The 144,179-nt window shown below is 38.8% G+C and overlaps 1 protein-coding gene across 6 annotated transcripts; it reads left to right on the top strand.

Annotated features, from left to right (window-relative positions):
- The first annotated feature begins 58,689 nt into the window (after positions 1-58,689).
- LOC100125509 (estrogen-related receptor gamma type 1) lies at positions 58,690-122,839 on the top strand. 6 transcript variants are annotated; one of them, XM_011491047.3, is made up of 9 exons: positions 58,690-59,082; positions 67,556-67,714; positions 78,192-78,616; positions 82,611-82,739; positions 92,809-92,919; positions 94,994-95,176; positions 114,186-114,292; positions 114,366-114,528; positions 117,641-122,839. In XM_011491047.3, the coding sequence occupies exons 1-9, from the start codon at positions 59,027-59,029 to the stop codon at positions 117,883-117,885; spliced, it is 1,578 nt and encodes a 525-aa protein (XP_011489349.1). In that variant the 5' UTR covers positions 58,690-59,026; the 3' UTR covers positions 117,886-122,839. The 6 variants fall into 6 exon arrangements, with proteins under 6 accessions (XP_011489349.1, XP_011489364.1, XP_011489374.1 ...); XM_011491062.3 differs by having other exon boundaries at positions 95,015-95,176; positions 117,641-118,063; XM_011491072.3 differs by having other exon boundaries at positions 58,690-59,086; positions 117,641-118,063.
- Positions 122,840-144,179: the final 21,340 nt, after the last annotated feature.

Raw genomic sequence — 144,179 nt, 5'->3', positions numbered from 1 at the left:
TTTATATTTCGTCTATACTTTATTGATAACACAGCTTCTGCCCTTACCAGTTTTCCCTCATTTTCTCCTCTTTTCATCTAACTACTCTTCCTTTTGCCTATTTTTTTTATTACCAGTCCACTTGCCTCAAGGGTTCAGTTCCTTTTTGCTTCCCTCACTAAAACCTACATTGTCTACTAAAGAAACAATAGGTGCTTGGAGCACAAAAAGAACAGAAAAAAACCACTTCATCCCACCCCAACACTGCCCCCCACACCCCTCTCTGTTCCTCTCCTACCCTATGATGATATGCAGAGTAGGGCAGCAGCCTCCTTTTGTTTAGCTTAGCGCAAATGAAAATTGCTAATCAATTTTTACCCCCTCTTATTTCATGGCGTGTAGTTCCTGCCCCTCCCCTGCCAGCTGTCATTGTGTGGTTGTGGTGCAGGGCTGAAAGCTTCATTAGCAGGAGGACAGCATGTTTTGCCCCTCAGCAATGTATTCATAGAATTACTAAAGATAGGACATTGCATGGTGTTAGTCATAGTATTGGTTTAAGCCGACATTAACTTGTGTGTCAAAATCAGCTAAAAGTACATAACATTTTTGATCATTATTGTTATAATTAAAAGCTTCTAGCGTATTGCTTTGACGACAGAATATAAATGTAAAAAAGAAAAGTTACAAAAAACTTGCTCTGTGTCTCACCTCTGTAAGGGTTATTTCAATTTTACGTTTTTGTATTTTGCTAGCCATGAAGACATCAATGGAATTCCTCCTTAGGAGAAATATCTCTTTTGAATATCTGCATAAGATGCATTCGAATTTCCAAAAGCTTGTGCCAAGCAGTGGATTTGCCAGTGTGTAATCTTACACAGTATGTTAACAACCTATCTTCTATGGTTGAGGTAAAAGGAACAAGCCAGTAGGGCGTGTAAAGTAGCCAGAATTCTCTTTTGCCTTTGTCATGTGCACCTGTGCGGGGGGTTTGAGTTGTCCAAGCCAGTAGACGGTCATAGAGAGAAGTGGCTGCATTTTTAGATGAGCACAGGTGTGCCTTCCAGTTCCCTTGAGGCTCATGTGGCCATGTTAAGAGACGTCCTGAAAATGAAACATATGATTGTCGTGCGTGTGGTAAATATATTGTGAAGTATTTGTAAGAATAATGTATGTGACACGCACTTATGATGTATGGGGAATGCTGTAGTACAGTGCCATTTATGCAGCACTCCAGTCATTAGCGCACACGGGCTACTTACTGACTGCATGCAATTACTGCACACAAAAGAAGTGCAGGTGATAGGTAAGTGACTGTAAGATCCCTGTAGGATAGCCAAACGAATTATGCTCTGATTGTCTAATTTCCACATTTGTAACAGTCAGGCTGCACACAAGGAGCATGCACATTTTACTTGAACAGCACTAACGAGCCGCTTGAGCAGTGTGCAGGGTTACGGGGGTTGAAAAAAAATGTGGATCCAAAATGGGCAAAAATGTGCATGAACATTTTCGCCTTACAGGCTCACTGGGTTGTCTACAACCTTGATATTTCGTGCGGGCCACCTGAGTGCCTCATACAGATTTTTTCATTTTTCACCCACAGACCCACAGGTGGTATCCACCCATAAGGGCATTTGTGACTGAGAAATTTACTACAGGGCTAACTTGAGTCACTGTACTGTACGTTTGCACCACAGTAGGCAGGTTGCATACCTTTTTCTGAGAAAAGGATTGTGCCCAAACTATGTGTCAACTGCCAGTATAGTGGATGACTCAGGCCATGTGAAGTTTCTAAGTTGGTGGATGCCAAAACATTTAAATGGCCTGTGAAAATAAGAAGAACAACAAAATGATGCAATTATTCTTTTTAAAATTCAAAATGTTATAACATCTGCAGTATTTTCTGTTGCTTTGCTTGGTTGGATGCTGACATCACCAGCCTGTCGGTTTTATCCAACAAAATGGGGATGAGGATGGCTAAGAAAAAAACAGTTATCATTTTTCTGCTGATGACAGAGATTCAAAGCTCCGACTGACTAAAGGTAAGGGATATACATGATTTTTTTAAATGTTTCAAATATTAAAATTTTTTTGCAATCCAGCTTTATTCATCTAGTGTAATTCAAGTAGTGGGGCGCGCGTTGCGATGCCGGGGGGGCGCGCAGTAGTGGCGGTTTTAAGCACAGGTAATACGGGCAAAATGAGGGCGGTGGTGACAGCAGCTCAGTGCTTGGAAAAAAATTTGGTCCACTATTGGTTTCCTATTATCTGTTATATGACATAGTTTGTGTCAGCCTGAAACTGTGAACTGCTGTCCCTGCAGCTACGCTCTCCTTTCTCTGACAATGAAAAGGGGAAGGATAGTGGGCTCAGGCTAGGAGGTGGAATGCTCACGAGAGCAGCCTCTGTTGCGCAACACCAGAATCATGGTGTGCCTTTAGATTCCTCAGCTCATGCTAATAATGTCATTCTTTATGAACTATTGTAGACGTTTTTATGGCGTGTCTTCATTTTCCATAAATGTATTCTTTGTCTGCCTCTTGTTTAGTTGGTGTCAGTATTTGACATAAAGACTGCAGCCAATGCAGGAAAACAGCTGCGCTTTATGAGATCATAAATAAATAATAGATCATTTAGAAAAAAAACAGCACAATGTTTTTACCTATTTCGTCGGACTAAAAACGCTAAATATATTGGTGCTGCTGTGTTAATGTTTCAGATTAATTTACATTTAATATTTTTATCGATTGAATTATTTTTTCTCAGCATCAAATGGTTCAGTTGGTCAAAATGTTTCTAGTTTAAATAAGGACAGATTTTTTTATATTTTAAGCTCTTTAAGCTTCTTTTCTGTTTTAGACTATAACAGGGTTTCTGTGTGGCAAAATAAAGTTAATATTTGTTGAAAGTGAATTTACATAATTTTTTCTTTTGTTAATGTTAAAAGATACAATTTTAGGTACACTTACACATTTTTTTAATAGACACTAACCTAATGTATTGTTCTATTAATATATTATTAGAGTGTGTGTGGGGGTGGGGGGTTAGGGGGAGCGCGAAATATTTTCTTTTTCCTAGAGGGGGCCTTGCAAGTGGTAATTGAGAAGCACTGGATTAAACCCAAAGTAAGAAACTAGAAAAGGATCCACAATTATTGGCACCTTTTTTAACACCTTTGGCACTCTACAAGGCATTTGTTTACACATAACTGCTTAGGTTTTCCTCTGTCATCACTATCTTGATTAGTGACACTTAAATAATTGTAGACCACATTTTCCTAAGTGTAAAATGATTGTGGACCCAAACTTATTTAAATCACCACCCAATTTCATCAGCAGCAAAGCCTGCAGAGAATTTTAGAACTTTATAATCATGCTCAGTATACACCTTTTTAAAAAAAAAATTAAATACATTTAATTTATCAAACTCACAGCTGAAGCTATCCTAAAGTCTTCTTCCTCTTTCGGCTTCTCCCATCAGGGGTCGCCACAGCGAACAAGTCGCATGGTAAACTTGGCAATGTTTTACGCCGGATGCCCTTCCTGACGCAACCTTCTCAAACCGGGCTTGGAACCGGCACAGGGGTAGAGAAGGGAACAGGGAGCAGCCCGGAGTTGAACCCTGGTTTCACGGACGGAAGGCGCCGCAAACCAGCACGAGCTAAACCGGCTCCCCTAAAATCTTCCACTTTCGGCTTCTCCCATCAGGGGTCGCCACAGCGAACAAGTCGCATGGTAAATTTGGCAATGTTTTACGCCGGATGCCCTTCCTGACGCAACCTTCTCTAACCGGGCTTGGAACCGGCAGAGGTAGAGAAGGGAACAGGGAGCAGCCTGGAGTCGAACCCGGGTTTCACGGACGGAAGGCGCCGCAAACCAGCACGAGCTAAACAGGCTCCCTTGAAGCTATCCTAAAGTGCCATACAAAAAGCAAACACATCAAACAGACCTTTGTTTTTGGTGTCACTCGGGCAATACACTGAGCCCCACATTGCTCCTGGTGGTTATAGGTTGGCACCAGTGTTCGGCAGCAGACCCGCCATCACTGTGTGAAACTTTGGGATAAAAACTTAATTTTTTGATCAGTTTGATGTAATATATTTTTAGCTTCCATAATTATCAAAAATAGAAAACAATAAGTATTTCAGTCTAAATCTAATGGTTCGATATAAAATATGTTGAATTTATGGTAAAGGTATCAGAATATTCTGTAGTATTTCATTCTATGAGGTGAAGTAACAAGGGAGCCAGTTTAGCTCGTGCTGGTTTGCGGCACCTTCCGTCCGTGAAACCGGGCTGCTCCCTATTCCCTTCTCTGCTTCTGTGCCAGTCCCAAGCCCGGATAAATTGAGAGGGTTGCGTCAGGAAGGGCATCCGGCGTAAAACATTGCCAAGTTAACCATGCGACTCATCCTCGAAAGAGAGGTTGTTTCGCTGTGGCGACCCCTGATGGGAAAAGCCGAAAGAGAAAGAAGAAGAGCCGAAGTAACAACAGCTAAAGCAGTCCTAAGAATTCATTTTGATAGATGCTGCTGTGTCCACTATGGATGGATGGATAAATGGATAGAGCTACTTTATTAGCCATTGTCACATGTAAAATAAAATTAAAATAGTGCTCTTTGGTCAGCGTTGGCGCCCTCGCCTCACAGTCCAAAAACATACTTCATTGGTTAATGTGTTTCTCTGAGGTGTCCCTGTCCAGGGTGTTTCCCATCTTTACCCAGTGGTAGCTGGAACAGGCTCCGGCAACCCCATGACCCAAAAGGGATGTAGCATGTGCAGCTGTCATTCATAAAAAAAAAAGAAAATTTCAGATAAAACAATTGTGTGTGTGTGTGGGGGGGGGTTTACTTGGATAACACAATGACAATCCTTTGTCTCTCTTTCTCCCCTCTGTTTTAAGATAAATATGTCTGCAGGTTACAGTTAAGTTTTTCCATGCTCTTCTATATTTAGGTTTATGATTTGCTTGTCACCCCTCTCTTCAGTGTCTGGTTGCCTTCAGCCTGCTATAAATAGCACCACCGGACAAATATATGATTATACCTTCAATCCTAGGATAAGAACACACGACCTGCTTAATTCAATCATACTCTCCTTAAATGTCTCTTGGTCACAGTGACTACAGGACCTACTTGTGTAAGCAAGTTTGAGCATAAATGTGTGTGAGTGCAGCTGTGCAGAAGTGGTAATCCAAGGCTCTGATGGTCACTTGTGACTCTTTTTTTCCTGAGTGAAGTATCATGTGCAGGCCTTAGTATTTTCCTTGAAACCAGATCACACCAAACAATCACATGGACCGCCATCTCAGTAGCAATGTCAAGAGTACGTCTCTGCATTTCTTTTCAATATTGTGTCATGACAATGCATACTTTCCTACAACCTCTACTCAGGATTTTATCATCTTACAAATTCTCAGAGAAAGATTTTCTGTTCACGCGGCCTCGTTATTTCATCTGCTAGTTTAACGCCCACTGACAAGCGTTAGGCCATTTTCCACAAACTTTAACACTTCACTCACAGCTGTTTTCAGGATGTGTCAACTTGCAGTTGTGTGCAGATAAGTCTCCCTGCTTATGTTAAACTTCCGTTATCAAGACTTACAGAAACAGAAACATGACAGCAGAAACAGAAAAGCTGGATTTTAACAATTAAATTGTATTCAAGATTTAAAAAGAAAAAGGTCATGAGACGAACACACTTCTGCTGCAAATATAGCATAATGGCAAATGACAGTTCTGGAAGCATAATATAAGTCTATGACGGCACCAAAGACCAATCACGACTTAGTTTCGCACCAAAAGTTGAGCACAGTGGTCTACCACTAACAAACTAAAACAACCTTGAGCTTTGCAGCTGTCAATCAGCAACCTTTGGGTTTAAAGTTTTAAGTAAGAAATACAGTTCGCTTCATTTGCTTCATACACAAAAAATGCAGTGACAAGTCTGTATGGGTAAACATGAAAAAATCCAACTGGGAGGTTCTGGTAGCTTAATATTTTGAAATTCCTTGAAATGTAATTGTGCATGAATTTATCACAAATGTTGATACGTTTGAAATCTTAGCTTCACATCAGTCTGTTATATGGTCACATTTCAGCTTCTGAAATTGCAGTTTTGTGCAGTTGGGTTGAGTATGTACTTTACGTTGTTTACAGCATATTATGCCATGTGACAATTAGGCTTCATTACTATGTTTCTCTGACCCAAAAACTCCTTCTTTGTCCTTGTGTGTGAGCTTGTATATTTGAGAAACTACTTTTATCACCAACCTGGTTAATACTAGAAGGCTTGATGAGGGTCAACAACTTGTTCATAGGCAAAGAAACAAAAAGTTATCTTATAGTAATATTTAGGTTAATTGTGTTGATGTCTGTTATGCAAAGAATAAAATCAGAAATTACCTCTTGGTGTTTAGGATTAATGTTTGGATTTCATATTAAAAATCACGGGAAATCAGTAAAATGTCCAAATACGAATGGTTGTGGGACTGTGGGTCAGTGTGTGGGTCTGCAGGGTGTAAAAAAAAAAACAGTTGCTAATCTGCAAGGCGGATCTAGTCGAAAGGCCATTCTTATTTATAGTCGACTCCCATTCTGTCTTTAGAATGGAAGCGAGAGCATCCTTTGTACAAGACATCATCTTTTGAAGGAAAACTTTCAGCTTAGTCTGCTGAGTCCCTCTATAGCTGGTCACAAAAACAAGGGCAACTTCCAACATAAAAAACACAAATGTTTGATGGCACTATCTGACAAATTAAGCTGCCTTGACCTGACTCCATTGCATCAGTAAGTTGTTTAGATGGTTTTATCTTGGAAATTGAAACCACTGACATGAGTTTTTTTTAATGCCACCTGCAAAAATTAACTTGCTAAATGTTTGGAAAAAGTAGAAATCTTATCTGTGTGATTTGCGCCTACTGTATTTTATAAGATTTCTTCAAAAAGTCTCTGAGAAAAATTAAATGTGTCACTTATAAAGACAGAAAAATAAAGAAAAACTTTAAACATTTTAAACGTTTTATGTAATGCAAAAAGATAAAATGAAAAGGAAGTTAATTACAGAAGTTGATGAAAATCTAAAGAAGTTACCAGTTTTACAATCTTTCCACAAATGTCTTAGCTCATGCTAAAGTTCTAATTTCTCAAGGGTAGAACATTCTTTCTTTTCAGGATGATAAAAAAACTCACCAGGGCTAAAACATCTTTAACAAAACTGTAAATCTGAAAAACTGTTTGGCTTAATCACAACTTCCACGAGACAAATTTACTGTAATATTTAAAAAAATACAACAGCATGAAGGTGAATTAAAAAAAAAAAAACGTTTTTTTTTCTTTTAAAGATGCTTTAAATTCAGCTGATTTTATCATATGTCATCGTTTGAATTTCTTAATATTTTGCAAGTTGCTGGAGCTGAAATTTTGAAAAGTTTTTTTCTACTTCCGCTCTCAGCTAAAAACATTATATTTGAATCAAATAAGGCAACACAAACTGCTCTGATTTTGAGTTTTGGACCAATAAGAGGACTGCTGCCTCGAAACAAACTTATAACACAGTAAACATCAGCCAGTGGGCATAAAGTCATAGTCATTGAGCAATGCCTGAAGATTTTCACACCTAGTAATAAAATGCAAAGCTCAGTGAAACACAGAGATAGATTTTAAAAAGGCTAGACAAGAACATCCTCAAAAAGCAGATTACTTTGTCAGATCATCATATGAGTTTAAACAAATCATTATCAATAAAAAGACCAAGTAGTTTGTCTGAAGTTGCAAGCTTGCTTTAAGGTCATGTCAGCAATTAAATAGAGGTTTTTACCAGCATTCCTGTTGTTGTAATATTTTGATTCAATATATAGTATTAAAGTATCGTTGTTGTACACTCCTGTGTGTTTGTGCAGCTCCCACTCTCCCTTAAGTATTCTTACCTTCCATCCACACAACCTTTCATCCACATTCCCCTTTTGACTAGAACTATTGCTCCATTTTCTTGCTTTCCTCTCCTTCTCCTCTCCCCATCTCTTGTTCTTGTTCACTTCACTTTTTCTTTCTTAAATAGATATTCCCTCTCCTCTTCCTCTTTCTTCCTCTGTATTGAGATACCCCCTCACAGCACTCCCAATGACCCTGTCCATGACCAATAACCTCAGGGGTAAATGCGAGGTCCCACCTCACCAAGAAATAAAGACATTAGCTTCCTCCCACCGTCTGACCCCGTCTCACCTGCCTCGTCTTCCCACACCCCCCTCCTGGCTTATCCCTCTCCCTAAATCCCCTCTGTACCTCCGTCTCCTGCACTGTTTTCTTTACCTGTTTCAAACTGCTGGTTGGCAATGCTTGTCGTTCTTTTTTTTTAAACAGTTTTCAAATCAAATGGTTATAATATTTCATTGTGTTTTTGATGTGTTTTTTTTTTAGTCTTATTCTATTATACCTACATATAGCTAAGGTTAAACTTCTACTTCCTAGATCAAAATTATACATTGTTGACTGGGAGGTTTTCCCTCTGAATTTTTTAATCTTGAATTTTTCTATCATGAAGCTGGTCCCGTCTCTCTGAAAACTTGCTCTTCCTCAGCTCTGTCATCTTCCCAGTTTAATGCTGTAATCATTTTCAAACCTGTGTGCCCCTTTTTTTCAATCTGACCGAAACAGTCCATCTCAATCTGCAAGTGCCTTTCTTGTTAGTTTAGATGTATCTGGGTTCTTGTTTACTGTAAAAGAGTAAAACTCTTTAATGTGTTGAAGCAAAGAAAGGACACATTTATAATTTTTTGCTCTTACTAGATGGTGTAAAATGACAAGAATATTATAAAAATTGAACATAAATTGTAAGATGTAATAGAATATCATTCAAAGCAAGAAGAAACCATATGTTGGGGGTGAAAGCATACAATTCCACTAAAATTTGCTTTGCAAAGAGAAACTTTTTTTTCCCTTGGTGGTTTGTAGTTTGTGTATGGTTATGGGGTCTAAATTGGTTACTTGTGTACAAGTTACTTTGGCTTTGGGCTTCTTTGCATACACATCATTAGTGTGTTGGTTTTTCATCCACAAAGTAAAAAAAAATAGAGGTTCCCTTGAGAATACTGTTGTTTTCTCCTCATTCTCTTGTTCCTGAGAGAAAGGGAGATGCAGAAAAAACATTTGTCTAGTGGACTGTTTTGCTTCCGCAACACAAGTCAGCCATGTCACCTGCACGCAGCGCTTTGCTTGATGAATATTCATGGCTTTTCCATTTCAAAATGCAGAGCATAAACACAGAGAACAGTGTACATAAATTCCTTTCTTGAGCTGATTCAAAATTCCTTTCACTTTTTACTAAGATGTCTGAACTTTATAGAAAAGACGTGTTCTTTGCAATTGGAGGGAAGGACTGAAAGCAGTAAAAGATGTGCTGGAAAAGTACATTCTAATTGCTTTCTTTTTATTTTATAAAACCATTAAGTCAATGAAAAATAGGCCAAAACAACATCATTAAACAATCCAGTAGTCATCAAAGCTTCTGAGGCCTCACATATAGCAGGTTACATACTTGATGTGCTCGATGTGGCTTGCTTCCATGTCACCTTGGTCACATGTGTTTATGCAGCTAGTAATCCTATAGCTACTCTGTCCTTGCTGCTACGCCACATCCTTTCAGTCAGTCTCTTTCCATGTCTCTCCTTCAAAAACGTAAAAGATTTAGCCTGCATGTCTTAAAGCAACTATTCACATATTTAAAAACCCCAACTAAATTAAGTGAATCTTGAATATTAAATAAGTGGCTGTTCAGTATTGTAGTTAAATATGTTATTTGTCTTGCAGGCTGTCCACACAAACACATTTCAGCATGAACACGGCCTGTCTTGTAATAACATATTGGTGAAACTCCCTTTTTCTTTTTTTCCTCTCGGGGTTTGTGCTGCAGTTTTGTAAGATGAGAGTTGCATCACTATTAGTTATTTTCATTTTGGGGCAAAAAATTCAAGTTTTTCATCTGAAAAAGAGGAGAGTGAGAATTTATCTGAACGTGCTTGATTTGGCCTATAACAGATGGGCATACTGCGACCCACCGCCAAATCCATGTACCCTCCTCCCTCCACACACACACATTTTCTAGTATAAGACTTATGATGCTCACAAAAGTACTCTCTGATTCACAATGAAGCATTTTGATGAGATACACATTAAAACACCAAACACATAAAACCTATTGTGAGCAATAATTGTATTATAAGACAAAAAAGCCAGAGCCATTAATTCCTCATTTTCTATAAACATATTCTAAAAAAATCAAATGAAAAAGAAAAAGAAAAAAAATATATATATAAAAATATTTTTAAAAAATGGCTATTCTCGGACTGCTTTATCTGATATGTTGTAGCGGTGAAAATTGGTGTAAATGAAAGACTTGGTGTCATAGAATTCCAGCTGAGCACAAACCACAATTACTAATTTCTCCTCCATGACCGATTTTCAAATAGTTGAGTACTTCTGTGATTTGAAAAGGACGCCATCCATACGTCTATTGCAATGCCGAGTCCCTGATTGGTTAAAGTTCCACTGATTTAACTTTGAGCGTGCGTTCAGTTGCCAACCATCTTTTGCATAGAGCCCACATACAGACTTAAAATATTCGTGAATGCGGAAGTATGGGACGCGGAAACCCAAAACTCGCATATGCGCATGTTTACGTTGAATTTTCATCAGAAGGGGTCACTTAAAAGTACGTTTTCAAGTGTAAACGTTGCATCAACTTTTTTCTTTTTTTGTTTTCTTTGTTTTCTAATATTTTGGCTTTTAGGAACCAGTTTAACCTTTCCCATTTACAATTCTGTGCATGGGTCCTCTTTGATTCCCTCTTTTTTAGCTGCTGTCTTTCCTCTTGCATCCATGCTGCCCTCTGCACCAGGCCTGTGCTTATTATAGAAAGAGAGGGAAACAGAGAATAATGGAAAATGAAGGCAAAAAAGATAGAATAGAAGAGAAATAAATAGAAAGCGAAATCTGCTTGTCAGGATTTCTGCATGTCTGAGTGTCAGAGGAAGAGAGAGAGATTTTTGCTTATCAGACAGGAAGTGGATCTCTTACAATAGCATTCTGACGTTTCCCCTTCTCTAATTTTGAAAACTGTTAAGATCGCCATTCGAGATAGCACATAAACACATGCACACACATACACACGCACGCGCACACATCATAGCGGTGCAGATAAGATGCAGCTGCTAAGACAGAACCATTGAGTCAGCAATATGTATTCACAGACTTAAGACAATCACAAATTCACACGAACACCACTGCGCACACACGGACCCAAAACTGGGCACCATACATGCCATGTACACACACTACTTACAGGCTTGCATTTGGTATTCAAATACACTTACAACAAACACAGAAGACAGGAAATAAACAGGCAGAGGAAAATACATTTGGGTAATCGGGATGTGGAGATTATGATGGAAAGAGGGGAAAGAGGGGAAAATTTGAGTCTAAATAGGAAACAGAGCGTTTTATAAAATGGGCAGAGTAAATGCCCTGCAGGAAAAATAATTAAAAAAACAATCATTAGTAGGAGATTGTCTTTGTAAAATTCTTCGAATGCTTTCCAGTGATAAAGAAGAGCTCTGTTTTCTACTGTCGATGATGGTTCTCAGGTTTTCTACCACCACGACACTTCAAACAACAGAAGGGGGGATGAATCTTTTCCAGTTTAATGTATAAATGGAAGAGCTTTAGTAGATGTTTTGCTACATTCCATTTGTTAATGGTGAGCATTGTTTTTAACTGTTTCTTAGCTATTAGTGGGAAATAAAGTAAAAAACAAGGAAAATTCAAAGTATTTGTTGTCACTTTGTTTAGGAATAGACAAAAGTAATTTCCCCAGGAAGACTTCTCCCGGAAATCAGTTTACCCCAAATATATTTACATTCTGCAACACCAGGAGTTTTTAACTAGAAACCAGGTGACTTAAGTGCATGTAAACACACCCACAAACTTCACAAAAAGAAGAAGTCAACTAAGAGCACCAATTTCTCCTTCTTCAAAATCACAGTAACCCAAAAATCATGATACAAATTTAAAAATGAAGGAAAAATACTGGACAGCCTTAAATTCAGTCCTTTAGAGTATTCCATCTTTCGCCTTGGATAATAAATAGGTAATCTAAAGTGTTTATTTTGGCTCGTTGATAGAGAAACCTCAAGACTATGATGACAATAGAAAGTTTGAAAACATTAACTGCTTAAGTTTTTGCATATTTCTGCAACAAAATACAAAAATAACAATAATGTATTAAAGATATCCTAGAAGAGCAAATGACTTGTAATTAAAATAAATGTTGAAAAAATATACTCTAGTTTTCAAATGTGTAAAATGTGAAATCTGTGGCAAAAATTCCCCCACAAAAACATAAAGAGCTTGAAGTGAGTAGTGTTCCTTTTTACCCTCGATGAAGGAGGGATCAGATTTTTATATGTACCACAGCGGGGTCAACTATTGTCTGACTGATGAACAAACAGTTGGGCCATCCCCAAATCCCAGTTGGAGCTTACACACAAACACACAGCCTCACACAGTAAAATCCCACCGCGTGTGTGGACAAACAGAGGATGAAAGGCAAGACAGCAAGGGGAAGAGCACATATAAAGAGCTTCTGTTTTATTAATGAACCTGGAAAAAGGCTTGGGATTCTCAGGATGAAATGTGTGTGAGTGCATTCATTTTTGTGTTGGTGTGTGTGTGGGTGTGTGTGTGTGTGTGTGGGTGTGTGTGTAAGAGTGTCTTCGGCTGTGCAGCCACACAGCAACAGAAACCAAGGTGGCTGCCTTGACTCTGCTGGCGCACACACACACATTCACACACACACATGTGGTCTCTAATAAATTCACCCTAATTCATTCTTTCTTTTCTCAGGGGAAGAGCCAGCAGTTTGTCTGATCCAAGGAAGCTTCACGTTACCTTCAATAAATAATTGATGCTCTGCCACTAAGTTGCATTCACTTGCTTCTCTTTTTTGCTCTCGGTGTATCTGTCGATTTTTCTTTTTTATTCCATCCAGTTTGGGTTTTTGTGTCTCTTACATCGATGTCACACCGTCTCATTCCTCCGTCCTTTCTGCAGCCTCTCTTTTCTCAGACTCCATCTGCATAACCAGGACCAAAACATCCCTCTCTGTGAAATTTTTGGTTGTATATTAGGATCTCCAACATTTTCGCAACTGTGTTGTATCAGAATTTTTCGACAGGCCAAATTCCTCATTTATTTGAGCACATATGTCAGATCCAGATTCCTTTAGCAGTCACAGCACAGAAGGTGTCTGCATTTATATACAAAGGGTGCATGAAAATGGTTTTGTGCATTTGTACATCCCTTTGTAATGTAATATTCCATTATGGTGCATGTCTGTATGTATGTGTGTATGCACATGGACCTTCTTTCCTCACTCCCATTGGGATCTAACCCCACTAACCAGGGGTTAAGTGCTGCCTCTCTTTTTCTCTAACATTCATCTTGTCTTCTCTCTCTCCTACATGATATTCCCATTTATTTATATCCTGCCATTGCATTCTTTAAAAGCTCATTCTTCCCTTCACACCCAAGGATTCCCCACTGGTGTTTGGATACTATTCACTTCCCTTGGAGCCTGATGAATATATTAAGCCACGCACATACAAAAATCACAAGCTTGTCACTATAATGTGGGTGCCAGAGGCAAGAATATATATATATTTGTAACACATTTATCAATTTCACCTTACTAATTATGTTTTTCTTTTTCTTTTTTTTTTACACTGAATGAACAGTTTTTGTGAAACCCACAATAATATTTTACAATATATTTATTTAGTGCAGGACTTTGTGCCAGTTGGTTCTACTGGTGTCTTTGAGAAGCATACAAATCTTTCAAAATAAAAGCTCTTAGAACAAAATGCTTTGTATTGAGTCAAGAAAAGATGGCTGTCAGACTGTAATTGTCAGGTTCCAACTTATAAATGTGGAAATGTGGCCATTGTATTCCACATTTTATGTAGCTTTATACTGAATAATTTGAATTATGAAATGACAAGGTACTAAAAACCTAAATATTTTTAAGGTATGTTGACGAAAATATTTGGCAAAATTATATGCATCAAGCAGCTTTAAAAGCACAAATACATACTGTATATGTACTAATTGATTAGGCCTCAAATGTCAGAAGCCAAATAGCACCTGTCCATATGTATTAAATTAAATTATACACTGTATTTTATCCCACGAAGGGAAATTCTTTCTCCGCATTTGACCCATCCCCTTGGGGAGCGGTGAGCTGCAGCCGAAACCGCGCCCTGGAGGCAGTAGCGTTAAGGGTCTTGCCTAAGGACCCTCACTGGGTGATGTTTAACTGCTCGCTATTGATATGGTAATTGCCCCCAGTACCATTGCTCATTCCCCTCCGGGAATCGAACCCTGGTTTCCTGCATGGTAGCTTCCCACCTTACCAACCGAGCTACCCAGCCACCCATGTATTGCTGGATAACAGAGAGCTGTTTTAACTAAATAGGTGTTGGCTGAAAGAAAAATGTCCAGAAAATGCTCCTGGCTTGCAACGATGTCACCCATTGGTTTATATTGAGCCTGTTTTTCATCTCTGTAGTCATTGGCATCTTGACTTCATCTTTAAACTGTGCTCAAAAGAAACATTCTGGATCTCTGTCTTTTTTCCTAACAATGTTTTCAGATCTTTTAAAGTTGAAGCTAAATTAGTCATTCACAAAAAACCTCTAAACACCAATTTTTAGCATTTTGTTTCTCTTTGTACAAATAGCACCAAAAATAGAAAAAAAAAAAGTTGTCAAAACTCTGAGCATCTTGAGAAGTGAAACTAAAGAAGCCAGTCCATCGGTATCCCTCCCGTGTGTGTGTGTTGGAGTGAGGGTAAGAGGCAGTCACAGACACAGAGAGAGCATGTTTTTGATGGTTGGCTTTTTGCTGATAGACTAGAAGAGTCACAAGTCCCTAATCCTCACCATCAGGGACTTCTAAACACAGACACACACACATGCACAAACACATTCTTATCAGGTTGCCCAGTGAACCATTATGACGTGATGTATGAGTGTGTGCGCTCTGATGAGGGGATACCAGTCCTCCCATGACAGAGGTAATCCTGTTCAGCGGCAGGTCTGGATATTCTAACTGGTGTGTGTGTCTGTGCTTTTTGTGTGTCTCCCATAGCAGCAGGTCACAGAACCCAAACCCACTCCCTGCTTTCCTGCCTGCGCGACTCTTCTGCTTTGTGTCTCACATTCTTTCACTGCATTGGGACAAGTGTAAAGATTTCTACAAGAAGGCTGCTAAAAGTGCAATCCTTAATTGATTCAATGCACAAACTCAAAAAGGCTTTAATATTATTGAGTTTTCTTTTTTAACTTAAAGGACCCATACCATGCTATACTTAAGCCTTTTATAGTAAATCATATACATATACATGATTATATATCCCCTTTGGCACACAAAAGAATACATTTTTTATTAAATATTTCCCTACCCAGAAGTAAGACGACTCAATCACTTTTGCTCCTTGTGGGCTTGGCCTATTTCATGACGTCAGCCTGGAGCCGGCCTCGGCAGCGAGTGTGCGTCTGGCCCACGAAAACAAACAACATCCGAACTTATGCAAAGCCGGATGTCCATATTGTGCAAAGAAAAGAAAAGCGTTTTTGCCAAACACCGCTAGCTCCAGGGAGAAAGTGTGCGTTTGTGTTAGGCTGGGAGGGGTGCTGGCTGTGCAGACTCTTCTTGGAAGGGGCTGTTCTCACTGGTCTATGTCAGCTCATGAGAACCCGCTCATTTCTGTGGGTTGGAAGGGGCTAGTGCTCAGAGAGAGGAGGTTTTAGAGGACAACTCAGAAATGCGTTAAAGGTTAAAAATACCACTTTGGGGTTTCCTCTAGTGAGGAATTAACATTATAATACACTTAAAAGCTCAAAAAAATATTTTGCATGGTATAGGCCCTTTAAAAACAGTATCTTCCGAATATAAACATTTAATACATCAGCAATGAAAAAAAAATCAAAATTATCTACGCTCTGTAATTTACTAGTTTTGTCTATTCTTTATTGTATCATACAAGGACTGTAATATAAACTTAAAATTAAACCTTTTACTATTTTTACTCTTACCTTTTCTTGACACCTCTAATCTTAGCTTTTAATGAAGATTGAGAGTGGCTCTGATTGATTTTTGAAATCAAAAGTGATGATATTAGCAACAGTTAAGTATGTGAGGAAAAGGCTGTTTAAAAAGCTTACATGTAAGCCTTTTGGAAAGTTGAAAGAGTTTTCTGGATTATGTTTTGCTTGACAATGTGTTTGAATAAAAACAATAAAAATGACCTGCAGCTCTTTGACACAGAATGTGAGACAGCCAATGGTTTTATATGACCAGAGACTGCAGCTTGGGAGTCAGTAATTCAAGCAAGGTACTGGCCATAGTCGATGATATCATGCCCATAAAGTTCTTTCCTGTCTGCAATTGGAAATGAAATTCACCAAATCTCTTTTTTTTCTTATTTTACTTGCTCTGGTCTCTAATTTACAAAAAGCATAGAAAGCAGTTTGTTGTTCTTGAATGTTCTGGCTAAAGCTGAAACATCCCATATTTTTTACCCTAAACATGATTCATATTAAATCTTAACTTATTCTGTTAAAGAAAATCAGAAAAGCCTGTTTACAAGACAAGGTCTTATTCTGGATAGAAGCCTATTCACATATGTGTTCATTTTAACATGCTTTCCTTGCTTGTTTATGGCCTGGTTCAATTAAACATGAATATATTTGTATAAATATTTAGATAAATATGCAGGATTTACATGTGACTCACCGTATAAATCATGGCAGAGGAAAACATCTGTACGCTTTCTTGTAAAAAGGGTTTTGTGAAGGACAGTGCATGTTTAGCTGTACCGTCTAGTGTGTTTTGGGGCTCTCACAGTTTTGTTTTTCAAAATACCAGTGGGGGGTTAATGGAATGGCTTTGTTGGTTTAAAGGAATTACCAGCCTCCTTTGCCAAAATCAACTCATAATCTGCTTTACAGGCCCCACTAGGCTCACTGCCACACTACTGACTACCCCTACCAAGACAGAACACATGCACATCAGCGATGAGCAGCCAACACCACTACAAGATGCTGACTGTCTTGAGATTTGATAGAAGGGATGTAAGGATAGGGACTAGAAGAAGACAAACACAGAAAAACTAAAGAAAAAGTATGATATAAATACAAGAAAAGATGTTTAGCAATGTTTATCAGTACTAGTTGTACTTAATTTCTGTGATATCTTAACTGTAATCATGTCTGCCTAGTTTGTTGTTGCTAATGTTTAACATTTGCTCCAATGTAGCTTTAAAAAGTGTCAAGCTCTTTCTACACAGAGTAGTCGTTCCTTTCAAGTACCCTTTCAAACAAACTGAACATGTTCAGCCTTAGTCCAGTTGCAAGCATATAAACTTTTGCATTTACCATTTGCATAACTGCTAAGGCATTGAAGCACTAGTTTTGTGGTGTCGAGCAGCTTTCATAGTGGGATGCAGAAACTTTTTGCTAGGATATTCACTCTTGGGAATTATGATTGCTCTTGATCAGATTGTAAATCAGCTGTTCCAGTGAATGACTTGTTAGCCTCTGTAATTTGTAGAGTCCAGACTGCTGGGTAGTATTGCAATTTGTATAAAGACTGACTATATAAACTTAACTTTCACATTGTCCCTACTGTATATTGGATTCGTGATATTAAAGAGGAAAAAAGTGTAATTTTTTTGTTGTGCATCTAATTTTTTAAAGACATTTTTATGACTTGGCATGGATAAAGGCCAATTTTAATACCATATTGGCGAATTACATTTTTATCCAGTGATTGAGATTTCCATTTGTGTCACATAATGTGCACTCAACAAAGACCAGAGCAATTGTAAAAGAGTTGTATAGGTAACTTGTCAACACCATCATTACGATATAAAGATATTTGTTTACTGCTTGCATGGCCAAGGATATGAGCACAACAGCAACACAGAATGCACATTCAGAACATAGTTTTTTGCACATTCACCAACGTAGTATCATGACAGTTTCCTTATACACATTTATACATAGAAGTAAAGTGCTCTGTCAAAGTACAAAAGTGGAATGAGAAAGACGCAAAAAGGGAAAAAAAGAGAGGTCTGAGATCTGAGAGGAGAGACGAGAACAATAGCTTTAAGTCTTGACAAACACTTAACCAAGGCCTTTAGACTTACACTTTGGAGCAGACGTGTCTGCCTGCATACAAATAGCAAATACTGTCATTCTTCATCTTACTCAGAGGCTTTTGATGTTCTATTCACAGAGATAGAAACAAAGGAAGTGAAGGAGGGAAGTGAGGTAGCGAGAGTGCAGTGAAAAGGTTAAGGAAGAAATTCAAGGAAGAATTACAAAGGGGAAGCAGAGAAGCGTTTTCGTTTGATCAGAAAATAAGAACTCACGTTTTCAGCAAAATTTGACTTTCTATTTTCCTAAAATCACTGTTTTGTTTTTCCTTTATGCTTTCTTTAATCTTGAAACAGCTTAGGTGCTATAACAAAAAAGTTACTGCAACAAAAGTTGCTGCATTACACCACTGCTTTGGATTTCTTTTTTACATAATTGTAAATCATGGCTGCCCTTGGGCTGGTTTAAGAATTACAATATTGCTTTGCTACTAAACCAAGATCTGGTGACTCCGGTGACATCACTAAATAGTGTTATTCTAAATAAATGCAAAACCATTTCCATTTACAAAACTTACAAGTGTTTTTAGATGCTGACATGCCATTTAGATGTTTCTTCTTTATTTAGTCTTATGTGGGATGGGCATATTGACAGTTTATTTTTACTCACTCCAACAAAATGCTAAAAATGCATGATTGGGCAGAACAAAGTAAAAGAAGTTTGTAGAGTCCACCTATGGGTTCACTCACCTGCCAATCAAAAATAACTACTGCAACAATGCACAAGTTTAGGCTCCAATGAAATATTCACTTTCAATTATAGTTTTTAACAGTTGTTGGGATTATCAGAACAAAAAATAAAAAATAAATAAAGTAAAATAAAAATTAAAAAAAGATCCAAACTTTTTTGGTGTGAAATTTGAATTTTTAACACAGGTTGGAACAATGCCCCTTTCTGCAACCAGCTCCTAGTGGCATGTAGAGGAACTGCAATGTGTTACTTTAGGCTTAACGTCAAATTCAGGAACAAAAGGTGTGGGCTTGGTTTTGACTATTGTAGCTGATGTTTCCATGGTTAGACTTAAAGGTAACAAAAGTCATGCTGTTAAGTGTTTAAACCAAATTTACCAATCCAGAATTGTCTTAGATAATTCCATCCATTGTGAGAGAAGAGATTAAAAGATGCAACATCAATTTATCAATTGTTGATGACCTTCCTTTTAGTAGTTACAGATGCCATAAACCAGTGTTTGTCAACCTTTTTTGAGCCACGGCACACTTTAACCTTGACAAAAATCCCACGGCACACCAGCATCCAAAAAAAAAAAAAAAAAAGGAGAAACTCATAGTCTGTATTGATCTACAGCCCCTCTGCAATCTCACATGCATTTTTGTGATCATTTTGGCAGAAAAAGCTGGACGTTGCAGCTGTTTTTTCTAAAAGATGTTAAGTTAAGTTAGAAGATTTAAAAACTGTTTGAGTGTTGTGGTTTAAAGACATTTTACAAGAAAGACTCATTGTGCGCTGAGACGCTGTCACTTTAACCCAATGCATCATGGGAGATGTAGTGTGAAAACTGCCGCAAAAGGGCAGAAAGACTCGCGTCTTTGAGCTTCATTGTTTTGTTCACTTGTTCCACGGTCTGATAACAAATCCTGTGGAAAGCTACACCGCTAAATATGAGCTCTAGCTGGTATTTTTGTTGGAACTGAGAGACTTTATGAGCAGAATTGGAACAAGGAAGTGAAGACTTTAACCACTTCTGATTGGTCAGACTGATTACGTGTGATTAAGACTCCAAGAATGATTGGTGGAGACATTTAAAGGGGTGGGACTTTTCCGCAAATAGCTGAAGCTACGGCTAAATCGCGGTACCATCATTCTTATCAAAATGACTTTAATAGAATCAAATAAACACAAAGAAAAAAGTATTTTACAATCTTTCATATTCCTAACTACTCAGTGTTTTATCAGGGCCTGTTTGGGTGAACAAAGAGCTGATATCTTGGAGATGGTAAATGGTTTTAGATCAGTTAATGAGGGCAATTTCCCACGGCACACCTGACCATTTCCCACGTTACACTGGTTGAAAAACACTGCCATAAACCATGCCTTCTCTTTTCTTTCTGTTTCTTTCATCTTTTCATTTTCACTTGTTGTTTGGTTTCAGTGAAACAAACAAAATTCTGTTAAGACATTTTTTTACTCAAATGTAACTATATAATCTCTGAATTGAGAGAAATTAGTCTGGTAAAACAAAAAAAAAAAAAAAAAAAAAAACTGTCAGATTTGCAAGTCTTCACGTGGAAAGAGTTAGAGAAGCAATACCCCCCCACCACCACCAAAAAAAATAAAATATAAATAATAATAGACTTTGAAATCAGATACATCCTTGTGCTTTGGCTTAAAAAATATTCCAAACATCTTAGATTGTCTTAAAGAATTCCCTTGTCTATGTGAGAACAAAATCAATAGTCTGCTAAAAAACTTAAAAAACACCAAGTAAATATTTACTGGTGAATACAGTTTTATTAATGTTACATTGTTTTTAACAATGTAATTATTGAAAACAAGCTGTCATGCAAAAGCTTCTGGCAAATAGTAGATCACATTTTGTCTCTGCCAAACCGCAAAAGCACTGGCAGGCGCAAACATACATTTCTACCACACATGCTCCCACACATACAAATAGCAAACACTCTGCAAGTTGATAAGTATGTCAGGAGACCAGGAGAAATAATTAATTATCTAGCTAATGGGCACCAGAGTGAGTTCTGGTTCATTAAGCTCTAACTGTTTGTTTAAACACTTGTGTTGTGTGCTTGTGCATGTAAGGATGGGGTGGGGGTGGGGGGTAGCATGCAAAAACACAAGAGGGGGTGTCTTTTTACAGCACATATTCTCTAACAAACATACAGTCATGCTATTAACTTTGATTCAGAGATGCAAGAATTTTTTTCCAGTTTTGATCCTAATTAGCTATACATTGCTTAATGACTTAAACTTAACTAAGGTACTGAAGCCACAAACTGCAGCATCCACTAGAAAAAGAATTACCAATGTGTTTGTGTGCAGTTTTTGCACAATTGTATGTTAGTGTTCACACACACTGTTTTGAACGGCTTTGCAGTTTGCATCAACTCTGTTGCTTGGAGGGTTGTGCTGGCTACAGTATGATAAGTAAAAGCAGCCCTGACTTTAATCTGTCTCACTCCCACTAGAAAAGATAGATAAGAGGAGGGGGGGGGGGGGCAAACTCAGGCTGAGAGAGTGGAACAAGTCAAAGAGAAAAACTTGTATTGCAACTATAATGTGCATCCAGATCAAATGGTTAACATTTGATAAATTAAAATTTAACATTTAAAATTTTTGATAAAAATTTTAAATCAGGAAAAAAAACAGCTTTTTGTTATTAATTTTTATTTTGGAAATCAAGTGTAGATAAAAAAAACAACATTGTTTTCTTAATAGGACACAAAAAAAATTAAGCAATTCCTGTATTCAAGATTTTGATTGGGTAATAATATAGAGAGTAAAGAGAAAATAAATATTCTGAAAAACAGGGAATTTAGCATCCTTACAAGTCAATCAGATCAGAGATCAGCAAGCTAAAAACATTGATTAGAACTCATAAAACAGAGATGTAGAAAATATTGGGTCACCGTGTGGACATCCCTGAGGTTTTTTCTTTCTTTTTCGGAATCACATTTTTTTTTAGGAGTTTTTCCTTACTGAGGAGGGGGGCCTAAGGGCAGGGAGGCCCAGTTTAGCTTAGTCTGTTTGGTTTAGTTTAGCAATTAACTACTGAATTTTATGACTGATTTCATGTTCTTGACAATTACCGGTATGAAGCCTATTGAGACAACTATTGTAATACTGGGCTATTTAAAGAAATTTGAATTGAATTCAAACTATCCATCATAAATTAGAAAAATTGGTGGAGCATTTAGGCTTCTCATGTAACAAAATATAACAGGTTAATGTCTATTGGGCGGCCATGGTGCAGTGGTAGGGTGGTCGACCTCTAATCGGAAGATTGCAGGTACCAAATTCCAACATTGCCCACCCATGTGTCGAAGTGTCCTTGGGCAAGACACTGAGTTCCACCTTGCCTCTGGTGGAAGGTTGGTGCAGCTGTGTGTGTCTGTGTGAATGGGTGAATGGCACTGTGACTGTAAAGCACTTTGGGCCTTCGAAGAAAGTAGAAAAGCGCTATACAGGTGTACACCATTTATATGGCTGAACATGTAAAACAGGACATTGTAGGCCTATTGAATGATTATCTGGCTTAGACAAAGCATGAAAGTCAAAAATAAAGTTGGGCCTAAAACTGAACCTTGCACTTTTAAACTTGCATTGGATAGATATGATGTTATCAATGCTAAATACATAGGTTTATTCTGAAAAAAAAAACTAATAAACCAATGAAGTTTGATAAAGTTAAAATGTGCTATGCCCTGTTTATCACTTTTCTGAAATAAAAAAAACAGCTACAGGTTTTCACAATTTTGTAAGTTTTCTCAGGAAAAATAAGTTAAAAATTTCTTTTAAAAAGAAAAGCAAAGGCATGATCACTTTTTTGTTTTCTTACAAACCAAATTGTTTTTATTATTATTATTATTATTGAAAGTACCATGTCCCTTATGATGTTTATGATTTTTCAGTGTAGAGGTGGGTTTTTCTGTGAGCAGCTCTGATGGCAACGTACACATGGGACTCAGCTCAGTGGTTTTTCCCACTGATTAGATGACTGGCTAATGCTCATTCCAACCATTCAGACACACAAACACACAAATGTGCACAGAGGCAGCAACTAAACTGAGCTAATGAAAGTTGGTCAAGACCCCCTAGGAGCATCCAATCACCTCCTCACTTTTAAGAAAGACATCAGGTGGTATGGAAAGGAAAATATGGTCAATTATAGAAGAAGAAGTTTAACATTAAATAATGGTGGAAGACGTTAAGGCAAAGAGGAGCACAATATAATAAAAACTGACAAATAAATGCTGTCCTGCTTTAATTTGGGTTGGAAAGTTTGTTGGGAAGTGATTAAGATGCCCCTGATGGGTGTCCTCTTGCTGTCGATGTGTGTATCCCCACATCTGGGTGTACTTGTGCGCTAGAATTACCCACATTGCTTCAGCAATTGACTTGCTTGCTAATGGCCATCTCTGCTTTCCTTTGATGGTCATTGACTTGGCCCTCACATCAATATCTGTTTTTACAGCTATTCTATAGGTTAGTGCCTGTGTGAGCTTTTGCGTTTTGTGTGTGTGCCTCTTTGCGCCCATGTGTGTTGTTATTCTAAAAGTGGCAATAAGTGCACCGCGGAAGTTACCTCCCTGTTGGAAGTAACTTTTATTCTATGATCAACTTTCTCATATTTCAAAAATGCTTTACATATATAGCTATCCTAAAAACTGAACATTTAAATAATGATTGCTCTTTGTACTTATTTTAGTTGTTGTTTTTTTTTAAACATAGCCTGAAACTTTTATTGTGACATTATGCTTTGTAGACTGAGGTAGGGCTGCGTTCTACGCTGAAGATAACCTCAGATATCCAGTACTTATTAAATTTAGAGCTCTTTACAAGGAATTAGATGATGCTATTATAGAAGTTATTTTTTTATTATTATAAACATTTACCATTGCTCAGGGCTCTTTCATTATTAATAAAGTTTTATTTATCGGTCTTCAACACCATTTTTTAAGTGGTAATCTGGGTTTGGTTAGTGGTGCTCTAAGTCTTGACAGTTACTGGTTCCTTCAAATATCTTGTTGTGATGCATTTTTTCTGCATCTGAAGTCACCAAGAACTTTTTTCTCAGAGATTGTTCATTTTCTGCTTTTACATTTTACAAAGGAACAAGAGTTTCACCCTGATATGTGGTTTTTGTTGTATGGTAAATTTTTCACAAAAATATACATTTATAAAGTTGTTAGATGCACATTTTCACAAGAAGATGAAAGCTTTCCAGGGTTCGATATGTAAAAGCACATCAAAACAAAAAGCTTTTTATGCAAGTCACTTTAAAACTGATGCCAAATTTGACAGTTTACCCTGCACCACCTCTGCATATAAGACTGGCAAAAAATGAAAATACAAAGTGACTTGTGCAGCAAACGATTCAAAATGTTCTCTGTTTTATCGTCATTATTAATAATTATATTATTACTCCTAGTTTTCTGCTTGACTAAGAATGCAAATTATGACATTTGCTGGAAGCGAATGTTGTTTAATTTCTTTAAATTGATTTGAATAATATTATTTTATTCAGTTGTTTCTAATGTTAATTTTAAGAATATTTTTCTATATTTACACTTTTATTTTTGTCATTTATCACAACACATTTTATTGCAGACTTATTAAACTTTCAGAGAAGTTAAAAACAAATAGCCTATTCATTTATGAAAAACTAAAATATAGTAGGGAGCTGCCCAGTCATAGCAGAATACTTCTAATGTCTAATATTTAATATGTTCAATTTTTATATTTATTTTTAAACTACTGTTTGTACCAGAAACAGTTGCAGTTTTGGCTCATCAGCACAGCTTTTTGCATCTTTATCAGTTTTCTCAGGTCTTGACATCCATTTAACATTTTTGACCAGTGATTCTTTGGTCACAGAAAAAGGGTAATGAAAGTATCACTTATCTCACTGGATGGATGGATGGATGGATGGATGGATGGATGGATGGATGGATGGATGGTTTATTGGAAATTCACATGTACAACAACATTTTAAAAGTGCTCTTAAGTCAGTGCATCATTTAATTAAAAAAACAAAGGATTCACAAGAGTTTGCTGGTCTCATCCTCCGAAAAGTTTTCTTTAGAATTTCTATATTTTTCAAACTTCTTAGTTTTCTTTTATTTTATGGTTCCATCTTTTTATGTCATATTGACATTGTTTGGGGGGGGGAATATAAATGTTAAAAAAATCCAGTTCTAAAAGTCACTCTCTGTTGATGAAACAGTTTATTGTTTAACATTTAAAAATGTTCCTTGAAACAGACTGATTCCTCTTCCCTTCCTCCTCATTAGTCTCCTCCCATCTCCTCAGTTTGGGAAGGATTTGGTCTCATATACAGCAAAACTATCACCACTCCACCCAGGAGACCACTCATCTCTCTCTTTTTTCAGCCTCTTTTCCTCCCTCTATCCATCCAGTTACCCATATACCCATCCATTGATTGCCGCTATTCCTGGACTCTGTTATCCCTCTCATGGTCAGGCTCGGTTTTCCCTTCTCACCACTCAGCTCTGTGCATGGATGCTCACCTCTGAATTCTTCATGTTTTTTTGACTGTCACATTCGATTAGGCACCAAATGCGCTCTGGAATAATAATCACAAAAGATAAACACTTGTTTTTTCTCAACATTTATTAGTAAATTAAAGCAACCCATTTCTCAATGTCCTTAACTGTTATAAAGATTTAGATTATTAAAATGTAAGAATTTAAATGTAAGCAAATGTAAGCAAACATGCATGCTTAGATTTAAATCATTTTTTATTTAATTTAAATCAACAGTTTTTAGTTGCAGCAGAGTCTTTGCTGTTTAATTTCTCCAAGAGAGCGAAGTATTGACCAACACAAAACAAAGTCAGTGACAAAAGTAGACTGATCAATGGGATTAGTCTCACTCAAATGGACTCATTGCCTGTTATATTTATTGATAAAATAATATTTTGGTTTTTGGCTGGTTAAATAAAAAGTAATGTATGCATTTTAAACATTTCTCTCAACTTAGTTTTTGTTATTAAAATTCCTGCAAAATTCCTTAAAAAAACCAACTAAATAAGCACAATTTACAGAGATTACAAAACCTTTAAGGCAAAAGATCCTAACAAAACAGATGAGTTAATTCTTTTTTTTTAAAGTTTGGATAAAGCAATAACTACACGTTAAAATGACTCATTCAATGAGCACATACCACAATTTTAATTTCCTTTTACTTTTCCTTCCACATTGGCCATCTCCAGGATCCTCAGTAACCTTTTCTTTCTTTCTGCTATTACCAGAGAGCCGATCGCTGTGCTGCAGAGCAGGGGAACAGATGTCGAGTGGGGCTTTATGCTTGTGAGAGGTAAGTATTAACTGCAGGGGTTCGTGTCACTGGGTTTAATTGTCTTTTATGTGAAAACAAGAGAGAGGTGTTTGGCAAGCACATGGCAAAGAGGCAGGGCAAAGGTTAGAAAGAAGGCTGGAATGGAACAATAATGTCAGGTTGAGGGGGAAAAGGGGGAAGCCAACTAAAGTTCAGAGAGTAATTCGTCAATTGCCAGTTTTCAACTATTCTATGGTATGGAGGCATATTGCAGGCATTTATAAAAATAGACATGATCCGTGATTGTTTTGTTTATGTGCTTGTCTGTTGTAATCTAAAGTAAGTACTAAGAATAAAACAGACAAAGGTTTTATTGTTCTGACTTACTTTATCCACAAACACTGCAGAGCAAAACATGACGAGCGCATAAACAAAATGGTCACAGGTCATGTCTATTACACGTGGTTTTCAACTTTTATTTGCAATTCATCTTACATTTTTCATGTCAGAAAGAAAAGTTAGAATAAAAATCACCAAAAACGGGAAAAAAACATTTTTTAAATTTGATTTTATTGAATGTAAAAGGTAATTAAAATGAATACCTGTTTTTTTTCTTTTTCTAATTATCAGCATTAATTTGGTAACATTTCCTGTTTCATCCATTTCCTTTTTTTTACTCTCTCTGAATGTATCAGAATATTATTTGTGAAGAGAATATTTTCTGTTACTTTACAAAAATTTAAACTGTAAATAGCCTGCATTTATTTAAGGTTTTATTTAAACCACTCAAACTCTTCTTTCAAAAAGTCACCAATCTCAAATCTTGAAGTAAGAATAAACAAAAGTGAAAATGTTTTTTCTGTACATTAATAATGTGCAGCATGATATGTCATTTTCATTTCATGCCAGCTTACCTCTTTTCCCTGCGCCGCAACTCACCTCAGCAATAGAAATTGGTCTGAAACCTTGATGACTGATGCAAAGCAAATATCAAAGGGAGGCTGGAGCACTTGATTAATGCACACTGGATGTGAGTTGCCCTTTCTTCATTAATTTGGAGACCCTAAACTAGCATAAAGTAAGAGGGAGAAGATGCAATTCCCCCACTGCTCTCATTTCATGCTCTCCATTTGTATTTTAGACAAACATTTTTGTTGCTATTCAAAGACGTCTTAGCTGTATGAAGTAAAATTTCAGGATCCGATTGGACACAAATATTTAAATCCCACAACTACTTATAACGTGTCTGTTTTGTAGTCCATAAGTTATACTTTGAAAAACTGTTCATAACTTCTAAAAAACGTTTATTAATACACACATTCTATTAAAAATAAGGAGGGAATGGCTTAAAAGTTGAAGGGAAATGTGGTGTGATTAATGTCCTGAGTTGTATTCCTGAATATGGGACGAACACTTAACTAAGATGGGAGCGCTAACATAGGGACATTTATAATTTTAATATTCTGTGTCATTGGACAAAGTCCTCTGTGTCTGTATTAGTGTCCATGTCTTTGCTCCAGCACTAGATTGAATGCACTTCCACATACCTCTATGGAAATGAAGTCACACACACAGACACACATGCTGGGGCAATCAGGTCATTCCAAGGTAAAAGGACTTAGATATAGTGAAATATTCATTCTGTAAAGGTACTGTGCGTGCGTGCACTTGTTTGTGCGTGCACTGTTCATGTGATAGGCTAGGGCTGTAACAAGGAGTTCTTTAATTGAGGTCCTGACACCTCAAGGAAAATGCTATAGAGAAAGATAAAACCTTTAATAATACAGCTACACGCACAAAAACACATACACACCACAACATATATTAAAGTTCACACAATAATGTTAACCTTAGAGGGTAAATAAGTGATAGCCAGCTATCAGGCATTCAGTACCAGTTAAGTTTTTTTTTTCACATAAAGCTTTCCACGGGTATGTGAACATTTTGGATCAGACCTTTTTCATGAACAAAAAAATGTACCATAATCTACTTTTATGTTGCCGCATAGACAGTTAAATGGTCTACACCTGCTAGTTCAGTGAGGATTGGCTGCCATGAGATTATTCAAACTATTAGTATCAAAATAAGAGGGTTTTTCTCCAAAATAGAAGAAAGACAGCTTTGTTGTGATTACATCATAAAAAAAATCCTTAAAATTTCTATTTGTTCCCATAAGACAGGTGGCATTTCTGTCCACTGGAAAAAAAACTTCAATAGTAATAAACTAAACAATGTGTGTTTTTTTTACCTGGTAAAGTAATCTTTTTGTATTTATTCACTGAAGTTGATTTAAAGGCAACTGCTTTTTTTGGGTTTTTTTTGTCCATGTAACATTAATTTCTCATCCATTTAAAAAGTTTGACCATATTTGTCCTAGTGCACGGCTTAGTTGTTATCTTCCTTTGAGTCAGAACTGTGGGGATTCTCAGCATTAACTTACCCCACAAAAACAGACACCTAGAAATAATTTTTAAAATTAGAAAAAATATATAGATAAGCAAAAAATCAGCCAAAAATTGTCTTACGTAGAGAGAATATTTTGCAATAAAAAAAAATTTCTTAAAAATTATTTTTCTTGCAGGAGAAAAAAGAAAACAATTTTGTTTGAGAAAGGTTCTTTTTACTTTCTTAAGATCAAGTGTTTGCAGTGTAGTTCTCTTGAACATGTTTTATTGCTTGTTTTTTCACTCAGAAATTTAGACTGTTTGGCTTTCTGCTAGTGTTCTGTCACAACAACCGACTGATTTCACAAATTCAACTCACGGACTGATCACTCCGAAATTGTCTTATTTAAGAATTTGAATTAATTTAAAAGTGTCTTTTAACTTTTTGAAACTTGTAAAGCCTCCTTGTTTCTGCAATTGACCACATTCTCATAACAATGCACAATCTGACCTGTACAGTACTTAAAATGTATTGGATGCTTATATAGAGAAAGATTTACAATTGTCTTACTTGATCCTCCTTGTGGTAAACCTAAGCATTTTAAAGTATTTAGAAATTTTCTTCTTCTGATCACTTTAAAAAAAAATCTGAAATAGAACATAATTTCTCTGCGTTACTGGGGGATGTTTGTTTCTCGTCCTGGTCTTAGTTGTACAAAACAAAAGCACCAAGAATAGCGAGAGATGTTCCACTCCCTCCCTACTTTCCACCCACCTTCTAATCCCCTAAAAGCACTTAGGAGATTGGTGCTGCCTGCCTGCCTCTGCATCCTCGTCTACCCTGTTGGTCACCACAGCAGCTGATTGGAGAAATCGGGGCTCCTAATTGGATCATGAGGGTGTGATGCAGGCGACAGGAGCCACATTATGGGAAGCTGACTTTGTGCAGAGTAACCCTGCCAGGATGACCCTCCTCCTGTGTATGCAAGTGTGTGTGTTTGTGTTTACGTTTGACCCCAATGTGACTAAGAGCCTCCGTTCATCAAGGCTGGCTGGCTGAGGCTGTTGGAGAGGACAGATTGATGAAGAGAGATGCAAAGTATAGGCTTAGAAAAAGAAACCTAGAAAAATATAAACAGGCGGGAAAAGTAAACTTTTTGCTGATTCCCTTCTTTTTCTCCCCAATTTCTCCTTTTTTGTGCTCGCACTCAGTGTCTTTCACTTTGGTGCAAAGTGACTGTGTTGTCCGTTATGGTGTAAATTGATAGCGTCACTGCTCTTTGCCGCATTATGGGGAGCGTAGAGCTGTACATTCAGTTTCCTAACTGCATTCTATATCACACCATCATGCACATCTGATCCCACAGGCTTCAATGATACGGCAGGAAGGACTATTTCTAAACATTTTCACTCGAAACCTTGACATGCTCCCATTTTATTAATTTATGAAGCACTGACTAATGTGAGTAGTGTTCTGTGTACAAGAAAAATAATTAACTTTGTCAGGAGTTTAGTTTTAATGGAAATGTTTTGTTTACATAAAACAACTAGAAAGGAAATTACCAAACAATGGTTTGTCACTTTTTTGGTTTTGAAGCAGCCTTTAAAAACAGATTGTATCCAAAAATGAAGCAGATGGAAGCATTTCTGTTTGGTTTTTAAGTAAATGTAGATGTCCCAAATTTAAGTAAGTTATATAATTTTTATTTTCTCTAAGGGGTGGATATTGAATGACATAAAGCCAAGGTTTTTCCAACAGCTGACACAATCCCATATCTATTGCACCCTTTTTCATCACATGCATGGTGAGACTCATGGTGTTCATTTGTCAGTTTAATGGCCACCAACACCCGTGTGCGTGTGCGTGTGTGTGTGTGTGTGTGTGTGTGTGTGTGTGTGTGTGTGTGTGTGTATGAGAGCATGTGTTTGATTCAGCATCCAAAAGCACAAGTGCTTTGGATGTCTGACCACATTGGGAGCATGCGTGTGCACATAACATATTGGTTTTTCATAGTTTGTGTGAGTGCGTCTGCAAAAATTGGACACGTTTGTGTGCTCGGTGTGTCAGTGAAGTGCGGCACTACAGCAGGGGCGTCTGATCCCTCCACCTTTTAAGAACATCAGAGGGTGTGAAAAGCACTGATTGCTCTAACCACTCTCATTGGGACTCAAACCCCCGGCTTAGTTGTGCTTGAGCGAGTTTGGAGAGACAAGACCGGGCAAGAGGGGGGGATGTGTGTGTCTGTCTGTGAGGAAGGAAGGATAAGTGAAAGGGGTAAAGCAGAGAGATAGGGTGACAGTAGAGAGACTTTAGCAGTGACATAGTTTTAAGTAGGCATGGAGACTAAGTTGTGTATAACAAAAAATAATTATAATAATAAATAGCTAAATTTGATGCCTACTGGAAAAAACAGGAAGTAAAACCAATCTCTGCTATGTTGAAAAGAGGGAATTTCAGATATGTTGCTCATGCTCTAATTTCTTTGATAGGATAGAGTTTTATCGCATCTTTCAAATCCATCAAATATACCACCTAAAGACAAGAAAACTAAAAGTTCTGGATATTGTTATTACTTTTTGAACAAAACCAGAATTTTTAAATTCCAACCACAGACTTAAGTTTCAATTTGAGTCTGTTTTTTTTTGTCCTTTTTGACTCAATAAATAGATTTAGAATTGCAAAAAGTGAAAAAAATAATTTTAGTATATTTTTACAAGCTCAACTTTTAACAAAGTTAAGACATTTTTTTTTGGAGCAAGAAAATGTTTGTTTTTTCTCCAGATTTTTTTACAAAGGTTTCAAAATTTGATAAGAGGTCCTGAAAGTCCCATTCCGATCATCTTTTGATCTACTGCAAAATGTTTCCAGTGGTCTTCTAATTATGATTATGCATTTTTTAGGCAAAATTATAAAACCTTTGTAGTTTTCTTTAGGACTAAGTTTCTGCAGAGCAGCAGGAGTTATTCAGATATTTGCATCCAGGTTCCCTCATTTCCCATCATCCCTTTGTTTACACTCTCTTCCACTAAGTTACAGCTCTTCACTCCCCCAACCTAACATTATTGATACAACAAAAATTGTAAACAATGATGGAGCTGTACAGTTTGGAGCCATATGCCAGCTCAGATGACGTAAAACTAAGACGTACATGGATTTATTTGTCTCCAAGCAGACGCATCCGAACGGAGTGGAGCAGTAAGTTCGTGGCCTGCTGAAAATAGCACCTACGCCACAGCTAAAAGCTTTTTCATACTGCATTTTTTTTCGTCTGCTCCTGATTCCCAAGGATTTGAACAAAGAAATGCTCAGAAATGCAGTTTTAATCTTAATTTTCTTTGCATATTTCATAAATCATAAAAAAAATGCTACAAGAACATGTTAACACCAAGAAGACAATTTCCCTTGGAGTGGGTCCTGAAGGAAGTGTGTGTGTATGCATGAGTGAGGACAGGTGTGCTTAATGCCAATGCAGTGGTTAAATGCAGTGCTGGCTCTGTAGAGCAGAGAGAGGAACAAGACCTGCCAACTGATATCCTCTGACATTCAACACATTGAGCCCTGTGCACTATCTAGATGTGGTAAAAGTGCTGTCTATCTGCTCTTCTCTGCCAGCTGCATTTAAGTCAGCCATGATACTTTGCTCTAACTGTTATTTATTTAATTTTTATTGACCTCTAAAGTAAAAGAATATATGGAACGAAAATGGAAAAAAAACAAGGGAAAAAAGAAAATTCACTGTAATGTATTATTTTTTATCACGCTTTGTGTGGTACAGTAACTGTAACGGTAAAAAATGTTACGCTTTTTTTAAGTATTTTGATAACCTTTGCAAGTTTTTATTGGTTTAGGTTTCAGGTTTTTGTTTTGTTTTTTGCATTGTCTTTATGTAGTAACATTTTAAAATTGGATGTAGACTGGAAGTGTTTGTTCTCAGACTCTGACATCCATGGAAAAACCTTTAGCTTTGCTTTTTATTGTAGAGAAACTAAAAAAAACTTAAGTTCTTCCATATTTTTAAAGACATGTTGCTGGATGTCTTTTTGTAAGCTTATGAGAGTGACACCACCTGTGTCACAGACAACTGACAAAAGGAGAAAATAGCTAGTCTTCTTTTCAAAACACAATGCAGGGATGCAGTGAGTCCAAAACAACTGGCAAGAGAATTTAATACAAATAAGGAATCCGTGTGAATGAATGAAACAAAAAAAAAATCAACCTGATGATCAGACCCACTTTTTCCCAGCAACCTCTGAATAAAAGTCTCTTAACCCTTGTGCTATGTTAGATGACCCCACCCTTGCATTGACGTGTTCTCCCTACCATGACAAAGGTGGATAAAGGTGGAAAGATTTCATGTAATCCATGGACACCAGTGAAGTTCACAAATCATTGAAGAAAAAAAGTTCAGAGCACTGTCTTGTGGGTCTAGATGACCCCACTCCCAATGGTGCAAAGTGCCTAGGATAGCACAAGGGTTAAAAAAGGTCCTCGACTTTTTTCAGGCTGTGGGCTGGTTTAATGTCAAACAATATATTCACAAACCACCCTGTACAAGAGGACGTCCAATTTTCTTTTCTTTTTTAGCTTTGAGGGTAGAGGTTTATCTTCATTCTCAATAACTTAAATTAAATACAAACAAACAACAACAAAAAACAGTAACTAAAGTGATATTTTATAAATATAATGATAAATGGGAATCCATTGTTAGAGACACTTTATTCAGGGGCTGAATATAATTCAGAGCGGATTTGGTCTGTGGCAACAACTGTTTCAATAAATATTGAGACTTTTATATTTCCTTGCTGGCTCTTTTCTGCCAAAATAAATTTACAAATACTTTTTTCTTTTTATTAATATGTCTATCTGATTTTTATAAACTTTCTTAAATTGGGGAATTTCATCTAGCATTGGGATCATGTTCAAGAATGAGTTGGATGTGGTGGGGAGAATCCAGTAGTGCCACAAATGCTCTTTTTTGAGTCATGCTCACTAAAACACAGAGAATTGACCAACAGATTTATGTGGAGCAGTGAGGTCACTAGGTCACATATACAGCAGGAACCAAGTTCAGAGTCTTGGTTTGTTTGCCACTTCATGAGCACACAAGTTCCCACCCACACACGCAATTTCACTCCAAAATTGTCTGGACACTTCATCTTTTTTAAACATCTGGGATTTTGTAATCATCATATTCCAAAGAGGAATTGTAAACTTTGCTAAACAAAAGAAATAATCACTTTTACAGGAGAAAGAAAAATGGATGGCACACTTGCGGGACTTGTGATTAGGAAAAGAACGAGGAATTCACACAACACATACATCAGGGTTGGGGGTCAGGTGTGGGGTTAGGCTTTGAGGGTCTCTAATAGGTTCCCTTGACACATGAAGTGTCAACACTGCAGATGTCATCACACTTGTACACAGAGAAACACATCCAGTTGCAAGAAAAATAGAGCAGACCACCTTTAAAAACAATTATCTGGTCTAAAAATTGAACAAAACACAATGAGATGAACAGAAAACAACACTTTAGTTTGACTGTTTGTGCTATAAGAAATTAACTAAACATACAGAAACATGTTGGAGTCTCTGGTGAAGTTTGTGGACTTTTTGCCTATTCTTTCAGCATTCCATTGTTATTGATTAAACTTGCTTGTATAATTGTTGCTGTTTTGAGTCTCCCTAAAAAAGGCAGGACTCCATACTTAGTTGCTTGGAACTGGTCTGTTTTTTTAGTTAAAAATCTATACATACTGTATTCAGTTCCTTCATACTGTTTCCTTGTGGCTGTTTTGGATAGTTTAAAAAACCTACACTAACGGCTGTATGCTTTCCTGCAAGTTTTGGACATAAGCTTCATGTGATACATTGTCATTTTTCCCACTTGTTGTTAGCACACAAAAGATTACTTCCTGTATCTTTGTGTGTCTGCATGGCGTGTGCATTGTGTGAGTGCACATCTGCATGTGTTTTTATAGATTGCCATATTGTGGACTTGACAGAATCATAATTACAGACAGTGATGAAATCTACCGGGTGTTTTTTTCCCTGCATGGCGACGTGTGTGTCTATGGGGGTGCAGCTGCATGTGTGTGTGTGTGTGCGCGTTTGTGTGTTATTTATCATTTGTGGCAGCAAGTTTCCACTTAGCACACAGTAACTATGATCACACTTCCATCTTCCGTTAATAGGACCGTGACTCCCACACAGCATGGACGGATAGATAGATAGATAGATAGATAGATAGATAGATAGATAGATAGATAGATAGATAGATAGATAGATAGATAGATAGATAGATAGATAGATAGATAGATAGATAGATAGATAGATAGATAGATAGATAGATAGATAGATAGATAGATAGATAGATAGATAGATAGATAGATAGATAGATAGATAGATAGATAGATAGAATTTTGAAAATATGTTGCACTGTGAGTAAGATGTCTTAAGCTCATGTCAGACACGCATCTATTCACCACATAAAGGCCTTTTCCCTCCTTCATTGGCTTGTGATCCAACCCTACCTGCCACTGTACTCAAATAACCATGAGGAGAAATGGCCTGGAGGTGTTGGGGGGCAGAGCAGAGAACAAGATGGAGGAAAGATGAGAGGAGTCAACAGAGAGGGGCTGAGTGAGAGGAAGAGACGGGAGGCGCTCAATTTGCCATCACGGGTGCAACGGGGCAGAAAGTATCCAAGAAAGAGAATTTGTGTGTGTGTGAGAGAGCGTGGAGGGTGTCAGAGTCCTTATGCGCGTGTGTGTATGTGAGTGTATGTCTAACAAGGGAGAAAAGACAACTCATTTGAATGTCAGATACAGGGAAGCGTGGCATGCAGGGCGGGAGGAATGAGGCGAGGAGGGATCAGAAGAATGAATATGGATTACTGGGATGAAGATTCTATTATTTTTCTGCCCGTTTCTCTGATCTCTTTGTCGCAATGCTATAGGGCTGTGTCGCAGTGTGTGTGTGTCTGTGGGTGTGTGTGTACACTTGGTAAAGGTATTTTAAAGAAAGTATATGTGCACAGCACAGAAACTCTATTTGCTTATGTGAAGTTAGTTTTTATAACACTACTGAAGTTATAACCCAAAAAAGCATTTAACCTAAAATAATAATTTTGACAAAGTCAATTATTTAATAATTTGTATTATTAGTTTGCAGTTTTAATTCCTGTGACTTTTAAGATCTGCTTAGACACATAACCTGTGATAAGTTAGTAGTTTTTAACTCTCATGAAAAGATCAGAATCTGTGGCTTCAAGACAAATCAACAACAATTCAACAACATATTGGTATATCACAGTTATATTCCAGAAAACATTTTTATATTGAACTTCTGACATGGCACTCTCATTAGAAATATGCCAAGAGATAACTAAGGTACTGAGCCCTCCAGGTAAAGTAAATCTGCAGGGTTTTTTTGTTTGTTTGTTTGTTTTTGTTTTAGGGTTATGAGGTTGGAGTGAAGGCTCTTTTCAGAACAAACCATCTTTGTTTCACAACAACAATCGCAGTTCAAGAATAAGACAGTTTCGTCAAGAAGCACAAAGTTACGGTAAAATCAACTTCTCTGCTGACCTTTGTGGTTGAAAATGCGTATGTTTCTTACTAATAACTGCAGCTGACAAATGTTATGGTGAGGCAAGCATTCCTGCTAGCTTAACCTCCATGGCAGTTCAATATGACTGAATGTTTTGTCTGAGCTTTTTGTATTTTTAGGAGTTTAAAATACATTGTAGAAAAGAAAAAAAACAAGTTTTACATTTATTAGTTATTTTGTTTTCCTTTTGTGTAGCATTTTTCTGTAACTTTTGACCTCATGTAATGTATACTGTGCACTTTTCCGTTTCAGTTTTTTGCATTGGCATTTCTGCTTATCGAAATTCAGTTTAGTTTATCTATAAAGTTCCTCTTAACATCTGATATTTTCTCAAAGTGCTACACACAAATAAATAAATAGAATACATATTTTTTTAAACTGACACAGATTTATTTAACATGGATTTTTAAAATGACATTAAGTCCAGTTATTTCAATAGACCAAGATTATTTTAAGTGTAAGTTAATTGTTTGTATTAATAACCAACAGGAAAAGGGAATTGATGTAATCTCCTTACTGAGCAAGCATGAAGTGACAGCGAGAAAGAACTCTTTTCAATTGAAGATTTAGGAAAGAACTCCCTGATGGTTGGGATGTGAAAAGATAGGAAAAATAAAGAAACAACTGTAGTAAAGCAAACAGACTGGTTAGTAACTGCAGCAGTAAATGGAAAAGTAAGCAGGTGTTTGAACACATGTGGAACATCTGTCATAAGCCAAGAGAAATGCCAGTAATTCCAACAGTCCAGTCCCTGAACATCAGTTGTAAGACTGAAAAGATAAGTTAGTAACTGCAAGCACTGCAACGATGACAGATACTCACTGACCACTTCATTAGTCACACCTGTCCATCTGCTCCTTAAGGAACATTTCTAATCAGCCAATTACATGACAGCAACTTGGGTCTGATGAGTCTCCATTTCTGCTGGAACATTTGGATGGTAGGGTCAAAATTTGGTGTCAACATCAAAGTATGGGTCTATCTTGCCTTGCATCAAAGATTAAGGCTGGTGGTTGTGATAAAATGGTGTGGGGGATGTTTTCTTGGCACATTTTGGGCCTCTTAGTACCAATTTCATTTCGTACCAATTGCATTGTCACAATGACACAGCCTACCTAAGTATTGTTGCTGACCATGTCCATCCTTTCATGACCCCAGTGTACCATCTTCTGATGGCTACTCCCAGCAGGATAAGTCGCCATGTCTTAAAGCTGGAATCATCTCAGATTGGTTTCTTGAATATGACAATGAGTTCACTGGACTCAAATGGCCTCCACTGTTACCAGATCTAAACCTAAAAGAGCACCTTTGGGAATTGGTGGAAAAGGAGACTGGCATCATGGATGTGCAGCCGACAAATCTGCAGCAATTGCGTGGTGCTGTCATGTCAATATGGACCAAACTGAGGAATGTTTCCAGTACCCTGTTGAATGGCTTCCAAAAAAGAATTAAGCAGTTCTGACAGGCAAAAGTGGGTTCAACCGGGTACTAGCAAGGTGTATGTAATAACAAAGCTGATGAGTGTACATGTATGACTTTATGAGACCAGTCATTAAGCTTTACCATCAGAAAAAAGTTTTACCCTCAGAAAAAAGTTATACCATCAGAAAAGTCCTTCACGTTCAGACCTGTACAAGTAGGAAATTATGGGTGCTAGGAGAGGGAAAACATCATTAGAAAATGAACAAAATTAAAATTAAAAGGGAGCTTTAGAAGATGATAGAAGAAGGACTTCTAAGTAATCTATCTTGGATTAGTTCTAGGATCAGTTCCAGATGGATCAAAAGGATGTTCATACAAATATAATTACCGTACTTTCCGGATTATAAGCCGCTTCTTTTTTCCTGCGTTTACAGCCCTACGGCTTATTTAGTGACGCGGCTAATTTATGGATTTAATTGGCGGCCGCCATGTACGTACTTTCGGACTCAGTGAATGGTTTGAATTTTTATCTAACACCAAGCACAAGTCATTTGTTTTTCAACACACTAAAAGGCCAAACAGCATAGACCTGACTTCAGGTCTTAGACACTTCAGTCATGGTTCAACAAAACGAAACACGCATGCCCGGCCGCATCCCAGAAACCTTTGGTGCCATTAGACCCAACGTGCACGTGATCGCTGCTACAATATGATGAAACTTTCAAGTTAAAAGCAATCGTTAAAAGCAGCGTAAAAAAATCCACCATCACCAACGGGTTTGGAAAAGCCGATCAGCTGCGTGACGGAGAGAACAGCGCATGCTCAGGAGTGAATTTACCTCTGAGTCATAGTGACTCAGCTGGCTGCACGTAAATATGTGGGAATAACATCAGCCTTTATTTTGTCGGGACACGACTGGAAACACAAATCGACGTGATCGTTTTAACGGTTTCTAAGGACTGAGCGGAATTTTGCATTGAAAAGCTCACAGCCCCGTGTGAGCTGGAGACATGTCCTGCTGCTCGTTCACATAGAGCTGTGGGGCCGATGGCAGTCTGATGGCTCCCACACGTAACAACGCATCTGCCCCTCATCCACAAAACTTACAGTATTAAGTCTGATTGCTCTGCACAGACACGATTTGCTCCTCCCTGGAGCCGCCCTGGCCAGAGGTGTCGGAGAAGATAGGAAGGGGAGCGCGCGGGGCGAGCGCGGAGCGCAGAGGCGTCCGCGGAGCAACAGTGTTTGTTGTGAAGGGAGGCGCTGGTATCGCGCTGAGGCGCGCTTTTCAGTCGCCGCTGCTTTATTTTACCGGTGTGTTTTTTTAACCAGCCCTGTTACTCCCATAACGCTGCTGCGACACAAGCGGAAGGAGAGCTTTTCCCGTTCACCCCTCCATGCACTGCTGATACTTGCTCATTCTTAAACACGTACAACAGTGTGGAAAGGCCGGCGTTGGCCCCGCCTTTAGCCCCTAAGACTCATGGGAAATGGGGAATCGCGGTCGTAAATTTCCTCATCATAACTGAGGGATGTAATGTTGATTATATGGTTACTGTTTGTAATTTTATGTATGATACCTAGATTGTCAATAAGTAAAAAAAAACTAAAATAAAAAAATAAATAAAAAAACCATAACTGAGGAACTTGTGAACAGAATAGAGGTCTATGCTGTTTGGCAGATGAGGGTATAGTTATATGCATGAGCCTGAGGCAAGGCTGACTCCTCCCACAGTGTGCTAATGCATCACTCTTATTCTGGGAGTCAGGATGTAATTTCTCAGGTACACCATGTTGCCTACCACATGCGGCTTGTACTCTGATGCGGCGTGTATATGTTTACAAGTAGTTAAATGTGTGAATATGGGTGTGTGCGGCTTGTAATTGGGTGCGCTTTGTAGTCCGGAATTTACGGTAAAACAATTTGGGTCCTTTTGGTTGACACTACATCAAAGTATAAAGTGCAACATCCATAAGCCAATAAATATTTGGTGACTTACAGTTCCATTCCAATAATTTTAAGATTTCAACAAATCTAAAGGATAAAATGTTTTGTGGAAAAATATAAATTTGGTAAAATAACAAAAATTATCATCAAGATTGAGTTGATGGATTTAGTAGAGTAGAAATTAAAGTGATAATGTAAGGAGAAAGCAAGCTATTTTATATCAGACCGGCAAAGAGGAGGGGGCATCCCCCCACCCCCGTGACAGTGACTTGTTCCCCTTGTGTCGCAACAAGAGAGGGAGCGAGATCGACATAAAGAGAGGTGTCTAATCTTAGAGGGTAAGGGAGCGTGGACTCCCCAGGGCTTGTCGTGCTCAACACCTTGTTAACCAGGAATCTCTCTTGCCATCTCTATTTCCATCTCTCTTTCCACTTTGCTTTCTTTCCATCACCGTCTTTTACTTCCAATCCAACCCTCTTTCTTGTTTAATGGGCAGAAAGTATAAGAGAACCTTTCTTGCTACCGCTTTTCCACGTATTTACTCATCAATCTGTCTGATCGGGCTGACTGGTTTGTTTGGCTGTACATATTGTGTTTGTAGTGGTGTATGAATGTGGCAATGCTTTCACCTCACCAAGCTGGTTTAAGTGGAAACAGAAAAGGACAGAAAACCCAAATAGCAATTTAAAAAGTTACTAATGTGTTTCTTTTTTCCTTGTTTTGTATATTATGTCCACACTGGACTGTCGCAACATGTCTGCAACCTAAAGTTGGAGCTTTGGATGAAATTTCAAAGCGGAGCAATTCTCGTTAAACTAGTTCAATACATTTTCTCTCACGGCTCTCTTCTAAATTAAGACTGACGAAATTATTATTTTTTTCCCTCCATGAACAATTTTCAAATGGTTGGCTTTTCCGTGAATTGAAAGGGACGGCATCCATATGTCCCTATCAAATCAGAGTCCCTGATTGGTCAAAGTTCACCCTGGTTTAACTTCAACGCATATTCAATGGACGTGTGTTTTTTTACATAGAGGCTTGCAAATTTGTTGCATTTCAAAACAGAGGTGGAGGCCGGCGGATGTGCTTCAGGTGAACACAACATAACTCAGAACAGAATTCTGTCAGAAAAGTTTGAAGTTTTAACCCCATCTGTTTTTAATTAAATTTTCTTGTAAACTTGTTTGCTTCTATACAGTTATATCTTTGTGGTTTTCAGTTTTTTAGGACAGTTGTTTCAATGTATCCTACTACAGTAGTGTTTTAAATGTATGCAAACTAAAAATCCTAAAATTATCACGAAATGCTGCTTGACAACTCCATTGCGCACATCATGTAGGTACCGGTAATTGCCTATTATCCATGAAATAATGTTAGTTTTTTACAGCATTTTAATGCCAATATCCGATTTTAAGTAATATGTAAGGGTAAGGAATAAATGTTTCCAAATTTGTCACATACCCCCCATATTTTCCCCCATATTTTCCTGTAAGTTATCTTTTATTTGTAAAATCAGTGATGCTCATGTTTATTGAACAGCACTTAGATTACTGGTACAGCAATTCTGCTGTCTCACCACAAGGGGGAGATTACCTTCATGGAGCAGGTCAGAAGAGCAGCGTCTACTGAGCCTGTTTAACGAGACACAAGACAGAAGTTGACTGTGTGCTGTTTGTGTTCCAGGTAGGTAGAAATATGGTAAAACAGAGACAGTAAATGAACCACCAGATCTAAGAGAAAATAGGAAGTTGGCCGTTATTTATATTGTTTGTGTCGCTATTCGTTCGTGAGGCTTTGCAACGTTATGACCGAGATTGCTAGCACTTAGCAGCTAAGCTAACGGGCGAACATGAACGAGTTAGCATTGGTGGAGTTGAAGTTCTGCAGAATGTGGTTAACACCATAATGACACGGGGATGAGATGGGTATTACTGATGTTTGATTTTGTAAATAAATGTAAAAGAACTAGGCCAGAAGAGCAGCGTCTACTGAGCCTGTTTAATGAGACACGAGACAGAAGTTGACTGTGTGCTGTTTGTGTTCCAGCTGCTCACTAAAGGTTAACTCTAAAAAAATCCACATTTGTCCTGGTCATCTTTTCAAGTGTGCAACAAATACATTCATAATAAAATAAAAATTCCAGTGAGCTTATTGTACATCAGGCTTTTTTTGGTTTTATTAATCACAAAGTCCTTTAAGCTTTGTTCCTATTGTAATAATCATATCATAGAATATTTTGTTATTGACCAGCCTCGTTTTCAAACTGACTCCTTTTTAATGTAATATTAGTTTCCAAAGGTCATACATTTATTTTCACCTGAGAAACTATCATGTTTAGGTAACACTTTGATCACAGTTTGATTAATAGTTGATACTGTATCATGAACAGTACCAACAAAATAAGACACAGTCAAACTGATGTAGAGAATTTACTGGAAGAAAAAAAAAGGACTTTCGCCCCAGAAGGACTTGGAAAACCAAACTATAAGACTTAAAACAAAAAGAAAATCTCTGTCACAATCACTGTATTTGTGTACAGTAATATGTTTATCTGGGATGAATGTTAACGTATTTTGGATGTCAGTAAGGTAGATTTAATGTAAACAATTTTACTAATATTTTTAATTTTTTAAATTGGAACAAATTAGTTTTCTAACGTTATTTTAGTGTTTGTGTGTGTTTGTGTGTATGTGTGTAAACTTTGTTTTATAATGTTGTATTCCTAAATCCCCAAATCAATTAGGTATAATAAGTGTAGCATACGAGCAATTTGTGGCAACAAAATTGTAAGCATAGGCATCAACGTGAGACTACAGGGTATTATGCTGCTTAGCTGCAAGGTTTCAGGATGCTGTAAAACAATGTGAAAAGCACTTTCTACTCGTTCAGAGACTCCTGTAATGAGAAAATACTCTTAATCCAGCTAACACATACACACACAATGACACACAAAGAAGCATTTCTGCTGCCGAGTGGTTTCTTGGTGAAAGCATACTGCGAGAGAAGCAGTTTAAGGAGTGGCAATTATAGTTTTGGACAACGTCATTGATTTAAACTCCTGATTAGAGGAAAGGTGACAGAGGTGGTACACACAATGCTGGGTGCAGGAGCAGGTGAAGATGGGGAAATGACACGTACACAAACACCCACACAGCACCTTATTCTTTTCGTCAGTCATTGGAATACCCTATAATGGCAAGGGTCCTTCCCCAATGCAACTTTCACGGTTCTCTCTCTGACTCTCTTTCACTCCACCTCAACAGAACTGACTGAAATGCTGATGTCTCTCCCAAACACTGCTCTTCATACCCAACTCATTGTTTTTCTTTCAAGGAGTGGATGACACACAAACTTATTTACATATAGAGAGATGTAGGCAAAACAGGAGACAGTCTTTGCTTCCTCAAACGCAAGTGGTCAGTGGTTCAACATTCAATGGTGATTTGCATTAAATATTTGTAACTTTTAAATAAAAAGTTATCCTTTTTTAGTCATATGAATCAAAATACTACAGTTCTCATTGTAATAGTAAAACATAGGTTGTGTCTGAATTCCTTTACTGTTCCCTACTTAGTACACTAAATAGTGCGTTTGCCATTTAGTACAGTATTTTAGTAGTAAGGGAGTAGAAATGGAATTCAGACATAGCTAATGCCTGCGTTGACAGTTCTTGGAATGCATCTCTTTGGAATGATAATAAATGAAGTGCCACAGATTATTTTCACAAGTATACCTGAATGCGTCTTCTCTAAAAGCGCATCTCTGTTTGACCAATCAGTGAAAAGAGGAACTTGGGATACTGCACAGCTAATGAAGCTTCAGTTGGGATGGGCACTTGACTTGAGTTTGCTCCTCCCACCTCTATAATGTGCTGAAATCATGCAGTTGAATGGTTTAAACTAGAATGATGGTTTTGCTGTGTCCATCCTTGGTTTCCCTCATCAGAAAAATATATAAATAAATAAAAGCAGTGTCACGCAGAAATCTAAGCTCTTTTAAAAATTAAAACACCACACAAATTGGGATGAATTAAAAAGTAAGCAAAAGCATCTAAAAAATAATTTAAAAAAATGTATTTTTAGTGTAAAATCAAAATTTTCAGGCAATGTAGAGAAGAGGATGCAGTGCTGGAGGACAGATCCTCATGGGAGGACAAACCCCTGCAGGGGATGTACCACCGGACCATAACTGAAGTGGCTGATATCAAGAAGTCGTACAAATTGCTAGAAAGGGCTGGCCTACAGGACAGCATTGAAGCACTCATCCTGGCCGCTCAGGCACAAGCCGTGAGCACCAGAGCCATAGAGGCTCAGATCTACCACACCAGACAAGACCCAAAGTGTAGGCTGTGCAAAGAAGCGCCTGAAACAATCCAGCACATAACTGTAAGGTGTAAGATGCTGGCAGGTAAAGCATACATGGAGCGCCACAATCAAGTGGCTGGAACAATACACAGGAACATGTGTGCTGAATGTGGGCTGGAAACCCCAAGGTCAAAATGGGAAACACCCCCGAAGGTCGTAGAGAATGAGAGGGCAAAGATCCTGTGGGGCGTCCAAAACCAGACCGATAGAATGGGAATGGCCAACTGACCAGAAATTGTAGCGGTGGATAAAGAACAGAAGAAAGCCGTTGTGGTGGATGTGGCAGTGCCACCATTAGTTACATGTTTATTTGAACATTGTAGTTTATATACTGATGATTAAAAACTACAGTAATATACAGTAAGATTACAGAAAAATACTTTTGTATTAACAGATAAGACATTTCATTACAAAGACAGCAAGCATCGACTATCGTATGTCATGCTCTGTTGTAAACCAAGCAATGCGGGGAGCATGGCTTTTCCAAAGCGCTGATGGCTCCGTACGAAGTGCGTGCCACGGAAAACACTGCTTCCTTAATGAACTCGTATTTATCGGGCAAGAACTGCAGAGGCAATAGCAGGAGGACACACGCGGGGCGGCTTCAATAAACACTCCGGTTGTCCGGAGTCGTCTTCTGCCGGCGACTTGACGTGCCTCGGGGCAGAAAGCGACTTTCTGATGACAGACAGAATTTGCACTTAGGGAATTTAAACACACATGTGCAGTGACGTATGTTTCAGAGGATGTCCGTTTGGCCTTTCTGCATGTCAATCACGTCCAGTACTTCTCGGTGAAGATTTGGATTGGCTGGTGGAGTTTTTAGACTTACATTTTTTTTCTTTTGTTATTTATCTTTGCTGGCCTGCGATCAAACCTCATGTCCTTGAAGATCGACCGGTCGATCGTGGTTGACGGAAGGAGCACCCCTGCCTTACTCTACATGTGGATTCTATGTGTTACATTTTGGTTGCATTAGCTTCAAGGTGGTGATCCTTAAAGCAAATGGTGAGCAAACAAAACATTTATATATATCTATATCACACTAAGCAAAAAAAGAACATTTTAAATAGTTAATCCTTTAACATCCGTGATGTCTCCAGAGACACCTAAATAACACATGCTTTTTAACCGTCCATAAATCTTTGGCTGTTTACACAATAAACGTAAATCAGCTGATTCTGAGCCTCAGACAAATTGGCTTTGTACCGTTATGCAACACTTTGCTAACATAAGTATTGCATATCAGCACAAAGCTGTTTTTCTCCACAATAGAAACTGCTGGACTTGCGTTAATTGCAGGAACGGTTGAGGTGTTAATGGTAATCAAAAGAATGTCAACACTAAGCAAAAGCGGAGGTGTTGAAAAGTTGATATAAAAATTGTTTTAGACCAAAGTGCTGATTGGATTGGGACACCTGTGTGTGGGTACAAGCTGGATTTCACAGGCTGATACCAGATTGTAACTGAATCACCATAGTTCAAAACATGTATTAGGTCTTTTTATCATTGTGCACTCTCTGTGATTCTGAAAGTCAAACAATTCTTCCAACTCTTGCTTTAAGGCAGCGTTCTGGTACAATTGTAATCCAGTTTAGTGACAACTATGTGTAGTTTTTCCTAAGAAACAATACTACTACTTACTTTGTGTAACTCACTTTTTAACCATCAAACAATAACTCTCCATGAATTTGTAGATTTACTGCTTTTAAACATAACTCAGCAAAAACAGTCTGTGCAGTGAGATATCAGGTTCCATCCCAAGCACTCTGTGCTACAGGTAATTGAAACCTACCATCAGTGCAGAAATATTTTACCTTGAATCAAATAGATTCTTTCCCAATCAAGTTACATTTTAAAAATCCGCTCTAATGAAAATTGTGTTTTTGCTGGCTTTAGCATATTCTTGTAGCATTCTTCTCATGATGGAGGCTGTGTAGAAAGAAAATTAAATTGAGAACTGCGTTTTGGAGTATTTCTTTATTCCAGGGGCCGGGAACCTATGGCTCGCGAGCCATATATGGCTCTTTTGATGGCCACATCTGGCTCGCAGACAAATCTTTAATTATTTAAAAAAAAAAAAAAAAGGTTTCATTAGACCAGTCCTTCTAGGGCGCGATGCGATGCCAGTTTGTAACGTATGGTATCAATTCAGTGCCTAATGTATTGCGCATCAAAACCCCAAATCTGTAACGGCCTGAAACCTGTGAATCGCCGTCCCGGCAGATGCGCCCTCCCGTCTTGCAAAAGGGGACGGCTAGTGGGCGCAGGCAGCAAGGTGAAACGCTCACTGATTAGAACACGCTGCCCGTCACATACCACACTGCAGCGCGTGAGTATTGCTGTACTGATAATGTTTGGCTCCACGTATGCATGTAAGCAGTCTTTCTCACATCTAAAGAACATTAAGACCAACCTACGATCACATTTAACGGATGGAAGTCTCAACGCCTGCATGAAGCTTAAACTCACCACCACTCACCAGACTAGACCATCAGCAAAACCACCATGCAGCACCAGAAGTCACATTAATGGTAAGAAATAATCATTTATTAGCAACAGCATAATGTAGCGGCCCTTTCCCACACTGAGGCACAGAGACTTAACCTCTTTTAAGGCTCTTTATTCTGGTTACTGCAAGCCGTAACAAACGCCGTGCAACTTATTGAGCAACTCCTGAATCTCTTCGGCCGAGAGCGCTGCCCCCTATTTCATATACCCCTGCTCCTGCATCAGCCCTCCTATTTCCCTTTTTCGGCCCATAGCTGAACCCCATCGGTCAAAACCCCCCAACGACAGGCTGAGCGACAGAACTGAGGGCCAATCAGCATCTCAGCTTGATGTGTTCCAAGAACTCCGGAACTTAGAACGCGACCCGACAGCCACCCAGTCCAACTCAGTCTGCTACAATAACAATATTATTAAAGAATCTACAGATTTATTGTACTTTAAAAGTGTTAAAATTACATAAAATGCACACATTCACTTGTATTGGCTCTCACAAAATTACTTTTAAAAATATGTGATGTTTATGGCTCTCTCTGCCAAAAAGGTCCCCGACCCCTGCTTTATTCAAATCGTGAATCAGGAGTAAACTAAAATGCCTTTGGAAAAAGCTTGTAGCTGTGACGTAGGTGCTACAAATGGCGGGCCACAAGCTCCCTGTTTGGTCCATTCGGATGGATTAGCTTGCAGACAAATAGAATCATGTACATCTTTGTTTTTCTCTTCTGAGCTGGCATCTGGCTCAAAACTGTACGGCTGGATAGCTCCAATATTGCTCCCCATTTTTGTTGCACCGCTAATGTTATCTTGAGGTTGTAATGGACTGTAAGCTAGCTGGAGAGTGTTTTAACAGATGGATGATAGGAAATGGGATGGGCTCACTCTGCGCCAACACTTAAGAGGCAAATTTCTAATAAAGTACTACCGTTCTGCAGAAACTATGTCCTAATGACAGTTTTTATGATTTTGGCTAAAAATGGCATAAACATAAATAAGACCACTGGGAACGCTTTTACAATTGACCAAAATATGATCATAATGGATTTTTAAGATGTTGGTAAACCTGAGTGAAGTTTTTTGTCCTGAAGAAGTATTTGTAGGATGCAAATGTCACATTTAAAATGTTCTTTGGTTTAAAAAACAAAAGGAATACATAATTATGACATCACTGCAAAGCAGAAACTGCCTTTCTAAACTGGAGCATATTTAGCTCAAAAAAAATGTTTGCCACAATTTCAGTTTTGCCCAAACATTGTCTTGATTTGTTAAACTGTGGTAATATGTTTTCACATTTAATTTTCCAGATGCAAAGTCTTTTTCACAGACTGACACTTTCCATTCATCAAAATTATCTTCAGCTATTTAGCACAGAGGTTTTATCAAAGTTTGGCAGAGACTGCATGGATGACTAAAATGATTGGATCTTCAGTTAAAGAAGTAGTTGTGTATAGATCTATATCTACAGATCGTGTTTGGGTTTTGCAAAGTGTGCCTATGTGTGTGTTTGTGTGCTGTCTGCGTCCTCTATGCCCCTGTATTGTTCCCCACATTGTTTTTCTTCACAAAAAGTCATGGCCTGACAAGGTGCTGTGCAATGTAAAAATTATGCCCTGTTTATACGTATTTATTTCCTCTTGACAGTTTAATTATTTCTGGCCCCATTGGAGGAAACCACATAAAAAACTCCCCATGTTCATACAGATTCTAATTAGGAATGGTGGGAAATTAAAACAGAGTTGTTTCGAAATGCTGTCATTTTTCCAGGACCTCGTCTTGGAATTATGTCTCAATCAGCACAAGCAGAAATAATTACTTGTATACCTTCTAACTGCCAACATTTACCAAATGGCAAAGCAATTTACAGCCATCATGGCCTCTGAAGCAATCATTGGTCCAACTATAAATTCACAAGCCGACGGTTTGGAGAGCAACACTGGAAGGAAAGGGTTATATTGGAGAATTAGAGCAAGGGAGATTAAGGGAAGGGGTGTCTTTCTGCAGATATTCTCTCTAAGTATTTTTTCTCTTTTTTTTCTTTCTCTTTTCATCCACTTAAATCCCTCTCTAACCCCCCTTTCACTAATCATTCGCACTGTTTTACCTCTTCTAATTTTTTTTAAAAACTTTCTGCTAATTCCTGCCTTTCTCAGTTTAGTTTTTAGGGAAACCATTACACTGGGGCGCACACACACACTCCCTGAGGCACACTCACACATGCACTCTCTCTCAAATGGAGGAAGCGACGATTAAGTGATTATTTTCACACACACCATTAAACATTCTCATTGCTAGAGCAGACAGACAAAATCCGAGATAAAAACATACATGGGCTGAGACACTTAAATGCCTGCACACATTGGGCTTAAAGTAATTACTCACACACGTCATTAGACACAGACGCAGATGAAGTGGAGTGTGTTTATGGTCTGTGTATCTTTCATCGTGGACTACTGTAGCCTGTGTTGTTCTATGGGTGCAGTATAATCATGTATCTTGTACAGAGAATCAAATTATTTTCATTTTAACTAACCAAATGTATTGAGTACATGGCAAAATAGCTTCATTTGAGCTTAAAGTTTTGTACATGTTTTTGACATTTTTCTAGATGTGGGTTTGTAATATCAATGTCTACAATATATACAGTCAGGACCATAAATATTTAGACAGAGAGATATTTTTTTAATTTTCTTTTCTGTACATTACCACAGTGAATTTTATATAAAACAGAAAAAATCCAGAAATAGCTGTAAATTTGGTCAGGTTAACAACTTAAACATGGGCAGTGTAGTTATCCCAAAGAAAAAGTCTGTTTAAAATGAAGGATTGTTTAGATTTTCAAAACAAAGAAGGATTAAATTTGAGCAAAAATAAATTAGAAAAACGTCTGCTATAAAGATAAGAAATTACAGAGGTCTGTAAATTGCATCTTTTTTTTTTCTCGTGACATTTTATTTACCAAATGCACAGACCTCAGGGTTTGTTGATGCCATGCAGAATGGATTCACAAAAAATATATATTTTATGTGTTAAATATTGGAACTTGGATGTTTAAACATATCAATGTTTAAAAATTTAACACTGAACGTTAAAGAGGTATCTACACATTTGTGTCGTAGCGTATTTCTCGTAGCGTTTTGATAATACTTATCCTTTGTTCCCTTTTGTAATGCTCACTACGATAAACAACCATAAATATGTCGTTCATCCAGGCGACGTTATCGTGAAGTTAAGTCACAGTTTTGTGGACTTACTTTCTTCTCTTCAGCAAACGTTTCACCACTTGTTTCAGCTGCTTCAAGTCTATCTTTTTTCCTTTTTGAGCTGTTTGCCTTTGGTCAGCTTTTTAAAGAGATGTTCTGTGTTTATTCTGCAGCTCAAGTCTTTCTTAATGTGAACACCTTGAAGCCAATGTCACAGACCTTCTTAAAGTCTCCACTCATGAGTAAGCATTGAATTCCTATTTCATTTCTATTGTTGTAAATTACAACCTACTTGTTGCCTCGATGTCAGAAAGTCTAATGTTCCAATTTGTCTAGCTACAGACCCACATAATCTTAAAATGAACCTAACAGAAGTGATTTTAGCAGCAAACTTAATAATGGCATTGTTGAGGCTGTCTGGTGTGATGGAATCAAATTTTTTTTGTTGGATTTTTCTATTGGATCTGTCTATATTGTTGCTTTAGGTGATTTGTTTTAAGACCAGCAAATCAGTGTGAGTGAAGCTGCTTAAAATCCAACAAAACAGGGTGGAAAAAGAGTCAGACTATGTTTGTAGCTCACCATGCAATCTAGGCTTTGTGTATATACGCCTTCTTTTTTGTCTCTTAGGTGCTCCCTTTAGGCGTCGCCACATTCATCCACCTCGTTCTAATTGCATCTTACATCCTCCTCACTAACACCAACTACCCTCATGTCCTCCCTGACACCTTTAACTCCCCATGTTGTCCATGAACCTTCTCTTTGATCTTGTTCTAGGCATCCTTCCTGGTAGCTCAGCATCATTTTACCAACATAATCACTGTTACTCCTCTCTGTCCAAACCATCTCAATCTGCTGTTCAAAATTTGTCTCTGAAACATCTTAAATCTGGCTGTCCCTTGGTTGTATTCATTCCTGATCCTATCTATCCTGGTCATCCCCAAAGAGAACCAGTGTCTTTAGCTACTTTCAGTTCTGCCTCCAATATCTGTCTCACTAGCTGAGTTTACATAGACAAAAGTAATCGGAAAGAATGCCCGATCGGAAGAAAAATGCGTCATGTAAACACGCCGTTCGGAATAGTCTGCCCCGATCAGACTCGTTCGGATCAAAGTTTGATTGTTGATCCGATCGTTGTGCATGTAAACAGTTCATTCCCATCGTGTGTCACTACTGCTCTGGTTTAACGTCATGCATAGACGAATGTTTCGCTCCAGAGAAAGCTTTAGAGCTCAAACAGGACCGACCGGCTGCTCCGCGGGCTCCTTGCCTCTCCCTTCTTATCTTCTCCGACACCCCTCGCGAGGGGGGCACCAGGAAGGAGCACTTCGTGCCCCCTGACGTCCGGACCCTGTTGTTGTTAGTACGTGTCAGCCTTCACCTAACCCTTCTTCCGGCTTCGTTCTGCCACAAAAAAGCACTGACCACACAGATTAAAAATAAAATGATGAGCGAACAGGCGCTTCATAATAACCATAACAATAATAAAAGCACGTTTAGAAGATCATCTCGTATATTACAGAGCTGCGAAATATATGTATGTAGCCGCTCGGTTTGTTTACATTGGGACTCATTTCCGCTTACGTTATTTTCAACACTACTGCGCATGCCCATGAACGTTTGTTCTAATCGGAAAAAGTTTTTCTGGGCCCATGTACAGGGTTGAATTTTAATCCGACCCTTGATCCGATCAAGATATTTTGCACATGTAACTGCGGCTACTGTCTCAAAGCCAACAACATGGCTGCTCTCACCACAGTCTTCTACACCTTTCATTTCATACTGACTGTCTTTTATCACACAACACGCCGGAAATCTTCATCCACCTACTCTTTTTCACCTCTTTGTCACACCGTCTCCCTTTTTTTCCCTCTTATCCAAAGCTTCAAAAGTATTTTGCAATTTAATGCATATGTGAGCTTCAGCATTTTGCATAAGGGTGCTGCCAACAGTGTGTGTGTTTAAACGTGTTAGCGGTTAAACTTGTAGAGTTTTAATAAAACTGCACTATATTTAGGGAAATGTTATAAAATAAGTATTTTTTTAATGTTTTTACATCTAAGTACTCATAACATATAACAAGCACACAAGTTTAATTTCTCTTTCATTTAAATTAATTTATTTCACAGTTTTTTTTTTCATTGCAAGCAGATCTTTAGAGGGTGCACTAATTCAAAACAAGTGCAAAGCAAGCACAGTTCTTTTAAGTTCAGCAGTTCTATGTGATTTATGTATTAATCGTCTATTTTAGTATTTTAGCAAATGTTCAGAGAAATAATGTCAGCAGTATATTAATCAGCCAAGGGGCCCTTATTAATCCACTTCTAGGTTCAGTGCCTAAGACACTAAAAAAAAGAAAATAAGAACAAATCGCAACTGTTGTTTCATTTTCCACATAAAGGCAAATTATAAACAGTTGATGTAAATATTTCAAAGATAATATTTTTTGACTTACCTTAATGTACCATGAAATATATTTAATAATAGAAAATTATTAAAATCAAAAACAGATACAGTAATATAAAAGTAGATAACAAAAACAGATTAAAACAAACGAATGCTGTTTTTTTATCGTCTGTTGATATGAACCTCATAAATGCTTAAAAAGTTGCTTATGCATAAATTGTCTGTAGTGAGCTAAGCCTGATGCTGCCCCTCTCATCAATTGTGAAGAGTTCCTCCAAAAACTTTAAACTAAAATATGCGTTTTATTTTAACAAGAAAAAATCACAGGAAAAAGTCAAATTTCTCTTAAACTTGTGCCCAAATGTTTAAATATCACTTTAAAACTGCATTTCTATTTCAGGTAATCCTTTTCTTGTTGCACTTTCTTGTTTCACTCTTCTCTGTATCCTTTTTTTAAAACTCCACTCCACCCATTGTGTTTGTACGAACACCGTCTCTTACCATCTTTATTATTGGTGGAGTTATTCACTCGGCTTGTGCCTTAGTTTGAATAAATTGTGTGTTGAACTGTTTGAGAAGGGTTCTTTTTGGGGGAAGGAATTAATTTGTATCTGAGTATACATGTGCATTACGTGTGTGTTGTGTTAACAAAGAGCCTGCGTTGAGAGACAACTCTTCCCAGAGGAATAACCTCATTCATGTTCTACTTGGGAGCGGCATAATTACAGGAGCGCACGTCTTCGAAATCACCTATTTCAATACAAAACACTGTTTTATCCAGACACACAAGCAGACAGATACCTATAGAACACAGACACTGGCTTACTAATTTCATCTGCAGGCAAAACTCACTCTGTATAATTGCATACCAGTTCTAAATTATGCTTGGGCATATATCAAAACTATGAGGATGAGGAAAAACAAGAATAGGACAAAAGCAGTGAGTTGGCACATGTGAGGCCTGGATAGGTCAAGACATAGTTAACAAATACAGCAGTAGTGAAAAAATATTGAAAAATCTCAAAAATTTCTTACTTTTGGGTTCTAACTCTACTCAACTAGACTTTATTTAAAAATGACCTAAAAAATAAAAATGAAATCATTTAACCAAATACAAGTAAAACGTTTCAGAAAACAGAACAACTTCAGTTTTAATTGGAAACCAAAGTTTAATAACTGGATGATGTGAACAAATGTGAGTGAAAAATCTCACAATAACAGAGCATCCCTCAACAATCAAGATGTTACCTTATGACTTCATTAGGTTGATGTAGTTGCTTCAGTGTGGAAATCTGGCCTTGATGGAGATACTGTATGTGTGTCTGCGTAGCCACACAATATGTAGTCGTTGACTGAATGGGGGTGATGCGCATGCACAGACACACCAACACACAAATTCAATGCTGACATCTATCATGTCTACCCTGTCTGTCCGCGTTTGATGAGGTTACACCTCAGTCCAGTTCAAAGCCATCCCCTTTCACCTGTCCCCTCTTGATGAGGTCACTCCTTTCAGTATATGATGAGGTGCGGTCCAGCCAACCTTCAGTCTCACCACTGACAAGACGGTGACCACAAATGACCTATGTGCATGTGTGCTTGTGTGGGTGTCTCTTTGACTCTTCCGTCTTTTCTCTACATCAGACTTTGCATAGTTGTAGCAGTTTTATTCATTTTTTAGTCTTGCATGTTCCTAATCAGGGTCAGCATCTTAGTTTGCTGTCATGATCGGTGCACCCTGCACCGATCCTGACAGCAATCTCAGAACTTTCTGAGGTGAGATTTTGTTTGAAGGGTTTATGTTGTATTATATGTTCAGACATTACTTTTACGCTTTGTACATTTTTTCTTGTTAGTAACATTCCAAATCCCCTCATACTCTCGCACATTCATGCATCCATCGCTCTGACCTTTCAGTGGAATATCAGAGCTGTCACATGCCTGCTCTGTTTTTACAGGTATCCACGTACTCTGCAAGAAGAGAGACATTTGTAAAGTTTGTCAGGAAATGTTACCCTTAATGAGATACTCAAGTACATAACTCTGGGCTCACATCATACATGCTAATTCTAACAACAATACAGAAAAAATATTTAATAAAGCAACAGGATGGCAACAGTAGCAGAGATGGCAGCCTTAAAGTTGATGTAAGAGGTAGAGATGCACATTATTGGAGGCAGAGGAGGAGAAACATTTGTTGATGTTATTGTGATCTTCATTGGATCACAGCTTCCACTGTGTTCTGCTTTGTCATATGAACTATATATTCAAATGTGAGATCAATATGTTTTTGCACAAAAACAGAAAATGGTCTACCTTGGGTGGTGTGTCATGAACCAGCTGACAGAACCCCAAATGGGGGATGTTGGAAAATGAATTGCATTGCTCTACTCATGCAGCTCTGGGAGGGCCATCTAATTTCTCTGTTTTAGTGAAGGATGAACCTGCCCTAAATGTTCACGCAGCTGTACAAGAACACTTCTACCGGAAGTGTGAGCAAACCACCAAACAAAGCTGCTTACTTTGCTGCAGCAATATGTCCTGGAATGGAACAGAAGTGTTGTTGGCCTAAGATTTAGTGTGCTTCCTGCGTGTGCATATGTGTGCTGTGTGTAACCTTCTATGTGTCCTCCTCCAAAGGTTACCCGGACAGAGTTTTGGTGACAGGCTCCAGAAAGCCCCCTAAACCCAGCAGCTTTTCCAAGCAGCTGGCGCTCTCTCCTTGGCCTTGATCACTGTTTTTTCTCCCAGTAGGTGCTGTGCTGCGCACACACGCACATCTGACCACACACAAAATTACAAAGGCAACCTCTGGATCAGTTTTTAAATAAATGTATGCAGTGCCTTTAAGTCACAGAGTGTTGGCATTAGCCTAGTTGTACTTTTATTTGAGAACTCAAACGGCTTTAAATTTGTGTCTTTGCTTTTACTATTAAATTAAAGTTTCTGAGAATAAAAAACAATCTAACACATTTGACAAATAGAAACATTTCCCATTCCAACATGACTGAAAAAATACACTTTAAACACTTTTCAGGTTAATAAAATGCTTTTAGTTTTGCTTATTCTGCTCAAACCTGTTGAGATGCAACTTTTATTGCAACACTTGAACAAGATAGAGCTGCAACTATGTAATGGTTGAAGCTGTATTGATCCAATGCTAACTTTAAAGAGCAAAGCCATTCTTTTTTTTTTGTTAATCCACACATCTTTTTCAGTCAGAACATTCCTTTTTTGTCTTCGATCAGATCAACTTTTTAATATGTTTAAAATTTCTTGGATCTTTTTTGTTTTGAGTTCAGCAGTAATCATATCTATGCTTATTCAGGTAGGTGGTTTTGGTTAAAGCTCTCTTTTAGTTCAGTACTTGCTGGCACAGCCGTTTTCTGTGTCTGCTGGGCAAAAGAACTCAACTATGTGGGTCACTTTAATGGACGTTTTGTTTAACAGTTTATTTACCCCCCCACCCACCCAAAAAAAATCTCATGGTTAAATGTAGCATACTTTAAATAAATCAAAACACTCATGCACACTTAACCTGTGTCCATGTGCTGCAGCTGGCTGAAAACTGACCAGAGTCCACAGCTCCCTCTGTTGGCATGCGATGAAGTGCAGTCAGTCGATCTTCCTATGTCGTGTCTCCTTCCCTCCGTGCCGCTGCACAAGCCATGGAGAGTTTTGCAAAGTTGTGTTTCAAAAAAGTGATTATGTTTTTGCTTTTAGCTCAGTTTTCCTTTTCAGTTTCTCTTTTATCAGTAAAATGTTTGTGTTATATGAAAATGATGAACCCTCATCATTTATTCTGATTTAAGAAACTTTAAAAACATGAGTGGAAGCCTGTGTTTTTTTGTCAGTCAGCATGAAGCTGTGTTTGCTGAAGCTATTGTGTGAGACTGTTGTGTAAAGCGCGTGCCAATGGGTCAGCTGTCTAAGTGGCCGCCTCGTGAATTTGTTAAAGATTGTGTTGACCAGCAGACACTCTCGTTCGCTCACACATGCATTGCTCTGAATGAACCTGCGGTCGCCTATCGAGTGGTGTGACTGATGTGAGTGAGAGTTGCAATGGATAATTCTTCCATAGATGTCACCGGGGCTGCCACGACGGGGTCAAAACACACAAGCCACGCACACTCATGCGCACAATCACAGATAATAGAGGAGTGACATCCCAGCAGAGTGACGATGCAGCATTCACACCCAAACTGGCCTCTAGAACACAAGACAGACCAACTCATTTCCTATTAGACTCATGTCACTTAAAAGTGTTAATAATGGTGTGGATTTTTATTTCTTAAAATGCTTGAACATGATGAAGACTTGTCAATCCTCATATGATTTTCAGGACTTCTCCTATTATAAGGGATTATAGTTTAACCAGTTACAGATAGAAGTGGCCTAAAGGGGTCACTGTCAACATACATACTGACCCACAACCAACTAGTTGTCTTGGGGAGGCTGGGAGACAGAGAAAAAAAATAGAATAAATAAAGAACATTTTAGCTTTTAACCACAATTTTTGAATGTCTTATCTGGAAATGGAGATGTTTGTGTGGCCTTTTTGCCTGTTTATTAACATGTGTTTAAACACATCTTCTACAATGCTTTTTATTTCTTGCTTCTTGTCCCAAAGCAGTTTTCAGAAAGTTTTGTTTTAAAACATAAAATAATATTCAAATTAAACAGAGTTAAGGTGTGGTCTGTTGCTAACGAAGCAGTAGACAGCTTTTTTAAAAACTGAAAATTAAGAATTCTTCTCGTTTACATTATTAATTTATAATGTTTTGTGAATCAATTTCCAAAGAAATAATTAACGCCATGTTTTATCAGGTAAAAGAGTTCCGTTCCTACGTCTTGATGTTCTGGCACAGAAGTGGAGCTGATAGATGTGTGTGTGTGAGGTTTCGGTAAAGGATTTGTTTGCCCAGTTGTGGCGGCAGCATTGATTCACACTCATCTTTGTCGATGCTTATAAGCCTCTGGATGCATCATAACTCTGCGTGCGTGTGCGTCCACAACACGCAGAGCATCCTGGATTTGTGGTGCGTGCGTGCATGTGGTCTTCTGGGTTGCACTTTGTCTTCCATGTTGCTCCTGGAGCAACAAATAGAAACAAAAAATAAAAACAGGAACTTGCAAACTAAAGTGTGTCAGAGCTTCAAATTTTCCAGGCCATAGGACCTCATAATAGAGTTATAACTGACTTTACAGTATTTTAGTCGCCATGATGAACTAGGCCCACTTCTGTCTTCATCAAGCTCTATAGAGCTTTATCGTGAGAAGAAGTAATTTTACTCATTTTACAGTAAGAACTTCTTTCATTTAAACTTAAAATGATTTTAAACTCCTATAAATACCAACATTTTTAATGAATAATAATAAAAAAATGTTGATTATTTGAAATAGAAAAAAAAGGAAAGACACACTTATCCACACAGACTTGCACATCAAAGCAGAGATTAGTTTCAGGAAACATTTTATTATCTGTTCTGTTGCAAAGCTGCTAATCACTGCCACTCTCTTTCATCTCTGCATCCCCCTTTCCACCCCTCTGAGTTCTCTGTTTGTGCGCTGCACACTCCCCTCTTTCCCATTATCTTGTGTGCTGGGTTGCAGGAGTGTTCAAATACCAAAATGGAAAGGAGGAAAACCTCAAAAAGACAGAGGAGAAAGAAGGTGCCACTGTGGCAAGGCAGATCTGAGTCTCCCTGTGGGGCTCTAAATTTTCCTTCCTCCTCTCGTCGCGTTCCCTTTTCTACTTTGCTGTCCGCCTCCCGCTCTCAGACTGAAGAGCCGCGCAGAATCTCCTGGAGAATCCGTCTCAGCAAACATACTGGTGGGGAGATGATGCAGAGCTCACCAAAACAGCAAGCGGCAGGGAAAACCTTGTCTCAATCATGGTCAAATCATTCCACAACAAAGGACAAATGCTGTGGAATTGCTATAATCTTGTGTTTTACTCCTGGGCTGTCATGGGCTTCTGCTGTGCTCTGCCTGTCTGCACATGCTTGCTCTGTGACACCTTATCTGATTTTAGGTTTGGGAGGTCAAATATTACACTCTTTCCTTTGATCCGACAATTCCCTGAATTTCATTAGGTCACTCTTTGGTGCTCTGCATTCAAGCAAGAGCACGGTTTCTACAAGAAACGTGATCAAAAATGGGAACCGATGCACCTATCAGCCCCAAATCTCTCTGATAAAGCTTTATTCATCATGCATTTTTTTTCACATTTTTTTATTCTCATTATGGGTTTGTAGTTGGTGGCACCCCTCGAAAAGCCACGGAGCCAAAAGTGGAAACAAGAGGAGAAGCATGAGAAGCAGAGCAGGTTCTTTTGGTGTAAACCTTTCCATCACCTGTCTCTTTTTTCTGTTCTTTCCTCTCCCTCCTGCATCCCTCTTTCTTCCTCTTCGCGCCTTTGTCTGATCCCTCCTTCTCCACCTGCACTTCTCCCTCTCTGTAGCTCTCCCGCCTTCTCCCCACCTCTGTCCCCGCCTCACCGCGCAGCTATTGGTCAGCTGTCCACCAATCACAACAGGAGCGGGGCCTGAGGGACTGCATATGCAAAGCTCTGCTTAATATTCATGAGCAGCTATCGGGGCTTTAAGTCGTTGATTAGGACAGCAGCACAGCTTTCTGTCCCAACTGCCCGGCCGGCCGGCAGAGAGTGTGTCTGCAGCCTTGCTCCTTGGCTCTCGCATCCACACGCACGCACGCACACGCTCCCGCACAGCTGCGCACACACGCAGAGCCGATCAGTGAAGGCTGCGCACAGTCTGGTAATTGTGTTTCTCCCTCCAAGTGGAAAGAAGGACCGAGGAAGACCAGAGAAAGAAGAGAAGAAGAAAGAGGAAACATATACAAAACTTTGCTTTGTTTATTTTTCTTTGTTTATTGTTTGTTTGTGTTTCTTCGGAGGAGGTTGACATGACAATGATCCGTTATCGTCGATGGACTCGGTAGGACGCCCGTTATCCGAGTGTCTTTTTATGCACTCTGAACAAGAGTAGGTAAATTTTACCTTTTGATCTTCTCCCCTGACCCATCATTCCACCTGTGCGCGTGTGCCGCTGTGGGTGACAGTCTGAGTGCGTGAGAGTGCGGGAATGCGCGTCAGTCTGCCGGTAAACAGCGGAGGTGACCGGCGCCGCGTTCAGGTTGTCCCCGCTGTCAGGTGCACGCACCTTTACTATGCGTGTTGGTGCGTGCGGCTGCGGTGTCCGGACAGTCAGTGGCTTTACCTTGCAGGTGAAGGAGAAGCATTCGCGCCTCTTTTACCTGGAAGTAAGACGCACACCTGCACACGTTCAGAGCACACCTTTAACCTAACTTTTTTAAAGATCTTTTGTGTACTTTTAACTGACATTTTCGTCTAAACCAAACGCGCATCTGTGCGTGCGTTAAGGTGCACGCTCGTCCGAGCTGAGATTCAAAGAGGGAGCGGGGCACTGGGGTTACAGCGCAAGGGGACCGCGGAGGAAGGGCCCGCATGGAGAGGAGGGAGGAGGAGGACAAGGAGGGGGAACTCCGCTCTTAAATGCCAGAGGAGCTTGAATTTCAGACGGCCAGCTCAGCGTGTGGCCCCGCACAGGAATCAAAGACAGGCACGCACGCGCCGGGCTGCTCCTTTGGCCAGCGCTCTGCTCTTTTTAGGTGTTCCAAACGCAGATGAGCTGATCGGCAAAGCAGAGGGTTTGCATTCGTGCGTAAGGACTTAAGGAAATACAAAGGTTTAGTTTAGTGACCAAACTTGATTTGGCTGGTATTTTGTGAATTAAGTGGGAAAAGTATGCATTTTTGTTTCTGAACTAATTTCCAGAGATGCTGAGCCAAAGCTGGAAGGTAGAAAGTGAAGAAATGAAAGGCGAATGTGATGCAAAAACATATGCAGATGTGTTAATCACTTTGATTAATATTTTTGCACAGGAGTGACATGTTTCATGTGTGGTTAACCTTTCTTGTCCTTGTGAATGCCTTTTTCTTTTACCTTCTCTGCTTTTGCTGTAATGTTTAGAAGAGAAAACAAATTTAAACCTCCACTTTATCACTGAACAACTCCCCGTTTTTCTACATTAAATTTTAAATCTAACTTTGTTGTCTAATGTCATGATGCTTGCTATAAAACATTTTTTGGCAAAACATGAACAAATGACGTGCATGAGGGTTTTTATAGTAATTCACTGGTTTTAGGTTTAATCTTTTGTTGGGGGGGAATCTTTCATTTCATCCATTGTGTTGCCCTTTAGGAAGTCACACACTTAAGTGTCAGAAGCTGATTGTGAATTTAGAATTTTTTACAGCAAAAAGTATGAAAGACTTCCCACGATATCAGACAGATGTGTGTTCAAATAAAACACATGAGAGACACCAGACTTAAAACTCATTTTCTTTCTAATCTGATAGCCAGTGAGGATATTTTTTTTAATTCCGGCCAATCCTTCTTTGAGTGAATGAAATGAGCACGCCTTAAAAGCAGCAGCTGAGAGAGTGTGTTCTGTTAAGTCCACATATGATGTTCAGATGTTTTTGGGAGAAGCCCACTGTCCAGCCACCAGCTTGTCTCTCCTTAATCCATTCATCCATCCATATGTACATCGGCTTCTATCCCCTTCTTGGGCTTTCACCTTCCTTGCTTTGAGGCATTGCTTTTCCATGCTAATTAAAATATTAAGGATAATGATGATCATAACGATAATAACAACAAGTACAGCTTAAGCTGTTAACATAATTGCATTCCCCTCATGCCACCATATACATACAATTTGCATCTCATTAAAAATATCTCCTACACTGACTTTAGTCGATTTTTTTTTCTTTTTCTTTTTTTATTGGTGGATGTGAAGGAGACGGGCTCCTGGTGAGAATTACACAGCGGCCGTGCAGATGTAAAGGCGACGCTCTGCAGGATGACTAGGATGAGAATCATGGAGGGGCTTTCATCCTGTTGTTCTAAAAATCCTATGGGAGATTTGCAAAATGTTTGGACAGAAATATCAGTCTTTTTTTTCCTTTCTTTGCAGTTCTTAAGAAAAAAAAAAGGAAAGAAAGCATTTTTAGCCAGAAGAAAAAAATGCTTCTGATCAACAGTTTCCCTAGGTGTAATTCTTTGATGGCAAAAACAAGTAAAAGATTATTTGTTTTCTGGTTTTTAAAGGTCAAACTTGTTTTAACTTCTAAAAATATTGTAATTGATTTTATTCTTGGAAAAATTGTTTTGATGAACAATTTTTATGAAGAAGTACTAGAAAACGTTTTTTTGAAGGCCCACCAGTCTGCCCATTGTAGCTCTGAGCCAGGACTGACAGGTTGTTTTATACATGTTTTGTTTTTTAAACATTATAATTTATTTATCTGGGAAGAAAAGATCGAAATACATGAGAATAATCACAATAGGAAAAGAAAGTGCTGCATGAATTTAATCGCATACTTTTTTAGGCCTTTTTTGTGTGTCAGGCTCTTGCGCGCTGATGTTTTCAGGCCATGAGTGATGGAAAGCTGTTGAGACGAGGAGGTAAAGTGGATGGGAGGGAGGGACGGGGGGTTGGGGGGGTGCAAAGAGGAATTGCGTAAATTAAAATCCTTTTAATCTCCTTATAAAATCATTTACTTAATTCATCTGTCAAAGCATGTCAATATGTGCCGCAGCGATTTGCTGGATATACGTGTGTGTGTGTGGCTGAGAGTGTGTGTGCATTTGCATCTGCTTGTTGTCATGCATGAGTTTGCGCCTGCCTACGCTTTATTTTTTTTTCTTTCTGTGACCTATTGACGGGCAGTATGAGGAAGTCTTGTCCCTCTTTTTGTGTGGCCCCTTGCCTGGCTGTCCGTCTTTCCCCCCTCCGTTGAATTTATTGTGTGTCAGTTTTTACTTTGTACAATCCCACAGACGCACAAAGACCCACGCTCATGCTGATGGCGGCCTCTGTCGTGATGGTCTGGGCATTCCGCTGGTATTTTTGTCCCATAAAGACAAAGATGCAATGAGAGAGACAGACAGAGGTGCAAAGGCAGGAGAGGAAGGGAGGGAGGTAGCAGGGGAGGGGGGGTGCTTATTTTTTTATTTTTTTTTGTCTGGCACCAGCATTCGGGAGGTGCGCTGGACACACGCACACATGCATGAGCGCACACACACATGCACGGACGAACACGCTCTCACCCATGCACAGCTGAAAGCAAATTGTTTCCAGTATTTGGAGGTGGGAAGACGGCAGACATGGATGTTTGGTGATAAGAGAGCAAAACGGGATGAACCTTGATGATGGGAATTTTTCTGATTTATATCGGATTCACCGGAGCTCTGAGTGTGTGAGAGTATGTCACGGGTCAGCGCACGCCTTTATGTGCAGAAAGAGCAGTAAGAGAGACTTTACCAGCTGTGACACACACACATGACTGCAATTAGCCATTACACCACACTCGAGCAAAGCTGTGTGTGTGTGTGTTTGTGAGTGAATGCTAGAGCACTGATTGAAAGAAGAGAGTGATATATAGTGAGAGGCAATACCGCTCATCTGTTCTCCTTCCCCCATCCTTTTCTCTGCAGTACTCATCCTTTCATTCCCTCTGTTACATCATCCAAATATATGTCCATCATCCTTTCATCAGAACAGACTTTCAATTATTATTGCAATTATCACAATTAATTAGGTCATTTTTAAAATAATTTTCATAAGAATTATTAATCCCAAACATGGGCTCTGACTGTTGAGTCTGTTTAAAAAAAAAAATCTCGGTTTCTATTGAGATTGCAGATTTTGCAGGACTTTTTATTTAACTTTTACCAGTTTGAGTTGTGGCAGTTCAGCTGCATTAAACTATTGAGCTGAGCGTCATATGAGAAGGTTTGTCCGAGGTTTTACTTCTTCGCTCTGCTAATAGAAGGAGACAGCGAAGACCCGGCCACAATAGGACACATTTCGATGGAGAGGTGCTGTGTGTGCACAGAAAAGTGTGTGCGTGATTTTGGAGCAGATGATGCATGTTCAGATGTCTCGTCCGTCTTTTGCACTTTTTCTCCTGTGCGGTTCCGTATCAGGCGCATAGATTGGCTGCTCGGGTTGTTCTGCATCCCAGATCGAAGAATGTGATTAAATTGTCATTGTTTCGGCAGGGGGGGGGGGGGCGCAAAAATGGAATGATACACTAGAACAGGAACGGGATAGCAAAGGGAGGAAGAAAGAAAGAAATGAATGACCATGCCGCCTTCCGAGTGACAGTGAAATATTCCTCCTTTCATCTTCCCATCATGCTTCATGTGTGTGCCTGATGGGTAGAGAATGACAAGCCAGTGCACCACCCCACCGCTTTTTGGGGTTTAGTCTGCCTTCCTTTTCGTTTTTCACCTACTGTCGCTTATATGTGCGCTCGGCGTCTCCTTTTACCTTTGTCATCAACTAACAAATCCACTCTCTGTTGACACAATCATATCTAACATTTTTTTTTCCACAAATGCAACATTAATTTAAGCAAAAGTACAGATTTTGGAGCTCTGGTTTGCTAGAAAAGGCCTTGAGAGCTAAAGAAATGGCTGAGATAACAAATGCTCAAAAATGGTTGGTAAAATATTCCTGCTCATTACCTCAAACTTTTTTTTCTTTGTAACAATTAAAATTTACGTAGTTTGTTCCCAAGTCAAACTCATATTAAGACAGAGTTATGGATGAATTTATTTGGCGTTCGGTGTTTCTGTGTGAGGTGAAGCAGCCCTGTCACGTGTGCGCAAACAGTTCACTCCAAACCTTTTTTCTTTTTCCAAAACAAATAAAAATAAATTCCATAAAGGGAATTGGTTCTGAAATTGCAAATGTCTACAAACATACCAATCATGCCTTACGTGACCTTAAACAAAAAATATATCAGCGACAAATTCTTCTGATTTCTTTTGTGCAATGACTTCAAATTATATTTTAATTTAGTCAGAAACTTAGTTAACTTTTAAATTAGGATCTTTCAATTTAATGCTGGAGGGTTCGAATCAAGTCTATGCTCTTTCTTAATCTAAGACCTAAAACTCTTACTTTTACATCAAAATGTGACTGAAATTCCTCTCAATTCTAAATATTTGTATGCATGAGTATGTATATCATTACATTATTAAAGAATTATTGTAATGATGAAGTTGGACAAACAGTCCCCGGCCTCAGGAGCTGTATTCCTTGGCACTGCTGATCTGTTCTTTTCTTCACCTCCGCTGATAATTCATTTTCCTTTTATCTCTGTCTTCCTCCACCATCCGCTACCCCCAACACGCGCCCTCTCCCTCTCAGCACACCCCTCCCTTGTGAAGCTGTCACCTTCCTGCACCCGCTCAGTCCCTATTAAGGCCGACAGCCCATCTGCCGCCTGCCTCGCTAACAGCTCCCGTCGCAAACGCTAACGTGCACACACATCCACATCCCTGCAGACACACGCAGTGCTGCGCCCAGCCCCACCTGTCCCAATGCACGTGTAGTCAAAGCAGTGTAGCTGCACATATGTGTGTACAAATATGATCACCCAGGTAGCACGTGTAATCATAGCGGTCATTTTATTGGCTCCAGAACACACACATGCACAGGCTGAATGTGTCAGGTCTTTGCTGACCCTTGGGTTTCACCATCAACACGACTCGCTGATGTTGTCAACGTTTACAAAAGTTCTATGAAATATTCCTGGTAGAAATGGGATGCGCTGCAGCTCAAAAAGATTTTTAGGATGAAAGTTGGGTTTGAATTTTCCTTCTAGTTTCCTTAATGCATTTATTTAGTATGGCGTGAAGGAGTTAGAAGTTTCTGACCAAATCTTTGTTTAAATATTCAAAAACAGATGTGTTGACTGTTTGACTGCGCTTCATGCTGTGTTTATGCCTACTTAGGGACAGACATCGTGCATGTGATTGTAAGACATCACCCTGCCCTGAAGACTGGGATAATTAGGTGAGGCAGTCGTAACTGTGGGCACACTCGTGTGTGATGTGGCATTTGCTCCCTTCAGGGATAGGTGCATTTTGCATTAGCAAGAATGGCAACTGTCTCATCAATCACGGCACCTCCATGTCTCTCTGCTATGCGCACACAGAGCCACACACACAAGCACACAAACTGTGCAGTGGTCATTCGGCTCACAGATGGGCCAGCAACACATGAGTGAGTCACTGAGCATCAGAAAGACACCCACATTCTCCCTATTTTCACACACACACACACACACACACGAACACACAACACCAGTGTGCGCTGCTGACACACACTGACAGGTGCTTAAATAAGTTTGACAGAATCATGTAGGTTAATGCTTTCTTTTTATTCTCGTCCAGAACTTTAAATGAACATATTTAACATAATTGCAGTGTGAGGTGAATTTGACTCCAGTTTTTCCTCAAAAAAAGTGAAAAGAAAAAAACCTTTTCTCATTTTGACCCATTTAGATTGTTAGCAGGCAGCCTTTTGCTATGTAAAACATTATTGCATAATATCAGATTTCATTATGATAATAGGCTTTTTATAATGGTGTACAGCAGATATAAATGCAGGAAAGGACTGAACGATTAAAAAAAATATCTTTTATTTTAGCAATCAGGAGAGAAAAATTAGGAAGATCCTTAAGTTGCATAAAACAAACAGAACACAATGCTGAATTTCAAAATACACAAAGTTCAAGAAGACGTTATGTGAGATCTAAAATGTGTAGCATTTATACATTCAAAGGAATGAATTATTAAAGTAACGGTATGCAGAATGACAGTGCAGCCCAAGTAATTGGTCGATACTGAGGCCTAATGCATCGCAACGTGAGAAAATGTTTTGTGCTCTTTATGGACCAAAATGTCTTGGGTTTCAGAGTAAGTAGTTTTACTGAAATGAGCTTTTCTCTGCTTTTGAACCTTTCATCATCTCTGTGTGCGTCACTGCTGGCCTGTTGAAAGGATCTCAGTTCATTCAGCGACACGCATAACACCAGCAAGGACCGAAAGGGGATTCAAACTATCACCACTGCGTGCACTTTGTACTGGATGTACTTTAGTCTAGTGTGACACCAGGACACTCCCCAATAAAAATCAGTAGTATTAAGTGTTGCCTGTCTATATAGCATTGTGACACCACAACCAAAGCCAATAGGTGTCTGATGCAACAGCAGAAGCAGAAAGATATTGATTCCTCCTATTCACCAGAGTGGAACTAAAGCCTACATATTACACACTCTGGCCTTCTAACTCTGAACGCGCCAGCCCAGCGCGGTGGCGGGTGAATGAAGGAATGTCTGTTAAACAAGTCTCTGCTCCGTCTGCCTGGCTCACCTCTTCTAAACAAGACCATGCCAACAGACATGCACGATAATGACTGTGTGTTTGATTGGTAAATAGGTGTCTTTCAGTTTGTGACAAGTACCAACATCCTGCTCTGTTGACTGATACATTTTTCTGAAGAAAAAAAAAGCATGCATGCAGGGGTGTCATCATAACAGAAGGAAACGAGTAAATCGAAAGCAAATTTTAGGCAGTTACTGTATGAGAAGAAACACTGCTCAGCCCCAAGGTGAACCAATTTTTTTTACTTCGCAAATTTAGGCTCGCTCCTCATCAATTTGTCAAGCTAGTTTTTTTTTTTTTACATTTCTATTATTAGTCATAATAGATTTTCCACTTTTTAAATTATTCAAACATATTTGTCAAGCCAGACAGAGGAAATCTTACAAGTACATACAAGTATTCTTTTGCATTTCCCATGCTTTTAGAAGAACAGCCTCATTTTGTTGTTTAAATATAGGGCAAACAGACTTTACCCCCAATCTCTTTTCTTTTCCCCCCTCCTTTACGACTGAGTTATTTCAATTAGTTTTGTGTTTAGAAGTACTATTTATTTTTATTTTCCTCCGGCTGACCTTATTCCTTCAATGATAGCTCCTCTCTTGACAGATCTGGTTGGTTGTTTGAAAGAAGACAAATTTCCAAGACTTTTCACTTTATTCCAACTTTTAAAACATTTTCCGAAACTAAAACTGGTAAAAAATTGGTGCCGACAGTTTTATCTTGAACTTAAGTCTTTACGTTTACATTTAATGTTAACATATTCTGAGAAAGAAAACCTTTTTCTCCTTTAAAATTGTCCTCTGAGCCTCTGAGCATATCTCTGAATGCTGCTCGAGCTTTTTTGTGCTTTGTGTCAGTTATGTGTTTTTGATTGTATTTGATTGAGTTTTGGAAATGCGCTGCAAAAAAATCAACCTTTTTTATGTATATTTATTTTTACATAGAAATCAAACATCACTAAAACAAGAATGAGTGGAGATCTGAATGTTGTGTCCAGCATTTCATTTCCTTATAATCCACCTGTTTCATTTGTTTGTTCCCTTTCATATCTGTGTTGTTAATGTTAAAATCTTTTTGGAGCAGTTGAATTTACTGTAGTTTAATTATTTGGTTTCATCAAGACACAGAGGAGACTGTAACAAAGCTCATTTTCTTTTCCATGTCTCTTTTTTTCAACTCCCTTGGTCCACAGAATGAACTTATCGAAGGGACCACTGGTGAACAGCAGCAGTGAAGATAACTCCAAGTCAGCTTATGGTAAATGTGGCGCTGGCGCCTGGAGGATGCACCAGAGCTACGATCCACTAGAGGCCAACCACATGAGAGACGCACATGCCCTCTACAACCCCAGGTAAGGTAATCACTGCCTTACAAAAAGCTATAAATAATCACAAAAAAACTGTTTTATCTCTCTGTTATTGTATGTCTGATACAGATTTAAATGAAGTAATGGTACTGGTATACTGCACCAGAAATACAAAGAACTGCCGTCTTGAGTATTTTTGACACATTTTTTATCTATACCTTTTTTTTTAAATTTAGTTGGGCCCTCTTTACCCTTCCAGTTGAGCTCCACAATTTTCTTTCAGTGCATATACGTTAACTAACAACTTGACACAATTTTCTCTACAAATATTTCACACTTAATAAAGTAATTCACTAGAGGTCAAATCTATATTTTATTGCAATTGTGGCAATAGTTGCCAAATCCTACAGTTGACTGTGTTTATATGTTAGATATTTCCTAAAAAAAGGTTCAAATTTCACTTACAATATATACACAAAACATAAAAAAAATCTTTAAACTTTGTCAAAACCTGACTTTTTGTTTTAAGCCTCAAACATTAATAAATGGTGTCAATTTTTTTACATTTGAAGATGCAATAAACGTATAAATGTGGAAGCTTCGTCTGTCCTACAAAAAAATCATTTTTAAGTTTCAAAGAAACCGTTTGTGTGTTTTCGTAGTTGGAGACAGGTTTTACAGAACGGTGCGTTGGTCCATTTTTAGAACAGTCACTGTAAATATATTGCTTGTTTTGCATTGAAACAGAGTAAATGCCTGATGCTTAACACGCAGACACAGAGCTCCTGCCTTCACATTGTTGTGCAGGTCTCTGTCTCTTTATCTGTAAGTTGTTTGATATTAAACATTTCATCTGGATTTAAAATATTAACACCGGCTAAGCTTGCAGAACTATTACAGTAACTGTGCTTTTTATTTTTTGGGAATAAAACATATTGCAAATAAGCTGAAGCGGAAATACAGAGTTTTATGTTTCTAGTTAGTCAAGTATTATTTTCTTTAAAAAACACCTGTAAAGTGAATTGTCCTTTCTGTTAAAATTCTGCTGTGATCCGACCTAATTACACAAATGTAGATTACATGCATACATTGGGTTTTTGACAATTATATCAGCCTATGAGTTGATTATTGATTTGTCCATTGTTTGACCATTGCACACCCCCTATATATAAATATATATACATATTTTAATGTTTTTAATGTGTGATTGTGAGCTTACCCTATAGTGGGAAGTCAGAGTCCAACAGGATATCAGGGTTAGTCTGAGTCAAGCCAATTAGAGGTCTGGCAAGCTGTTCTCACGCAGCCCATCAGCGGATCACCGAGATGTATACTTGCAGCTCAGTCCTGTCTAAGTTTTGCATGTGTGCGGGCAAACAGTGTCAATAAGGGGGGTAAAGGTTTGCCAGGGGGCAACAGTCATGTCACACACTATAATACGCTTGCACATATTCAAAACTCCCTGATATTCTCATTGAAGAATGTTAGTTTTTGCTGCACTGGACTGAGTTTTAAGTAAAGCTAAATGGACATCAACAGACAGTTGATCTATTTTATTATTGATCCAAAAAAGTCTCAGATGCAACTAAGCAGTTTTCTTTGTTGGTCATTGACAAGTATGCAAAAAAAATCTAAATGTAATATTTTTTTATACCAATATGTAGGAATCTGTGTTGCAGTTAATCTTTACAAACATTTTATGTGCACGCACACACACAAACACACACATATGTGCACTAAACAAACACTGTGAACACACAACAGTGGCATAAGATCACACGGGCATTTCCACAGGATATCTGACTTCCTACTGCGTTGATGGGATTTGGTCATGATTATATACTTACTTTCTCTTTCTCACACACGCACACATGTACACACGCACACTCTCCTGAAAGACAGAGGCAGAACATTACAGTTCATTTATTTTCAAGTAATATATTTGTAGTTGGTGTCAACAAACTCATAATGCAAACAAATTATTTTTGTTGTAATGGATACATGTAAATGTATTTATTGTTGTGAAATGCAACCTTTGACGATATTTTGCATGAAACAGATTTAACGAGCTTCTCTGTTAACTTTTGTCAAGTCTTTTTTTTTGTGTCAAAACTATTTTTTTGAGCAGTGAGAAAACCCCACATGAGTTATTGGAAATCTGCAATTTTCACTGGACAGCAACAATATTATTCCTCCTTTTATTTAGGCCATCAAACCATGGGAATGTGATTAACGTCAAGCAGCTACGGGACGCATGAGCACACACACACACACTCATAGACTTTGTTGTAAACTGAGCCCAATGTAATCATAATGATAAAGCAGATTGCCTTAACACACAGATGGGCCTCCCAACAGCTCGTGTGAGTGTGCTTGTGTGTGTGCGTATTTGTGTGGACAACGCTGATTGGATTGCAGATTTATAGAAGAGGATTACTGCGGGCGCAGAGCGAGAGAAAGAAAGAGAGAAAGAAAGAGAGGGTTCCAGACGCTCACCTCTCTCTCATTAACTTCCACCCCCTTCACCTCAGCTCGCCTTACTCCCCATCCTGAGCAAGCATGCACCTTTATGCACCCATGAACATATGCAAAATCTGATTTAAATTGCAAAACATGATTTTTTTTAATATTATTGTAAATCACTGAAATGCCAAAAAGACATTCTTGTGTTTTTGGGGTGTAAGGATTCATTTTAACGATTTTATTCTTATATTAATTTGTGGTTGCTGATTCGAGTCTATATTGGTTCAATTTGAACGATTTGATTCAATCCAATTCACTAACCTAAAATCAATCCAGGACACCCAAAAATTCAACCAGGGTGACTCAGAGATTAATACCTGGGTACCGAACAGTGCAGGTGAATTTTTCCAGATTCCTTGGATTTATTCCAGGATAATCAAGTTTAAATAAGATATGTGTACAAAAAAACAAAGAAACAAGAAATAATGTTAAGTCCATTCAAATTTTAGTCACATAAAGTTCAGCCCAATGTTTTTCCACCCTTGTTTTTTTCCAAGGGGAACTTCTTTAGAACATTCTAACACACTGTATGGTCACATGTCTTTGCAAAATTCAAAGTGTATCCACACATTGGACTGGAATGATGTCATTTGCTGTCATCACATGTGTTCTCTGCTGTGATGTTAATTGGTAATTTGTCAGTTATAGTAAAATAAACCTACCGTGTCTCAGTCCATATGGTATTTTCCAATGACGAAATAATTAATTTACTGAATTTTTAAACCATTTTTCAGTGGTGTAGGTTGATTCGATTAACAACTTGTCTCAGACCGATCGATGTGATAGATTGATTCATCGATGAAGTTGAATATTCTTTACAGCTCTGTGTTTGTAAGTAGAAGGTTGTTAAAAAAGACAAAGCTGAAGAAAAAGTTCCGATATATTAGGTCTTGTGCAATTACACTTTAAAATATTATTTATAGAGACAAAGATACCAAACTGTGTTGAGGCAGAAGAGGAGGATAAGAAAGAACAGAAAAGTTTCGGCTGACATTCAAAGATTGAATAGTAAATGGACAGCAGAAAAAACAGGCAGAGACAGACAGAGAGACAGAGATGGACAGCGACAGTGGGCACTCCAGCAAACCTGATTATGACTGGATGTGAATTAGATTCCCTAACAGATGGTCCAGGGGCGACGCTGTAAGGTGCATCAGCCAGCAGTGAAGGGAGGGGGAGCAAGGAGGGCACTGGGAAAAGAGGGAAGATCAGGACACGACCACCAGCAGCAGCTTATGACAGCTTGAAGAAGTGCAATGAAAATTTGTTTACACTGGGCTGGACCTTGGTGTTTCTTTTTGTTTTGTTACGTAAGTAAAAAACAAAAATTGTTGTAAACTCATTTGAGCTCTGAAATTGTGCTTCCCTGTCTAAAAGTATGGTATATAGGTTATTTTTATTTTAATATTTAACTGTTAAAATGTGTAGACATACAGAAAAAAATGGGTGGATTATTTTTATAGCAGACAATTTCTTGAAGCTGCTGCGTATTACTGTGCATACACTGATTTTGCAGCTCTCTGTGATGGATAGGTGTAAATCATCCCAATCCGGTAGTGACAGCCCAATTTCCCCAAATCTGATCTGCTTAAAGAATGCAGCTTTGGCGCTCCGTTGGCTTTTACCTCCTTTCCTTCTCACCTCGGATCCTTTGCTCCTCATTCTCTCCTCTCTCTTTCTGCTCTCATATTCCACTTTGGTTCCTCACTCTCTCAAGTGGAGTACAGGTTTGCTTTACATGCCCCCTATCTTGCCGTCTCTTGTAGTCTTTCACCTTTTCCTTCCTGCCTTCTTTTCCATGCAAGCCCCTCCCCTCTGACCATCTCTTCCTCCTGTGTCACATTTGAAAGACCTGTCATATTTGTGAGGATAGAAATCCTCTTTCACCATCTGCTTAATAAAATGCGCTTTTAATCCGATTGGGGGAATACTTTGATTTTCAACACTTTTTTTGTATTATTATTTTCCTCTTCTGTAGTGTCTTTTGATATGGTTTTCAAAGCTGTTTGAGAGGCAAACATTTGATACTATTTATCTACCAATATATTCTTCGGCATGATTTGAATAAATAACTTATTCAGGTGGAAGGTATTACTCGATACACATTTTAATAAAAATAGAAGCATTCTTATGATTGTGAATGTTCAAGGCCTCTACAAAGGGGTTCATCTTAGCAGACAGCCATTCGTTCCTCTGTTTTCATTTACCAACATATTTTTTTGCCAAATGAAAATACAGTAAAATCAGCTCAACAGGGCAAAGTAATATTTAGATCTCAATGGACATCACCACAATCAGTAACACACAGCAGACATGAAAAAGCAAATGATTGTTTTAATCTTTCTTTAATCAACCTTCCCAGAATCCAATCTGATTCACATTGGGTGCTTTAAGCTACATTCACACCACACGTTCAAGTGGTAACTTCCTATGAAAAGTCTTTGTAAATGTGCGTTTTGGGCCTTTGCGTTCTAAACGCTCACATTCTCGCATCGTTTTGCAAGTTTCCACCACTGTTTTCGGGCCTTACATACAAAACATGCGTCCAGCTTTAAAACCTCGTCGAACGTTGGCCAATCAGGGACTCAGATTTGGTAGTGACGTACAGATGACATCCCCTTTAGTTCATGGAAGTACCAATAATTTGAAAAACTGATCATGGAGGCGAATTTAATAATTGCGGTTTGTGCACCTGGCGGAATTATATGACACTAAGGCTTTGGTATATGGGAATAAAGCTGTGACAGAAAAAACCTGGAGCGAGATTCTCACGGCTTTAACATTTCACATCAAGCCTATTCCAACTGTAGGTGGCAGATATGTGCTAGTAAACAGTAGAAAAGGGGAAAAAAAAGAATGCAGCTAAACGAAAGTTTAGCTTTAAACCTCTTATTCCTGAACTTACATCTGAACCTTTGAGAGAGAATTGGAAACAAAAGTAATCAATTTTTGCCTTGTAATATTTGAAATCATAAAAACTATTGATATCTTCCAGAGCTTGAGGTTTCCCTACTCTTGTCCATTGGAAAAGCACAAATTTCTCGATCAATAAAGTCGGGCTAAGATTGCGCTGCATGTGCCGCCTCCCACTGCTATACATCCAGTTTGTGTGTATGTCTGTGCAGACTTTCTAAACGCCAGGGGACATTATAACAGCCCAAACAGTCTTTTTTCAAATCTTACACAATTTCACAACTGCATGTCTTTGTTGGTGTTTTATGTGTAATTTGTGTCAGTTGCATGAAGATTCATACCTTTTTCTCACAGGACTTTGAGGGCAGAGGCACACACAGAAATACAGACACAAGCACTCCTCTCCTCTTCCAGTCTTTACAGCCCAACAGCCCATTGGGCAGAATGTGTTTTAGCTATTATCACATTGATTGTATGTAATCAGGGGTTTATTCTGCAGCCAATGAAGTGAATTACAGGTTTCCTGCCCGACTAACACTGTAACAATTGATCTGCTCCATGATGTGTCTGTGTGTTTGACTTGGATGTGAGGGTGTGTGTGTGTGAAGCAGTGAGAGGGAGAAATAATGATAGAGGGTGTTTGTATTTGAGAAGTAGAAACGGCGACAGCGAGAGATTGAGACCCAAAGAGAGCAGAGGAGAGAAGGCAGGAGGGAGCCCGGCAGGAGGGAGAGTGTTTCAGATTGACTGTCGCAGTCGGAGGGTTTTTTATTTCATCTCATTCATTTTTCGTCTTTGAAAACAACTATAATCGTTGATTTTGTGGAGCTGAACTCCACCACTCTTTAAACCCACACCGGTACTTATAAGAGAATAAATAGAGCTGCGTTTCATTGCATTTAAGTTAGAGTTTAAAAAGAACAGACCAAGAAATTGAAAGTAACTGCCAAAACTTGAAATTGCTGTACTTATATGTTGGGTTCAGTCATTAGACTTTAGAATGTGTCTCGCTGCCCTTTTTTTTTTTTTTTTTGCAGGAGTGCACTGCTCCTTCTGAACTGATGTGTGCGAGGATGAGTAAAGCTCACATGTGTTTTTCTGCTCACTCACAGCTATATCAAACTAACAAGCTCACAAGCAGTTCAACGACCCTCCACAGATAGTCGAGGACTCAAACTGAGGAAGAAATAGAGCAGAGGAAGCAAAACAGAGGAAGGGAAAGCTGAAAAAAACAATTCATTCTGTTGATGATATCTCATTTAATTGTGGAAATGTAAATACATGTTGCGTTCGTACTACCTTCTTTTTCCTCGCTTCCTAAACGTTGCCAGTGTTATCCTTTTTTTTTCCTTTTTGGACGGTCTTCTTATCAGCATTGAAAGCACAATGCTTGGTGTGATTGAAAGGTATTAGCCATCTCGTGGTGGCTCCACTGTCAGCAATTCTTTCCTCTGTCTCTATTTTCATCACATCCATTTCCTCTGTGTCTTTCTTCTCTCTCTCCCCACATTCTTTTCACTTCCTGTTTTTTTTCTTCTTTTTAACAAAAACAGCTTTAAAATAAAATATATAATTTCATTTTGAGACAAAGTTTACTCAAATGTGTCCACAGAAAAAATAGTGTGTATTAGCACTGTAGTTGACAATCAGTTTGAACAGGTTATAGATTCTTATCAAATGTGGAAGCTGCAGTTCCATAATGTAAGCATTAACCCTTTTTTATGACCCACAGGCAGGTGGGTAAAAACTGTTTCATATTAGAAGATGAAGCTTTATTAATCCTAAAGGAAATTGAAAAATAATATTTCAGAAGCTGTTTTATATTAAAACATTTACATTTAGAGAAGTATACACAAAGATTGTACATGGTAAGAGGGAGCATGCACACACCCAGAGGCATAAAGTGCAAGCTTTAAAGTAAACTGTGCAAAGTGAAGCAGGGTTGTCGCCCTAACTGACACAATAATTGCACGTTTGCCTGCTTCAACTCGCAACTTCAATGACTGCTTATTGTTTTAAAGTCTTTTCTTCGTTAATCAGTCTGTACCATCTAAAAGTAAGAAATTAATGAACTAGAAAAAAGGGTATAAAATTAATACGTTTTTTGTTCCCAATCTCTGTAGTTCAGGTAAGCAGAACTGCTAAATATTTTAAAGAAGCAGATGCTTAACAGTAACTTATGAATGGTTAAAAGTATCTTTTGATAAAATTGAAACTTGAATAAGTTGAAGATTATACCAAAAATCTCACTTAAATTTAGGGGGGGGGGGGGGGGGGGCTTATTGTCAACAATATTCAACATCCATCGTACTAAAAATTCAATGTTAATTGCCTGCCTTCATATCAGTTGGATTTATTACACATTTGTAATTCACCAACAAGGTAATAACTTTAAGGCATTCACAAAGGACGGAAATAAACATGAGAACAAAGCAAAATGGGGAATTTTTCATAATAGTTATATTACTATTAAACTGCAGTTTAATATTTTCTATGTAATTCATTGCAATTGAATTCATTTATATAGCCCAATATTACAACAATAGTCGTCTCAATGGGCTTCACACCGGTTTAATAAACATGAAATCATAAAGAACATGAAGTCATAGAATTCAATAGGCCATGGCTAAACAAACAGACTAGGCTAAACTGGGCATCCCTGCCCTTAGACCCTCCTTCTCGGTAAGTGACCAATATTTTGGACAATTCCTCATATTGTGCAAGGATTATGGACTTTACGGAAATGCTATATGAATAACTTAATTGCAGAGAAAAAAATAAAGATCACAAGGAGAAAAAAAGCCTCTAAAAAAGACAAAGAACTATTCTTTCATAAAAAAAATAGAAACTGTTTAATCCAATTTTTATAATAATTCAAATTTTTTGAAACAGAGAAAAATGGAGAGAATGGATTAATAGAGACCTACACTCTTCCTTTTCTCTGAATACTCATCTGAAGAGCAGACAAGCACAATAAGATTGCTCTTTCAGCAGTGAGCCATTGCTACATAGCACTGTAATTATACTGATAACATACATACATAAATGCATTCAACCTCTCGCTCGGCGCAGCACATTGGCTGTGATTTCTTAATCTTCTTTCCTCTACTTCTCTGCACGCACATCTTTTTTTTAGTCTTTTTATTCCTCCCTCTACGACTGCCATTATTTTTCATTTATAAGCAGCGTAAGGCTGGGCAAGAGGAGAGAAAAAAAGGCATGATGGAGCAAAAGAGATGAGACTGGGATGGAGAATGGAAAGAGATCTTTTGGCACTTAAACTCTTTTACTTAATGGCACTCACAGGGATTGACCGTCGAAGGGGGGAGGGCACAAAAGAGCATAAAGACTGAAAAAGGGAGAGATAAAATCATCACCATCACATCATCTACTTAAATGGGTCCACTCACTTTTTCTGTCACCACTGTTTTCTCCCCATCTGCTGGAGCGCAGACCACCTCTTGTGATTTCTTTCCTTCCCATCACTCTTTCCTACATATAAAATTATTTTCTCTTTGCTTACTCAAGCAGTTTATGTGTTTCTATCTCTCGCTCATCCCTCCGTCACTACCACCCCCTCTGCTCTACTCCTATTACCTGCTTTTCTCTGTCTTGATTTGTTTCCACACCTTTCTCTCATTTCAAATAAAGGCCCACCTTAGTATCAGATAAATGGATTTATAGACATTGGTGAATACCACAAAGCCACGATTAATGGAGTCAGTGAGTTGGAGGAACCCGCAAGAAAGGGAATAAAAGAGAATAAAATATATGATGAAAGGGTTGAAGAGGGCCAAAGTATTCTGCATCATAAATGTCACATCATTTAATGAAAGGATGAATAGACCTTTTTTTCTCTCCTTTTTGGTGGGTTTGCAAAAATAAGTTGAAATCTTATTTTGCATCAAACAGATTATGCTGTGTTCCAAGTGACACAGTGTGTCTGTCTGTCATCAATCCCCTCAGCTTTAAATATTTTGCTTTCCACCATCCTCCAAACCTTTCACTTCTTCCAGCTTTCCTGTTTTGTATCTGTTCTTCACTCCTCTGCCCGGGCAGCTCTCCATTTACCGCCAAGACACCGCCTGTGTTTTATGAGTCCCTGTAGGACAGGGATCTTTTACTGGCCGGCTGGACTTTAGAAGCTCCTCGTTTAGCAGCATCCTGCCTTAATTAAAAACCCCTTTTGTGCACTCTGCCTTTAACAATGAAAAGAGAGTGAGGGGCGCAGAGGCAGGGTTACAGGGACAGGGAGTAGTAATGCAAAGAGGAATAACAAGAGAAAGGGCAAGGATGGAAGAAGAGAGTGAAAAAGAGATGGCACTGAATAGGATGTGATAGGGAGACGGGCAGATAGATAGCAAGGTAGACAAAGGAGGGGATGGAGAGATATGGACGGAGAAGATTGCTGTTAATTACAACTGTCATTAAGGAGACAGCAGCCAGCCTCCTTAGGGAAAGATGGAAGAAAAAGCAGGGGAGCAAAAGAATAAAGGAGAACAAAAGAAGAGGGTTGTAGCGATGAACTGGCTCTGGTTCAATACAGTGTTTGTGCTGTTTTGTATTTCATGGCCTCGCTGTTTACTGAAACTGTATTTGAAAGTGTACCTGCAGATGACCATGTATGAGTCCATGTCTCTGCGTGCGGGCTGTCTTTGGGATGACTGAGCAGCAGAGGGGCTGCTTACTGATTACCTTCATGTTCAACAAGCTGCTATTGACTGGAAAGTGACGGATGACCCTGTTCCCAAGCATGCAGACATGTTTGTGTGGCTGTGTGCTGCAATGGATGCTTCTCTGCTGCTCCCAAAGATTTGGTTTCCCTAATGAACGCCATTAAGTCTCCTACTCTTTGCCTCTACAGCCATGGTTCAGTCATTCCTCATGCATTTGTATTTAGATCCCGCTGAATTCTTTGAAAGAGCACAAATCCAAAGAGGAAGTATGACATTACATCAATGACTGCTTTACAGGACATTCAAAGTATTAATTTCTGTCTCTGTATTATGTGTCGCATACACATTTGCCAGTTGTGCTTTTCTTTATCTGCTTTTCTCCTTTTTTTCCCTCTGTCTCACTTTCCCAGGCTTCTCTGCAGAATGTCCAGTAAGGAGCGCCACCTTGAGTCGAGTTGTCCGTCCTCTTATATAAAGACAGAGCCGTCAAGTCCTGCCTCCCTGACTGACAGTCTAAACCATCACTCCCCTGGTGGCTCCAGTGACGCCTCAGGCTCATATTCGTCCACTATGAATGGTCATCCCAACGGCTTAGACTCCCCAAGCCTTTATGGCTCTGGCGCAGGACCACTGGGACCAGCCGGTGGCCCTGGATCAAAACGTTACGAGGACTGTTCGTCAACAATTGGAGAAGATTCACAAATTAAGTGCGAGTACATGTTAAATTCCATGCCCAAAAGGTTGTGTCTGGTGTGTGGGGACATTGCATCAGGGTACCACTATGGAGTGGCATCGTGTGAGGCATGCAAGGCCTTCTTCAAACGCACCATTCAAGGTTAGCTTTCATTTTTACTGTTTTTTGCCAATGTCTTCCCAAACATCTCTTATATTTGTTAACCTTCATACAAGTTAACCTTCACAGTTAACCTTCACAAAGTCTTCACAGTCAGAATAAAAAGCCAGAAGTGCATCAAAAGGGTATTTATGGATGAGATAAATAAATAAAAGAAAATAAAACTGCTTAAATTCAATGAAATTGTATGCACCTAATAGAAAAGCTTTAATAAAAAGGTCAAAAAATGTACGCAGGTTTTCGTAAAAATCCCTTTATTAAAATGAATTGCACAGACTCATTGAAATTCACTCTCATACACCTGCATGTACAGCTGAGCAAAATCCAGGACACAATGAAAGCCCCAGGCCAGATGTAAACCCAGATTTTTATGAGGTATGTTTCCTCTGTCAGCTAAGTGAGCCACCAGGACACCCACCCAGGCTATTTTTTCCTCACTCTTTCACCCACAACCTTGACTTCTACTTCATCAACAGCTTCAAAACAATTTCCTATTAAGTGTTTGCATTCCCACATCGAGCTGCTTATGCTTGAAGAGCGTTTGCTATAAGCTTGTAGTCTGGGGGATAACCTAGTGTCAGACCAGGGCCACGGGTCATGTCTGCTGGTCAGAAGTTCATGTAAGGGGTAAAAGTAGAGAGGGATAGAGAAATAATCCAGATAATGAGAAGAGCACCAGGAATTAGGCTTCGTAATCCTTTGCTTATGTCTTGTTAGGACTAACAACATTGCAGGAGATGCACAGGTATTTCAAGTTTGTTCAACAGATTTAAGGGTATTCGTTTAATACTCAACTCTCAGCTTGATCACATCCTTTATTTCCCCTTGAATCAGTCAAACTGTTTGCCATAAGGTAATCATTTCAGATAGTTGGGAGTTCATCAGAAATTCCCTTGATAATGGACACAATATTCTTCTTTTTTGAAAAAACTTCATTAATATGGGTATAAAGTCTTATAAAATGTATCAACAACACATTTGATTCAACTTTAATTCTGTTTGTGTTTTTTATGATTTCCTCAAAATTTCTTATGCTATAATCAGAACCTTTTATTAAGCACTCACTGACACTGCAATAACCAAGCCACCAGCAGCCATCCAATCAGACAGCCATTACTGCTTCTCCATGCATTCAGCAGGGTTTATTTTATCACTGATAAGAAGCTTTCCCAGTAAAGCTCCAGAGACGGAAAGGAAAAAAGCGGGAAGGAAGTCTTAACATTCACTAGATGGTCACCAGTACCTACAGATGACCTGCTTCTGTTTGTTGAGAGATGAGATCAGGGCAGTGTGCAATCCTAATGAAATGATTTGACCACACACTGAGATAAAGGCAGAAATACATGCTAACACACACAATGACGTCCTGTGCAACCTTAACATATGTGACCTTGTAATTCTGTGTACACGTTTGGCCTGTCACCGTGGGGTCAGGGCCTTCACTCTTCCGGTCAGAGTACCATTGAAGAGTTAATACTGTATTAGTTTTGTCAACAGCATATCCTGCATAAAGTAGGGATCTGACAAACTTTAATTTTCAGATAGAGTTTTTTTAATCTACTATTCTCAAGTTATTGAAATATTACTTCTCATACATAGCCGGAGAGGTCAAGACCTTGATAGAGCTTGGATGATTGTCAAGGGACATTGTGATAAAATGTCAGGTCAATCACAGAATGATAGTGGGATCATATAGAAATTTAATCCACTTTGAATTTAGATAAAGCATGCATCTTTATAGTATCTAGTTGGTGGACTACAACCAAATTTAAAAAAAATTTAATCGTATTTATTTTCTGTTTTTGTTTTTTACCATATACTATTATGACTGTGTAAATATGTATATGTCTCTACCCAAAGGAAAAACAACGTTTTTCTTATGGGTAGAAAAACTTTTGGGAAATCTGGTTAAACAAAAATTGAAAAAATAAAATAATCATTTGTCTAAAATATTCCCTCAGATTGCTGTTCCAGATTAATTACATTTAAGTTTTCCATAAAGTGCTATCACATTCTTTTTTTGAAGAATTTCTTGGTAAGGATTTTCCTGAAAGGCTCCTGTTAATTTCTGCTCACATGCAGATGGAGCATTCTTGGATTTACTGAAACAAATGAATCGTGGCATTATTTTTGGCTGAAAACCCATCTACAGACACAGTTGATCTTGTGTGTGTTTGTGTGTCTCATCCAAATGTAAAAATGTGTGCACGTCTGAGCAAATGTTTCTGTTTTGTGTGTTGGTGTGTGTATCTTGGCATGAAAGCCCAGCCAGCCTCAGATGGGCAGCAGTAGACATATTGGTGTGTTTCAACCCATTAGCCAATAAAACCACAGGTAATCACCAAAAAACACCTCCAGCTGGACAGGGAGGAAGGGAATATTAGAGCAGGAGAGAAGAAGGGACCAAATAAACAATAAGTTGCTACAAGAAATGAGGAAAAAAAAGAAGCTTGAAGTGGGAGAGGTGGACTGGGCACATGAATCTAGAAAGGAATTAGAGGCAGGTGTGTGTTAGAGTGTTTTTGCGTGTGTGTGTCACAAAGTGGAGGAAGTGGGTCTGGCAGCTGCTGTTTCTGTGGCGTCAGTCCAACGACACCTGACAACTTGCATCCATCACTCCCTTATTGAGAAGGAGGGATAAAGGGGAAAGTGGAGGAGGCCAAAATATGGCACAGAGGTGTAGGGCAGTGAAACAAAAAAAACTTTTTCTTCTTCTATGATGGTGCAATAAAAAAAGATAAAAATGAAAGAAAATGCAGAAAAAAAGGATGTCTGTACAGTAGTGGTTATCTGCAATGCAGCAGGCAAACATACATTAATATATGATACAGGGAGGGATTAATTTCAATTTAAAGATTTGGCTTCTTGATTCCTTTTCTATCCATACGTTTGTATTTGTGCTGTTTCTGAGCATTTAGAGTGATGATTGTCTGCATATAACACTGTGCAGCAGGCCGTAATTCAAATTAACCCAACAAGGTATTCACACAAGTTGCACTTGAGTTAAGAGTACCATTAACTGCTATTTAGCCAACATTTTCAATATTAATACAATGAACAAATACAATTGATGTTTTACTGTTTCACAGACCAGCTTATCAATCTGGTCATAGATGCTTTTTCTGCAGAGTCTTCGAAGCACCAGCTCTCGCAGTGGCTCTTCACTGCCTTTAAATTGGGCTTTTTAGCTCCTTTTAAATAACACGGCTTTTTACTGATTGCCCATTAAGCCTTGTGAATTCTGTCATTAGCACATTTAGGCTGAGTGTTAAAGAAAGTGCCTCTCCTATCTGCAGGATTAATCTACTCCTCCTGTACCATCGGCTTGTAAAGGCTAGTTGTGAGATAACTAGTCTCATTAGTAGCATCCATTAGAATGTTTTGTTCCTGCAGTATTTAGAAGGTTTAGCCTTTACTTTAACCAACAAGGGCAATTGATGTGTGTCTTGTTACCCATTAAGAAGTGTTGGAGCATTTAGCCTTTTTTCCCAAGCTAACTAGCTCTTTAATCAGTCCAGTAATGAGAAAACATCCTCTCCACAGCAGCAGTCAATAGCAATCACTGTTTACTCGGTTTCACTGGGAGATGTATTGGCTTGTTGGGTCTCTGCTGTCAGGTTGGCATGGGTATAAGAAACTATATTGGTATCAAAATATATCACGATATAAAATTAGTTCTAAAAAAAAGCAAAAAATAGTGTATTTCTGTTGGGTGCAAAATATCCATGTCTAATTATCATCAAGGGGCAAAAGAGGGGGAAAGCAGGGGTCTTTGTAGTAAATGGTGAAAGGGTTTGATTTAAACGCTAATATTAAAAGAAAAAATAATACACAAACACCTAGCAATTATAAGTATTAAAACAAACTTTTTATTTTTCCCAATAATCCATGCTCTGTGTTTGTATTGTGTCTGTTGAGGACTTTATCGGAAGTTAAACCTGTCTTTGGCTTCTTCCCGCATATCTATGTACTGCAGGCAACATCGAGTACAGCTGTCCAGCCACCAACGAGTGTGAGATAACCAAGAGGAGACGCAAGTCATGCCAGGCTTGCCGCTTCATGAAGTGTCTGACCGTTGGCATGCTGAGGGAGGGTAAGGGAAAAGGTCTCTTCCTTACATTTCTCTGATAACTGTGATACATGTAGCATTGTAAAGGCTAGCGCTTAAACCCAATCTGACAGCAAACAAGCCCAGGTTCTTCTCGTCCTGCTTTCTTGCAGTACGGTTTTCTTTAAAGTAAATCAAAATATGAGATATGATAGCGGTTCAGGGTGCACTCTCTGTAGTATACACCACTGCCAGTCTCAGAACGTTAGCACCCTTGATTTGAAGTGCAAACCTGCTAATTTGGAAAACAGATATTAAGACCAAATGTCCTAATAACAGGAAATTCTTTAAAAGTTTGTCCTTACTTTAATGCAAACATTAAAAGATGAGGTCATGTAAATGTGTTATAACATACAAACTGACCTAACATTTTTCAATGTGATTTATTTTGGGCTATTGCAGTGTTAAAAGGGGCTGACTGCAACAAACGTGTGTGAAACAAGGCTACATGTAACATACTTAAGAAATAAGTAAGAGTTTCTCCACTGGGCACATCTATGTGTTACATTCCTGCTCATGTTCACATTTATACTCTGGATGTATATAAAATGGAGTTTCTTCATATAACAACACTTTCGTTATCATCATGTTTTACCCCAAACAGATAAGTTAAATGCATGTGAATAAAAAAAAGATCAGAGGAAGGCGCAATAACAGGCACATAGCTGTAAACAAAAGCTGTTTCTAACATGAGAAGAAGTTGTGCTCTCCCTCCAACCACTTTGAATAAATTTACTCTCATTTTACAGTCCCTCGTTGCTTCTTACTTCTTTGTCCCTCCCGCCTGACCTTTCTGCTCCTCCTGCACTTCCAGCAACGAAAGGAAGTAAAGGAGTGCCAAGGGATGAAGAGGAGGGTTGGTAGCAGCAAGACTAGAGGGGGAAGGTGGGAGCAGGCTTGGCGAAAGGAGGGAAGAAGTGGGGGGGAAAAAGAGATTGATTTATAGGAGCAGAGGAGAGGGGCCAGGGGAGGATAAGAGGCAGGGGAGGGGTGGGGGGGTGAATGAAGCAGAAAGTGTGTGAGAGGAGAGAAGAGGAGGGTCAAGGTTGTAATTGATGGGAGACCTGGCCTACGCCCCTTTCCTTACAGTGGTCAAGGAGTGTGTCTGCGCCGACGCCTGCCAACCCTGCCTCCATCCATTCCTGTCTTTCCCTCCCTGCGTTTCTCCCACTCAGTGTTATTATAGGCTTTGTGATGCTCCTTTTATGCTTGCTTTTCATTCATTGTCCTCGTCATTCACAGCTTTCTGCATCCTCTCAACCAAAAGAAATGCGCATGCCTGTTGCTTTCTGTCAACTCAGACATAAACACCTAAATCAAGAATGAAAAGATGTCTTTGTTTTTAAGTTTTTAAATGTTAAAACAGAGCTTTAAAGTAATCTAGAAATCTAAAGAATAAACACAGACTTTAGTTTAGGATCAGACTTTTGTGGCTTTTACTGAGCACAAGTTTGACTTGACTGTGAAAAGCACGAGCTTTCTCCAGCTCTTGTCTTTTCCGCACACTCAGAAACAACACACATCCTAACAAGCTGCTGCGGTAGCATTTGTGCTCCCAGCTGATCTGACATAGACAGAAACCACGTCTCTTCTCTCCTGTTTTGTCATGTGTATGTGATCACAAACACACATGTAGCAGCGAGTAACCACAACTAAAGACCTTAATACGCTAAACTGAAGGATCAGAAGAGTTAGAAAAAAGTTACACAAATAAATTTAAAAGGAAGCGTGTATAAATAGCCAGTAAAGCAGTTTTAGCCATCATATTCCACATTAAAAGCTGTGAACTAGGATGACCATGAAAATCTTTTCAAACAATCAGAAACACAATATTCAACAACAAAATATACAATAAAGAAATTTCTTTTGTGTGGAGATGGAACTGAGTTACATGAGTTTGTGTGCTCATGTTCTGACTTGGCAAACAAATAGCTGTCTTTTGTTGCCTCTGCTTCCCACATCTGCACACACACACATCATGCCCACACTCACACATCGGGCTGCATATCTATACATCAACATGACAGACCACAGCCACCCCATTTGTTGTGCGGGTGTGAATTTAATACAGGGGCCTCGCTCTACATATGAATAAGGGTCATTTAGAAAATTGATACGTCCGTTTTCCTATTTTTTCCTTATTTTATTTCCTTTTTGTACCTTTGGGGAAATGATCAACAGCTGCCATACGTTACATAAATGACTTAAACATTTTTCTTCCTCTCAAGTTTCTCCGTATAAAAAGAAATCTGTATGTAATAAGTGATTCTAAAAGCATTTGCCCTCCACTGCAAATGCGTTGTTCATATGTTCTCTGTCGTTTAGTCTTGTAACACACTTGTCGTTAAAAAGTTTACTGAAAAAATCTGATTCATTTGACTTCTCTTTATATTTCTTAAATAGTTAAAAATACAATTTAATGGAATTATCTTAAAGAAGACTTGAGTTTAAGGATAACTTAAACATAAGGAACACAGTCAGTATCTCATGATGCAGTTTTAGGGATGAGTGGTGTTGCCATAGATTTGCATAGATGATAATGTTAAGTGGCCGGATCAGTTAGCGTCATTGCTAACTTTGGCTGTCAGCAGGTAACTCACGGGAGAAAGGTGGAGATAAAGTGGTTAGTGTAGAGTGGGGTGGAGCACACGGACGAGTGTTTGTGTGGATGCTGTGGCTCACCCCTTAGGGCAAGATCTGCCTCAAATTAGCTTTGTCGCCCAGGGAGACTGAGAGGGTGAGATGAAGAGCAAGTGTGTGAGGCAGCAAAAAGTGAGTGTTTGTGAGGAAGAGAGAGATGAACAACAGAGTGCAAGAGACCACAGGGTCAGTAAACCAACTCAGAGTGGAGCTTGTTCTTTACATCTTCCTTTTAAACACACACCTGACCATGTAAATGTGCTCACACTGTCCATGAGGGATACTGGATTTTCTTACCCTCTACTGTGAGGAGGAGGAGAGGAGTAAATGAACAAGCTGGGGATAAAGTGAAAGAAGGCAAAAACATGAAACACCCACCCACCAATATGTAGCAGCTAATTTTTGGAGCAAGGCAATTAAAAGGCCTGATTATATTATGAGAATCCCCCTCTGGCAATGGCTGCCTGTCCATTTTTAATGAGGTCATAATGATGCGTCAGCTGAAGACCAGAAGGTCACAGGGGTGGAATTTAAATCTGCTGAGAGCGGACCGAGGGGAGATCGGAAGGAACTGATACAATCCTTGGAGCAAAAGAAAGAATTGCGTTGAAAAAACTCAAATTTGAGATAAAGGTAGATAGATTTGTAATGACGTTAAACTCTGCAGCAGCAATGCAGGTGACTATTTTAAACATCCTTACAAAGAGAGGCCTGACAGACAGGACACACTCAGTGTCAGCAGTGATGTGCAGAATTACTAGGAACAGACAGCTAAACACAGATCACACATTTCAACATGAACAATTTTGGCAGTCAAACAACTCAGGGAGCCAGCAGTATTTAGCGAGCGTATATATAATACATATGCTCAAACTGACAGATTTCCTCCCATACTGCAGTGCCTTTGATGGCGGCAGATCTGATGAATCATGGATAAACAGACACAGTGTTGAATCCAAAGCCTCCATCTCTGTGAAGTCGTAAATGACCAGCTGGACAGAGATGGTATGCATCTACAGGGACAGGTCCTCAGACTGCAAATATAAACCTTGGCCTGATGCCCCTCACTTGCACGTATGCACACACACATTAACACCTCTTGCCAGCTCTGGCCGCGCTCCCCACGGCCTTCAAGACCTAATGAGTGAGATCGGGTGGAAGGCCCACGTCTGTGTGAGTGCCGCCGCTAATGTTTTGTGTGTGTGTCATAACTCTCCACATAGCTCAGCGATCTCGACTGCAGCAATCCACTCTCATCGGTTTGCACACAAGCAGTCCCAATGGCTGCGTTTGAGACAACTGACACACTTCTTACAATATGAATCAGTCATTCAAAAGAAAATATAAAAGCACTTTTATGGAGAAGAACAAGCTGTTTGGGAGACAACAGACTGATAAAAGAAAAGTGAGGGAAAGCGAATGTGTGAAAAAAAGGGGAGGACACAAGAGTAGATGGGAAACAAAGGGGGGGGGGGGGGCACCAGACAACTGGTGGTGTCTAGTGTTTGCCCCAGGGGAGGCTAATGGCTAAATCTGGCCGTATAGCGTCTGTCATCAGACCATGTGACTATCATCTGACTGGAACCTTGTTTGAAAGGGTTGATGATGAAAATAGAGTAATATGAGATTCACCTAAATGGTATGTTCTCTAAAACATTTTTTTGTTGTTATTTATTTAATTTACTTATTTAAAATTGCTAACACTAAAAAGGTCTCAGGATTCAGAAATGTCTCACTACTTCATAACATAAAGTATCCCACAGGATCCATCCGTTTGAGCTGGGTCTCTCACTGTTGGAACTGTGAAAGGTTCTTCGCTGTCAGTCTGTTGACAAACTAGGTTGAAGCTCAGGAAAAAGTTCTTTGTTTACAGCTTCTTTTTCAGTTTTGTGTTTAGGGCTACATGTAAGCAAAATAAAGGAATGATTCTAACAAAAATAAAACAAATCAACTAAATCTCAACTTTTGTAACTTATCAGAACATTCGTTAAAGTTTCTTAAAATACTTTGTATTCTGCAAATTGAGGTTTATGCATATATAAATTTGAAAAACAACAGGTATCATACCTTTACTTATCTTAGTTTGTGTTACAAAAAAAAAGGATTTTAGGATTTTAAAAGTAAAAAAAAACATGTCAAAGCTAATTTTATTGTTAAAAAACCTTCTTCTTATGCTTTCAAGAAGAAAATGAGAGACATCGGAATCCCTTGTCCTATTTAAAAATATTATTCCCCAAATCTGAATCAGTGCCTGTGAGTTATGGGAATTCATAAGTAGTTGTGGGCTGGGCAGCAGTTTTAACATTTGGCTGCAAACATGATAGCAGGTTCAGCAGCAGGAGTCCTATCATCAGAGGCAGCATGGCCACTACTGATTTTGGCTCAACCGGCTACTCCACCTGCTGCTGCTTATGTAGTCATAGCAATATTTTTTTCTTTCTACATTTTTACATTCCACACATTGCAGTTCTTCAGAGCCACCATACTCCATGCAGGAGTCATCCCTATTTCTTTTACCCAGAGGAGCATATCCGATGGGGGCAATTTTACAAACATGAACACTTTTCCCTCAGATACTAGGATTCTTATGATGGATTCTTATGATGGTTTTTAAACAATGTATATATACTTTTTAAGCTTCATTGCTTTTTTGCTTAGCATACTGTTGAAGTGGCATACTGAGGTAAACCACTCGACACAGCTTGTAATCAAAAAACAAAGGAAAAGGTGTGTGAAAACTGTAGCCTCCAAACAAACATTGATGTGCACAGGTAGCAAAAATCACAGCTAAAATAACTCCCATCACCTTCATCACTAACTTTAAAATAAAAGAGAAAAGCTTAAGAAGATAACATAAAGTCCATCCATTTTATTTGAAGATTCACTGGACCAAATAAATGAATGTGCAAATTGCATTTTACTTTTGTTTTGTAGATCTTTCTGACAACAATTTCTACAACTTACCAAGAGATCAGAAACGCGTAAGGAATTCAAGATAAAAGAATATATTTTTATATTATCGTACTGTTCAATGGCCGGATTAAAGGATCCATCATGAGATCAAGATGGAGAGCACCATGTTTGCTCTCCATGTAAAAAAAACAAGAAAGGCTGTACTTTTTCAGGGACTTCGCTCAGTTTCAATCACAGTCACAAATGTAGTCAGCAGAGACAGCCACCTGCTCGATGCCTCAGGCGGTCCTGTACAGATCTGTTCTGGTCTAAGCAAACATCGCTGCATGACATGCTCACACTGTCACCCTAAAAACCTGTTCCTTACCTTTCTTTTGCTGTCTTCTTTTCCTCCTCTTGTGCTTTGGTATTTCTGGTTTTCATAACTGCATATGGAAAGCACATTGATAATGCTGGCTTTAATGTGACTCTAAACCTTTTGAAATCTATCAATTCTTAACACTTACATATTTGTGGGACTTGCTTTTGGTTTAGCGTTGGAAACTAAAGGGGGGAAGCAATCTACACACTGCAAAAACTAAATCTTTGGAGAGGAAAAAAACTTGTTTAAAAAAAAGGCTTATTTTCTGTCTTGCAAGAACAAAAATCTTATCATGAATGCTTTTCAATTGCAATGTAATCTTTAAGAAAATGTATCTGTAGATTTTTTTCATACAATAAGAATTCTTAGGAAGTTTTTTTTCCTACCCCATTGGTAAATTTTCAAAAAATTGTAAATCTTTTGATTTTTGAATTTTCTCTGGGGCCTGTTTTTGCAGTCCAGTGTTAATGTGTCAACAAACTGAAGACCTCAAAAGATGAGTAACACAAGCATCCCTCACAGACACACGCTTTGGATTTAAATAGGTCTGTTGTCGCACCCAATGCAGAAACCCATCCTTTCATATGCCCACATGGGAAATGCTTTAATGTTGTTACATCAACAAAGCAGTTTAACTGAAAAAAATACATATTATTTGATAGAAACTGTGTCTAAGGTGAGATTTGGTTAAAACAAGAAAACCTAACAAAAACCTCATAACTTTTTTTGTCAGATAATTGATGGGTCTTATAATAAATCCTTCAATTTTATGCGTTTTGTCATCTATTCTTTTTCTGTAATCTTCAAATTTATCATATCTGAACTCTGCCTTTCTCAGTCCCTTTTCCCACAAACCTCACCATTCTTCATTTACTCATTCTCTTATCATTTCATTGATTATCTGAAATCAATCTGTGTTGTGTTTTTCCTTCCAACCTCTTCGGTCTTCCCCCTTCCCTCCCTCTTGCATGCCCACTCAGGTGTCAAAGGTATTGCACTAGCAATCCTTCAACTATTCAAGAACACACACACACATGGTGGCACGGAGTTACACAGCGCAGAGCAAAAAAAAATCCATCCTGATGTGATCAGTGCAGATCGCACTATTGACAGACAGCAATATTCCCATGACACAAATGATTCACCTTTATCACTGTCACAGATGTGTGTGCGTGCGTGTTCATACAGAAAACAGCGTAGGACAATCGACAAAAGAAGTCCAACGCTAACAAAGTGCATTATTAATGATGCTGTTAAAGGCAAAGCTTAGATTCTCCTCAGCATCTCCTCTTTTTGTTCAGGCGAACACCCAGAATTCTGTGGTCTGTATTTTTCTGATCATCACATTTACTTCAGTCTTCCTCTCCCTCTTGTTTTTCCTCACCTTTCTTTTTCTATATAACCCCTCCACCACTACCACCTCCTCCCCCCTCACATCCCTGCCCATTCTTTATGACTTGAAGGCTCATTTGTTAGGAGGCGGTAGCACACTTTTACTTGCGCACTAGCTTCCCCCTGTCTCTTTTTTGTGGGGTTTAGAAATATAATTTTCAAATTTTAATTTGATTCATTTAGATTTGATCATTAATCAGTGCTGAGAGAAAGTTAATTTGGTGGAAAATAGATGAGGTAGTTAGAGAGGGCTCTTTATGAAGTGAGCTCAGCATATCACAGACTCTTTTAGGTATATGATAAAGAGAGGAAATAACTTTAAGTCTGCAAGTTTAATAGGACAGAGAAATGGCTTAAATTGAACAGAAAATGAGGGGTTGAGCATTTGTTTAGTTTTTTGTTGGGCTGTGCTTTTGTAACTATATTGAAAAACATATATTGACACATAACATATTTCGAGAGGATGTTTCTATTTTCTGCAGATGTTTAGTAATAAAAGGTGATGTCTTATATATTTAATAAAAATTAAAACAAATTTTTAGTTGTATAGAAAATCACAAAAATCTTTGCAAATAAATAGAAGCACTAAACCAAATATTTGTATCTAATAAAAACAGCAAAATAAGGTGAACTAGGTAAGCCTAAAACTCATTCTAAGGACAAAAGGAAATTATTGGCAAGCAGCACCAGTAACCAACACCTGTGCTGCTTGAGTGAAACTGCTCCCTTAAGTAGCATTAAGGTCACTGTTGTCTTCTGTTTTGATAACATGCTGCCTTCTTAGTTTAGTAGCAGGCTACAGTGTCAACTGCTGTAGGAGAAGAGCCCAGAGAAATACGACACTTTTTAACTCCCTGTATTCAATTTTTTCTCTTGTTTTTTTGCTTTTTTTAAAACTTTGCTTCATAGTTTCTGTTCTTGTCCAGTCTTCTTTTCCCTTGAACGTTTAACTAATTAACTGCTTTTCAAAGCTCGTACTTAAATGACAGAGTAACTTGATTACTCCAAATAGTTCACATGGATTGTATGATTGTGTGTGAGTGATAATGCATTTGAAATGTGTGTGTGCTTTGTACCTCCCAGTGTTAAGAGTCTTTTGACCGTTTGTTGACACTGGCCCCCCTCCTGTATCTAGACTGTCAGTCCTTCTGTTCACTAACTCTTCCTTGCTCTCCCAAACATGCGCAGCGCTAAGTTTAGGACACCATAGAAATTTATAGTTTCTGAAATTTCAGTAAAAAAAATGTAGCGGGGAAAATAGCCAATCATATATTTATGTGACATTATGATATATTGTAAAATTTACGAGTCACCAACAATCATATGAATGTGCAAAACTAAATCACAAAATGAATGCCGACTTTTACTTTTAATCAAATTTATAGTATTTTTCAGCCTTTTGAGTAAAATATATTATTCTAAAGCTTTAAATCCCTGAAAGAGCCAAGCTGTCAGTTGATTTCATTGTTTTTTTTTTTCCTTTTTAATGTCCTCCATGTGTAAGTGTAAAAAGAAAACGGTGCTTCACATGCACTCTGCTTTACCCCCATCTCAGTAAAAACATTGGGATATAGAATCATGCATTTGTGGAAAGGTTTTTTGCAGAGACTTCTGGGAAATTTCTAGGGCACTCGATTTTGGAATTGTAGATTCGGACAGCACTACAAAATGGCGAACGCACTATATAGTGCACTATGTAGTGAGAAGTGAAGGAATTCGGACATAGCCTTAGATTTTCACTTTGTGAATTTGGTGACGTGATTTTTGCTGTTTGAAAAAAAATAGTGAGCATGGACATTGCAAACAAGAACTGGATGGTGCGCCGCTTCTGGTCTTTCCTAGAAGAAACTAATGTTTGAAAAAGGTTCTTAGATATATATTGAAAGTCAATTGACCGGGAGTGGAGGAATACAGATGGTATGTTGTGTGCATTTGAGCTAAATCATTTTGAGGTGAGAAGGCCTCTGTCAGCATAAAGGGGTCTTTTTCAGTGTTGACTCAAAAATTGGGGTGTCAAGTGTGTGTCTGTGTGTAGGGGGGAGGGGGGTGCTGGGGTGGCAGCTGCCCCCCATGCTACTCTGTAGCTCCGCCACTGCATTTTGAAAGCCACATCCTGAGTGTCACTTTTCCAACCCCAGGATCAGTTTCAGCCTTTTGCTCTCAAACTTTTCTTTCTACCTACCACTGGTGTGTATACTAAAAGAACGAAGAGCAGTTTGAATCATTTGAGTACCCCGGAGCCATGCTCTCATTTTCTTTCCTCTCCTATCTCCTCCACTCTTCTCTTCTCCTCATCCAAGGTGCATGACACCTTTGTCTTTCTTATCCACCTTTAAGTGGTAACCACGGTAACATCCAATCCCTAGAGAGATTGGCCTAATTCAATTACCACTCCTTTATGTCAATTAATTAATGAGGCAGAGGGGGAGATTGGGCAAGAGACGGCATAAGCGTAAGCCTGAGAGACAAAGTTATAGTCTTCTTACTCAGCTGTTGCAAGAGCTTTTGCAAAACAATGGAGCTGATTGAGTTTAGGAACCATGAATCTAACATAAAAGTAAGTCAATAACAAAAAAACACTGCTTTATTTCCTTTTGTTGAATTCATACTTTTCTCATCTGATCTGTTCTTTCAGGTCAGTTTTCTTGTTTTATGGGGTTTTTTTTTTGGTTTCTGAACAAGTCCAAGACTGAAGTTTTTGAAACATGCTTGCTGACTTGTCTTTCCATTCATACGTCATCCCTCTATGATTTCTTACAGGAGTTCGGCTGGACAGGGTTCGAGGTGGAAGACAAAAATATAAACGCCGGATAGATGCTGACAACAGCCCCTACCTGAACCCACAGCTGGCTTTACCTCCCAAGAAGCCATGTAAGAACACACACGCACACACCACACCCATAGGCTCATAGGCTCATATAGATCACAGACTGATGTGCAAACTCATCCAGTATTGTATCCCAGATCATACACTAACACTACCAGACAAGCATCAGTTTCCATCCAACTGGAGACAGTTGGTCACTAAAAGGATTTTAACCGACACACAGACTCAGCCACACATAAATAGACATGTTACTGGGAAGGCCATCTGTTGGGACTATGTTTATTTCCTTGTTTCTGCTGCTACCAGTTTGGAATCATAACATTTTATGTGTTTAATATTTCCCCATAAAGGCTTTCATTTAGCTCTGCCTGGATTCATTATTTTGTTTTTTTTTTCGTCTTTTCTAAATAATAAAACTGTGGCCATGGGTCTAGTGATTGAAAAATTAACGAGGAAGAGACCATGTGCAAATGACAGAGAAACGGGTGTAGAATAAAACCTAAACGAGGACATTTCTCAAACTGAGAGAGGAGAGAGGCAGACCAGCCACAACCCTAATCCGGATTAAATCCAATCTGGCAACCACATCAAACTAGGGTTAGCTCTCTAGCTAACCGTCTGCTCGCACACGAAACACATACGCACACATGCACTGAAGATTGAGCAGCGTTTAACAGCCTGGTCCCCAAAGCCCATTTTGCTTAAAGCTGGAACATATTCTGCTTTAGGCCAAAGCCATGAATGGGTACACAACAGCTTACTGCGACTACTAATCATTAAAAATTATGGGATAATGTGAATGTGTGGGCAATATTTGCACTTATACCATTGTTCACTGAATAATTCCACTGTAGATCAATTTTCTTCATCATTTTCAATTTACCCAACTTGATTGTCCAGCTGTGCAAAGTTTTTGCTGTTTCAGGAAAGTACAACAAATCTAAATACTTGATCTGTGAGTATTTTCCGTATTTCTTTTTTTTAATAACTAACAATAAGTCTGCAAAGAAACAACAACGAAAAACTATAAAAAACTATAAACACATGTGAACTTATTTTCTTGTCACACAGTCAATACACACAACCTTTTCCTGTTCCTCTGCATCCCTCAGACACCCTCACAGAGCCCAATCCCCAGCCTCAGCATCCACATTGATTGTGTGCGAACAGAACAATAGCCCAGGGTTTGGAAATGGGCTTCCATTGATTCTAATTAGGGAAACATTAAATAAGATTTACCCACAGATACTGCAGTGTGACTTGGATTCATGGGGCTGAAATGACCCTGGAGCTGAACGAACTGTGTGTGTGGATACATACGAACATTTGTATACCACACAGCCTTGTGGATGTAAGAGAAGTGGGGGGTGGTGGACAGTGTTAGATCAATACAGAACTCATCCTCACAACTCTTTCACTCTCTCTTGCTGTTTATCTCTATCTGGCTGTCGCTCTTTGGACTCATCCTGTCTGTCTTTTGCAATCTGCTCATGGCTGTATTTCTACCTGTCTGTCTTCTTCCATTTTTTTTTCAAGGCTAATCTCTCCCCCTCTTTCTTTTTAGCCCTTTACTCATCTCTTGCTCTTCTATCCTCCGTCAACCATTCCCATGCTTGATTAGTCTTTGGATTAATTTGGAAGCAGGATATCAGTCTGTTGCTAATGGGCCATAGAGGTCTCATCACCACATGTCACCACTAACAGCTGAGCTGTTTAGCTTTCAGTCATATCGTCCTCTTCTGTACGAAGCGTTTTAACATCTTCAGGCACTGAGAAAACAAATACTTTCAGCAATAAATGTTGGTGCGAATTTTAAATGTGGGTTTAAAGGTTCTTCAATCAACCCTTTGAAGAAAGATGGAGAAAAATCGTTCTTTCTTAGTTTAATGTGTGCTTGAACAATACTTCCTCAGTATTCTCACACTTTTCTAGTTTCTTGTTCTTGGTGTGCTGTTTCTTGACTGTGAGAACTAACATTAAATGTGTGTGTAACAAAGTTTTGTTTATGACCACTCACAGGTTAACACCAGACTTGTGGTGCAGCTTGTAGCTCAAACAGGCAACGTATTCACCATCTCTCTGTCTCTTGTCTTTCTCCTTGTCTGGTGTTCATGTCAGTTGCCTTTGGCTGCCTTGCAGATAACAAAATTGTCTCTCACCTGCTGGTGGCTGAGCCAGAGAAGATTTATGCCATGCCTGACCCAACAGTACCAGACAGCGACATCAAGGCCCTGACTACGCTGTGTGACCTGGCGGACAGAGAGCTGGTGGTCAACATCGGGTGGGCCAAGCACATCCCAGGTAGGAGATATGAAAACAACTCTGCCACTTTCCTTGAAGTTGAAAACATTGCTTTTATTTAGAAAAATTACAGAATGAACCAAATTAAGTTGCTGCTTTTTATTATCAACTTCAAAGGGTGGGTGACAGACCAATGGGGTCATAGATACATTTTACACTCTTTCACATCTGTGCAGCTCAGTTTCTCTCCACAGTGAAGGGAAGAACTAAATCTAATCCTCTTAAATAACCCCATTTCCCCTGTAATTCTGAACTAAACTGGATGTAAAAGATCACATGAGATTAGCACAATGGCAAAACCCAAAAATGGGATTGTTATAAATGTTTTCGTATTTATTTATATATTTAAAAAAGCACCTGGACAGAATGCCAAATCAGGTATTAATGCCAAAATTGACAAAGATAAAAAAGGAAATTTAAAAACAAAAGGAGGAAAATAACTAAAAGCTGTCATCTGGTTTTGCTTTTGGAGTGGAAACTTGCAAACAGTTGACAAAATGAGTTTCATAGTCTTTCACATGACAAAATTATATTAAAGCCAAAACCAAGGTTGTATCCCTCCTGTCAATTAATAATAGACCTCAACGAACCCACAATGACCCTGAATAAACTAAAACAATGCTTAAAAAAGTAGATGAACAAGTAAAGTTACTTTAGCAAAAAACCTAAGCAGAGTAATCATAGATGCTATAAGTGTTTGAGGTAAAACAGCAGCTTGGAGGAGCATTGATTCTGTCATACAAACAGTGATCTGATCAAATCCTGATTTCTTCATTAAAACAAACTCCACACAGCCCCTGTACCATTTATCTATTGTTCCCTCTGTTCTTTGCCTTTTCCCTCCTCTCCGAAAATATCTGTGGTTTGTTTTTTTACCAACACAATCTAAAGGGATTCAGTTACACCACCTTACCTGCATGTCATACATTCAATTCACTTGTTTGAAATCTGCCCTGCTATTTTTTTTCCTTTATTTTTTATTTTTTTTGCTTTTTAGAAGTGGCTGGAACAACGTTTACCAGGTTATCTACTGGGTATGGTGTGTTTGCAGTTGTGTGTTCAGGTGTGTGTGCAGGTATGCGTTCTCTGTGCAGCTTTTGCTTTAACAAGAGCAAAGTGCAACAATTGCTTGGAAGAGGAGAGAAGATGGCGTGATTAGATGAGCGAGGAAGGCAATCCACTGCTGAGAGGAAAAGATAGAACTCTTCATCTTCCAAGTGCAAGTGTGTGTTTGTGTGTGTGCGTGCGCGATGTGGACACCTTATGAAATCTTCACTGTTTATAGCAGTGAACAGTGACCTGATGCTTACACCACACGCACAGACAAATGCACGTCCTCACAGGTGATGTACTGTTCGCTCACAGTGGAAAGGAGTGTCAGTCAGAAATATGCCTCTTCAACATTTTTTTATCAGCTTCTGACGCACACAGACACACATACACACCTTAACCAGAAGAAGATAGACCTGTTAACCTGTTTGAAGCCATCTTGTGCGTGTGCACATGAAACATGTCCATTGAGTGCACACGCGCGCACAAGCCTCTGCTTGCCATGGTACAGTAATTTTTTTAATCAAATTGATGGAGCGACTCAAAGACAAAAATGAAAAAAAGGAAAAAAGACAGAGGCAGAAAGGGGAGGTGAAGCCAATTTATGTTTCATGATATGGCTGCACAGTGCTGCACGCACACACACACACACACTTCTGCGATACAAAGGCTGCTAACAGTGGTAACAACGTGTCAAGGCGAGCACCAGGCAGCTAATTTGAAGTCATTAGATGTCTGCCGTAGTGGCAACAATTTGTTACGCTTTCACACGCACAAACACACACACACGAAACACATTGCATACACACACTGAGTTAAGAGCCGTCTGCGTATAGCGAGAACCCTAAATTGTAAACTAATTTAAACATCACTCAGTGTTAGAGAGGCTGCCTGCGAGACAGGCCCCTGGATTACAAGGCTGGGTACGTCTGTGTGTCTGTGTGCGTGCCACTAGTCATGCTCCACACACAGTCACCCAACTAAAGAGATTTTTGACGACACGCACACACATATTTATCTCTGTGACAGGCTCTTTTACTCCAAGACGTATGCATCTCCATACTGATCTGGCCTTAGGCAAAGATCTGATACGTCATTAAGAGAGGAAAATGAGGTTTCGAGAAATGCATGGATCGCGTTATCCTACAACACAAGCTAGTACTTCACACATGCACACGGGTGTCAATAAATTGTAAGCAAACATAGATTCATCTTTAAAAAAAATTGGATCCAGTTGTGGGAGAAATCCTTGCAAATGCTCAATTGTTTCATATATGAACTGTAAGCCGTCACACTCTGGAAACCGGGCTTATGTCGTCAAAAGTTATTATTCATAGGGCATGAAAAGGCCTTAGAGCCCAATAACATGGAATAGTGAAGAGAAGATCTCATTTTAATAGCTCTCATAGTGACAACTCCAGATGCATATTAGGCTGCATGTCATCATGAAGTGTATGTGGAAAGAAGAGCAGTCAGGTGAGAAGCAGAGGAGTAGAACAGCAAATATTTGAACAGAGGAGAACGAGAGAGTGAATTAAAAAAAGAAAGGCCATTCAAAAAGGAACCATTTATCTGTCAGAAGAATTAGTCCTTTCATCCTCTCTTTTCTTTCTCTATTCCTCCTCTTTCTCTCTCCTGCCATAATAACTAAATGACTACTGGGCAGTCATACTAGCAGCTCTTATCTGGACTTGGGGACACAAAAGGGAAAGACAGACGGGCGAACACTTGACTTGACGAAAGAGCAGGGAACGAATAAATGACTGAATCAAGTGAGAGCCAGAACCTATAACACTGTCTATTTTCATATTTTAACAGAACCTCAGCCCTTGCCATTAGGGCTTTTCTTTCTTGTCCTTTTTTTCTTCTTCTCCTTCCTATTATTTTCTTTCCTATTCGAAATAAAGATTTCTCTTAGGCCAACCCCAACACCGACACCCTCCCCCTTCACTATTCACATGCTTCCCTATCTCCTTTTTGCTTCCTCTGTCCCATCCCGCCTCCCCTTCACTGCCCCCCTTTGCCTTTCAGTTTTGACACTCTAGATAGACAGTCTATGTGTCCGCCGTAACGCAGCATGATTGAGCTGTAAAAGGGGGGGATGGGGGTGAAGGGGTGTCGTCGTCAGTCCATTCGTTTAATCGCTCCGTGGAGATATGGGACAAAGACTGTGAATGGTGGTGAGGGGATGTCAGGTGAGAGAAGCATGTAGCGTGCTTCATGTTTTGCACACTCTGGCGTACTTGAACTTTACAACTTGTTAGGTCTTTTTGGGCATATGATTAGGTCAAAATCATTCATTTCAATTCAAAACTCAGGTTGATCAAAAAATGCTGCTTTAGAGTGAAAATGTCCAAGTACTGTATTTACTGCACTGTAGTGCACACCGGATTATAAGGCGCACTGAACTATCAGGGGCATTAAGCGAAACAAAAGAGTCAGACATAAGAGTCAGTCAATCAGACTTTATTAACTGTGTTCACAGTAAAGTAAAACTTGTTTGTAACACGCTACACCATAGCCACGTTCTTCACAATACCTGTAACTCCCAAATGTATTTGCAACAGACAAATACCGCTAAAACAAACGTTACTGTGAATACCCTTAATCCCAACGATGTTGATAACACGTAAAAAAGAAACGTTTGACACCTTGTTAGCTGCGTTAGCATATTCATGAAAACACCTAACCAAACATTTGAAAGAGCACCATGTATCTCATAAAATGGCTTGGAAATCAGTAAACACTACCATATTCAATCCTTCCATAGGGCACTCTGGATAATCATAAGGCGCACTTTCAGACTACTTACGTAGGTCACTGATTTTTTATCAATGTTGAAAAAAAAATGTTTTTTCTACTTTTCTGATGAAGTGTCGTTATGACAAATCCGACTATAAACAGAACAAGGACTAGAGATCCAGCGTGTTGATGTAAATCAAACCTGACTTGGTTTTTAAAGTTCCTTAAACTGGAACTTTCATAATCTGTGTTTTACAGGAAATAAAACTACTAAATGGTGGAACTCAAGAGAAAAAATAAGCTTTTTTTCCCCCTTATCCTGTTATCTATGTAGCTTTTTAAGGACCAAGTCATTTTGCTGTTTTTGCACCGATACTTGTTCTAGTCTTTCTTGTCGCATTGGGTTCATCCTTCTAAAAATTTATATCGCTTTGGATTATTTATTTTTTACAATCACAGATGTAATTTATGTGTGACTGGCTTTTACAATTTTGGCGTTTTCAGCTCTTAACAGGCCAATTATAAAATATTGCATAAAAGCAAAAAAGTATTCAATGGTTTATTAAAAGGTTTAGAAAAAAGATTTGTCACCCATTTTTAATCTGAATGGCCCCAAAGAGTGTTTAACCCAAGATTATTTTGACTGAAAGTCTATATAGGCTCCTCAGTTTCTGTTTTTCATTTGACCTACCACCTTCTCTCTCTCCATGGTATCTTTAACCTCTTCATTGTCAAGTCAACCTCATCTCTCAACCCTTGTCCCCTCCCACGCTCCCCTTTTCTCATGCTCCTGGTAGGGCATCTTTTTTTCTTTTTCTGCAGTCCTCTGTGCATCTTTGCAGACACAAGCATCAGTTTTATCAAGTTATTGTTCAAATTTAGACTTTTAGAACTGGATTTTTAATTCCTCATCTATGAAATCCAAAATTAAATCCAACACTGACCCGATGACGTGTCACACAATGAGGTCTCTAGGAAGAAAAGTGCTTCCTGACTCGGCTCTCAGCTGTCGATCTGCAGCGTTCTTTTCCTTTTGGACATGTTATAAATGGTTTTCGGTTAGAGATTTAGTCAAGCAGTCACACAGTTAGCCATTCCCACTGGCTGTAGGGCTGTTAGTTAGCCAGCCAGTAAGTCAAGTAACTACACAGTCAGTCAATCAGCCAGAAAGGCACACAGTAGTCAGCAAATATTGATTAATAGAAGTGTCCTGCTCCTTTTAGCAAATCAAATGTTGAGTCTCAGCAGCCAAGGGTAATGTCCATACACGCAACTACACATCCACACACACACACACACACACACACATACTTGACTTTGAAAGTGCAGCCCTCTAAATTAACACTGACACACATTATAACACTTCACAATGAGCTCTGGTTGGTGCAGAACGGCATTGTGTGTTTTGTTGTGTGTGTGCAGTGAGGCCAGCATGTAAAAGCCTCCACTGGTGATGATATCACTAAACAGGGTTCCTGATTAAGTCTGGTGATGTCATCAATCAGCAAAGAGCTTTTTGGGTAAATTCAGGTCTTCTTCCCGCTCTCTGCCCCCATCGACCCCAACACAGGCACACAATACTCCTGATGTTCCCTCTATGTTGTTAAAATTGTGACATCAATAAAAAGAAAATCTTAAATAACAATTTCATTTTGGCCCGATGTCCTAATTTCCTCCATCTCTCCGGTTTCATCATTGTAACTATTTTCCTCTTTTAATGGGTCTTCCTCTCAAAGGTTTTCCATGGTCATGAAAGCACAGACACATACACACACACACACACTCAGGGAAATTTGCTCTCATTCTGTCGACAAGGCAAGTTCACCTCGACAGCCACAGCATGCTGAGTGCTTCCTTAAAATATAAACAAAAGACAGCAAACGAGTGCATTCACATGACTATTTCCAAGCATAAGCACATACGTAGATGTGTGCACTGGTGGCAAACACTGGTGTAGTTAACACTACTTAAGTCCACACATGTAAAGTAAAAATGTGTTCAGCAAAAAAATAATAAAGTCAAAATTCTTTGTTTGAGGGGAAATAATCTAAACAAAACAATTTGCTCTGTTTTTCCAATGATGTAATCATTGCCATTTCTTTTTGTGATAACAGCCAATTAGGAATGACTTTGTTAGGTTAGGCTTGGATTTAGGATCAGAAATCAGATTTTGTTAATGGCTCTTGCTCATTTTATTGTAAATTATGCCTTTTCAATACGTTTTATCTCACAAGAGAGAAATTCCAAGCCTGTGTCTGTGGTCTCTGTTGATCTTTTCTCAGCTCCCTTTGCCGTGTTTGATTTCCATTTCAGCTCATTCCTAAAGTAGATAATACATTTAGAAGCCAGAGCCTTGTGTGTGTTTGCCCATGTGCTAGCGTGTTTGTCTGTTTCATTGTCCACATTAATGCAAAACAGATATCTTATTTTCCACTGCACCAACACCACAATTCCCTCTTGAAGCTCACACAAACAAACACATCCCTGTTTGCAAACCAAAACAAATATTGATTAAATCAAATTAGAAAAAGAATATTTGATATCTGAGCTTAATATTTGGATTAAGTTGGTTTTTCATTATTGGATTAAGCCTGGGGGAGGTAGAAGTGTTGCAACAATATTAGAGGAGGGAGATGGGGAAACTTTTTCTCTATTTTTTTCTTCCCAATTTTTCTTTTTTATCAAAATTCTTAGTAAAATTATTATAAATTATTATTACAAATGTGAATATACATGATGCAACTCATCATATATCAGCAGGATGCAGTCTAAAATATAAAGGATTAGTGAGAAGCTCTGCCAGACATTCAAACATGTACAGCTTCCAAATGCTGCTTTAAAAATGATGCAATCTATTAAAAATCTCAATTACAGAATAAAACCCAAACACTACTTGCAAGAAGGAATTGTGTTGAAAGCTTTTTGTCAATAATTTTGTTTTTGCTGGAATCAACGTGACAAAAAAAGACTACAAACCTTGACGCTGTGGCATTTACACTCAGTGAATCTTTTATGGTTTTGTTTTCAGCTTAATTAAATTCCTAAATTTATTTGTCTGTTAGCTTTTGGGGCACAGTCTACAGACGAAAAATGGTGAACCACACGGCGTCAGATATTAATTTTTTGCACATGCGCATGATACGTGGAAAAACTTCAGCTTGTTGACATTCACTTTAGCTCCACTTAAGTAAACCTGTTTCCAGGTTTACAGACTGACAATTAAAAAAACGTGAAAATTATAAAGAAGCAGCAATATACAGTGAGTGTTCACATGTGTGCACATGCACATGTTTGACGTGTGTGGATAACAAATAAATCAGCACACCATCTAAGCCCATCAACATCAAAGTCATTACTAGTAAACAGTCAGATTTTACTACTTTCAATTTGCTTTTGTGGATGTGTATAAGTGATGGAGTGTGTGGTTGTCTTAGAGAGAGATGATATGATATGATATGATATGCTGGCAGGGCATAAAGATGGATGATCATAATTACGCAGAGGCCAAACTCCATTTCAAATCATCATCATCCTATTCTATCTGTTGGAGTGCACACGCAAATACACATGCCAAAAGCACATACAGGGATTCATCCACCTATACGCACACACATCGCACACCTATGCATACAGCAAATCTCATGGAAGAAGGGATAGACTTGTAATGGCTTCACATTATTTCTGCCGGTTCACACAAAGTTCACAGACAGCCTTCAGATTGTCATTCTTTCCCTGCCTCTGTCTTTTTGTTTATCTACTTGCTTTTTTTGGTCTTTTTTTGAGTCTATCCTTCCAGTGTTTCTTCTGCCTTTCCCAACTTGCTCCTCTCCTCTTTCTTCATCAATCGTTCTTAAATAACAGACAAGAAGATTCATTTTTTCCACCAGGGAATAAGCAGGTGGGGAAATAGGATTGGGGTTGGCCTGTCACCAGCGGGGAACGACTTATAGCCAACACACAACACATCAGCGCCCAACAGAAAACACCTGCAAGCGGCCAACAATTTACACATAATCCTTCATTGATGTGCAGCCACTCATTTTTTTAAATGAAATGTCAACCCCTTTATTCTCTTTTCTATCCATTTGGTTTCTTTTGGTTAGAGTCTATGAAAAGGGGGGAGCAGCAATGTAAGAGCTGAAATCATACAATGCATCCAATTGGTAGAACTAAAAATTTTAAGCTGTTTCCATAAAAAATAAATGTTTTTTTGTGTTGGCCAGAAAACTGAGTGTCTATGTAAAATTAGACTCTTTTGTTCTATATAAGATTATTTTTTTAACATGGAGGAATGAGCATGTGATTGGCTGATAAGCTTATCCAAAATTTAAGTTATTTTTTCTCAAATTGGATAACAATATATTTAAAAGATAATTATGGTATTCACATTTCCAAGAACCCTGAACTACATATGTAATTGGACCCTTAAGGATGCACTATCTCCTAAGATGAAACCCGTGATGTCGTGCTGTTTGCAGTTGTTCATCTTTTGGCACATCCCTACAGGGGCCACCACAGCCCCAGGAATCACATGAATAAGCTTGGGTTTGGCAGAGATTTTAACGGCAGGTGCCCTTCCTGAAACAACCCTGTTTTTACCCGGGCTAGGGACAGGCGCAGGGAGACCCAGACCCACCGGGCCCCCTTGTGGCTACATAGTTAGGCAGTAGCGTGAAGGGTCTTGTCCAAGGATCCACACTAGATTAAGCTTATCGCGCCCCCTGGGTAACAAACCTAAACATTTTAGAAATGTTGTCATTCATAGTTGTTCTTTCTTATTTTCCAGTTATGATTTAACTTTATCTTACACTTAGATTAGTGATGCACATTGGGATTTGTTTTATGTTTGCACACAGTTGGTCTTGCAAGAGTTGGCCATTTTCCAACTACTTAAAAAAGACCAGTGGTCTCCCAGGGCATCCAAATACACACAAAAATGTGCACAGTGCTAATACTATGTGTATTTTTGTTTCCTTTTCATCTTGATGGGGTGTTTCATTTGCAGGCTGCTATCATAACTGTCTCTCCTATTGCTAGAGTGAGACTGATGGGCTTTTGCCTGATTGTGTGTAACTGGTGTGCGCAATTTCCACTTCAAATGTACTTAAGTGGTAATTTCCATGACTCTGTAGGGCTGTGTTAATCTATTGTTTACTTGTACCAAAAAAAAAAAGGTCCTACATATTTAAAACTTAGCGATGCATAACCCACATTGTTGTATACACATACACACCATATTTGGTTGCATGTGGGGGGGAGTGCTGTCCATCAAGCCACACACATAGCCGAACCAAACCATTGGGTTAGTTCCTGATGATGACATATGAGTTCCTGGCCTTGGTAATGGCTGTTAAATCTCATAATTACACGCTTCTTTATTGCAATGCATAATGACCCCGAAGCACTCTTGGACAATTAATTAAGATTTTCAGCCTGGGCTTTTTCAGACCCAGATGAGGAGGTGGAATGATGTCTTATGTCTTGAAGCTAAAGATATAAAGACATGGTGCTACAGGAGAGAAGGCTCAGTGTGCATTTGTTTTCATCTTGGTCTTTCTTCCCATCTGTTTCCATATCTCTCTTTCTATTTGTTCATTCATCGCTTTGCTCCAACAGTTGAGCCCTTCCTTTGCTGCCTGTCCTCGATGGTGATATTGGAGACCATATCTCTAATCTGTGACTGGTAAATTAATCCCTGTGGAGTTTCTGTAGTCCTCTCTCTATGGAAGCTTCGGGGGATTAGACAGATAAAATCAACACGCTCTCATAATCTCATATACTGACAGCAGGCATGGACAGTGAGCACCAGGTTCTGTTTTAAAGCAGTAACTAGCACAATTCTGTTTGCACATTAGTAATGCCTCACAGATCTTCATCTGAAATATATATTTTACTACTTTTAAATATTTTTGTTTTATGTTGAAAAGAAAAAGTTTTAGATGTTCAGCTATGAATGTAATAACTGCTCTTCTGCAATTCCTGCTTGTTGCCAGTTATTCCCACTAGTTTGCTGGTTACAATCCTTTCTTGAGATATCCACCCTTCACTGTCTGATCTTTTTGCTTTTATTACAGACTGTAAAATCCTATCCGTTTTATTCAGTGTTACAGCCTGGATGTGAGAAATCATTACCTGGAAATGCTAGTGTCTTCTTTTGGTGGGAAGTTACCACAATGGTGTATTGATGTTGTGTAATGAACGCTCAGGGACTGACCTGCCAGTCGCAGGTAAAAGTGTTCAACTTAAAAATCATTCAGATATAGACACCGGTCATGAAAATCAATACATCCCAATCAAAAGAGAACTGTTTTTGCTAACCATACATGTTGGTCAGCAGCATTGCATGTGTCTGTGTCAGAACGGGATGGACAGGGGACAGTTGGTGTGGAAGCTGCTCAGCTCTGTGTACACACAGTTAATTCCCCTGACAGATTTGCGAACACACACATGCGAGCACACGCAGAATGGTCACTACTGCTTGTATCAGCATTATATTGATGGAGGGAAGGGCAGGTTGCAAAGGTGGAGGATGAGAGGAAGACAGATGGGCTGTGAGGGAGAAAAACTCAGTAAGAGAGCACAAGACGCATTATTCCAAAAAAAAAAATGAAAATGCAGACTTTTGCATAAGTATAATTATTTTCGCTGAGACATTCTGAAGGTTATCATTTGAGTTGCTCTTTTGGCTCTTTATGGAATCGAGAAGAAAGCAACGAAGTGATCATTCCCTTACACTCACACACAAACCTCCACACCTCCTGACACTGCCCTGGTGGAACCAGAAGTGGGTAATTAAAATGTAAATATTGATATTTTATTATTTGAAATAGCTCTACTGCGTTGCTCTTAATGTCACTCCATCTGTCATCTCCGCGGAGACTTGGGGTTGCCCTCGACGACCAGCTGCCCCCACCCAAGCAACCCTGCCACGGTGTCAGTGTAGTGCTCCACAACCAGCTCTTTATTGCTGCGATTCCATTTTGGGTCTAATTAAGTGTTAAATATTAGTACCCGCAACCACATCGAACGCACGTGCACACGCATACACACACAAAGTACTCATCTAGGCAACAGCAATGGGAAGATTTTAAGTGTTAATCTTGCAGTGCTGCTGATGGTGTCTAATGTATGCAATTAACAGTGAGCCCGGGCTGAGGGTTTTGTAATTAGCTGGCTGTTCACACTGATTAGAGGCTACCGCAACCCTATGACTGCTCAGCTCTCCCCCAGGCCGCACAGAGAAAAGGGGGAGTGAGGTGGAACGAGAGGGCAAGAAGGGGGATGGGACGGGAGAATAAAAGATATTTTACTCATCAGTCTTGGGTAGCAGTAAAGTACAGTCACACAATTCACACCAAAGGTAACAAATTGGGTGTCAACTAATTGTCCTGATTTTGCAAAACCACGTTTCCATCTTATTTCACATTCATGTAGTCGTCAAAGAAAAGATCCGTAAATCTTGACAGTATGAAACTATAAGAGGTATATTAGGCAAAAGTATAAAATAATCTGGTCTTGAGAGCAAATGTTGGTCTAAACTGACTACCGGCTTAAAAAATCTTTGTGCAGCTTGATTATGTTTATTCCTGCTCCAAGTGCTGCTCATCAGAGGTGAGCAGTCAAGAATCTCAAACAATAGCGCTTCAAGAAAGCTTTGTCCAATCCCCTTGGTAAAAATTTGGAAATTTAAAATGTTTAAAAACTTTTCGTAACTTTGAACAATTGATGTTTTAATATAGCATCAATACAAAAACATGTGCTTTTTCTCAATTTATTAATGAAAATAACTTTAAGGTGTATGTGTGTAAATCAGAGTTCCGTGTGTGTCTGCGAGATCCCTTTAAATTAACTGGTTCTCTAGGTTGATTTGTTTCCATCTCGTTGCGCATCTCTGTGTAATTGGGTCAGCTGATGGATATGTGTGTGTGTGAAGGCCAATGTTTGCCAGCATTTGCTTTTTGTGTGCACCTATCTTGTGTGTGTGTGTGTGTTACAACAGCCTGGCCAACGCCAGCACAGGGGTCTGTGTTCATTTTGGCTAGTGACTTTCCTTATGGTACGGAACAGCTTGAGATGAATGCACACGCTCCTGCACAAGCACACGTGCATAAAGCACCACATGGGAACACTTGCACTGTGCAGCATTTAGTAACATGCATGCATTTAAATACAAACACATACAGAACAGGACTGAGCAAAAGGGCCGCCCTAAGCTGTACACAGTAACACTTTGTGCATACAAAACAAACACAGGCAAGGCTGCAACGGGATTGTAACTGTGGGAAGCTTCATGTGTCCTCATGCAATCTACATCTCAGTGGGCCAGTAGACTTAAATCTGTCCCCTGCAGAAAACAATACGCACTCGGGCTGAACACAAACAATACTTCTACCCTCTTTGAAAACCAGCAAGCAACTGTTAAGTTTAAAAAACCAATTAATAATATCAATTTCCTCTATGAAATCAAAAAGTTGGAAAAAAATGTCACTACGCCATGTTAATGGTGTTATGTCTGATTCTTTTATTTTTGTGGATCTGCCTATATGAAAGGAAATTTCCCCTTCAGCGATGTTTGTTTCCCAAATTGAACATTTTTTGTGGCGTGGACAAAAACTTTTTGCCTGGAGATCTCCTTCGATCTGGGCCCATTCATTTGACATGAATTGCCTTCTCACGATAAAAGTTGCCTTTAAACAAATATGTCACAACTTGCATTTTCACATTTTGACAGAAAGTTAGATTTTTTGAGTTTTTGTAGCTTTGTGTTCTGAATGGACTCCTCTAAGGACTTTGTGATAAAATGTTGCAAAGGTTTAAAAGGTCTCTTCCGATTCATTTCTATTTTTTCTACATTGTAAAAACAAAATTTAAAGTTGGAGTATCACATGAAAAAGTTGCCTAAACAATGCTGCCGCATGCAAAGACTTGTAATAACAACTGAAACCAGATCACATTTGAAAAATATTTTCTTAACTGCTGCATTGATACATACACACAAATATAGAAGACTTATTATCCAGCCTTAATTCTACAAAACAACTCTATTACAAATGTACTTTTACAAATGCACTGGAACAATTGTAACACACATGTAGACAGGTACTCTCATCACAGATACTTCTCACTGGTTTCCATTTGCCCTGTAACCACACAAAAACAAATATAGGACTCCTGGTTATGTGTGTTCATGTGCATCTGTGTAGCAACTGGAGCGTGAGAGAGGGCTATCCAGTAGGTGTCCGCGTGTGTCTGTGCCAGAATGTTGTGCGGTCTCGAGTGTAAACGTGCAGTCAGGACTCATTTGGCAGACAAACAGGCCACAGGGTGGCTGGGGAATTGACGTGTGTTTGTGCGTGTGTGTTTAGGGTTTTTTTGTGTTTGTATCTGATGGAGAAAAGGGAGAAGGAAGACGAAAGACAGCACAAGAGCAAGCAACAGAGGTTACGTCTGCATGACTGCACGGTAGCCTCTTTCTGTCAGACAGTGCACAGCACTTTCACAGCATCGTTTCAACACATGCGCACCCACTTTTTTATGTACAGTGAAGCATGCCGCTTTTTGAAACCTGAACAAACAGTAAAAGCGTTTGCTTTTGCACTTTTTGCACCTAAAAATGCAATTCATTGTCTAACAATAGTCTCAAAGACCCAATGTAATAAAAATTGGGTTTTTAACATGTTTTTGTGGCATTTTTCTCGTGAAACTGTATGACTGGATAGCTCCGATATTCCTCTGCCTCCTTGTTGCACCGATAATGATATGTTGGGGTTGTAATCTAGCGGGAGAAAGTGTAAGCAAAGGGATGTTGGGAAGTGAGGGCAGGCTTACTTTGCACAAACAGTTCAGGCCACAATTCAGAGGCAAATTTCGAATGAACTTCTGATGCTGTGTAGAAACTACATATTTTTGCGATTTTGGCTAAAAACGGCATAATCATATATAAAAACCCACTGAGAATTATTTTTATCATACAGTCAGGACCATAAATATTTAGACAGAGACACATTTTTTCTAATTTAGTTTCTGTACATTACCACAGTGAATTTTAAATAAAACACCTCAGATGCCATTGAAGTGCAGACGTTCAGCTTTTATTCCATGGGTTGAACAAAAAGATTGCATAAAAATGTGAAAAACTAAAGCATTTTTTAAACGCAATCCTTTCATTTCATGGGCTCGTAAGTAATTGGACAAATGAAATAACTGAAAATAAAATGGTCATTACTAATATTTGGTTGAAAAGCCTTTGTTGGCAATGACAGCCTGAAGTCTTGAACTCATAGACATCACCAGATGCTGGGTTTTCTCCTTCTGAATGCTCTGCCAGGCCTTTACTGAGCGGCTTTCAGTTGCTGTTTGTTTGTGGGCCTGTCTGTCTGAAGTTTAGTCTTCAACAAGTGAAATGCATGCTCAATTGGGCTAAGATCAGGTGACTGACTTGGCCATTCAAGAATATTCCACTTCTTTGCTTTAATAAACTCCTGAGTTGCTTTGGCTGTATGTTTTGGGTTGTTGTCCATCTGTATTATGAAACGCCGCCCAATCAGTTTGGCTGCATTCACCGGATCTGCGCAGACAGTATGTCTCCGAACACCTCAGAATTCATTGGGCTGCTTATGTCCTGTGTCACGTCATCAAGAAACACTAGTGTCCCAGTGCCACTAGCAGCCATGCACGCCCAGCCCATCACACTGCCTACACAGTGTTTTACTGATGATGTAGTGTGCTTTGGATCATGAGCTTCTCCACGCCTTCTCCATACTTTTCTCTTGCCATCATTCTGGTAGAGGTGGATTTTCGTTTCATCTGTCTAAAGAATGTTTTTCCAGAACTGTGCTTTTGTTAGATGCTTTTTAGCAAAGTCTAGTCCAATCCTATTCTTGAGGCTTATGAGTGGCTTGCATCTTTCAGTGTTCCCTCTGTATCTACTTTCTTTTTATGGTAGACTTGGATTTTGATACGCCTACCATCTGGAGAGTGTTGTTCACTTGGTTGGCTGTTGTGAGCGGGTTCCTCTTCACCATGGAAATGATTCTGCAATCATTCACCACTGTTGGCTTCGGTGGACGTCTAGGTGTTTTTGCGTTGCTTAGTTCACCAGTGCTTTCTTTCTTTCTCAGGACACTGTTGATAATACTGTAGCAATTCCTCAAATGTTTTTTTTTCTGGTTTCTCAGCTTAATGATGGCTCCTTTCACCTGCATGGAGAGCTCCTTTGACCGTATGTTGTCTGTTCACAGCAAAATCTTCAAAATGCAAGCACGAGTTCTCTAATCAACTCCAGGCCTTTTATCTGCTTCACTCATAATGACATAACAAGGGAATTGCCCACACCTGCCCATGCAATAGCATGGAAGTCAATTGTCCAATTACTTACGAGCCCATGAAATGAAAGGATTGTGTTTAAGAAATGCTTTAGTTTTTCATATTTTTATGCAATCTTTTTGTTCAACCCAAGGAATAAAAGCTGAAAGTCTGCACTTCAATGGCATCTGAGGTGTTTTATTTAAAATTCACTGTGGTAATGTACAGAAACATAATTAGAAAGAATGTTCTTTGTCCAAATATTTATCGTCCTGACTGTAGATCAAAAGATGATCAGAGTGGGAATTTAAAGTTCTTGTTTTTTGAAATTTGTGACCAGAGCTGAGCTGACACAGCTGTGCAGCCGGCAGCAGCAAACCAGAGTTACAGCGTCCTCACAAACCTTCCTCCTCCCTCAGTGAGATGCCTTATCAACAACTGGGCAGAAAGGAAATGTAATTAGAGCCAAATAAGGAACCTTTCTTTTGTGAACTGAAATCACAGGTATGAAAGAAAGGTCTCCAGCCCTCCCACCTCCTCCTCTCCTCCCAACACCTCTTTTACTTTCGTATTTCTTCTATCCCACTCTCTCTCATGCTCTCTCACTCTCCATCAATACTTCTCTCTCTCCATCATCAGCACTAAATTCCCATTGATGTTTCTTTTCTTCTGTTGTATCGATCGCTTCATGAGAAGGAGGGGAGGAAGGGAAGAAGGGAAAGATGGCGTTATCTGTTAATTAATTTGTCCTGAAGCCGGCCGCCTATTAATCAGACAGATAAGAGGCATTGGATGGCTGAACGGCGCAGACAGGCTGGTGGGGAGAGGGGGAGAGGTCTTCATACACACAAACATGCAGATAGGGACACACATGCAGAGTCTCACACACACACACATACACTTATGGGAATGTAATCATACAGACAGAATACAAGCTTTCAAATGAAATAACAAGCCAGCACTGTTAATTAAATTCAAATGCTAAACACGGGAAAAAAGATGTTCCTAAAGTGCAGAAAATTGTTTCACGCACGTCTTACACACACACATGCAACACACTGACCTCATCTTGATAATAATCACCGATGTGCCTCAATAAGAAAAGATGCACTTTCAGCTCAATAAATTAATCATGGGTGTTTTAATTATTGGTGTTTTCTGTGTGGATGCGGGTTTGTGTTAGTGCATGTTTATGTTGATAGGTTTGCACTTTTTGTATAATTAAAAGGGAGTTGATTGTTGATGACCATATGCACAAACTTTTTATTAATAATCAGCTCGTCATGCAAGTATCATTTTTGATGATGTTTACACTTTTAGAAGTTTTATGACTTTGTACATTTATAACAACCCTTTTATCTTAATTTAAAATCAAATACTGTCTTTTGGTTCAAGCTTCCTTCACGTTGTTAGTAAGGTCAATATTTGAAGTTTCAATAATTCATGATCACTTTTTCTGAGGTCCAACCAAGACCCTATTTTCATATCTACCGAGAATCCTGTGGGTGACATCAGTAATATGTATGTTTACGGGATCGACACATCCAACCAAATCCAGCTTATCAGCTCTGCAGAGTATAGTGAGTCCTGTGAGCTTTAACCAGATGTCCTGGATAAAGGATTGAGAAACACAGACCCAAGGTTTTTTGCCATAATACACATAATGCATTTGGTAAACATCAATTAAAACCTATGAAAACAAACCTGTCAAAGCTAGATCAAACATGGAATGGAGGTTTACTGATTTGGGCTTGTCTTAAATCCAAGGAGGTGGCTGTTGCTCACTAGGTTAAACAGCTATCTGCTAAACGGTTGGTCAGGGCTTCATGTCTCAGGTAAGACAGACATTGTGTCCCTAGGTAAGACCCTTAACTCCTCATTGCCCCCGATTGTAACAGTAATGTGTAAGTCACTTTGAATAAAGGTTCTACTAAATGTAATCTCACAGGACCTGATCATACTCCACTCTGAGTCACATTAGAACTTCTCTGTTTGGCTATGTGTCATTTGACAGCATAAGCAGACTTTTTCATTTGACCTTATTGAAATGAATTAGATGTTCTAAAGCTATTTTATTGAAACTTGATATAAAATTTGACTGGATTCATTTGAATCAGACTACAATAAATTAATAATCTAATTACTCCTAAAAACATTTCCAGTAGAGAAGCTTACAAACAAATGATCTTTCCGCATTCTTATCAAAATCCACACTTTTACTCAAAAATAAATACCATAATAGAACCATTAGAGGGTTGTAAAGAAACCAAAAGGCTGCACACATCAATTAACTAAAGAGAAGGGTTAAAATAGAAGGGGACAAGATGTCATGGAATTAAGTACAGAAAGTGAAAAATGTAAAGGTGCTAAAAAAAAACGTATTCACCAAATGTGTACTTTTGGATTAAATGCATCACTGAGCCCTTAAAATTAAAAAGACTATATACATTTAGAATACATAACAAGGGACATCACTATACAGCATTACTCCTTACCAATGTTTTGTCCTCACTTACCCTCCAGGCTGAACAGTATCAATAAGTACCCACGTGATAATTATAGCTATGTCAGTATACATTTTCCTGTCAACTATGAGTGGTGCAATCCTATAGAGCTCAAAACCCCATCGCTCCTGTGACCAAAGTGTGTGTTTATGTGTAATAAAGAGCTCCTTAAGAAATTCACGTCTAATCATTTTTGATTATTTCATTGTCCAAAAAAAAGACTGCCAGTTGGCAACAACTCTGGCATCTTCACTTTACCATGTGTGTATTTTTGTGTGTCATCGAACCAATTTAGATACATTCCAGTAAATTCCTAAGAATTTATATTTATTTATAAATGTGGTAATATCTGTGTACATGCTTAAGCAAGAAATCTTACCTAATGAGTATGTACCGTGAATGTGTATTGGAGATTGTTAACGGTATAAGATAAAATAAATTAGTGCGCATTGCAAACAACAATAGCTTGCAACTTGGACATAATTAGACGTCTGCCATTACCTGTCAACACATTTTGAGATAAGAGGTCTTAATGCACATGTAGGACTTGCCACACATCTTAAGAGGAGACACTTTGCCGCAGATGTTGTGGGAGAAATATCTTCTCTCTCTCATCTATCTGCCTCTTCTGGCAGAATGTTCCTCACACAAACACATACTGAAGAACCTCTGCAAGGTCTGACAGGTGTGCTTGCACGGCCCACTGTCTTTGCATTTTTAAACACATGGCCCGTGTGGCTGTTAAGGATTGCACTCAGACACACATATGGGCAGGCAGGCAGGTGTGAATGGACAGGTGTGCGAGCAGAGGACAGCTGTGAGGAGAGGTGTGAGTGGGCAGGTGTTCCATTAAAGAAACAGGAAGGTAAAGATGGACAATATATGTGAGAGTCGCAATAAAGTGATCCAAGTGAAAAAAAAGTAATTTTTTTAGATTTAAAAAATAAGACAAGAATTATAGATAGAGTTATAGATTGCGACTGAAGGAAAAGTCTGATAAGCAAATGGAAGGACATGGATTGACACCAAAGAAACCAGTAGGTTTAAGGCCATAGGAGAAATGAGTGTGTGTTTTCTAAGAGCGCAGCAGCAATGGCCAGCATTGATTCATGGAGGTTTGGCAGAAGGAGATAAGGCCTGCTTCCCTCAGAGAATAGCCCAGGGCACATGGGAGAGCGGAAAGAAGCAGACAGAGGAGAAGGACTCTGGTCAGGTGGATGGATGAGAGGTGGGAGGGGAAAGAGAGAAGTCGACCTTGACCCCCTTACTTGCTTTGGAACAAGCTTTACTGTTTTCTTTGTCTTGTTTTTTACCCAGAGTAAAGAAATGCCCCCTATTTACCAGTTTGCTTCTTGTTGAATGCATAAATTAATAATGCCTGTCCTTTGCTCTCTTTCTCTCTTTCTCAGGTTTCTCCACACTGTCTTTGGCAGACCAGATGAGTCTACTGCAGAGTGCATGGATGGAGATCTTGATCCTGCGTGTTGTGTATCGCTCGCTGTCATTTGAAGACAAAGTAGGTTTCTTTTGAACTTTATGCAAGTCCTAGTTTGATCTGCAAACTCAACTTGTCTCCAATATTCCTTTAGCTGGTGTATGCTGAGGATTACATAATGGATGAGGATCAGTCTAAACTAGCCGGACTGCTGGACCTAAACAACGCCATCCTTCAGCTGGTCAAGAAATACAAATCCATGAAGCTAGAGAAAGAGGAATTTGTCACTTTAAAGGCCATTGCTTTGGCTAATTCAGGTTTGAAACTCTTCACTCTCAGCTGTTTTTGTCCGTGCGTGCTTGTGTTTGACTGATAGAGGAGAGTTAATCCTAGGAATCTCCAATCCCGTGGGGCTCATTTAAGCTGAGCCATCAGAAGACTGATTTCAGTAGTCTGCATCCACACACGCTCTCAGAAGCTTCTACAGCACAGTAAATATTGATGGAAATATTTTAACAGCTCAAACAGTTCTCTTTCTTTTTATTTCCCTTTGAATGCAAGGATGCGGTACAAACATGCAGGAACACATTCAATCTGAATCCCACCCCCAAACAAAGCGGCAGTCCCTTTTAAAATTAACATAGCCGTCCCTTTAGATGCCTGTTAAATAAGGAGAAATCATTAGATCCCAAAACCTGTCGATACAAGCCGCTCTGTGATGTGTCCAGCTGCATTGACAGCTGACTGACACGCAGTCCCTCACACACACACCTACTCTTCCTCTCATGACCCGTCTTTTGAACTTTGTCTTGGAAGCCAGCCAGCTCTTCAGTACTCTTTAATTACAAGGGGGGAGCTGTCAATACAATGTGTTTAAATGGAAGAATGCAATACGAGATTTTAATGGGAAGGGAGAAGCTTTTCATTCTGCTGCCACCACCACCAGCATAATGTCAGTCATCACATGTGGAGGACTGGGACTGTAATTTTGAACAAATTTGAAACAAAACAATCACTTAATTTGGCTTTTATTTCGAACTTCACTATCATTTATGTTCTGAGAAAAGGAAATTAATTTTATTGAAACTGTACTTTCATATTTTATATAAAGAAATAAAAATAAGAATTGAAAAGGATACAGAAAATACACAGTTCATTCATCTTACTACACAAATACACTTAAAAAAACTTCATGTAAATTAGTGAAATTGACATGTAGCTGAACTACTCTGCATTTAAACTGCTTTACCTTCTAAGTGATTAAATCAAAACAACTAAAGCCTAAATGCAGCGCAAACCATGTAACCCACTCAGCTGGCTTTTCAAGACAACAGAATGCTAGCATTAGCATTTTGAAGGGCACTGACACTAATTAATTCACAGGATGCTAATCGTCTGCATTAATGAAGCCAAGCCTTAAGAAATGTTAGAAAACGTGCCCCACATGTAAAGAAAGTTAAACTAACCATGGGAAACGGGAGGTGTGTGCTTGTTTTTGTGCATGTGAGTTTATGCACGCTGCTCTGTTAGCATGTGTGCTTTAACAGTCTGACATGCTTGTGCTCATTAGTGTTCTGCTGTTTAACTCATGACAGTTCAGTGAATTTCAAAACAGACCAAAGACATTTCTACCAGTTTAAACCCACAACAAATAAACAACAGGTGGATTTTATTTACCGCGGCTTAACCTTCCCTCCCTGCGCAGAAAACCACCCTAGAGTGAAAAAAGAAAATCAATAGATTTTATTTAATCTGTTTATTACAATATACTTTTTTTTTTCTTTCGCTCTTAGCATCTCACTTCATCAAGCACAGTGTGAAAAAAAAACAACAACCAGGAAATTTAAAAACAAATGAAAGCTGAGTTATTTATTGATCCCCTCAGAATCCAGCCCACTAACCAGCCTGGTCCTGCATACTGATACATGCATTACACTGTATAGATCTGTTTGATGCCATTGTGTGTGTTAGTTTGCACATCTATGTCCGAGCTACCATGTTGACATATTTCATTTTAGTTGTTATTTTTATACCTCTCATGTTGTAAAAAATGTATTTACAGTGTTGTGGCAAACCTCCATGTTTGTAGGCTTTCCAAACTGTAGTAAACAAACCACATTTATGTTTTTCTTATATATTTCAATTCTTCCCATCATGGAAGTAGCTTGAGGTGGGCATGGTCATGATGGAAGGGATAGGTGGAGAGTATTGATACTTGTCTTGTGATTATTATTTAACATGCATGTAGCCATTGATTGGAAACATTGATTGAAGAGTGAGAGCTAAAGGCCAGATCACTTTAAAACTTTGCTTCCCCCGGGGGTAATACAGAGCAATATTATTGAGGAACATTCACATCCTTTACTGCTGTACACGCTGAAACTCACCTTCCATAGAGGTGCAAATGAAGATTGTAGATGTGTATGTAGCAGTGTGTTTTTGGCAGACACGCCCAAAGTTTCAGTTGCTGCTGCATCTCTTCATCGTTTCACACATCTTATTTCTCTCTTCTCCACCTACTCATCTATTCACCTGTCCATTCATCACACCCACAGATGTTCACTTTTCAGACAGAAAGAGGAGCTGGGTCTGGCTGTAGAGCTGATTATTGCGCTTCAGTTTTAGATCTTTACACTGAACTAAAGAAAACCAGATCAATTGTAACTTCATTGTAATTTTCTAAAAGAAGTTTGCAGAACAGTTTATAAGCATTTCTTTTATTTTATTTTGAATAGCATTAAAGAGGAAGCTTAAAGAAACTCATTAGAAAAGATACAGCTTTTAAAATGTATGTATCTCTAAAGCTACATACACACCGGGTATGTTCAATAATGTGTTAAACAAACATTCTTGAACGGTGTTCACACTGAACTGTCTCTACCCAATACTGACTTATGTCCACCACCTACATTTGAAAGAGGCTTGGTGTGAAATGTGGAAGCAGAGCAAATATCATGTATCTTGCTCCAGGCTTTTTCTTTCACAGCTCTATTCCGATATATGTTGTTATGTAGTTCCAGCACAAACCATAATTTTATAATTCTCCTTTATGAAACATTTTCAAACGATTGGCACTTCCATGAATGAAAAGGGACACCATCCATTCGTCACTACCAAATCGGAGTTCCTGATTTGTTTAAGTTCAACCTGGTTTGATCTTCAACGTGTGGTCAATGGCTGCGTGTTTTGTACATAGAGAATGAAAACCATCTTAAAAATGTGCGCTGCTACTCATGAACGCAAGGGTTTTCAAAAGGTGCATGTACGCGTTTACATTAACTTTTCATTGATAGTGGTCACTTATACACACTTTTTTTAGATTGCATATGAAATTCAGTAGAGTAAAAAAAGAATTGTCAGTGATTATAGAAATCTATTTAAATAATTTTGTAATTTTTTTCCATGTTGTTTTTTTTTTTTTTTATTCAGACTCCATGCATATTGAGGATGTCGATGCAGTACAGAAACTCCAGGATGTGCTCCATGAGGCCCTGCAGGACTATGAAGCTTCTCAACATCAGGAGGATCCCCGCAGGGGGGGCAAGCTGCTCATGACCCTCCCTCTGCTCCGCCAGACCTCTACTAAGGCTGTACAGCACTTTTACAGCATCAAGCAGGATGGCAAAGTCCCAATGCACAAACTCTTCCTGGAGCTGCTGGAAGCCAAGGTCTGAGGATGAAAACAAGATGGAAGGACAGCTAGGCATCAGTCTGAACCACTTCAGCTTCATCTCAGATTTTGATCTACACTTTTAAATGACCTCTTGCCCTTTTAAACAGACACGTACACTATATACAGATCCACAAACATACACACAAAGGAAAAGAACTTTGTTTCTGAGGTCTTCTTGCTGACACGCTCTCCCCCCTTGACTGGAAAAAAACTACCTAGTTGTTTCACCCTGACCCAAAACTCCCAAGTCTTTGACCAAAAGACACTTATTTGAATCTGGGAAGATGCGGACAGTCATTTACCTGCCCAAAGCCATGGGGAAGACCAAATGTCAGAAAAACAAAAAACTCAACAACGGCAGTGACTTCAAACCCCAGTATTATATAATACAAAAGAAACTATATGCTTTGGATAAGAATTAGGATATTATTGACAATTCAACATGGACGTGTTTGAGAAAATCAAAAACCTTCAAATTAATCTATGTAAGATTGTAAGACTGCACTTCTGTTCCCTCTTCCCCTCCTATATCCTCAGTTTTTTTTAAGGACGAGAAGAAAACGAGGGGAAAATTGAACACTTTCGAAGTATTACTGACATTTTGTTGTTAATGTACAGTAAAAGAATGGAAAGATGGACAGAGGAAAGAAAGAATGAAAAGAATAAGAAGAGATTTGCCCCGCCAAAGAAGGGAATGATCCATTCAGAGGATGCTAGTAAACCTAACTGTCTTACTCCGAACAGCTAGTAATATTTTGTCTGGTTTTAGGAAAAGCTAACTGGGCGATATGTTTGTTGGACCAGGATGGGAAGCTCCTGCTGGAAGCACTTTCTGGTTTCATTCAAAAGGGTTGACTATTTCCCCAGAATCCCAGCCACAAAACATGTCAGTATTATCACAGTAAAAAGTGTTTGCAAAATGATGAAACTTGGAATGGTTTTAAAAAAAGGACAGCCAGACAGCAGTTTGATGTTTGCTCAAGTGTGAGAATGAATCATGTATAATTCACAGCAAACGTAACAGAAAGACCAGTTTGCTATTGAAAATTTTACTCTCTATCCATCTAAAGTAAACATCATCTTGAGTCTGTGGCTTATGGTCAGGCTTGTCCAACAGTTTCCATTGTTTGTGAAATTAAATATTTGGCAAAAACACTTGGAAGCCTGTTTGAAACATCTTCTACTGCTTAGTTGCTTGGGTGTGCAGCTTTCCACAGAACCAATTTTAGTCTATGTGCCATTTAAAATAGTCCATGTTCATTAAGCGTGCTCCAAAAGCTACAACATTTCAACTCAGTTTGACCCTCTTTGCCCTGTGATGTCACCAACTTCAAGTTCTTCTTCCACTTCAGTTCAGAGGAGCTTCCCAAAGCAAAGAAGAGAAAACTGACTGAAAAAACAGTTACTGTTGCTTTAAAACTCTTTTTTTCTTTATTTCAACTTAAAAAAAACAATCTTAGCAATACCAGTATTAGAGTTGTAAATATTTGTCATCCTGTATAAGCCACTTTGTTTTCATCTTCAAAAAACTGAAACCATACAAACATCTTCCCTTTTTTCCATCAGCCTGACCAATTTCAGCCATAATCATTAAAGTATTGCAAGTAATGATATATTAGAAAAACCTTTTATCTTATAAACGCTGAGCAATTGGGGTTTTTGAAGGGATAGTTTGTGCATATCACCTAAGTTTATGGTATTAACATTATGCGCCACTCTTACATATTGCAGAAATAGGAGGAAGGTTTAGAGAAGGACTTGTTGCTTCTCTTTCTCTCTGTGTCAGTTGTCATAAGTTACTAGGGAACAATTAACAATTTCCTCCATTATTAGAGCAAAACGTGGACCAGAAATAAAGCTACTGGGTTAAAGATATCTGGTACATTGTCCTCTCAATGGCTTTTCTTTGAAACAAATAATATCTACGGTAGTTAGATTTATTCATTTACGCCATAGGGCTTTTTTTCTTTCAAGTCTTTTATTTTTAAAAATAACTTAATTAATTTTAAATGGATGGCTGGGGAAACAAATGTAGACAACTATTAACCTCATTAAATCTACCCCTCACTGTTTAAAATGGTTGTTCAAGTTTGCATTTTTGACAGTCCCCATGGTCTTTTGAAAAACAAAATAACTCTAAAATATTGCTTACTGCGATACATCCTTGAAAGAGATAATCCGATTACAATAACCAATCTGAGTTTGCAACCATGCTTTAACTGAATTTACAGAATTTTCTAAAAGTGGGGGTCTGTCATATAAACAACACGAGTTTCTCATAAATCTTGTTTTGATGCCGACTTATTTCGCTTGATTTTTTAATCAGCTGCATTAGCCTCCATATAAACTGATCCTCTGAGGTCTTGCAGTATAGAAATGTAAGAAGTGACTTTAACTAATGTAGCTTAACAGTAGCTTTAACCTTCTGAATGAAGAAGATCACAACATTTTATGACAGCGATCTTCAATTGTCTGCAACAGGACTTGTCACAATCTAGAAAATAAAGCAGCTGAGCAGACAGGAAGGTGTCTTACCAGGTTTCATTTACATAAAAGATGCATTTAATCAATTGAACATGATACAAACTGTGTTGCTAACTGATGACAGCTTTAAAAAGTAGACTGTTGAAGGTTTATGTCATTTTTGGAGTTGAAAATGAAAGCCAAAACATGTAATCTAGATACTGGTGTAATCTTATGTAAAATGGAACTTGTCACGGCTGAGGAGGGCAGCAGTTACCTGCAGCTGATCTCTAATGTTCAGGATCAAACCATACATTTCATTAGTAAGGGGTATTTTCTCAGTATTCTTAACTGCTGTATATTGTAAATTTAAAAAAAAAGATTTAATTCTAACATAAGAATTTTATTCTAAACAAAATCAAGAAAAATTGAAAAAAAGTAGTCCAGCCCGTGTGTTTCATGTTTGCTGATTTGTTGATCACAGAAAAACCTCTTTTTTCAAATTATTTTGATACAGTTTTCTTCTCTCTTAATATCTCCTCCTCTGTTGAGTCCTTTTCTCCTGTGGTGACTCCTATTTCTGTGCTGTGTGCTTCTTTAAGTGCAGTTGAGTAGAGGCCATGTTGTCTGTACGTCCATCAGATCCGTCTACAGGATGTCTGGGCACAACAATCCAAACACGACTAAGGCACTTCTTCTAGAAACCAACAAGATCAAATTACTGTATTCATCTCATACCAAACTACGCATTGCTAAATATTTAAGTATTTAAATAAAAAACACCTTAACGAGTATTTCAAAAAAAGGAATTATTACCCTTTCCTGTAGATTAAACAGTATCCTGTATATTTTAAGGTTAAATGAATCTAAATTTGGAATAATTCAGAACTGTAGGTGACACTTTTTGTAAACTTGCTGTATATAATAACTGCCTTCCATACATCTGGGCTTAATCATTACCTTAACTGTTGTGAAAAAAATAAGACTATTTCATTTTTCTGTGGAGTTGATGGGGAAACAGGTCACTACATTCATGCTATTTTAAAGACCAGATTGTTTGGAAGTAAATGCTCAAATGAATGTTTAGCTTTGAGGAATAAAATAAAGGGAAATACCCAAAAGGCATGTGTTTGAAGGTTAAACTTTCTGTGGAAGGGTTTCAGTTGGAACAGTGTAAACAGGTTGAACGGAGGGATGGCATTTGTTACATTTATTATTGCCACTGTACGTTGCTGTTCTGCAAAAAATGTATTGAAGAAAGGTGCTCTTTTCTTACTGTTTCTTGCTCTCTTTTACTGTTTTATGTATTGGGTCAAACCAGCACCTTCTACTCCAAGTGTGTATCTTCAGTCTGGTCATGGAATTGCAAAGCTGAATTAGGGTGATTGCAATGGTTGAAACTGGAAACGAATCTCAGAGTTGACACTCACAGACTAAGTTCTGCTGGCTGCTTTAGAAGGAGAATTTGACCTGCTGATCTAATACGATTCTTTGAGTTTTATTGCAACTTGCTGCATCTAGCCACACCTCTACTTAGCTGTAATACTAAAGGCAGAAAAATTTGTCCACTTCTCTTTCCTTTGTTCAAAATGAATATATTAAGTTTGGCCTTATCATGGATTGGTGACCTGTGTATTATATACTGTGTCTTTGCTATTTCCATCTGGATAGACATAACCCTGAACAAGATGAAAAGGTTGTATAAAAATGAATGGAACATTTGGAGAAAGAATAATTCACAACTATTTCAACAGTTTCGATACCAAGATTCTTTGCAGTCAGTGTAAAAATACCACAATTTATTTTAAGCAAGACCAATGGAAGATTGACTATCTGGTGTTTGGTCAAAGTTTTTGCCAGTGGTTAACTAGTTTGCACTTTCAAGTTATAGCTCTCATTTGGAGCTTTGATCCATTAAACGGAAACCTTAAAGCAGGATAGTCCATCAGTTAAAGCTGTCCCTAAAGCTAATGAAGTTAATCCATCTATTTACTGCTTTACTGTGTTTACTCATTTAGTTGTATTTAATCCCCAAATGTAACTGGCACCTGTGCTGCACCAACTCTGCAGTTTGAATTTACGAACAATATTTAGTGGGGGGGAGAAAAGATTGATCAAGGATTTAAAGACCACTGAGTGACGGAGAAGAGCTTTTACTGAGAGAAGACTCTGTAGTGTTATTGAAAACGTCTGTAGATTTTAGTTGTGCTTCACATCAGTAAATAAAAAAAAAGTAAAAAAAAAAAAAGAAAAACAACTACCTGTATATTTTTGTGATGTGTATCATACAAGTGTGCTCCAACAATAATGTCCATTTGTGTAAATGTATTTATTTCACATTGTATATATTGTTCAATGCAAAAAGAGAGACCTATGATTCTGTAACTTAAACTACTATGGGTTGAAACATTACACGTGTTACTCCAGACTATGCCTTTCAGGATTATTACAGTAGAGCAATATCAATTAAAACCAGGCTTCCAGTTTTGAAATCTGTTTGTGTGTCATTGATTTTTTTTGGAGGTTTTTCTTCCATATAAAAAATATGTTCGTGTGGAATAAAAGCAGGATTTTTCATAGCTGATTTTTACCTTTAGCTTAAAAAAAAATTATGTCAGGTGATACAGTTAACTTTTATGGTTGGAAAAGGTAGGTCCGCAGACGGATTGTTTGTCTCTATTTGTTCCTCTAATATCAGCAAAGCCGTGCAGATATCGCTGTAAGATGTCATCTCTCTGGTACACCGCTGAGCGGGTATCGAGGAATATGAGTCGATTTCCATGGATGAGCAAATGAGCGTTTAGATCCCGCCCACTCTCACTGATTGACAGACAGACTAAGTCTCCTGAAAAAGCTCTTCATGAAATAAATCAGTCATTCTGAAAAACAGCAACATGAAATAAAAACAAAGCAACTTTGGAAAATATTGATTTTGAAATCCGAGGTTCTGAAAAAAGACGTACAATTATAATTATATTCCACATGATTAAAATGAATAATTTAAAATGCTGTTTTAAAATAACGAACAGGTTTTCAAAAACAAAATGAAATATAGTCAATAATATAATGGCTAATTTAAAATCTGTGTGCAGGTTTTTCACAAATTCATGATCTTTTTATATATTTATGAGAGATTTATTGGTTGATTGTGTATTTGCATGAGGTCATATTTATTTATTTAATTCAATATTTATTTATTTATTTAATTATGAACAGTATAGGACTCCATACAAACCTGTATGGCCTGCATCAAATAACAAGGACGTAGACCAAAATCAATCTTAGCAATACCAGTATTAGAGTTGTAAATATTTGTCATCCTGTATAAGCCACTTTGTTTTCATCTTCTAAAAACTGAAACCATACAAACATCTTCCCTTTTTTCCATCAGCCTGACCAATTTCAGCCATAATCATTAAAGTATTGCAAGTAATGATATATTAGAAAAACCTTTTATCTTATAAACGCTGAGCAATTGGGGTTTTTGAAGGGATAGTTTGTGCATATCACCTAAGTTTATGGTATTAACATTATGCGCCACTCTTACATATTGCAGAAATAGGAGGAAGGTTTAGAGAAGGACTTGTTGCTTCTCTTTCTCTCTGTGTCAGTTGTCATAAGTTACTAGGGAACAATTAACAATTTCCTCCATTATTAGAGCAAAACGTGGACCAGAAATAAAGCTACTGGGTTAAAGATATCTGGTACATTGTCCTCTCAATGGCTTTTCTTTGAAACAAATAATATCTACGGTAGTTAGATTTATTCATTTACGCCATAGGGCTTTTTTTCTTTCAAGTTTTTTATTTTTTCACAATTTCATGATCTTTTTTTTCACAATTTCATGATCTTTTTATATATTTATGAGATATTTATTGGTTGATTGTGTATTTGCATGAGGTCATATTTATTTATTTAATCAAATATTTATTTATTTATTTTTATTTAATTATGAACAGTATAGGACTCCATACAAACCTGTATGGCCTGCATCAAATAACAAGGACGTAGACCACTTGATGAGTCCGTAGATTGAAAATGTTCATGCAGATTTTTTTCTCTAGACACGCTGCTGGGGACAGGTCATAGCAAACACTAAAACAACACGCAAGGGTAAAGTTAGAGTGAAGAAGCAGAGACGGAGGCATGTCATAGTCATTTGCATTTTTTAACCCCCCCAAAATCAGGTGAACAATGTCCAAGGGGCCAATGATTGCTGTTCAAATGATGAGTGATAACTCCTTGCGTGCAACCCGACTGTTAAAAATGAGGCAGTTTACACTCTACAATCAGAGTGTAGTTTGTGTGGACATCCTACGGGTATGGCTACCTGCATTTCACATGTACGTCCTTATGTGTGGCATGATTGTAAGGTCACCGTATGACAAAAGGACCCGCACATCATAAGTGCACAATACTTTATGAGAAACATTTGCAACACGCTGCACAATGATGTATTCCATTTTCATAACATCCCAAGAGCCTCAAGGAAACTACAGGACACACCTGCGCTCCCCTAAGGATGCAGCCGCTCCTGTCTATGACCCTCCAAAGGGCCTCACAACCCAAAAACCTGCAGCTACAGTGGCCCCAAAGGGCAAATCTCATCAACAAATCACTCAATGCAAAAACACTATAAAAAATTACAATGAAATGTTAAAAAAGAAAACAAAATAAGAATAACGGGAAAAGTAGGAACTTTGGGACATCGCTGGTTGGATGATGACGTCTTGAGTTTTGAAGAGGGAAAGCAGGATGAAGGATGTTTTATCTGACACGTAGTAAAGAGCTGATTGAGCGATGATTAGTAGTCCAGAGGCTAAAACAAAATTCTTCTGTCAGAAAATCATGTGATATCCCAGAGTACCTACCTTTTCCAATACCTACCTTTTCCAGTTTCTTTTTTAACATTTCATTTTGATTGCTGGAAATGTATTTTGTTTTCTTAAGAGTTTATTTTTTATTTTGTTACTATTATTTCTTTTCCTTTTTTTTTTGGGGGGGGGGGGGGGGGGTATTACTTAATTTCTGGAATGGGTGCATCTGACTAAGACTTTAGGTACCCAGTCTGAAATTCCAGACCACAGCTGAATTTAAGACCTTTAAAATAGTACAAAAACTGAAAAGAAGGAAACATGATTTGCAGCAAATACTGAAGACATTTTATTTTAAACGTATTTACTTCTTTGTGTAGAACAGTTCAGTTTTATCAACCAGATACTAAAAAGCCACTGATGTAATAAATTATGGACACATATTTTGACTCACAAGCTGGAAGTGATGCATGAAGCAGTAAGTGTGACGGATTGATTTGCTTGGGTTTAGAATTTTGTTTACAATATCATATCTCGGTCTGTGCTAAATAAAAGTAAAACCTCCAAACAATTTAACAGTTACTTCTGTGGCGGGGTCCCGCCGAGAAAGGATGCAGAGGAGCCAAGGTGAGGAGGATCTGTTTTTATTAAAGACCCGGTGAGCACCACGCAGGGCCATGCAGCACTCTCTGTCACTCCCCCTTCTCTCTAACCTGTGATGCTCCTTTTAAATGAGGAGCCCCTCCCATGGGGCGTGGCTCTTAATCCTCACCCAGGTGGCACCACAGGTAATAATTTTAAACATAAAATACATAAATGCACAAACAATAAAACACGGTGTGGCCCCCCCTCGTCATCTGACGGTGCCACACCGTCACACCATCCCCCTCCTCTGAGGGATTGACGATGTGCGGCAATCCCCTCAGCAGTCCGCCGCCGTGCATTCCCCACGCCGATCCGCCAGAAACACGTCCTTGCGTCGCGTCGGATGGTTGCATGGACTGCTGCTCCACGACGGCGACCCCTCCGATCTGCTCCTCGGTGCCGCTCCGGTCGGTCCCAGCCCCGGCAAAGGCCCTTCAAACGGCAACACGCCCCCGCTGGTCCCCTTCCGGATGGCACCTCCGCCGATCGGAGCCGCCGACAGCAGGTTACAGGCGAGATGATGCGCCTCTCCCGGAGCACTCCCCCGACGGCCCGGCAGACGTCGGTCCGCCCCTTGTCCCGCTCCGCGCAGGCCTCCAACGCCCGCATCCGCGGCAGTGGAACCGGGCGGTATGCCCGTCCCGCCTCCGGCCGTCTTCGCGCTCCGGCGGTCCGCCCCTGCTGCCCGCGAGGTCCTCCGCTCGTCATGGACGCCGATCTGGATGCCGTAGTTCTTTCCGGGGCCCCTGGCCAGGCCTGACGCTCCGGCGAGGCGACCCGGATCCACCCCCTCTTCCTCAGAGGATGGACTGCTCTGAGGAGGCGCTGAGCTGCCGGGGAATCGTTGTCCCCACCACGCCGCTGCGTCCTCACCTTTTTGTGGCCCCTCTGCGATCCCACTTCTGACACCATATGTGGCGGGGTCCCGCCGAGAAAGGATGCAGAGGAGCCAAGGTGAGGAGGATCTGTTTTTATTAAAGACCCGGTGAGCACCACGCAGGGCCATGCAGCACTCTCTGTCACTCCCCCTTCTCTCTAACCTGTGATGCTCCTTTTAAATGAGGAGCCCCTCCCATGGGGCGTGGCTCTTAATCCTCACCCAGGTGGCACCACAGGTAATAATTTTAAACATAAAATACATAAATGCACAAACAATAAAACACGGTGTGGCCCCCCCTCGTCATCTGACGGTGCCACACCGTCACAACTTCTTATATGTATTCTTATATCTTTTTTCTGTTATTTTCACTATGTATTTTATAATTTAGCTAAATGTTTCATGAGAGGTGACATTCCTAAAAAAAACATGGACTCTAGTCTGCCACCTCAGTTTAAATTGATCCATTTCCATAGAAAAAAATAAAATTATTAAAGTGTTGAGTCCAAATGAAGGCAAACTGTTAGACAGGAGGAATTTTTGTTGGTCATTTCTGAGTCACCTCTTCTTCTCAAGAGGACAAAACACAAAGACATTTTTCCATAAACTTCTGTACACTACTTAGACTGTAAAAAAGTCTATAGATGTTTTACACTTAATGTCACAACATTAAAAAGAATTATCCATTCAGAGTCATGAAACTAACAAAATTCTATTTCATACTGTGTTGAAGAAATATTCTTCACACGTTTTATTTATCTTTTATTCCCTTCATTCCTTGCTTCTTTGTCTCTCAGTCCCACTCAGACCTCTCTGTTTCGTTCCCTGCTCTTCCTAATGGCCGGCAAAAGTAAATGGGATGCAAAGGCCAGATATTTAATGTAGCATGGAGCTGTGAAGCTTTTTAAGAAGCCTTCCCTAACGGGGAGAGCTCTGACCTGCAGGCAAATATTTTTCAACCAGATGACATAAGAAGATATTAGTTGAAAGAGTCTTATTTTTATGGCTTTGCGCCTTCAGTCTTTCTGCAATTTTTCTTTCTTTCTTCTATTTTGGTTGCTCACGTTGTTTCCTTTAGTGGAAGTTTTGTTTTTACTCGCTTGCCTTTTGAAGTTCATTTGTTTTATTTCATCTTTGATTCATTATTATGATACAATAAAAGCTACTTGAGCATTTCGGCCGCTGCAAGGCTCTTATCGTTAACCTTGTGGAACGCATGTTGGAGTGAGTTCCACATGCCGCATCACTAATGGCCAACTGAACTCTGAGCTTCTCATCTGCCCTCTGGCTTCATCTGCATCCCTTCCATCTCTGGTTCAGGTTTGAGCAAGGGTATTCACTATATCACACTTTTATACCACTTCCTCTTCTCTCTCATAATTTCCTTCTAGGATTTTTAGAATTCTTTTTTTTTTTTTTTTTCATTTATTTATTTATTTATTGTTTCACAAAAGTGAAAATGTTAATTCAGGGTGGCTCAATAGCTGATATTAAATTTTTTTATTTATTATTCCAAATCGTAAAAGAGCACACTATTTCAATTGATATGCGGTTTGTAGTGTTCAATTTAAGATTTTTTAAAGGTATGCGTCTGTATGTCCTCTAGAGGCAGTGTTTTTCAACCAGTGTGCCGCGGCACACTAGTGTGCCGTGGGAGATGGTCAAGTGTGCCGTGGGAAATTGCCCTCATTAAATGAAAAATTAAACATTTCCCATCTCCAGGATTTCAGCTCTGTGTTCATCCAAACAGGCCCTGATAAAACACTGAGGAGTTAGGAATATAAAAGATCGTAAAATACTTTTTCTTTGCGTTTATTTTATTTTATTAAAGACATTTTGATAAGAATGACGTACCGCGATTCAGCTGCAACTCCGGCTGTATTTTGGAAAAGTCCCGCCCCTTTAACTGTCTCCACCAATCATTCTTGGGGAGCTTAATCACATGTCATAAGTCTGACCAATCAGAAGTGGTTAAAGTCTTCACTTCCTTGTCCCGATTTAGCTCGTAAAGTCGCTCAGTTCTAACAAAAATACCAGCTAAAGCTCGTCTTTATCGGTGTAGCTTTCCACAGAATCGGATGTCAGACAGTGGAACAAGTGAACAAAACAAGGAAGCTCAGAGACGCGATCTCCGCCGGCCGTTTAATGCACTACATCTCCCATGATGCATTGGGTTGTGAGAGTGACAGCGCTCAAGGAGATCTGTTGTTAAACGTCTTGAAATCAACGAACACACATCAAACTGTTTTTACATCTTCTAACTTAACTTTTATTGCATCTTTTAGAAAAAAACAGCTGCAGTTTCAAGCTTTTTCTGCAACAATTATCTAAAAAATGCATGTGAGATTGTGGAGGGACTGTAGATCAATACAGACTATGAGTTTCTCCGTTTTTTTTTTTTTTTTTTAATTTTTGGATCCTGGTGTGCCGCGGGATTTTTTTTAAGGTTAAAGTGTGCCGTGGCTCAGAAAAGGTTGAAAAACACTGCTCTAGAGGCAGTAATCACCATGAAAAAGGCGGGACACTTTCTTTATGAAGTTCTGTTTTAAAAAAAAAATGAAAATTTGTGTTTTAAAGAAATGAAACATTTAAAACAAAGGTTTAAAGTCATTGTTATGACTTCTCCTGGTATAGAACAAAAAGTCTAGTACCGGTACTTTTACCAGAAGCCTTAAGTTCTATTCTCATTCTCATGTGCCCTTAAACCAGATTACTGTAATCAAAACTATGTAATACAGACTAATTAACGGAATCATTAGGTAGACGTCACAGCAGACCACCTACAGAAAAATGAAAGCATCTGACGTTGGTACAGACGAGCAAAAATGTCCAAAAATTTAAATACTTTTATAGTTTAATTTAAAAAAGTGCTCCATTCAGGACTATATTGTATAATTATAATTTATCATAAAGTGTTCTTTACAAACCAGCATGTTATCAAAAATGCAACAAATAGATAGTTTCACTTCAAAGTCTAAATCAAGGTTTAACTTATTGTTTTGTGCATTATCTTAATTTTTTGCTCTGTCTCTGTCTCCCCATATAGTCACCGGTGGAAACTGTCTCCTGAGTTCTACCACACTACAGCTCCCAGCATCCGTAGCGCACACTTACTGGATGCTGCTCACCTGACTCTCATTCACTCAATCAACCACAGCATACTTAAGCACTGCACTGAGCTGAGCTCAGTGTGAAGTATTGTTTGTGCCACTCTGGCTCCCTTACTGAGTGTTATATCTGGACCTGAGCTTCTGTTTCCTGACGCTAAGTCTCCTGTCTGTCCTCTGATTATCTTATGCCTGCTATTGACTCCTGCCTGCCTGACCCTGATCTAGCTTTGTAGACTTTTAGCTGAGCTAATAAATCTGCATTTGGATCCAGCCGTCTGCCTGTTCTTGTGACAACAGCATTAATGCAAACATACTGCAGATTGCTTTACTTTAAAAAGTCACCAGTCAGTTCTTCCATCATTGTTGTGATCAACCTTAGAGGATGCACATCACATTGGTGAAAGGAGATGATGGTCACATGTTTTTTTGACACTAGAAAAGGACCAATTCTAGATATTTCCTTGCTGTTCATTTTTGATCATTAAAAAAATGGTCTTTAGCAATAAACATAAATTGATCACCAAAACCGGCAATTCTAGGGTGCAGATGACAATGATTGTACAGTCCGTCAGCTTGAGAAACATCTTATTTTGCTGTTTTCCTCACAAATCTGTCTTTTTTTCTATGCAGAAATAATCCTTAACAAAGTTACAAGTATTTTTCACTTGAATCTTATAGTGATCTCTGATTTCATTGCAAAAAGCCTTTTATTGCCTTTGAGAAAAAGTGTGAATGTGATTTTCAACACTTAATACAGTGTAACACAAGCTGAATCTCCAAGGGTGACCGTATCTGTTTTAGGTTATGTGACCTGTTCAGCACTAATGTGTGGCAGCTTCACACTGACCATATTGATGGCTAGTTTCAGAACAATTTAACCCCCATCTCCAACACACACTCACATCTACACATATAGATGTACATATGTGTATGGGTATAAGTGTGTATGCCTTTTTGTTTCATGTGTTTTACCCCTCTGTCCCTTTGTATCAGTGGTGGGGGTCCCCAGGGTTTCACAGGCATGGTGACATAGACTCATGGCGGTAATGGCCTTTCACAGCATCTTATTCCCTCGACACACACTCACCGTAACACAAATAGAAAGAATTGCACGGTTCAAAGTGATAAATGAGCTGATGCACTAATATGGCATGGATGGAGAAAACAAAAGAAATATACAGTATTGGTTTAGAAATACCTGAGACTTCAGTGTTTTTGAAAAGCACAGATTTAAAAATATACAATCACCTAGATAAGGATTCCATCTTCAAACCATGTCATATCAGACCACCTTCTCAGTTTAATGAAAGCACGGGGAGGTAAAGCATAACTGGTAGTAACCGTTGCTGATTAATAAAGGGAATAAAATTACAGGATTCATTGCATATTGACCTTAAAGTACTAAAATACAAATATAATAGAAATGTTGGACTTCAAACTTCTTGAAGGGCCGAGCGAGCAGTCAAAAAGGACACCAGAATATTCATCAAAAAAAGAAATTTTAATTTTTTTTAAAAAGCCAGCAAATGTATCTGGCTGGGCCCCTTAAAAGAGGTCATTAGAAACAAAATTAATTCAGGCAACAAATTTAACTTTAACTCTACCAACTGAACAGACCAAGGGCAAGGGGAGGGGCAGCTGTCCCCCATGCCCTCGATAGCTCCGCCCCTGGCCATAGACACATTCTGTTGGACTCTTCTCTCCCTCAAAGGTAACTTAATCATTATCTGAAATCATGTTTTTTTGCATGGTGCTTTTTAAATTTGTTGTTCTATTTTTTTTACATTTTCACCAACTTCATCAGCTGAGTGAATATTCTCCTTCCTGTGATATTCTGTATTGCATTGTTTTTGATGTAAGTCAAATTACGCTCTGTCCCTTTTTTTTAAATTTCTCAAATACTCTTGTGTATTTTTTTATAATGCAGTCAAATGGTAAACACTTGCGCTTTTCTTCACATTTTTAAAAATGCAGTATTATATAAAACCTGATTCCTGTTTTTTTTTTCTTCCTTCTATCTCTCCATTTTCCAATGGTCAACCCTTTTGTGTCACCTCATTCGCATCCTCCTCTGCCATTCTCTTCCACATCAGTCTATCACACAAGGTGTAAAGTGGCTTTGGTGGATGGATGCATGCATTTGAGCTGCATGTGGGAGCTATAAGAGGGTCAGCTGTCTATTTGCACTTTTAACGTCTTAACTCTATACGATGGGTCATTTATTCTCACTCTCTCATTTCCCTGTCCCCCTCTCTCTTCCCCTTTCCCATCTTCTTTCTGTGTATATTGCTCTCTATCGCTCTCTTAGGACAGTAAATGTTTTAACTCCCCATTCTATGGGCCATTCATTAGGTTAGTGTACTTTAATAAATAGTCTGACGTGTCACTGGCCGTTGAATTAGTGGCACTTGAAATTACCCACTAGTGGTCAATAGATGGAAGCTCTGATATGCAGCAACCACTCTTGCTTAGAGTACAGCTGGACCTCTATCTGGCCATCCTTTTAAAGAGTTCAACGTCATAGTAGCTGCAAAGTAGTTTTTTAAATTCACGTCTGGTTTTTGATGCTTTAAACACTTAAATTGCACAGATTGACAGAACTTGATGGGCAGATGGAAAAACTGTTAAAGTAACCGCTAAAAAGCAAATATATTAGAACTTCTTAAACAGCTGTTTAAAAAAAAGACAGGGCCATACAAATTGTTTACCTCCAGTATTAAGATTTGGAGATTCCTTTCAAATCAATCCTGCTTTAGCCTTTTATTATTTTAGCATTTACTTCTAGTACCAAAAATATAAAAATATTATTTGTCTTTTTAAATATAAAAAAATATATATCATAAAACCAATAGAAAATTAATGGTGGCTTGAAAAATATTAGTTTAAATGTTATTGCTGTTAAAGTCCCACTCCAATCCTCTTTAAATCCATTGTAAGTGAGCCTGTCCTCATTTCCCATCATCTCTTTGTTTACTCTTTCACCCACTAGCTTACAGCCCCTCACAACCCCAACCAAAAACTACCAGTACAACAAAAATGGCGAGCAATATTGGAGCTTTCCGGCCAAACAGTTTGGACGTCACATGCCAGCTCAGACAAGGAAAACCAAGACATACACGGTTCTATTGGTCTGCAAGTGGGTGAATCGGAATGAAGTGGAGCAGGAAATTGTGGGCCCCGTAATTGTAGAGTTTACATGACAACTTCAAGCTTTTTCCAACAACATTTTTTCATCTTTTTTCACGATGATTGGAATTGGGAAGAAATTTACAATACTTACAAGAACATGTCAAAAACACACGGAGTGGGTCAATAAAGTTCAGAGAGTGCCACATTAGCAAGCAAGCTGGATTTTTGTCCAGCCCTTTTTTTCTTTTCTGGACTTTATAGATTGGCCTGCTTGCTATGGACACTAACTGGAGACATTTTAGATCGATAGAAGATGGTTTGATTGTTTATTTTATTTAATGTACCTGTTGTATGTGGTAGATCATTGTGTTTGCATGGAATGTTTTTATTTTGTAACTGCAAGAAACATGCTAGTAACACAGCAACGTTTTTCTTTTGGGAAAATGAATAGATTCATATTTTTTCCCCCATCTTTATGTTGTATTTTCATTGCACCAAAGTATTACAAAATAATATCCTGTCTCTATTAGCAGCAATCTTCCATCCTTCATGATGCCAAAGCTGCGACAGTCAGCATACTTTGTAGCCTGTTGAATTCAAATGCAATTTAATTGACAAGCAACTCTATGAGAAGTTTACCAGTGCTGACAGTCAAATTAAGCATTAATGAAGAGGTGAACTAAAGACTAATATGTTTAACATGTCACGCTCTCTGCCTTTAGATCCAGCTAACTCTCCTCCTTCCTGTGCTGTGAACATGTTTGGTGCCCAGTTGCAGATCATTAAGAGTGACCTTTGCTTGAAAAGCTTTATCTTCACCTCCCTGCCAGGTTGGACACTGAGGCAAATGAAAGAGCTGCAGTTTACATTCTAAACTTTTTGTTTTAGTTTCTACAGGGACAGTTTTGAAAATTTGAACAATTTTAGAAAGCTCCATATTTTTTAATCAATCAATCCAAAATGACATTTTTAAAAATTTGTATGTGAAACCCTTACAGATTTTGTCAAAAAGTTCAAGTCTTTCTTTCTTGGAATTCTGATAACGGTCATAGAGAACATAGAAATTTAGTGTCTTACAAAATTAGAATATCACATCAAACCCATTTTTAACAAAAGGATGATTTGAGCTCAAAGATTTGATGAGTTTCATAATTCATTCAGAATTCATAATTTTAATGCAATCATAACTAGGTTGGGCCTCCTTTTGTATGAATTACTGCCTCAGTGTGGCATGGAGGCAATCTGCCTGTGGCACCGCTTTAGTGTAATGGAAGCCCAGGTTGCCTTGATAGGTGCCTTCAGGTCATCTGCATTGTTGCAAATGGCGTCTTTCATCTTCTTCTTGAAAGCAGTCCATAGATTTCTATTGAGCTCAGGTCAGGGGAGTTTGCTGGCCAATCAAGCACAACAACTTTACAGTCACTGAACTGCCTTTCGGGTTCTTTGGCAGTGTGGACCTGCAAATTCTGCTAGAAAGTGAAATTTCCACACAGCTTTTTTTTATCAAAAGGCAAATGCTTGTATTGACAATGGATGTTAGAAAACGCAGTGGGTCAACACCAGCAGATGACATGATTACTTAAATCATCACTGATTATGGAAACTTCACTCTGGACTTCAAGCATTGTGAATTCTTTGCCTTTCTGTTCCACTTCCAGACTCTGGGATCTTCATTTCCAAATGAAATGCAAACTTTTCTGCCTTCTACTGAGAGGATTTTGGAACTGAGTTACAGTCTTTTTCTTGTTAGCTGAGGTAAAGATCAGCCTTTTTCCCCGTTAAATATTTAATTTGTTCGATCCAGTATGTAGCATGGTAATAAATGGAATACAGTACTGAAAACTTAATTAATATATGTACTTTTTAATTTATTGTCTTTATTTTGTCCACTAATTTGGCCAAATGTACTAACTGTAGCAGCCTGCTTAAAATAATCAGCAAAACTTTAAAATTGCCCATAACAAACAATGCTGTTTTTTAATCTGTGCAAAGGCTGATGTGCAGCTTTTTCTCTGATTTATTCTAAGAATATAAATCAACATTTTGTGTGAGTAAGCGGTGATCATTGGCATAGCTAATAATGCAGGCTTGACAGGGGAAAGGTGATTGGCATGAACAAAGTGCATGTGTGCTTCTACAGTATGTGTGAGTCTGCATGATGATATGTGTATGTGCACCGTCAAAAGAGACAGGAGGTTAATTCAATCCTATAGAAACGCAGCATGGAGGGGATTGGACTGCACAACCCTGAGGGTGTCACTGGCCTCGACCCCAATAGGGGGCATAAAGCGTGCCCACATACACACAAGCACACACAAATACAATATGGACATTGTGACTTCAGGGTATAAAGTCTAAAAGCCAAATTGTTTTTATATCTTGGTTCTGGTGCATTTCATTCAGAATAAAATGGATAAATGACAAACATGGATTAAAATATGTATGCCTATTTGTTTCGTTTTTTTAAGAAAATGCTGCATAAAACAAGGGCACAGGAAGAGGGTGAGGACACAGACAGAATTGAAGAGCAAAACAAGGTAGAGTCACAATTATATTAAACAACTGTAATATTACAGTAAAAAATGTAAATATTTTAGCAACATTTAATTCCTAAAGAGCATGTCTTCCTCATGATGTTTTCCACAATGCCCTTAAAACAAACAAAAAATTTTTAAACTTTAGTTATTAATTTCAACAAATAACACAAAAATGATCAATTCTGAAAATTTACACAATTAAAAAATATTTGTTGTCATTGATTATTTTAGGTAAAATACTTCTAATTATAGAAAGTGAGTAGTGGTGCTCCAGAGCTATCCTGTTTATGATCAGTGACTACTGTGAACCTGGAAACTTACCTTTAACCCAAAACACAGAAGCAGAAGTGAAAAAAAAAGTTAAAAATCTGTAATGAAAGGGACCCCAAAAAAGCCCCTTGCTCTCATTTCCATGCTGTTAGTCTAGAATTGAAAAAAAATATCCTCCAACCCAGACATCCTTATAAACAAAAAAATGTTCAACTTCCCAGCTTGGCAACCAGGGGGCGCAACACTACTAGAGCACTTAATTATTGATAGAAGATTAATAACTTCCCAGGAAGTACAAGAAAAAAATGGAATGAATAACTTCTTGGAATACCAGCAACTTAATTCTATAGTTACTGAGAAGTTTAAATACAACGACAATGACCTTTAACTACCAAAACTAGTTACCTCTTTTATTAACTTTTCATTTAATAAGACTTTCTCCAAAAAGCTCATTCCAACAAACTTTTATGCAACCTAGATAATAACATTTTATTTCCGATAGAAAAATGCAGCAGCACAGATCAAAGCTTCTGGTCAAAATTTGTCTAAACCCTTTTAAACTGACAAAAGGTTCAACTTGCAACAAATCAAATTCAAGACTCTTCACAGAATTTACTACACTGGACAGGGGATGTTCAAGATGGGTCTCAAAAACTTAAACATTTGTGAGCACTGGGATAGTAAGTAACCCGACAGTTGCATGTGGTTCTGCACACCTGTCCAAGCTCTCCGGCCACAGGTGTGTGCTGATCTATCAGTCTGGCTTACAGTAATGTTTCCATCACAGCCTCACCTTCACTTTGTGTGCTTGGTGACATGAGGGCCATATGTAACCCTTGTACTACTATCCTAGGCACTTTAACATTGGGAGTTGGGTCATCTAGACCCACTAGACAGTGCTCTGAACCTTTTTTCTTCAATGATTTGTGATCTTCACTGGTATTCATGGATTACATGAAATCTTTCTACCTTTATCCACCTTTGTCATGGTAGGGAGAACACGTCAATGCAAGGGTGGGGTCATCTAAAATAGCACAAGGAATACTGAGGGAGGATTAATATCTATAATTTTTACAACTCTATGTGTTGCATTAATTAAAGTAAGTTTACTAAACTGGAAAAACAAGCAAACATTTTTGATGTAAGTAAATACAGGAATCTGCTGTTTGATCATATAAGCTTGGAAAAAATGTCAGTCAAGAGTTCAACTAACTTGGAAAGAGGGATTTAGGGAGGTGTGGAAGGCGCGATTGGGTGGGAGTTTGGCTTGGCTTGGGGTGGTCTTTATGCTTACACTGGGTAGGTTGCAGTGGGGTGCGTCCCAGGGGGGTCTAGATTGGCTGGATGGGCTGCTCATCTGCACCTGGGGCTGGGATCACTCCTTCTCTGGCCCTGAGACAGGGAGGGGCAAACCTCTTGGGCCCCCAATTGCTCTGGGTGACACCTTTCATGGCTGTGGGGTGTGTGTGTGTGGAGGGGGGGGGGCTCGGTCCTGTCAGTGCCTGACCAGAGCTCTTACAGAGGTGGCGCCTGGGTGCGGGGGCCTGGGCTTGCCCCTGGGGCCGGCTATTTCTTGTGTCCTCTCTCTTTGGGCAGGTAAGGGGTCTTGGGACTGGGGGATCGGCTCTACTTGCGATGGGGCCCCTGGGCTAAGAAGACTGGGGCCGAATGTAGAGGGGTGGGGGTGTTAGTAATCGGGACTCCCCTATGGCTTTTAATTGCACCTTGGTGGGGGAGTGCTTTAACATCACATGTACTCACATGTGCCTGAGAACTTTAGTTGTGTTGAGTACATGTTGAAATGATTGTATGTGAAAATGTTTGGAGCCAACAGGTATATTTGTAACACTTGGGAGCCAGTTTAGCTCGTGCTGGTTTGCGGCGCCTTCCGTCCGTGAAACCAATCCCTATTCCCTTCTCTGCTTCTGTGCCAGTCCCAAGCCCGGATGAATTGAGAGGGTTGTGTCAGGAAGGGCATCCGGCATAAAACATTGACAAGTTAACCATGCGACTCATCCTCGAATGAGAGGTTGTTTCGCTGTGGCTACCCCTGATGGGAAAAGGCGATAGAGAAAGAAGAAGGTATATTTGTAACACTTGAGTATATCTGTGAACAGGCCCCGCCCCTTTTGACCAACATTTGCACCAGACAGTAATGATGATAATCCTCCAGTACCTTGATGCTTGTTGTCTAATGATTGTACCCCCACCACTTCTGTGATCGTCCTGAACTCTCCTTTTTCCCCTTTCTTCTGTGTCCTTACCCCCTCTCTAATATCCCTCCCTTCTTTCCTCTTCGTGGTGCAGCGGTAGGGCGGTCAACCCATGATCGTAAAATTGCAGGTTCGATTCCCGCCTTGGACGCCCATGAGTCAAAGTGTCCTTGGGCAAGACACCGAACCCCACCTTGCCTCTGGTGGTTGGCGGGCGCCTGTGTTTGGCAGCAGAGCGGCCATCAGTGTGTGAATGTGTGAGTGACTGTGTGAATGGGTCCGTGACTGTAAAGCGCTTTGTCCTTGTAGGAAGAAAGGCGCCATTCTTCTTTTCTGTCCGGTCCAACAACAAAAACTGATCCAAATGTAATGAATATAAATAAAGTTTAGCCTAAATTACAAAAGGGGTTCATACAAATATACGCCTTGTGTATGAGAAGATACACAACCTCCTGTTGTAACAGTAAAATATGTCCAACATAAGAAAGAAGCCATCAGCTATTCTCTGTCTGCTCAGCTGTTCAACAGGACAAAAAGAAGGGTGACAAATAGAAAGCATACGTGTTTGTATGTGTCTGTGTGTTTATGTGTACACACGTTTCTTTTTGTATAACATTTCCACACACCAAACCAAGTGCAGCCCTATGTATGAAAAAATAAAAACCATGCAGCTTGACCAACAATCTCCTACACTTTTTTCTAATCAGCAGTGAGGCCAAAGATGCCCCCATACATATTCATGCGGCAGCCCTGAATACTGCGAGACACAATACATTTACAGCCTACATTTACCATATTACCCTTAATGTTATTAGACTGGCAAACACAATTTAGCAAAATACAAGTCATACATAAGTAATCTCGAGAATGAGGCAATATTAATTGTGAGATCGTCATTCAGTTTTAATCCCGTTTGTGTGATAGCACTTCAATCTCTGGAACTGGATGCGGCTGGCTGAATAAATTAGTACAATCAATGTAGGACTAGACTCTTTGTCATGTGGACACACTCTGTGCAAATCTATGCAAATGTCTTATGAAGAGGGGATAAGAGAAACTCCTCCACACTAACAAAGCTCTTGACGATCATAGGCTGTCTGACACTGCAGTGTAATGTCATTTTCTCCCACTAAGAGATAAAGAAGAATGAAAAACATTCCCAAAGTTCAACCATGTGTTTTTATTGTGCTTAATTGAGATGTTTTCCTTATAAAAATACAGATATTCTTGCAGTGTTATAATAAGCTTTCTCCTTTTTTTAAGCTTTTGTTTTCAAACAAGTGCAAGATAAACTTTGCATGATCTGTTTGGTTGCTGTTCACCACCCAGATGATGATATGACTCATCTTCCCATTCACCTCATACCACTTCTGATCTTTTTTCTGTTTCATACATGTATTCTGTACATTTTTTCCGTCTTCTTAGCTTTCATCAATTCCTCCCATCAGTACCGTTCTTCTCCATTTTTCCTTCTCCACCCTTTTTACTTCCCTCTTCTATCCTAGCCCGTAGCTACCTTCCATCTCCCCCTCCCACCTTTTCTTTTTTATTTATTTATTTTTGCTCCTGTCTGCCTGGTATTGATTAGAAGGCGAACCTCTAATCTCCTTAAGGTCATTAGGAACACTTAATTAAAACCTAGTTAGAATGCCTTTGTTCGACCAAAGCAAATTGCAGCTGTTCAAACGCGATTAGTATGATAACATGAAAACTTATCGGCAATGAAAAATATGAGGGAGGCTCTGTTTCTGGTAGGACTGTTTACACAATGCAGGGGGATGAGCACACAGTGAATGTCTGAACTCTGTCATTTTAAAATTCCACTTTAATCATCTTTTGATCTATATTGTAAAAGCGTTCCCAGTGGGGTTTTTATTACTATGATTATGCTGTTTTTGGGCAAAAAACAACCAGTGCCCGTTTTCTAGTCGATGTTCCAGGACATAGTTTCTGCAGAGTGGCAAGAGTTCTTAGAAATTCGCCTCTGAGTTGCTGGTGGGACTGTTGGGGCAGAGTGAGCTTTACCTTACTTCCCATCATCATCATCATCATCATCATCATCATCTTTGTTAACAATCTCTCCTGCTAGCTTACTGCCACTCAAAACCCCAACCTAACATTACCACTGTAACAACAATGTCTAGCTTATTGGAGCTATCCATCCGTAAATGTTTGAGCCAGATGCCAACTTAGATGAGGAAAACGAAGATGAACATGGATCTATTTGTCTGCAAGTGGATGCATTGAAATGGAGCAGAGAAGGGAGCTTTTTGTTGCCCTGGACTAAAATACTCCTTCAGGCATTTTCAAACAGCATTTTTCTCTCTGCTCCTAATTCACAACAATTTGAAAAAAAAACATTCAAAGATGCAATTTTAAGCTTTATTTTTATTTGTATGTCCTTCATCATGAGGAAAATATCACAGGATATTTTATAAACGCACAAAAAAGTATAGTTATTATTGGTGTTGGTCTTTAAATGAAATGGTAAATGGTAAACGTATACTTATATAGCGCTTTTCTACTTTCTTTAAGGCCCAAAGGGATTCACAGTCACAGACCCATTCATCTATGGAGTGATATTTCTGCCACCACGTTGCACACAAAACTTTCTAAGTTGCACACAAAACTAAGTTGCAAGTAAAAATATTAAATATTTACTTTTCCATAATTTTTTATTCTGCTTTGATTTTTTTTGTTGCTTTCAATTTTTTTTTTTTTTTGCTTTCAAAAACATTTTTTGCGTTTGTGTTGTGTCAAATTTCGCTTTTGCCTTATCTTTTATTTTGCTGACCACTGTGAGCGCGACTTAGCGTGATATGACTGCCAATGTTGCCACCGTCAAAAAGGTTTTTGCATGCGCTGTGTATCATCTCACTTTTTTTCCTATCTTTGATTTTGCTGACTAGTCTGAGCGCGACTTGTATGGTGTCATATAACATCCACCGCCCTAAAAGTTTTTGGATGCGTTGTGTGTCATCTCACTTTTTTCCTATCTTTGATTTTGCTTAGTTAAGTTTCAGTTTGATGTGACAAAGCTGCCATCAAACAGCTGCTGATTGGTCCAGATTCTAACCAATCGTATCCCCATATGTCTGTAACATGGTGTCTGCTACCAGGCTCAGAAACCGAACCAGTTCTTCTTACCCTCAATTTTGTCTTTTTGGATGAAGACGTTTAATTTTTTTTTTTAACTTGTCCTGTCCAACAGCTGGGCAGACAGATGAGAGCTGAAGGCCTCTATTGTTGGACATATTTTACTTTAACAATAGGAGTTATTAATCTTCAGACAAACAAGAGGTATGTCTGAATAAACTCCTTTTATAATTGAGGCCAAACTTTATTCATTTTAATCATATTTGAAAATCTTTTGTGTTGGACCGGACAAGTTTCTGGATGTTTATCATTACGGTAAGGTTCAGATGTAATACAATTCTCAAAGGGCGGGGCCTGTCCACAAACACAAGTCCAGATGTCAACATGTACACAATACAGATATGCTGTTACCTTCAAACCAACTAGTGTGAAATATTTCATTCATTCAATCACGCACACTATTAGTGCAAAGGTGAGCTAACACCTGTGCTCAATTGAGTGTTTATGTTCTTCTAAAATGGATGGTGGAATGTGAAAACGGCAGCAGGCAGAGAACAACCGCCCCCCGGGAGATCACACCCACCACCCAGGCCAGGGCCGGCAGGACCACCGCAAGGCCCCCAGAGCCAGAGAGCGGGCAGGCATGGGGGGAAAGAGAGTGCCGCCCCAGCCCAACCAGGAGAACAGCCCCCCCGCCGCGCCAGGAGGACCCAACGCAGGGCCCCACCCGAGAAGGGTGCCGACAGCCCCAGACGAGCACCTCAACACCACCCAGGAGTTCTGGGCATCCCCATGCCCCAACCCCAGGTACGAGCCAGGACCCCCCAAGGGAGACCCGCTCCGCGCACCACGCAGCCACCCACCTGGCCCAAGGTTGGTCCAGGAAGGAGCAAGGCAGGGGCCAGCCGTCCCCACCCGTTTTAATTTTTTTATAATTTTAACAATAATTCATACTTTCTTTCTTTTTTAGCATTGTTTAATATTTATTAAGTAAGATTTGTGAATTTATGGCTGACAATCTCCTGAAACTGTAAAGTTTATCTGCTGATATCTGCTGACATTAAATCAACAGGTCTCTGTGTGATCTGTGAATCCTGCATAGCAAATTATTGGTAAAAAGTGTAATTTTCTTTAAGATCTGTTTGTTAAAACAAAACAATAAAAGATTTAAAGCACATATTATTTTATGCTGCACAAGTGTTTGGGATTAGATGAACAGCAATAATAAGCAAAAGAATGATGGCTCACCACAGTAGACTTAATGTATTTAGCAGAAGAAACATTTTTAACTTTTATGTTAATTTTCACAGTGTCTTATGTTTTAGGACTTGTGAGCGTTTGTCCAAAGTTAAAAAAAAAAACGTATGAAAAATGATATTTTCTCTCAATACTTCATCATTTATTGATTAAAATAAAACAAAAGTTCAGATACAAATTTTATAAAGTTTAACTTCTGGCTGGTCGGAGTCAGAGTTGGGACATTTTTTTTTTTTCTGCTGCAGACACGTTGGTCGCTACACTGACATAAATGAACACAAAACCCTGCATTATTTTTAGCTACTTTGCTGCTCCTTCTGGGTTTAACTATGAGAGAAACGGGCCAGAATGTTTGAAAACGGCAAAATCCCGTTGGAACAGAACCAACACAAAGTCCAAAGTCAATGTCTGCCTCCAAGCACCGACAATATCAGACAGAGACACCTGATTGGTTAGAATCTGGACCAATCAGCAGCTGATTGATGGCAGTTTGTCACGTCAAAACTGAAACTTAACTCAGCAGAATCAAAGATAAGAAAAAAGTGAGATGACACACAACGCAGGCAAAAACTTTTAGGGCTGTGGATGTTATATCACACCATACTATGGAAGCGATTGTGTAGCATAAATAAAAAGAAAAGTCAAAACCAGAAATGCTTTTTCATTTTCAAAATGAAGCTGCATTTTTTGACTCAAAATTAAAATGAAAAAGCAATCCACCAAAATAGTTTTTCATTTCCTTCCTCAACACTGCTTACTCTGTAACTTAATTAAAATGATGATGAAAATGGTATTTGAAATTTCCTTTTCAAAATGTTCTCTGGTAAATGTGTAGCAAAATTCATTTAGAAATGTCTAATTTTACAATTAAAATGGATTAATAGAAATGCTTTTTAATTTTCAAAATGTAACTGCATGAAATGACTCAAAATTAAAATGAAAAAGCAATATTTCAAAATGCTTTTTCACTTTACACTTAAAACCGCTGATTGTGTGTCATCTATAAAATGAATATGCAAAGAGGGGATTGCATTTGCATTTTCACATCCAAATCAAAATTTCACATCAAATTTGTAGCAAAATTGATTAACATTGAGCATTAGCAGAGGGGAGGCGGGGCAATCCCCTCTTTGCATTTTCATTTTAATTATGACACATAATAAGGGGTTTTAAGTATAAAATGAAAAAGCATTTTGAATTAAAGCTACAAGTAGCATTTAGCGGGCCCGAGCACGTGCCACCGCCTGGCACGAGCGACCGCCCCGTGAGCAACGCCCTGCTCGAGCCATTCTCGTCGTTTTTTCTTGTCCATTCTGGAGCTCCAAGCTAATGTTAATATGACAGCAGCCTGTGGGGGGGGGGGGGGGGGGGGGGACTATAATCTGTTGCCTTAAAGGACAAAGACTTTTGCATATAGCATGAAAAAAATTCTTAAATCTAAGCCTCGTTTAGACCTGCTCATTTTCTCATCAAGTAGAAGAAGGTTTTTATCAGATTAAGAAACAAGCAATGATGATAATTGCTATCACTGTCCCTAAGGATGAGAACAATAGAACTCATTCAATTTTCACTACAATGTCTAGATGAGTGTCAGCTATGTCTGATAACTTGGCCAATTAGCTGGACCGGGATCTTACAAAGTGCAGGTGGTTTAACGTCCAGTGTGATGAGTCTGTGGACGGCAACAGTACAGCATAGCTTTTGGTTTCCACAAGAGAAGAATTCCTGACACATCTGCCCTAACAGACAACTACAAGAGGAGTTGAAATGTATAACACGGTGAAGGAGTTTTTGTGCAGAAAAAGGTACCATTAGAAAAGCTGGTAGCCATACCTGCAGACGGGGCTCCTGCTATGATTGACCGACAAACAGGTTTCATCACTC

The sequence above is a fragment of the Oryzias latipes genome, chromosome 3, assembly GCF_002234675.1.
Source record: "Oryzias latipes chromosome 3, ASM223467v1".
Taxonomy (NCBI): Eukaryota; Metazoa; Chordata; class Actinopteri; order Beloniformes; family Adrianichthyidae; genus Oryzias; species Oryzias latipes.
Note: the sequence above shows the minus strand (reverse complement) of the source record. Positions and strands in the feature narration are given on the sequence as shown.

Bases quoted from the DNA above. Each gene is read 5' to 3' on its own strand.
- LOC100125509 (XM_011491047.3), top strand. From the start codon at position 59,027: ATGGACTCGGTAGGACGCCCGTTATCCGAGTGTCTTTTTATGCACTCT. The intron at 92,920-94,993 runs GTAAGAACACAC...TGTTCATGTCAG, and splicing joins TTTACCTCCCAAGAAGCCAT to TTGCCTTTGGCTGCCTTGCA. The intron at 114,293-114,365 runs GTAGGTTTCTTT...ATATTCCTTTAG, and splicing joins CGCTGTCATTTGAAGACAAA to CTGGTGTATGCTGAGGATTA.